Source organism: Hyla sarda, chromosome 1 (assembly GCF_029499605.1).
Source record: "Hyla sarda isolate aHylSar1 chromosome 1, aHylSar1.hap1, whole genome shotgun sequence".
NCBI classification, from domain to species: Eukaryota; Metazoa; Chordata; class Amphibia; order Anura; family Hylidae; genus Hyla; species Hyla sarda.
Window position 1 is genome coordinate 150,426,158 of NC_079189.1, and position 121,896 is coordinate 150,548,053.

Consider the following 121,896-nt stretch of genomic DNA (forward strand, 5'->3'; position numbering starts at 1 on the left):
CCACCGGGCCGGTGGCATGTGACGTCACACCTCCGCCCCCGTGTGACGTCACGCCTCCGCCCCTCAATGCAAGCCTACGGGAGGGGGCGTGATAGCTGTCACGCCCCCTCCCGTAGGCTTGCATTGAGGGGCGGAGCGTGACGTCACAAGGGGGCGGAGGCGTGACGTCACACGCCACCGGCCCGGTGGTCGCCTGTAATCAGTCCCTGAGCGAACACGCTCCGGGGACTGATTACAAACGGGGTGCCGCGTGCATGATCCCGGGGGTCCCCAGCGGTGGGACTCCCGCTGTCAGGCATCTTGTCCCCTATCCTTTGGATAGGGGAAAAGATGTGTAAGCACCGGAGAACCCCTTTAATGTGTTTCCCAGGGAAAGTTGGAGTGTAATGTAAAGTATTCTACATTTATTCAGGAACTATTTCTATTTGAAAGATAATTGGTGCCTTGAAATGCTGATTGTGTTTTGGGCATGTGGAATTTACTAAATTTGGGTCTTAAGGTCAGCAGTTGTATATGTTAAATAGGTTGTCCCGTGTACAAAACCTTTTTTTTTTTTTTTACATATAGCTAGGGGCGCATTAAAAATAAAAAAACAATTCATACTTACCTATTGTTACGCCGAGCGCTCCAGGTCCCTGCTCCTCCCCGGAGCGCTCGTGGCATCCTTCTCTGTGCAGCGCCGCGGTCAGACCCGCTGACCGGTAGCGCTGCACTGGTGTCACCGGCGGGGATGCGATCCGCGTAGCTGGACGCGCCCGCCCTAGGGTCGCATCCCAATCTCCTCACCTGCCCCGTCCTCTTGCTGTTCTGTCCCGGCACGCGTGGCCCTACTCTCTAGGGCGCGACCGCGCCGGCTCTCTGAAATTTAAAGGGCCAGTGCACCATTAATTGGTGCCTGGCCCAATCAGTACCTACACCTGCGCTATGTGTATATAAACCCACTTCCCCTTCCTGTCCTTGCCGGATCTTGTTGCCTTGTGCCCTGTGAAAGGGTTTAGTGTGTTCCCAAGCCTGTGTACCCAGACCTCCTGCTGTTGCCCCTGACTACAACTCTTACTGCCTGCCCTGACCTTCTGCTACGTCCAACCTTGCTCTTGCCTTGTCCCTGTGTACCGCGCCTGTCTCAGCTTTCAGCTGGGGTTGAGTCGCTATCGGGTGGAATGACCTGGGGGTTACCTGCCGCTGCAAGTCCATCCCACTTTGCGGCAGGCTCTGGTGAAAACCAGTAACCCCTTAGACTCCGTTCCCCTGGTACGGCCCACGCCATCACCCCACTGACACAGAGGATCCACCACCAGTGTCCTCGCTGCATACCAGTCCGGATCCTGACAGTAGATCCGGCCATGGATCCCGCTGAGGTCCCGCTGACCTAACCACGGTGGTCGCCCAGCAATCACAACAGATCGCGCAACATGGACAGCAGCTGACTCAACTGACTGTCATGCTGCAACAGCTTCTGCCGCAACTTCAGCAATCATCTACTCCGCCAGCTCCTGCATCTCCTCCGCAGCAAGTGGCCGCTCCCAGCTTCCGCCTGTCTCTACTGGACAAGTTTGATGGGGACTCTAAACAGTGCCATGTATTCCTGTCCCAGTGTTCCCTACACTTGGAGATGATGTCGGACCAATTCCCCACTGAACGGTCTAAGGTGGCTTTCTTGGTCAGTCTCCTGTCTGGAAAGGCCTTGTCATTGGCCACACCACTCTGGGACCTCAACGATCCCGCCACCGCTACAATCTAGTCTTCTTCTCTGAAGTACGTAGTGTCTTCAAGGAGCCAGCCCAGGCCTCCTCAGCCGAGACTGCTTTGCTGAACCTCGTCCAAGGGAGTTCTTCTGTAGGCGAATACGCCATCCAGTTTCGTACCCTCGTCTCAGAGCTATCCTGGAACAATGAGGCCCTCTGCGCGACCTTCAAGAAAGGCTTATCCAGTAACATCAAAGATGTCCTGGCCGCACGAGAAATTCCTGCAAATTTGTCTGAACGAATCCATTTGGCCACCCGCATCGACATGCGTTTCTCTGAAAGACGCCAGGAACTTCGACTGGAAAAGGATCTTGTTCGCACCAGGCGATTTCTCTCCCCGGCTCCTCTCTTCCAAAGTCCTTTGCAATCTGTTCCTGTGCCTTCCGCCGAGGAGGCTATGCAAGTGGACCGGTCCCGCCTGACCTTACAAGAGAGGACTCGCCACCGTAACGAAAATCTGTGCCTGTACTGTTCTAGTACCGAACATTTCCTAAAAGACTGTCCTATCCACCCTCCGCGTCAGGAGAGACGCACTCTACTACCTCACAAAGGTGAGACGACTCTCGGTGTGAATTCTGCTTCTCCACATCTCACTGTGCCTGTGCGGATTTCTCCTTCCGCCAATTCCTCCTTCTCAGCTGTGGCCTTCTTGGACTCTGGTTCTGCAGGAAATTTTATTTTGGCCTCTTTTGTTAATAGGTTCAGCATCCCAGTAACCTGTCTCGTCAAACCGCTCTATATTTCTTCTGTCAACGGAGAAAAGTTGGACTGCACTGTGCGCTACCGCACAGAACCCCTGCCTATGAGTATTGGACTGCATCATGAAAAAATTTAATTTTTTGTTCTGCCCAACTGCACCTCTGAAGTTCTTCTCGGCCTGCCGTGGCTCCAACGTCATGCTCCTACCCTCGACTGGACCACCAGGGAGATCAAAAGTTGGGGTCCTTCTTGTCTCAAACGATGCCTCACATCTGCTCCCGCTGGTCAAACCCCTGTGGCTCCACCTATACAGGGCCTTCCCAAGGCCTACCAGGACTTTTCAGATGTTTTTCGCAAAAAGAAAGCAGAGATCTTACCACCTAATAGGCCTTATGATTGTCCCATTGACCTCCTTCCTGGTACCACTCCGCCCCGGGGCAGGATCTAGCCTCTGTCTGCCCCAGAGACTCAAGCCATGTCTGAGTATATCCAAGAGAACCTAAAGAGAGGTTTTATTCGGAAGTCCTCATCCCCTGCTGGAGCGGGGTTCTTCTTTGTTTCTAAAAAGGATGGATCTTTACGACCATGCATTGACTACCGCGGTTTAAATAAAATTACCATCAAAAACCGCTATCCCCTGCCTTTGATCTCTGAACTCTTTGACCGTCTTCGCGGAGCTAATATATTCACTAAATTGGACTTAAGGGGCGCGTATAATCTTATTCGCATCAGGAAGGGTGATGAGTGGAAGACCGCGTTCAATACTAGAGATGGACATTTTGAATATCTAGTTATGCCCTTTGGGCTCTGCAACGCCTCTGCAGTCTTCATGGACTTTGTTAATGAGATATTTTGGGACTTATTGTATACCTGTGTTGTGGTTTACTTCGACGACATCTTGATTTTTTCCTCTAACTTAGAGGAACATTGTCGTCATGTCCGTCTAGTGCTCCAAAGACTTCGTGAAAACCACCTGTATGATAAAATTGAAAAATGTCTCTTTGAATGCAACAGTCTTCCTTTCCTAGCTTACCTAGTCTCTGGCCAAGGGCTTCAAATGGATCCAGATAAACTGTCTGCGGTTTTGGATTGGCCACGCCCTTCCGGACTCCGCGCTATCCAACGCTTCCTGGGATTTGCCAACTATTACCGACAGTTTATTCCCCACTTCTCCACCATTGTGGATCCTATTGTGGCCCTGACCAAGAAGAATGCTAATCAAGCAGATGAGGCCTTCAATCGTCTCAAAACTGCCTTCGCTTCTGCACCAGTGCTGTCCAGACCTGATCCATTGAAGCCATTCTTCCTGGAAGTTGACGCTTCCTCAGTCGGAGCCGGAGCCATACTTCTACAAAAAAACGTTACCGGACGTAACATTACTTGCGTTTTTTCCTCTAAAACTTTCTCTCCAGCAGAAAAGAAGTACTCCATTGGAGATGGTGAACTTCTGGCCATCAAGTTAGCACTCGAGGAGTGGAGGCATCTATTGGAGGGATCCAAACACCCCATTGTCATTTACACTGAGCACAAGAATCTCTCGTACCTCCAGTCTGCTCAGCGTCTGAATCCTCGCCAGGCTAGATGGTTGTTGTTTTTTGCCCGCTTTAACTTCGAGATACACTTCCGTCCCGCAGACAAAAATGTCAGAGCTGACGCCCTTTCTCGTTCCTCTGATGCCACCGAATCTGAAACCCCTCTGCAGCATTTCGTACCGCCTGAGTGCCTGGTCTCCTCTGCTCCAGCCTCACTGGGACAAACCCCCCCCTGGAAAGACTTTTGTTCCTCCACGCCTTCGCCTCAAGATCCTCAAATGGGGGCATTCCTCTCACCTAGCTGGCCATGCTGGCATTAAAAAATCCATCCAGCTCATTTCCCGTCTGTATTGGTGGCCTACACTAGAGGGTGACGTTACTGATTTCGTTCGGGCCTGTACTATTTGTGCCCGGGATAAAACCCCTCGCCAGAAGCCCGCTGGACTCCTCCTTCCTTTGCCCGTCCCTGAGCAACCATGGTCCCAAATTGCCATGGATTAAATTACTGATCTGCCCGTATCCCATGGCAACACCGTCATCTGGGTGGTTGTTGATCGCTTTTCCAAAATGGCTCCCTTTATTCCGCTTCCAGGTCTTCCTTCTGCGCCACAGTTGGCGAAACAATTTTTTCTGCATATTTTTCGCCTTCACGGGCTTCCCACGCATATCGTCTCGGATAGATGCGTTCAATTTGTGTAGAAATTTTGGAGAGCTCTCTGTAACTAATTAAAAATCAAATTACATTTCTCGTCCTCCTATCACCCCCAATCCAATGGACAAGTAGAGAGAGTAAACCAGATTCTTGGTGACTACTTGCGTCATTTTGTCTCCTCCCGCCAAGACGATTGGGTCGACCTTCTGCCCTGGGCTGAATTCTCGTACAATTTCAAAAATTCGGAATCCTCTGCCAAATCCCCATTCTTTGTGGTGTACGGCCGTCACCCTCTGCCCCCCCCCCCCCATTCCCACTTCTTCTGGACTTCCTGCTGTAGATGAAGTAACCCGGGATTTCTTTGTTATCTGGAAGGAGACTCAAAAGTCGCTCCTACTGGCCTCGTCTCGTATGAAGAGACATGCAGATAAGAAGAGAAGAACTCCTCCTGTCTTCGCTCCTGGGGACAAAGTGTATCTGCCAAATATATCCGGTTTCGTGTTCCTAGCTACAAGCTGGGTCCACATTACCTTGGACCATTTAAAGTAAAAAATCAAATCAATTCTGTCTCCTACAAACTTCATCTTCCCCCTTCTCTTCGTATTCCTAACTCCTTTCATGTTTCCCTTCTCAAACCTCTCGTTCTTAACCGCTTTTCCCCCAAGGTCACCGCTCCTGCTCCTGTCTCTGGCTCCTCTGATGTCTTCAAGGTAAAAGAAATCCTCGCCTCCAAGGTGGTCAGAGGTAAAAAAAAAATTCTCGTTGACTGGGAGAATTGTGGCCCCGAAGAGAGGTCCCTGCTCCTCCCCGGAGCGCTCGCGGCGTCCTTCTCTGGTGTCACCGGCGGGGATGCGATCCGCATAGCGGGATGCGCCCGCCCGCGGGTCGCATCCCAATCTCCTCACCTGCCCCGTCATCTTGCTGTTCTGTCCCGGCGCGAGCGGCCCCACTCTCAAGGGCCAGCTCTCTGAAATTTAAAGGGCCAGTGCACCATTAAGTGGTGCCTGGCCCAATCAGTACCTACACCTGTGCTATGTGTATATAAACCCAATTCCCCTTCCCCTTGCCGGATCTTGTTGCCTTGTGCCCTGTGAAAGCGTTTAGTGTGTTCCCAAGCCTGTGTACACAGACCTCCTGCTGTTGCCCCTGACTACGACTCTTGCTGCCTGCCCTGACCTTCTGCTACGTCCGACCTTGCTCTTGCCTTGTCCCTGTGTAACGCGCCTGTCTCAGCTGTCAGCTGGGGTTGAGTCGCTATCGGGTGGAACGACCTGGGGGTTACCTGCCGCTGCAAGTCCATCCCGCTTTGCGGCAGGCTCTGGTGAAAACCAGTCACCCCTTAGACTCCGTTCCCCTGGTACGGCCCACGCCATCACCCCACTGACACAGAGGATCCACCACCAGTGTGCTCGCTGCATACCACCTATGCTGATCTCTTCAACCCCTTCCAATACCTGGTCATCTCCATGGCTTTCTGACTCCTATGATGGGTTGTCTTAGCATGGAACTGCCCATTCAGCTACTCAATGGCTGAGGTGGGTTACCACTGTGGCCAGTGATTAGCTGAGCGGCAATTCTTACTGATGAGCTCATCACAGGAACCAGAAAGTATTCTGTGGAATGTATTACTCTGGTGTGAATGTTTTCTAACATACAAAAGCCATTTTTGTGGAAGACTTTTTTTGGACAAAAAAATTTATTCTTTTTCCATTTTGTGCTGCTCTTGAATGTTTTGGTGTAAGTATCCAGGATTTGGTCAGTAACAGTATGATTGTGATATGTATGTTAACAATATTTCTCCTTGTATTATGTATTTATTTGGTAGGTATATGATATATTTAGGGGTAAATGGTATTATATATCATAGAAAATAGTCTTACCTATGTTAATGCTATATGATATATGATTCAAAATAACAGCACTGACACTGGAAACCGAGGTTCTTGAATAGGACTGCTGTTTATTTAGCTCCCCATCTCCTCATAGTGCTACTATGGCCTGAGTCTCCAGTCTTAGTGCTGTGCAACGTTTCAGCTGCCCATGCAGCCTTTTTCAAGCAAAAAAAGAAAAGGCTGCATGGGCAGCTGAAACATTGCATATTTTTCACATGTTTAGATTGGAATAAACAGGTACTATTTGCCACTTCAAGAGTGCTGCAGCAACTTGCTTTTGTTGGACTTGTCTGTAGGCCTTTGACTGGGGCCATTTCCGCTTACACCTATTCATCTCGTCTGTTAAGTGCTGTTCTACCTCTGCTTTTTGATATATAGAAGAAGAAACTGGCGCAGCACTCAATAAAGGCAAAAATTGGTGAGTTTATTCCCACATGTCAAACTAGCGACATTTCAGTTCCTCCATGGAGCTTTTTTTAAGCATAGTGATACAACAAACCAATGGGGTTTTTATCCCATGTGCAATCAATTCCAATAATAAAACATCAAGTGTAAAAAACATCATCATATTATATAAAAGTGAATATAAAGTGCATTAAGAGTACAGTTGTACATGATAAAGTGCATAGCAATAGTTACATGTGTATATTAAAAACAATGAGGCCTGAAATATACTGCTCCATCATAATTGATAACAAATAAGCACAGGTGCACATTGTATACAATCAATAATATTTGTAAAAATCAGAAAGTGCTCACCGCTCTGTCATCCTATATGGAGAAGCTGGCTTGTAAACAAAACAACTGAGCATGCGTCGGCAGCTCATGTTGTCTGGCTTCCGGAAATCTCGCGTTGCCAACACGCACCACGATCACGTCCCTCACATTGGTCCGGTCGCCAAGGCAACCTCACAAACAGATGACAGGATTGGCTGCTGCAATACTTAAGGACGGCCTTGTTTCATAACAATGAAATACTATCTTTAGATCAGCTAATGGTCATATACCGTATTTATCGGGGTATACCACACACCGGCCTACAACACGCACCCTCATTTTACCAAGGATATTTGGGTAAAAAAAGTTTTTTACCCAAATATCCTTAGTAAAATGAGGGTGCGTGTGTGTGCATGTGTATACCCCGATACACTGTTTCTGACCCCGCAGAAGCCCCCAGGAAAGGCAGGGGGAGAGAGGCCGTCGTGGCCCGTTTCTCTCCCCCTGCCTTTCCTGGGGTCTAGAGCCCTGCTGCCGCTTCTCTCCCCCTGCTATCAGCGCCGCTGCCCCTTCTCTCCCCCTGGCTATCGGTGCTGCTGCCCCATTGCCGGTGCTGATAGCCAGGGGGAGAGAAGCGGCGCCGACAGACAGGGGGAGAGAAGGGGCAGCGGCACTGTCACGATGCCGGCTGACAGGTAGTGGATCCTCTGTGCCAGAGAGGGATTGGCGTGGACCGTGCTAGTGGACCGGTTCTAAGTCACTACTGGTTTTCACCAGAGCCCGCCGCAAAGCGGGATGGTCTTGCTGCGGCGGTAGTGACCAGGTCGTATCCACTAGCAACGGCTCACCTCTCAGGCTGCTGAAGATAGGCGCGGTACAAGGGAGTAGACAGAAGCAAGGTCGGACGTAGCAGAAGGTCGGGGCAGGCAGCAAGGATCGTAGTCAGGGGCAACGGCAGGAGGTCTGGAACACAGGCTAGGAACACACAGGAAACGCTTTCACTGGCACAATGGCAACAAGATCCGGCAAGGAAGTGCAGGGGAAGTGAGGTGATATAGGGAAGTGCACAGGTGAAGACACTAATTGGAATCACTGCGCCAATCAGCGGCGCAGTGGCCCTTTAAATCGCAAAGACCCGGCGCGCGCGCGCCCTAGGGAGCGGGGCCGCGCGCGCCGGGACAGGACCGAGGGAGAGCGAGTCAGGTACGGGAGCCGGGGTGCGCATCGCGAGCGGGCGCTACCCGCATCGCGAATCGCATCCCGGCTGGAAGCGGAATCGCAGCGCCCCGGGTCAGTGGATCTGACCGGAGCGCTGCAGCGGGGAGAGTGTAGCGAGCGCTCCGGGGAGGAGCGGGGACCCGGAGCGCTCGGCGTAACAGTACCCCCCCCCTTGGGTCTCCCCCTCTTCTTAGAGCCTGAGAACCTGAGGAGCAGACTTTTGTCTAGGATGTTGTCCTCAGGTTCCCAGGATCTCTCTTCAGGACCACAACCCTCCCAGTCCACTAAAAAAAAAGTTTTCCCTCTGACCTTTTTAGAGGCTAAGATCTCTTTGACAGAGAAGATGTCCGAGGAGCCGGAAACAGGAGTGGGAGGAACAGATTTGGGAGAAAAACGGTTGAGGATGAGTGGTTTAAGAAGAGAGACGTGAAAGGCATTAGGGATACGAAGAGAAGGAGGAAGAAGAAGTTTGTAAGAGACAGGATTAATTTGACACAAAACTTTGAAAGGACCAAGATAGCGTGGTCCCAACTTGTAGCTAGGGACACGGAAGCGGACATATTTAGCGGAGAGCCATACCTTGTCTCCAGGGGAAAAAACGGGAGGAGCTCTTCTTTTCTTATCTGCGAACTTCTTCATGCGTGATGAAGCCTGTAAGAGAGAATTTTGGGTCTCTCTCCATATGATGGAAAGGTCACGAGAAATTTCATCCACAGCGGGTAGACCAGAGGGCAAGGGGGTAGGGAGGGGGGGGAAGAGGGTGACGGCCGTACACCACGAAAAATGGGGATTTGGAGGAAGATTCAGAGACTCTGAAGTTATACGAGAATTCGGCCCATGGAAGGAGATCTGCCCAGTCATCCTGGCGGGAGGAAACAAAATGTCGCAAATAATCACCCAAGACCTGGTTAATTCTTTCTACTTGTCCATTGGACTGGGGATGATATGCAGAAGAAAAATTTAATTTAATCTTGAGTTGTTTACAGAGAGCCCTCCAGAATTTAGACACGAATTGGACACCTCTATCCGAGACGATCTGCGTAGGCAACCCGTGAAGACGAAAAATGTGTACAAAAAATTGTTTAGCCAACTGAGGCGCTGAAGGAAGACCAGGAAGAGGGATGAAATGTGCCATTTTGGAGAATCGATCAACGACCACCCAAATAACAGTGTTGCCACGGGAAGGGGGTAAATCAGTAATAAAATCCATACCAATCAGAGACCAAGGCTGTTCGGGGACAGGCAGGGGATGAAGAAAACCAGCGGGCTTCTGGCGAGGAGTCTTATCCCGGGCACAGATAGTGCAGGCTCGCACAAAGTCCACAACATCCGTCTCCAGAGTCGGCCACCAATAGAAGCGGGAGATGAGTTGCAGAGATTTCTTGATGCCCACATGACCTGCGAGATGGGAGGAGTGACCCCATTTGAGGATTCCGAGGCGTTGGCGTGGAGAAACAAAGGTCTTTCCTGGAGGAGTTTGCCTGATGAAGGCAGGAGAAGTGGAGATCAGGCAGTCAGGTGGAATGATGTGTTGCGGAGAGAGTTCAACTTCTGAGGCATCCGAGGAACGAGAGAGAGCATCGGCCCTAATGTTCTTATCGGCAGGACGAAAGTGAATCTCAAAATTAAACCGGGCAAAGAACAGAGACCACCGGGCCTGGCGAGGATTCAGCCGTTGGGCAGACTGGAGGTAGGAGAGGTTCTTGTGGTCGGTGTAAATAATAACTGGAAATCTTGATCCCTCCAGCAGATGCCTCCATTCCTCAAGTGCTAATTTAATGGCTAGAAGCTCTCGATCCCCGATGGAGTAGTTCCTCTCCGCCGGAGAGAAGGTCCTAGAAAAAAAACCACAAGTGACGGCATGCCCGGAAGAATTTTTCTGTAGAAGAACAGCTCCAGCTCCCACTGAGGAGGCATCAACCTCCAGTAGGAAGGGTTTGGAAGGGTCAGGTCTGGAGAGCACGGGAGCCGAAGAAAAGGCAGACTTGAGTCGTTTAAAGGCGTCTTCCGCTTGAGGAGGCCAGGACTTGGGATCGGCATTTTTTTTGGTTAAAGCCACGATAGGAGCCACAAGGGTAGAAAAATGTGGAATAAATTGCCTGTAATAATTGGCGAACCCCAAAAAGCGTTGGATAGCACGGAGTCCGGAGGGGCGTGGCCAATCTAAGACGGCAGAGAGTTTGTCTGGATCCATTTGTAGTCCCTGGCCAGAGACCAAATATCCTAGAAAAGGAAGAGATTGGCATTCAAACAGACATTTCTCAATTTTAGCATAGAGTTGATTGTCACGAAGTCTCTGAAGAACCATACGGACATGCTGGCGGTGTTCTTCTAGATTGGCCGAAAAAATTAGGATATCATCCAGATATACAACAACACAGGAGTATAACAGATCACGAAAAATTTCATTAACAAAGTCTTGGAAGACAGCAGGGGCGTTGCACAGGCCAAAGGGCATGACCAGATACTCAAAGTGTCCATCTCTGGTGTTAAATGCTGTTTTCCACTCATCCCCCTCTCTGATGCGGATGAGGTTATAGGCGCCTCTTAAGTCCAATTTAGTAAAGATGTGGGCACCTTGGAGGCGATCAAAGAGTTCAGAGATGAGGGGTAGGGGGTAGCGGTTCTTAACCGTGATTTTATTAAGACCGCGGTAGTCAATGCAAGGACGTAGGGAGCCATCTTTTTTGGACACAAAGAAAAATCCGGCTCCGGCAGGAGAGGAGGATTTACGGATAAAGCCCTTTTTTAAATTTTCCTGGACGTATTCAGACATGGCAAGAGTCTCTGGGGCAGAGAGAGGATAAATTCTGCCCCGGGGTGGAGTAGTGCCCGGGAGGAGGTCGATAGGACAATCATAAGGCCTGTGAGGAGGTAGAGTCTCAGCTTGTTTTTTGCAGAAAACATCCGCGAAGTCCATATAGGCCTTAGGGAGACCGGTTACTGGAGGAACCACAGAGTCACGGCAAGGGTTACTGGGAACCGGTTTTAGACAGTCCTTGGAACAAGAGGGCCCCCAACTCTTGATCTCCCCAGTGGACCAATCCAGGGTTGGGGAATGAAGTTGAAGCCAGGGAAGTCCAAGGAGAATTTCCGAGGTGCAATTGGGGAGGACCAAAAGTTCAATCCTCTCGTGATGAGATCCGATGCTCATTAGAAGGGGCTCCGTGCGGAAACGTATGGTACAGTCCAATCTTTCATTGTTTACACAATTGATGTAAAGGGGTCTGGCGAGACTGGTCACTGGGATGTTGAACCTGTTGACGAGAGAGGCCAAAATAAAATTTCCTGCAGATCCAGAGTCCAAGAAGGCCACAGTAGAGAAGGAGAAGGCAGAGGCAGACATCCGCACAGGCACAGTAAGACGTGGAGAAGCAGAGTAGACATCAAGGATTGTCTCACCTTTGTGCGGAGTCAGCGTACGTCTTTCCAGGCGGGGAGGACGGATAGGACAATCCCTCAGGAAGTGTTCGGTACTAGCACAGTACAGGCAGAGGTTCTCCATGCGGCGTCGTGTCCTCTCTTGAGGTGTCAGGCGAGACCGGTCGACCTGCATAGCCTCCACGGCGGGAGGCACAGGAACAGATTGCAGGGGACCAGAGGAGAGAGGAGCCGAGGAGAAGAAACGCCTCGTGCGAACAGAGTCCATATCTTGGCGGAGCTCCTGACGCCTTTCGGAAAAACGCATGTCAATGCGAGTGGCTAGGTGAATAAGTTCATGAAGATTAGCAGGCATTTCTCGTGCGGCCAGAACATCTTTAATGTTGCTGGATAGGCCTTTTTTAAAGGTCGCGCAGAGGGCCTCATTGTTCCAGGATAATTCTGAAGCAAGAGTACGGAATTGTACGGCATACTCGCCAACGGAAGAATTACCCTGGACCAGGTTCAACAGGGCAGTCTCAGCAGAAGAGGCTCGGGCAGGTTCCTCAAAGACACTTCGGATTTCCGAGAAGAAGGAGTGTACGGAGGCAGTGACGGGGTCATTGCGGTCCCAGAGCGGTGTGGCCCAAGACAGGGCTTTTCCAGACAGAAGGCTGACTACGAAAGCCACCTTAGACCTTTCAGTGGGAAACAGGTCCGACATCATCTCCAGATGCAGGGAACATTGGGAAAGAAAGCCACGGCAAAACTTAGAGTCCCCATCAAATTTATCCGGCAAGGATAGGCGTAGACCAGGAGCGGCCACTCGCTGCGGAGGAGGTGCAGGAGCTGGCGGAGGAGATGACTGCTGAAGCTGTGGTAGTAACTGCTGTAGCATAACGGTCAGTTGAGACAGCTGTTGGCCTTGTTGCGCTATCTGTTGTGACTGCTGGGCGACCACCGTGGTGAGGTCAGCGACAACTGGCAGAGGAACTTCAGCGGGATCCATGGCCGGATCTACTGTCACGATGCCGGCTGACAGGTAGTGGATCCTCTGTGCCAGAGAGGGATTGGCGTGGACCGTGCTAGTGGACCGGTTCTAAGTCACTACTGGTTTTCACCAGAGCCCGCCGCAAAGCGGGATGGTCTTGCTGCGGCGGTAGTGACCAGGTCGTATCCACTAGCAACGGCTCACCTCTCAGGCTGCTGAAGATAGGCGCGGTACAAGGGAGTAGACAGAAGCAAGGTCGGACGTAGCAGAAGGTCGGGGCAGGCAGCAAGGATCGTAGTCAGGGGCAACGGCAGGAGGTCTGGAACACAGGCTAGGAACACACAGGAAACGCTTTCACTGGCACAATGGCAACAAGATCCGGCAAGGAAGTGCAGGGGAAGTGAGGTGATATAGGGAAGTGCACAGGTGAAGACACTAATTGGAATCACTGCGCCAATCAGCGGCGCAGTGGCCCTTTAAATCGCAAAGACCCGGCGCGCGCGCGCCCTAGGGAGCGGGGCCGCGCGCGCCGGGACAGGACCGAGGGAGAGCGAGTCAGGTACGGGAGCCGGGGTGCGCATCGCGAGCGGGCGCTACCCGCATCGCGAATCGCATCCCGGCTGGAAGCGGAATCGCAGCGCCCCGGGTCAGTGGATCTGACCGGAGCGCTGCAGCGGGGAGAGTGTAGCGAGCGCTCCGGGGAGGAGCGGGGACCCGGAGCGCTCGGCGTAACAGGCACCCATTGCCGGTGCCGCTGCCCCCTTGCCTCCCCCATCCCCGGTTGTATAATTACCTGTTGCCGGGGTTGGGTCCGCGCTGCTTCAGGCCTCCGGTGTGCGTCCCCTGCGTCGTTGCTATGCGCTGCACTGCGCGGTGCAATGACGAGTGACGTCACTCATCATTGCGCCTCGCAGCGCATAGCAACGACGCAGGGGACGCACACCGGAGGCCTGAAGCAGCGCGGACCCGACCCCGGCAACAGGTAATTATACAACCGGGGATGGGGGAGGCAAGGGGGCAGCGGCACTGGCAATGGGTGCCGCTGCCCCTTCTCTCCCCCTGTCTGTCGGCGCCGCTGCCCCATTGCCGGCGCCGCTTCTCTCCCCCTGGCTATCGGCGCCAGCAATGGGGCAGCAGCACCGATAGCCAGGGGGAGAGAAGGGGCAGCGGTGCCGATAGCAGGGGGAGAGATGCGGCGGCAGCAGGGATCTAGACCCCAGGACAGGCAGGGGCAGAGAAACCGGCAGCGACGGCAGGTCTCTGCACCTGCAAAAGCCGCTGCAGTTCATTGATTTAAAGCGCCCGCTTTAAATAATTGAACTGCAGCGGCTTATCGGCGTGTAACACGCAGATAGACTTTAGGCTAAAAATTTTAGCCTAAAAAATGCGTGTTATATGCCGATAAATACGGTATCTAACTAAATAAAGTGTGTGTGAAAAAGGTTATGTGTGTTCATGTATCGTGTGAGTGTGCATAGTATGAATGGTCAGGGACATGCCACATAAGTACATAGCTATATCTGCTCCAGGCCAAAATTAAACATGTAAGGAAAAATGACTGAAGAGTGCAACGTGGTGGTTAAAAATAAATAAAAAATATTACATGTGAAATAAATGAAATAATAAAATAAATAAATCATGCTGGACCACAAATAAAAAAAGAAAAAAACAAAAAGGAAAAAAAAGGGAAAAGAAAAAAATGAAAAAAACACAACAAATAAAAACAAAAAAATCAAAAATTGTATCAACAATCATGGATGCCCAAACAGGGTAGACCTTCACCAGACCCCAGTCCTGACTGCCTCTCCAAAGAGAATAATTTTATATTAAATAGTATGAACATAATCGCTATACATTAGTAAGTTCACGCCTAAAGTGGGAACTCCCTGGTTTGTAGCTGGCCCACAGTAGCTGGGGGACAAAGGCGAGAGAGACCAAATAGCCCCCCATCCCCCAGTCTCCCCCTACAGCCGATTCGGGAGTGCGCCTGCTTGTTCAGCGGTGCCACCTTGCCCAGTAGGCGTAAAGACCACTGCTGCTATCTTAATATTGGACAGGGGTCAATCGGGTCATCTCTTCACCCATGTGAAGGGATAAATATATCCCAGGGATCCAAAAATAGAGGTGAAAAAAATATATATAAACATTCAACTAATAATAAAAATTAAACAAAAAAAAATAATAGTAAAACAAATATTGAAAAATGTAACCAAAACAAAAATGCGTGTTGCTAATAGATATGTTACAATGTGAATATGTGTCACACAATAAATTTTTATTGACCAATACACTGTTGATTAAGTTATTCTGATTAACAGCTGCCAATTACCATCATCTAATGAACAATAGAAATGTAATACAAATTGAGTTCTTGTACAGAGTGAGTGACATTTTCTTCCAAAGATTTTCATTATAATTTCTTGTACCAAGATCTGCAAATACAGAAAATAAAATAATCAACATTAAAGTTAGGGATGTAAGAAAAAATCGATTCTCGCGATAATCGCGATTTTTCATTTGCCGATACAGAATCGATTCAAAATATTTTTGAATCGATTCTTTTAGGGATGTGGAATTTTTATCTGCGGACGCCCGGAACAGCATGTCATGTCCCGGGCATCAGGAGATAAAAGTTCCACATTTGTGGAGCCGGGCAGGCCGGATCTGACACGGCTATGGAGCGGGCTCCGACTCGTGCCCGCTCCGTACTATGCGACCCCCGGCTGATTTCAGTAGCCGGGGGCCGCCGCTAATAGCCAGCATGCGGCAATCGCCGCGGCTGGCTATTAAAGGAGTATCCGGTGCGCACTTTTCTCATTTTATCCTATCCAGGCTGCAAAATAAAACGCACTTTATCTTTCCTGCCAACGAGCCCCCGGAGCTCCGGTACAGGTGTTCGGTCCCCGGGCTGTATTCTTCTTACTTCCTGTTAGTCCGGCACGTCACATGGAGCTTCAGCCTATCACTGGCCGCAGCGATGTCCCGCCTCCGCTGGTGATAGGCTGAAGCTCCATGTGACGTGCCGGACTAACAGGAAGTAAGAAGAATACAGCCCGGGGACCGAACACCTGTACCGGACTGTACCGGAGCTCCGCGGGCTCGTTGGCAGGTAAGATAAAGTGCGTTTTATTTTATTTTGCAGCCCGGACGGGATAACATGAGAAAAGTGAGCACCGGAGTACTAGATCGCCGCTGTCAAAGCTGACAGCGGCGTCTATTGGGATCTATGAATGCTCCCAGGTGGGCGATATATCGCGATATATCGCGATGTATCGTCACCTAGACGGTATCGCGATATATCGGGATATATCGAATCGCCACACTGGTATCGCGATTCGAATCGAATCGCCAAATTCTTGGCGATTCACACCCCTAATTAAAGTAGTAAAGTGTATCACCATAAATATGCAGAGACAGAGACAACATCATCCAATCGTTCAGTATGCGATACCTAAATAGCATTGAATACCACATTTAAGCCATAAGGACTTAAACAATTGAGCTGGTGTATCCACCAAAGTTCCCTTCTCCTTAAAAGCGCCAATCTATCACCCCCTCTAAATGGAGTGGGGACATGATCAATGGCCATAAAACGTACATCCTTTTCACAGTGTTCTTTCTCAGAAAAATGTTTAGAGACGGGTAAATCCCGTCTCGACCGTCTGATACTATAGCGATGATTATTAATCCGCACTTTTAAACTTGTTACGCCGAGCGCTCCGGGTCCCTGCTCCTCCCTGGAGCGCTCGCGGCATTCTCCTCTCTGCAGCGCCCCGGTCAGACCCGCTGACCAGGAGCGCTGCACTGACACTGCCGGCGGGGATGCTATTCGCATAGCGGGACGCGCCCGCTCGCGAATCGCATCTCAAGCTACTTACCTGTCCCGGTCCGCGGCTGTCACGTCCTGGCGCGCGCGGCTCCGCTCTCTAGGGCGCGCGCGCCAGCTCTCTAAGATTTAAAGGGCCAGTGCACCACTGATTGGTGCCTGGCCCAATCACTGTAATTAACTCCCACCTGCTCCAAGCCTTTATAACATCACTTCCTCTTCCCTGCATGGCCGGATCTTGTTGCCTTGTGCCAGGGAAAGCGTTTTGTGTATGTCCCAAGCCTGTGTTCCAGACCTTCTGCTGTTGCCCCTGACTACGACCCTTGCTGCCTGCCCTGACCTTCTGCTACGTCCGACCTTGCTCTTGCCTTGTCCTTCTGTACTGTGCCTTTCTCAGCAGTCAGAGAGGTTGAGCCATTACCGGTGGATACGACCTGGTTGCTACAGCTGCAGCAAGACCATCCCGCTTTGTGGCGGGCTCTGGTGAATACCAGTAGCAACTTAGAACCAGTCCACCGGTACGGTCCACGCCAATCCCTCTCTGACACAGAGGTTCCACCTCCAGCCTGCCGAATCCTGACAGTAGATCCGGCCATGGATCCCGCTGAGGTGCCGCTGCCAAGTCTCGCTGACCTACCCATGGTGGTCGCCCAGCAATCCCAACAAATCGCCCAACAAGGACAGCATCTGTCGCAGTTGACCGCCATGCTACAGCAACTTCTGCCACAGCTACAGTAGCAACCATCTCCTCCGCCAGCTCCTGCACCTACTCCGCAGCGAGTGCCCGCTCCTGGCCTCCGCTTGTCCCTGCCGGACAAATTTGATGGGGACTCTAGACTCTGCCGTGGTTTCCTGTCTCAATGTTCCCTACATTTGAAGATGTTGTCGGACCAATTTCCTACAGAACGGTCTAAGGTGGCTTTCGTAGTTAGTCTTCTGTCTGGAAAGGCCTTGTCTTGGGCCACATCGCTCTGGGACCGCAATGATCCTGCCACAGTCACTGTCCAGTCCTTCTTCGCTGAAGTACGTAGTGTCTTCGAGGAGCCAGCCCGGGCCTCCTCTGCCGAGACTGCTTTGCTGAACCTAGTCCAAGGAACTTCTTCTGTAGGCGAATACGCCATCCAGTTTCGTACCCTCGCCTCAGAGCTAGACTGGAATATTGAGGCCCTCTGCGCGACCTTCAAGAAAGGCTTATCCAGCAACATCAAAGATGTACTGGCCGCACAAGAAATTCCAGCTAACCTGTCTGAACTTATCCTTTTGGCCACCCGCATCGACAAGCGTTTTTCTGAAAGACACCAGGAGCTCCGCCAGGAAAAGGACCTTGATCTCTGGGCACCTCTCTCCCAGTATCCTTTGCAATCTACCCCTGTGCCTCCCGCCGAGGAGGCTATGCAAGTGGATCGGTCTCGCCTGACCCATGAAGAGAGGTCTCGTCGCAGAGATAAAAACTTATGCCTGTACTGCGCTAGTACCGAACATTTCCTAGTGGACTGCCCTATTCGTCCTCCGCATCTGGGAAACGCACGCACCCTGTTCATATGGGAGTGGCGTCCCTTGGTGTGACTTCTGCTTCTCCACGTCTCACTGTGCCTGTGCGGATTTCTCCTTCTGCCAACTCCTCCTTCTCAGCAGTGGCCTTCTTGGACTCTGGTTCTGCTGGAAATTTTAATTTGGCCTCTTTTGTTAATAGGTTCAGCATCTCAGTAACCCGTCTTGTCAAGCCGCTCTACATTTCTTCTGTCAACGGCGAAAAATTGGACTGCACTGTGCGTTACCGCACAGAACCCCTGCTTATGAGCATTGGACTGCATCACGAAAAAATTGAATTTTTTGTTCTGCCCAACTGCACCTCTGAAGTCCTCCTCGGTCTGCCATGGCTCCAACGTCATTCTCCCACCCTTGACTGGACCACCGGGGAGATAAAAAATTGGGGTTCCTCTTGTCACAAACGATGCCTCACATCTGCTCCCACTTGTCTAACTCCTGAGGTTCCTTCCTTACCGGCCCCTCCCAAGGCTTACCAGGATATTTTCGGCAAAAAGCAAGCTGAGATTTTGCCTCCTCATAGCCCCCTTCCTGGTAACACTCTGCTCCGTGGCAAGCTTCACCCTCTGCCCCCCCTCCCCATTCCCACTTCTTCTAGATTGCCTGCTGCTGATGAAGCTACCCAGGATTTCTCTTTCTTCCGGAAGGAAACTCAAGAGTCGCTCCCAATGTTCTCGTCTCATTTGAAGGGACAATCAGACAAAAAGAGGGGGAGACCTAAGGGGGGGGGGTACTGTTACGCCGAGCGCTCCGGGTCCCTGCTCCTCCCCGGAGCGCTCGCGGCGTTCTCCTCTCTGCAGCGCCCCGGTCAGACCCGCTGACCGGGACCGCTGCACTGACACTGCCGGCGGGGATGCGATTCGCATAGCGGGACGCGCCCGCTCGCGAATCGCATCCCAAGCTACTTACCTGTCCCGGTCCCCGGCTGTCACGTCCTGGCGCGCGCGGCTCTGCTCTCTAGGGCGCGCGCGCCAGCTCTCTATGATTTAAAGGGCCAGTGCACCACTGATTGGTGCCTGGCCCAATCACTGTAATTAACTCCCACCTGCTCCACGCCTTTATAACATCACTTCCCCTTCCCTGGCCGGATCTTGTTGCCTTGTTCCAGACCTTCTGCTGTTGCCCCTGACTACGACCCTTGCTGCCTGCCCTGACCTTCTGCTACGTCCGACCTTGCTCTTGCCTTGTCCTTCTGTACCGCGCCTTTCTCAGCAGTCAGAGAGGTTGAGCCGTTACCGGTGGATACGACCTGGTTGCTACAGCCGCAGCAAGACCATCCCGCTTTGCGGCGGGCTCTGGTGAATACCAGTAGCAACTTAGAACCGGTCCACCAGTACGGTCCACGCCAATCCCTCTCTGACACAGAGGATCCACCTCCAGCCTGCCGAATCCTGACAAAACTCCATGTCGTTTGCTCTACATATACTAGCCCACATGGGCAATAGAGGACATATATGACCCACGCAGAGTTGCACGTCAGAAAATGTTTAATGGGATAGGCCCGGTGGGTCGTGGGGTGCACAAAGACAGAACCCATGGTAATTAATGGACAGTTGACGCAAGTCAAACAAGGGAAGGAGCCCAATCTTGTGCTCCCTATTGTGGTCTGTCTTGGCGCACTCCTCGGTCCAACCTGGGTTCTAACTAACCTATCCTTGAGGTTTTTGGACCTTTTGTATGACATAAACGGGTTTTCTGTAAATTTGGGACAGATAATTGTCTTTAGCTATAGTCAGAAACCTGTTTCCTTTATGAGAGTCACAGGTTTCAGTCTCGCAGTTTATATCAGGATAGTTAAAGTCCCCCATTATTATCACCTCATTCTGATTTGCTGCCTTTATTTATTTGCCTCAGTAATTGATCTTCTGGCTCTTCTATTATGTTTGGTGGCTTATAGCAAACCCATGGATCAAGTCCTGCAGGAACCCATGGGAACTGAGTTCCTGCACTTTTTCCACAGCAGGAACACTGTTCCGATTAGCAGGTATCCTGCCGAACCAGTCGTTGAGTGGAAATCTTGAGTTCCAACACTTTTTTTTCCCCAGGACTTGACCCCTGAGCAAACCCCTATCAGAATTTATTTATTTTCATCTCTATATATTTCTACCCATAATGACTTCGCATTATCGTTTCCCTTCCATATATATATATCCTCCCGCAGTGCGGCCTTCAGACTAGATTTCACATAAAGACAGACTCTTCCCCCTTTCCGTTTTGTCCGATCCTTCCTGAAAAGACTATAACCATGTATTTTGACTGCCCAGTCACAGCTATCGTCCAACCAAGTCTCTGTTATACCCACTATGTCATAATTCTCCTCAGACATCAACCACTCCAGGTCCTCTCTTTTATTGGACAGACCTCTGGCATTAGTCAACATACAATTCAAAGGTGCGTGTTTTTTCTTCCTAGGAAGCCTATCACTATTAACTATTTTAACCCCTCCCTCCACTCCACCCTCAGGTACATTAACCCCTTAACGACCACGGACATAAATGAACGTCCTGGTTTGATGGTATTTCGCGCACCAGGACGTACATTTACGTCCTGTGTATGACCGCGAGCATCGGAGCGGTGCTCGCGTCATACACGGCAGGTTCCGGCTGCTATCAGCAGCTGGGACCCGCCGGTAATGGCCGACATCTGCGATCGCGCAAATGTCCGCCATTAACCTCTCACATGCCGTGATCTGTACAGATCATGGTATTTGCGGCAATGCACATGTTAAAATAGATGATCGGATTGCCTGCAGCAGTGCCGCAGCGATCCAATCATCTGTGATGGCGGACGGAGGTCCCCTCACCTGCCTCTGTCCGTCTCCCTGCATCTCCTGCCCTGGTCTTAGATCGAGCAGACCAGAGCAGAAGATAGCCGATAATACTGATCAGTGCTATGTCCTATGCATAGCACTGAACAGTATTAGCAATCAAAGGATTGCTATAGATAGTGCCCTCTGGGGACATAAAAAGTGTTAAAAAAAAAAGTTGAAAAATGTAAAAATAAAAAGTAAAAATTCCCCTCCCCCAATAAAAATGAAAATTGTCCGTTTTTCCCATTTCGCCCCAAAAAGCATTTTTTTTTATAAACAAATTTGGTATTACTGCGTGCATATATGTCGGTCACTATCAAAATATAATGTTAATGATCCTGTACGGTGAACGGCGTAAACATAAAAATTCTAAATTCCTAAAATGCTGTTTTTTTGGTCACATTTTATTCAAATAAAAAAAAAAGACATAAAAGTTTTATATATGCAAATGTGGTATTGATAAAAAGTACAGATGATGGCGCAAAAAATGGGCCCTCATACCGCCCTATATGCGGAAAAATGAAAAAGTTATAGGTGGTCAAAATAGGGCATTTTTTAGATTACTGATTTTGTACAAAAAGTTTTAGATTTTTTTTTTAAATATAAAAGTATCCAGCCATGGGTATCATTTTAATCGTATTGACCCACAGAATAAAGAACACATGTAAATTGTACAGTGTGAAAACGAAACCCTCCAAAATTGTGGTTTTCATTAATTTAAATTTCCTCCCCAAAAAAATATTATTTTGGGTTCGCCGTACATTTTATGGTAAAATGAGAGGTTTTATTACAAACTACAATTGGTCATGCAAAAAACAAGCCCTTATATGGGTCTGTAGATGGAAATATAAAAGAGTTATGGATTTTAGAAGGCGAGGAGGAAAAAACAAAAATGCAAAAATAAAATTGGCCTGGTCCTTAAGGTGAAAATGGGCGTGGTCCTTAAGGGGGTACTCCGGTGAAAACCTTTTTTCTTTTAAATCAACTGGTGGCAGAAAGTTAAACATATTTGTAAATTACTTCTATTATAAAATCTTAATCCTTCCAGTACTTATTAGCTGCTGAATGCTACAGAGGAAATTCCTTTCTTTTTGGAACACTGATGACATCACGAGCACAGTGCTCTCTGCTGACATCTCTGTCCATTTTAGCAACCATGCATATCAGATGCATAGCAGATGTATGCTAAGGGCAGCATGGTGACTCAGTGGTTAGCACTGCTGTTCAAATCCCATTAAGGACAACAATAAATAAAGCATTATTATTATTATTATAATAACATCAGCAGAGAGAACTGTGCTTGTGACGTCATCAGAGAGCATTCCAAAAAGAAAAGAATTTCCTCTGTAGTATTCACCCCTATGCAATGTAGTCCTCAAATGCGCATGGCGCTCTCTCACTTTGGAGCCCTGTCGTATTTCAGGGCAACAGTTTAGGGACACATATGGGGTATCTCCGTACTCGGGAGAAATTGCCTTACAAATTTTGGGGGGCTTTTTCTTCTTTAACCCCTATGAAAAGGTGAAGTTGGGGTCTACACCAACATGTTAGTGTATAAAAATTAAAAATTTTACACTGACATGCTGGAGTTGCCGCATATTTTTCATTTTCACAAGAGGTAAAAGGGAAAAAAGACCCTCAAAATTTGTAATGCAATTTCTCCCGAGTACGGAGATACCCCATATGTAGGTGCAAAGTGCTCTGGGGGCGCACAACAAAGCTCGGAAAGGGAGAGTGCACCATGTACATTTGAGGTGATTTGCACAGGGGTGGCTGATTGTTACAGCAGTTCTGACATAAACACAAAACAATAAATATCCATATGTGACCCCATTTTGGAAACTACACCCTTCATGGAATTTAATAAGGAGTACAGTGAGCATTTACACCCCACTGGTGTATGACAGATTTTTGGAACAGTGGTCTGTGAAAATGAAAAATGCAATTTTTCATTTGCACACTCCACTGTTTCAAATATCTGTCAAACGCCAGTGGGGTGTAAATGCTCACTGCACCCCTTATTAAATTCCATGAGGGGTGTAGTTTCCAAAATGGGGTCACATGTGGGGGGTCACATGTGAGGAGTTTTTCAGAAAAACTCACTCTCCAAAATCCCATTGTCGCTCCTTCCCTTCTGAGCCCTCTACTGCGCCCGCCGAACACTTTACATACACATATGAGGTGTTTACTTACTTGAGAGAAATTGGGTTAAAATGTTTAGGGTGATTTCTCTACTTTTACCCCTTGTAAAAATTCAAAAATTTGGTCTACAAGAACATGCGAGTGTAAAAAATGAAGATTTTGAATTTTCTCCTTCACTTTGCTGCTATTCCTGTGAAACACCTAAAGGGTTAAAACACTTACTGAATGTCATTTTGAATACTTTGGGGAGTGCAGTTTTTATAATGGGGTCATTTATGGGGTATTTCTAATATGAAGTCCCTTAAAATCCACTTCCAACCTGAACTGGTCCCTGAAAAAGTACGATTTTGAAAATCTTGAGAAAAATTGGAAAATTGCTGCAGAACTTTGAAGCCCTCTGGTGTCTTCCAAAAGAAAAAACACGTCAATTTTTTTGATGCAAACATAAAGTAGACATATTATATATATGAATCAATATGTAATTTATTTGAAATATCCATTTTCCTTACAAGCAGAGAGTTTCAAAGTTAGAAAAATGCTAAATTTCCCAAATTTTCATGACATTTTTAGATTTTTTCACCAAGAAAGGATGCAAATATCAGTGAAATTTTACCAATAACATAAAGTAGAATATGTCACGAAAAAACTATCTCGGAATCAGAATGATAAGTAAAAGCATCCCAGAGTTATTAATGTTTAAAGTAACAGTGGTCAGATGTTCAAAAAATGCCCAGGTCCTGAAGGTGAAAGTGGGCTGGGTCATGAAGGGGTTAAGGGGTATATAAGTCCTCCCTCTCTATCTACACTATCTTCCCCCTCTAAGTTATAGGTTCCCTCCAACCTTCTAGCTATCTTCTCCCCAAGCACAACTGCACCCTCCCCATTGAGGTACAGCCCGTCCCTACGGTAGAGCCGGTATCCGACAGAGAAGTTGGCCCAGTTCTTCATGAACCCAAACCCCTCCTTCCTACACCAGCTTATGAGCCACTTGTTTACCTCCCTAATCTCCTGCTGCCTCTCTGGTGTGGCTCGTGGTACAGGTACTATTTCAGAAAATATTACCTTGGAGGTCCTTGCCTTAAGCTTGCGGCCTAAATCCCTGAAATAAAATGTTTTTTTTTTTTTTAAACTTCTGTATATTGTGTTTTTCAATATAAAACAAAACACAATCGTCAGCAAGGATTTCACCTGATCAGATATACATAACAGATACAAGTACATCACTTTTAGGCAAAAGATAAGTACAAGGTGACATACAGCAAAACTGTAAAATAAAACCCCCAAACCAAAAGGAAAAGAAAAGGGACAAACCCCCCTCCCCCTAAGTCAGGTTCGCCAGAGGCGAACGGAATGTAATACTCCACATAGATACCATTATGAGATCTCCGAAAAGGCTCCAAGTCGAGATACAAAATAAAAGTAAAACGCAGTCTGGCTCCCAGCGCAAAAACAAGGCTTCCAAAAAGATTATGGTAATAATAGTCTCCCTAGAGACCCCGAGATCGCCCTTGTCAGATACCAAGTAGTGTCCTTGAAGGGTGTCATGACCGTCACTGTTTCCTCGTCCTTCAGGAAAGCTGCAATAAAAGCCTTCCATTTTGTAAAGAAGGCTTTAGCAGATCATTCTTTAGTCCTGCTAAGGTCTGTCAAGTCCGCAAATAAATACTGCCTCATACGGTCCAGTATGTCTACCAAAGATGACATACTAGGTGTCAACCAGAAAGACAATAAACAGCGCTTGACGACTAGGATAAATACGTGCAGCAGCAGAGGCAACTGAGAATCCCCAGGTGCTATGTGTAGAAGTAATGAGGATTCGTCCAAGGGTATGGTAACATGCAAGCGTCTGTCCAAGAGTACATTAACGGCTGTCCAAACTTCTCGTGATTTAGGACACGTGATCAGGCCATGTAATAAATCAGTTCTAAACGCCCCACAATTGGGGCAGTTTTCAATGCGATCAGGCCGGGAGGAGGAGCAGGGTACACTAAAACCATAAATAGCATGGTGCATAATGCGAAATTGGGTGTCACGCCAAGTTTCATTTACCGTAGCTTTGCGTGCCGTTTGCCAACCCTCCAGTATGGGTATCAGTAGATCCTGCTTCCCCAGCTTCCCCTCCCAGTAGGAAAACAAAGAAGACTGGAGTGTATCTGCGCCCCGTCTGTTCAAGAAACCGTACAGTCTCTACAAGGTATGTAGGGTGGAATCCGAAGTTACCAAACAATCGAAAGAGGTGGATGTGTATTCCTTCGCGAGATCCACGAGACGAGACCTCACGAAAGCCATCACCTGGCAATAGGGGAGGTAGTGCTCCGGTCCAAGCGAGTAGATGTCGGACACTTCGGTAAAGGTAAGATACCTAGGTTCAGTCGTACACATTAGATGTCCTGCTCTGCATATACAAGCTTCTCTCCAGGACCAGAACATACTGCCCTCCCTTCCCAAAGGAAACTCCGGGAGGTTCCATAAGGGCATGTGTTTGCTCATCAAGAAAGGGAGGCAATGGGAAGCCCGTCTCATCTTCCAATCCATCAATGTATCTCTTACTATGCATGAACCCCGCAGCTGTGTCGGGAGCGCTCCCACTCTAGTGTGTAGGAGGGCCAGCAGGGACCAAGGCGAAACCAAGTGTGACTCTAGTGCAGTGTTAGAGAAAGCAGCCCCTCCCTTAATCCAATCAATATTATGTCTGAAGAGACATGCTAAGTTGTAGTGTTTAACATCAGGAAAGTTCAGGCCCCCCTTGTGAATGGGCAACATCAATTTACGAAGGGCAATGCGAGGTCTACCATTTGTCCATAAAAATTTTGTAAAGGCTGTGTTAAGCATTGCAAGATCTTTTCTTTTTAATAAAACTGGTAAGGTTTGTAAGGGGTAGAGTAATTTCGAAAAGCTGAGCATTTTGAGTAAATGACTGCGGGCCAGTAGTGGAAGGGGAAGCGACGACCATTTCTTCAGCTCATCCAGTACTTTTTGAATAAGTGTATATAGGGACGCCGCAGTTCTCCCAATTTCTATGCCCAGGTACTGAACGGATGTCCTGGTTAAAGCGATCGGAATGGGCATATCCCTTGCCGAAAGCCTGCCCACTCTAGGGGATAGATCAAGAAGCACACTTTTAGTCACATTTACTTTAAAACCCGAATCAACCCCGAAGTCTTCGAGCAGATGGAAAATTTCTCGAAGGTCCCAAGTCGGGATGGCCAGGAAGATCAGCAGATCATCCGCAAATAGGGCATGTTTAATGGAGCTGCCCCCTACCCTTATACCCTCAAAAGCGTCCGTAGACATCAATACCCGTGACAGGGGCTCGAGAGCTAGATTGAATAAAAGTGGGGAAAGAGGGCAGCCCTGCCTCGTCCCCTTGTGTTGTGCAAAGGGGGGAGATAGAAAACCTGGTGTAGCAATTCGGGCCTGTGGGGAACTATACAAGGCATGTAAATAAGTCAAGAACGGACCCAAGAACCCCATCCTACCCAGCGCCCTCCACAGCCATGACCATTTAACATTATCAAAGACCTTTTCGGCGCCAATTGATAAAATGTCAGGGGTAAGGTGCCGGGAAGGTCGCATATGTATCTCATCGAGCACAGTGATCACCCTAAGTATATTCGCCCCAGCAGACCTCCCCTTAACAATCCCCACCTGTGCGGGAGATATCAAGCGCGGTAATTTGAGGGTCAAGCGATCCGCTAAAATTTTGGAGAGGATCTTTAGATCCACGTTAATCAGGGACACGGGTTGATAACCACCGGGGGAGGAGAGATCCTTCCCTGGTTTAGGGAGGACCTTGATAAAAGCTGTGTTCATGGACCCCGAGATCGCAGTTCCCTGCAAATATGCATTATACAGAGAAAGCAAAGAGGGGGAAATTTATTTTTTGAGAATTTTATAAAATCCCCCCGAGAAGCCATCTGGTCCCGGAGCCTTACTAGGCGCCAGACCCTTGATGACCCCTTCCAATTCTACACTAGTAATTGGAGAATTTAGAATTGACAACTCCTCCTCCGTCAGTGAAGGGAGGCGTGCCAACGACAGCCAATCGCCGGTAGAGGAGTCCGACCCCGAGTCGTCTTGGTAAAGTGTTTGATAAAAAGATTGCAAAACAGTGTTGATCCTCTTAGGGTCACTATGAGAAACGCCCGACGCGTCCTTCAGTGATGTGATATGCGATTGAGGATGGGTCCCCTTAGCAAACCTGGCCAATAAACATCCAGGCTTGTTACCCCTTCGAAACAACGTGGCCTCAAATTGCGAACGCGACATATTATCACGGCTTTGAAGGCACGACTCATATGCCGCCCTAGCAACAGTCCAGGCCGTTTTCGAGTCCTCCGACGGAGACATCTGGAAGGACGTGTATGCCTGGCGGAGTGAAGAGCCTAGCGTGGTCAGTTGTTGTGCTACTTTCCGTTTAAGCATGGCTGTGTACCACATTATATGCCCCCTCAGCACTGATTTTGAGGTATCCAAGAACAGCTGCGGGTCACCTGAATGAGAGCTATTAGTGAGAGAAAAGTCATGCCACCAACCTTTCAGTAAGTCATGGAATCCCTCATCCCTTGAGAGGCCCACTGGGAATCTCCAGATGTAGTCAATCCCTCTGGGGAACGCGTCAGTCAGCTGTATCACCAGAGGGGCATGGTCTGAAATGACGATGCTTTCCAGTCGGATCTGTTGTACCCTGGATATTAAAGAAGGAGGAAGAAAACAATAATCAAGGAGCGACTGTCACGATGCCGGCTGGCAGGAGGTGGATCCTCTGTGCCAGAGAGGGATTGGCGAGGACCGCGCTAGTGGACCGGTTCTAAGCCACTACAGGTTTTCACCAGAGCCCGCCGCAAAGCGGGATGGTCTTGCTGCGGCGGTAGTGACCAGGTCGTATCCACTAGCAACGGCTCACCTCTCTGACTGCTGAAGATAGGCGAGGTACAAGGGAGTAGGCAGAAGCAAGGTCGGACGTAGCAGAAGGTCGAGGGCAGGCGGCAAGGATCGTAGTCAGGGGCAACGGCAGGAGGTCAGGAACACGGGCTAGGAACAGACAAGGGAACGCTTTCACTAGGCACTAATGCAACAAGATCCGGCAAGGGAGTGCAGGGGAAGTGAGGTAATATAGGGAAGTGCACAGGTGATCACACTAATTGGTAATTGGGAAGATTGGGCCAGGCACCAACATTGGTGCACTGGCCCTTTAAATCGCAGAGACCCGGCGCGCGCGCGCCCTAGGGAGCGGAGCCGCGCGCGCCGGGACAGGACCGACGGAGAGCGAGTCAGGTACGGGGACCGGGGTGCGCATCGCGAGCGGGCGCCACCCGCATCGCGAATCGCATCCCGGCTGGAGGCGGTACCGCAGCGCACCCGGTCAGTGGATCTGACCGGGGCGCTGCAGCAACGAGAATGAGGCGAGCGCTCCGGGGAAGAACGGGGACCCGGAGCGCTCGGCGTAACAGTACCCCCCCCCTTGGGTCTCCCCCTCTTCTTGGGGCCAAAGAACCTGAGGAAAAAAAACTTAATTTTTCCGAGATGAGGTCCGATGCACATTAGGAGGGGTTCTGTGCGGAAACGCACGAGACAGTCCAATCTTTTATTGTTAAAACAATAGATGTAGAGGGGTCTGGCGAGACTGGTCACAGGGACGTAGAACCTGTTGATAAGAGAGGCCAAAAAAAATTTTCCTGCAGATCCGGAATCCAAGAAGACCATGGTAGAGAAGGAGAAGGTAGAGGCAGATATCCGCACAGGCACAGTAAGGCGTGGAGAAGCAGAGTTGACATCAAGAACTGTGTCACCTTTGTGCGGAGTCAGCGTACGTCTTTCCAGGCGGGGAGGACGGGTAGGACAATCCTTCAGGAAGTGTTCGGTACCGGCATAGTACAGGCAAAGATTCTCCATGCGGCGTCGTGTCCTCTCTTGAGGTGTCAAGCGAGACCGGTCAACTTGCATAGCCTCCGCGGCGGGAAGCACAGGAACGGATTGCAGAGGACCAGAGGAGAGAGGAGCCGGGGAGAAAAAACGCTTCGTGCGAACAAAGTCCATATCCAGGCGGAGCTCCAGACGCCATCCGGAAGAACGCATGTCAATGCGAGTGGCAAGATGAATGAGTTCATGTAGGTCAGCAGGAGTCTCTCGTGCGGCCAGAACATCTTTAATGTTGCTGGATAGGCCTTTTTTAAAGGTCGCGCAGAGAACCTCACTATTCCAGGACAACTCGTAAGCAAGAGCACGGAACTGAATGGCGTACTCGCCAACGGAAGAAACACCCTGGGCCAGGTTCAGCAGGGCAATCTCGGCAGAAGAAGCTCGGGCAGGCTCCTCGAAGACACCACGGACCTCAGCGAAGAAGGACTGGACTGTGGCTGTGGCAGAATCATTGCGGTCCCCATCAAATTTGTCCGGCAGGGACAAGCAGGGGTTAAGAACGGCCGGTTGCTGCGGAGGAGTTGCAGGAGCCGGCGGAGGAGATAGTTGTTGCAGCTGTAGCTGTGACTGAAGTTGCTGTATCTGCGGCAGCAGCTGCTGTATCTGTGACTGATGACGCTGTGTCTCGGAGATCAAGTATGCCAGCTGTTGATCTCGTTGGGCGATCTTTACGCCAAATTTGTCCGGCAGGGACAAGCAGGGGTTAGGAACGGCCGGTTGCTGCGGAGGAGTTGCAGGAGCCGGCGGAGGAGATGGTAGTTGCAGCTGTAGCTGTGATTGAAGTTGCTGTATCTGCGGCTGCAGCTGCTGTATCTGTGACTGAAGACGCAGTGCCTCGGAGGTCAAGTATGCCAGCTGTTGATCTCGTTGGGCGATCTTTAGGGCTAGCTGGGCGACCAGTGTAGGATCTTCAGCGGGATCCATGGCCGGATCTACTGTCACGATGCCGGCTGGCAGGAGGTGGATCCTCTGTGCCAGAGAGGGATTGGCGAGGACCGCGCTAGTGGACCGGTTCTAAGCCACTACAGGTTTTCACCAGAGCCCGCCGCAAAGCGGGATGGTCTTGCTGCGGCGGTAGTGACCAGGTCGTATCCACTAGCAACGGCTCACCTCTCTGACTGCTGAAGATAGGCGAGGTACAAGGGAGTAGGCAGAAGCAAGGTCGGACGTAGCAGAAGGTCGAGGGCAGGCGGCAAGGATCGTAGTCAGGGGCAACGGCAGGAGGTCAGGAACACGGGCTAGGAACAGACAAGGGAACGCTTTCACTAGGCACTAATGCAACAAGATCCGGCAAGGGAGTGCAGGGGAAGTGAGGTAATATAGGGAAGTGCACAGGTGATCACACTAATTGGTAATTGGGAAGATTGGGCCAGGCACCAACATTGGTGCACTGGCCCTTTAAATCGCAGAGACCCGGCGCGCGCGCGCCCTAGGGAGCGGAGCCGCGCGCGCCGGGACAGGACCGACGGAGAGCGAGTCAGGTACGGGGACCGGGGTGCGCATCGCGAGCGGGCGCCACCCGCATCGCGAATCGCATCCCGGCTGGAGGCGGTACCGCAGCGCACCCGGTCAGTGGATCTGACCGGGGCGCTGCAGCAACGAGAATGAGGCGAGCGCTCCGGGGAAGAACGGGGACCCGGAGCGCTCGGCGTAACAGCGACCAAGAGTCGTGTGCGTGCGAGTAATGGCTGAAATCCCTAGCCTTAGGGTGTATCGTCCGCCATACATCAAACATATCAGTTGATGTTGCCCACTGTGAGAGCCTGGAGTCATAACTCCGCAGGGGTACAGTCACCCTCCTATTGCTACGTCTGTCTTCGTCTACACACATGACTGCGTTAAAGTCTCCCGCCACTAACAGTCTCGGCAATTGTCGTGACATAACCTGTGAAGCCAGCCCAGTAAAAAAGGAGCCGTCATCAGAGTTAGGGCCATAGACATTACAAATCATCCAATCTTCAGAATTCGTACTCAAATGAAGAACACATAACCTACCCTCAGAATCAGTGCGCCCATCGAGGATCTCACACGGGAACGACTTGCTGATTAGTATCAGAACACCTGCCTTCCTACCAACAGCTGGGGAGCCCTCCTTATTATTAGCAGTATGCAGTAATTTATCCTCTGTTACTATTAGCGGTATGTAGTGATATATCCTGTTATTATTAGCGGTATGCAGTGATATATCCTCTGTTATTATTAGCGGTATGTAGTGATATATCCTGTTATTATTAGCGGTATGGAGTGATATATCCTGTTATTATTAGCGGTATGCAGTGATATATCCTGTTATTATTAGTGGTATGTAGTGATATATCCTGTTATTATTAGCGGTATGCAGTGATATTCTTTATTATGTTAGCGGTATGCAGTGATATATCCTGTTATTATTAGTGGTATGTAGTGATATATCCTGTTATTATTAGCGGTATGTAGTGATATATCCTGTTATTATTAGCAGTATGCAGTGATATATCCTGTTATTATTAGCAGTATGCAGTGATATATCCTGTTATTATTAGCAGTATGCAGTGATATATCCTGTTATTACTAGCAGTATGCAGTGATATATCCTGTTATTATTAGCGGTATGTAGTGATATATCCTGTTATTATTAGCAGTATGCAGTGATATATCCTGTTATTACTAGCAGTATGCAGTGATATATCCTGTTATTATTAGCGGTATGTAGTGATATATCCTGTTATTATTAGCAGTATGCAGTGATATATCCTGTTATTATTAGCAGTATGCAGTGATATATCCTGTTATTATTAGCAGTATGCAGTGATATATCCTGTTATTACTAGCAGTATGCAGTGATATTTCCTGTTATTACTAGCAGTATGTAGTGATATATCCTGTTATTATTAGCAGTATGCAGTGATATATCCTGTTATTACTAGCAGTATGCAGTGATATATCCTGTTATTATTAGCGGTATGTAGTGATATATCCTGTTATTATTAGCAGTATGCAGTGATATATCCTGTTATTATTAGCAGTATGTAGTGATATATCCTGTTATTATTAGCAGTATGTAGTGATATATCCTGTTATTATTAGCAGTTTGCAGTGATATATCCTGTTATTATTAGCCGTATGTAGTGATATATCCTGTTATTATTAGCAGTATGCAGTGATATACCCTGTTATTATTAGCGGTATGTAGTGATATATCCTGTTATTATTAGCAGTATGCAGTGATATATCCTGTTATTATTAGCGGTATGTAGTGATATATCCTGTTATTATTAGCGGTATGCAGTGATATATCCTGTTATTATTAGCAGTATGTAGTGATATATCCTGTTATTATTAGCAGTATGTAGTGATATATCCTGTTATTATTAGCAGTATGCAGTGATATATCCTGTTATTATTAGCCGTATGTAGTGATATATCCTGTTATTATTAGCAGTATGTAGTGATATACCCTGTTATTATTAGCGGTATGTAGTGATATATCCTGTTATTATTAGCGGTATGCAGTGATATTCTTTATTATGTTAGCGGTATGCAGTGATATATCCTGTTATTATTAGCGGCATGTAGTGATATATCCTATTATTATTAGCGGTATGTAGTGATATATCCTGTTATTATTAGCAGTATGCAGTGATATATCCTGTTATTATTAGCAGTATGCAGTGATATATCCTGTTATTATTAGCGGTATGCAGTGATATATCCTGTTATTATTAGCAGTATGCAGTGATATATCCTGTTATTATTAGCAGTATGCAGTGATATATCCTGTTATTATTAGCGGTATGTAGTGATATATCCTGTTATTATTAGCAGTATGCAGTGATATATCCTGTTATTATTAGCGGTATGTAGTGATATATCCTCTGTTATTATTAGCAGTATGCAGTGATATATCTTGTTATTATTAGCGGTATGTAGTGATATATCCTGTTATTATTAGCAGTATGCAGTGATATATCCTGTTATTATTAGCAGTATGCAGTGATATATCCTGTTATTATTAGCAGTATGCAGTGATATATCCTGCTATTATTAGCAGTATGCAGTGATATATTCTGTTATTATTAGCAGTATGCAGTGATATATCCTGTTATTATTAGCCGTATGTAGTGATATATCCTGTTATTATTAGCGGTATGTAGTGATATATCCTGTTATTATTAGCCGTATGTAGTGATATATCCTGTTATTATTAGCGGTATGTAGTGATATATCCTGTTATTATTAGCGGTATGCAGTGATATTCTTTATTATGTTAGCGGTATGCAGTGATATATCCTGTTATTATTAGCGGCATGTAGTGATATATCCTGTTATTATTAGCGGTATGTAGTGATATATCCTGTTATTATTAGCAGTATGCAGTGATATATCCTGTTATTATTAGCGGTATGCAGTGATATATCCTGTTATTATTAGCAGTATGCAGTGATATATCCTGTTATTATTAGCAGTATGCAGTGATATATCCTGTTATTACTAGCAGTATGTAGTGATATATCCTGTTATTATTAGCAGTATGCAGTGATATATCCTGTTATTATTAGCAGTATGCAGGGATATATCCTGTTATTATTAGCGGTATGTAGTGATATATCCTGTTATTATTAGCAGTATGCAGTGATATATCCTGTTATTATTAGCCGTATGTAGTGATATATCCTGTTATTATTAGCAGTATGTAGTGATATACCCTGTTATTATTAGCGGTATGCAGTGATATTCTTTATTATGTTAGCGGTATGCAGTGATATATCCTGTTATTATTAGCGGTATGTAGTGATATATCCTGTTATTATTAGCGGTATGTAGTGATATATCCTGTTATTATTAGCAGTATGCAGTGATATATCCTGTTATTATTAGCAGTATGCAGTGATATATCCTGTTATTATTAGCAGTATGCAGTGATATATCCTGTTATTATTAGCGGTATGCAGTGATATATCCTGTTATTATTAGCGGTATGTAGTGATATATCCTGTTATTATTAGCGGTATGCAGTGATATTCTTTATTATGTTAGCGGTATGCAGTGATATTCTTTATTATTTTAGCGGTATGTAGTGATATTCTTTTAGTGGTATGTAGTGATATATCCTGTTATTATTAGCGGTATGCAGTGATATTCTTTATTATGTTAGCGGTATGCAGTGATATATCCTGTTATTATTAGCGGTATGTAGTGATATTCTTTATTATTATTAGCGGTATGCAGTGATATAACCTGTTATTATTAGCGGTATGCAGTGATATTCTTTATTATGTTAGCGGTATGTAGTGATATTCTTTATTATTTTAGCGGTATGTAGTGATATTCTTTATTATTTTAGCGGTATGTAGTGATATTCTTTATTATGTTAGCGGTATGTAGTGATATTCTTTATTATGTTAGCGGTATGTAGTGATATTCTTTATTATTTTAGCGGTATGTAATGATATTCTTTATTATTTTAGCGGTATGTAGTGATATTCTTTATTATGTTAGCGGTATGTAGTGATATTCTTTATTATTTTAGCGGTATGCAATGATATTCTTTATTATTTTAGCGGTATGCAATGATATTCTTTATTATGTTAGCGGTATGCAGTGATATTCTTTATTATGTTAGCGGTATGTAGTGATATTCTTTATTATGTTAGCGGTATGTAGTGATATTCTTTATTATTTTAGCGGTATGCAGTGATATAACCTGTTATTATTAGCGGTATGCAGTGATTTATTTATTATTTTAGCGGTATGTAGTGATATTCTTTATTATTTAAGCGGTATGTAGTGATATATCCTCTGTTATTATTAGCGGTATAAGTGATATTCTTTATTATTTTAGCGGTATGTAGTGATATTCTTTATTATTTTAGCGGTATGCAGTGATATTCTTTATTATTTTAGCGGTATGCAGTGATATTCTTTCTTATTTTAGCGGTATGTAGTGATATATCCTGTTATTATTAGCGGTATGTAGTGATATATCCTGTTATTATTAGCAGTATGCAGTGATATATCCTGTTATTATTAGCAGTATGCAGTGATATATCCTGTTATTATTAGCAGTATGTAGTGATATATCCTGTTATTATTAGCAGTATGCAGTGATATATCCTGTTATTATTAGCAGTATGCAGTGATATATCCTGTTATTACTAGCAGTATGTAGTGATATATCCTGTTATTATTAGCAGTATGCAGTGATATATCCTGTTATTATTAGCGGTATGTAGTGATATATCCTGTTATTATTAGCAGTATGCAGTGATATATCCTGTTATTATTAGCAGTATGTAGTGATATATCCTGTTATTATTAGCAGTATGTAGTGATATATCCTGTTATTATTAGCGGTATGTAGTGATATTCTTTATTATTTTAGCGGTATGCCGTGATATTCTTTATTATGTTAGCGGTATGTAGTGATATTCTTTATTATTTTAGCAGTATGCAGTGATATTCTTTATTATGTTAGCGGTATGTAGTGATATTCTTTATTATTTTAGCAGTATGTAGTGATATTCTTTATTATGTTAGCGGTATGTAGTGATATTCTTTATTATTTTAGCGGTATGTAGTGATATTCTTTATTATGTTAGCGGTATGTAGTGATATTCTTTATTATGTTAGCGGTATGTAGTGATATTCTTTATTATGTTAGCGGTATGTAGTGATATTCTTTATTATGTTAGCGGTATGTAGTGATATTCTTTATTATGTTAGCGGTATGTAGTGATATTCTTTATTATTTTAGCAGTATGCAGTGATATTCTTTATTATGTTAGCGGTATGTAGTGATATTCTTTATTATGTTAGCGGTATGCAATGATATTCTTTATTATTTTAGCGGTATGCAGTGATATTCTTTATTATGTTAGCGGTATGTAGTGATATTCTTTATTATGTTAGCGGTATGTAGTGATATTCTTTATTATGTTAGCGGTATGCAATGATATTCTTTATTATTTTAGCGGTATGCAGTGATATTCTTTCTTATTTTAGCGGTATGTAGTGATATTCTTTATTATGTTAGCGGTATGTAGTGATATTCTTTATTATGTTAGCGGTATGTAGTGATATTCTTTATTATTTTAGCAGTATGCAGTGATATTCTTTATTATGTTAGCGGTATGTAGTGATATTCTTTATTATGTTAGCGGTATGTAGTGATATTCTTTATTATGTTAGCGGTATGTAGTGATATTCTTTATTATGTTAGCGGTATGTAGTGATATTCTTTATTATTTTAGCAGTATGTAGTGATATTCTTTATTATGTTAGCGGTATGTAGTGATATTCTTTATTATGTTAGCGGTATGTAGTGATATTCTTTATTATTTTAGCGGTATGCAGTGATATTCTTTATTATGTTAGCGGTATGTAGTGATATTCTTTATTATTTTAGCGGTATGCAGTGATATTCTTTATTATGTTAGCGGTATGCAGTGATATTCTTTATTATGTTAGCGGTATGCAGTGATATTCTTTATTATGTTAGCGGTATGTAGTGATATTCTTTATTATTTTAGCGGTATGTAGTGATATTCTTTATTATTTTAGCGGTATGTAGTGATATTCTTTATTATGTTAGCGGTATGTAGTGATATTCTTTATTATTTTAGCGGTATGCCGTGATATTCTTTATTATTTTAGCGGTATGCAGTGATATTCTTTCTTATTTTAGCGGTATGTAGTGATAGTCTTTATTATGTTAGCGGTATGCCGTGATATTCTTTATTATTTTAGCGGTATGCAGTGATATTCTTTCTTATTTTAGCGGTATGTAGTGATATTCTTTATTATTTTAGCGGTATGTAGTGATATTCTTTATTATTTTAGCAGTATGCAGTGATATTCTTTATTATGTTAGCGGTATGTAGTGATATTCTTTATTATGTTAGCGGTATGTAGTGATATTCTTTATTATGTTAGCGGTATGCAATGATATTCTTTATTATTTTAGCGGTATGTAGTGATATTCTTTATTATGTTAGCGGTATGTAGTGATATTCTTTATTATTTTAGCGGTATGCCGTGATATTCTTTATTATTTTAGCGGTATGCAGTGATATTCTTTCTTATTTTAGCGGTATGTAGTGATATTCTTTATTATGTTAGCGGTATGTAGTGATATTCTTTATTATGTTAGCGGTATGTAGTGATATTCTTTATTATTTTAGCAGTATGCAGTGATATTCTTTATTATGTTAGCGGTATGTAGTGATATTCTTTATTATGTTAGCGGTATGTAGTGATATTCTTTATTATGTTAGCGGTATGTAGTGATATTCTTTATTATGTTAGCGGTATGTAGTGATATTCTTTATTATTTTAGCAGTATGTAATGATATTCTTTATTATGTTAGCGGTATGTAGTGATATTCTTTATTATGTTAGCGGTATGTAGTGATATTCTTTATTATTTTAGCGGTATGCAGTGATATTCTTTATTATGTTAGCGGTATGTAGTGATATTCTTTATTATTTTAGCGGTATGCAGTGATATTCTTTATTATGTTAGCGGTATGCAGTGATATTCTTTATTATGTTAGCGGTATGCAGTGATATTCTTTATTATGTTAGCGGTATGTAGTGATATTCTTTATTATTTTAGCGGTATGTAGTGATATTCTTTATTATTTTAGCGGTATGTAGTGATATTCTTTATTATGTTAGCGGTATGCCGTGATATTCTTTATTATTTTAGCGGTATGCAGTGATATTCTTTCTTATTTTAGCGGTATGTAGTGATAGTCTTTATTATGTTAGCGGTATGCCGTGATATTCTTTATTATTTTAGCGGTATGCAGTGATATTCTTTCTTATTTTAGCGGTATGCAGTGATATTCTTTATTATTTTAGCGGTATGTAGTGATATTCTTTATTATTTTAGCGGTATGTAGTGATATTCTTTATTATGTTAGCGGTATGTAGTGATATTCTTTATTATGTTAGCGGTATGTAGTGATATTCTTTATTATTTTAGCAGTATGCAGTGATATTCTTTATTATGTTAGCGGTATGTAGTGATATTCTTTATTATGTTAGCGGTATGTAGTGATATTCTTTATTATTTTAGCGGTATGCAGTGATATTCTTTATTATTAGCGGTATATAGTGATACATCCCCCGGTATCAGCCCCGTACACACAGGACATGCTGTAGGTGGCTGACACTCCAGGACTGAGGCCCATCAGCCGCTCTGCGCTTGCCCGGGGTAATCGCACTTCCTGCCCAGCCTCGCTCTTGTGATAGCCCCGCCCCCGCTCCTCCGGCCGCTCCGCCCCCCGCCGCCCGCTCCCCTCACTCCTCTTAAACTAAAAACAAAACTTTTCCTGTCCGCGACCGCTTTAGTTCCTGTCTTGGTCCCGTCGGTCCCGGGAGCCTGTTTCGGCCGCCGGTCTCTGTGGTAGACATGTGCCCGGGCTTCACGCTGGCCGGCGCTCAGTAGCAGGGGGCCCTGTCTGTCACTTCCAGCGGGCACTACACGTGGAGATCCTGCGCCCCTCTCATGCCCCCCACACATAGACTCCATGCCACACGGCCCCTCTCCTCCCCAGGCCCGGCCTCCCCTCTCCCATGCGAGCTAGATAAGGACGTCTGGCTGGCCTTTCTTCACTTTCGGTTCGGCGTTTGCTTTCTGGTGAGTGGGCAGCCATGGACGGGCACAGAGAAGCGGGCGCTGGCACTGCTGGGGGTACAGAGGAGGCTGCCATGGACTCTTATCTGAGGGCCAATGGGTTGTACAGGAAGAAGATCGCCAAGGACGGCTCCTGCCTGTTCAGGGCAGTGGCTGAGCAGGTGAGTACCAGGACCTGGCACTGCCCATACTAGGAGGGGTGCTGGGTGCTCTGTTATGGTGCTGAGAATATAACCCTTCTGCTTCTCTATTACTAAAGTATAATAGCATTAGGACAGGTAGACCCTCCATACACAGAAGGCATTGGTCACCCCAGGAACTGTCACTTTTATGGTGTTCACCCTGTGGCCCAGGACATATAATATGGCCCCTATGGTATATATGTTGTCACTATAGCCCAGGACATATATGGCCCCTATGGTATATATGTTGTCACTATAGCCCAGGACATATAATATGGCCCCTATAGTATATATGTTGTCACTATAGCCCAGGACATATCATATGGCCCTTCTATAGTATGTTGTCACTATAGCCCAGGACATATCATATGGCCCTTATGGTATATATGTTGTCACTATAGCCCAGGACATATCATATGGCCCCCATGGTATATATGTTGTCACTATAGCCCAGGACATATCATATGGCCCCCATGGTATATATGTTGTCACTATAGCCCAGGACATATCATATGGCCCCTATGGTATATATGTTGTCACTATAGCCCAGGACATATCATATGGCCCCTATGGTATATATGTTGTCACTATAGCCCAGGACATATCATATGGCCCCTATGGTATATATGTTGTCACTATAGCCCAGGACATATCATATGGCCCCTATGGTATATATGTTGTCACTATAGCCCAGGACATATCATATGGCCCCCATGGTATATATGTTGTCACTATAGCCCAGGACATATCATATGGCCCCCATGGTATATATGTTGTCACTATATCCCAGGACATATATGGCCCCTATGGTATATATGTTGTCACTATAGCCCAGGACATATATGGCCCCTATGGTATATATGTTGTCACTATAGCCCAGGACATATAATATGGCCCCTATAGTATATATGTTGTCACTATAGCCCAGGACATATAATATGGCCCCTATAGTATATATGTTGTCACTATAGCCCAGGACATATAATATGGCCCCTATAGTATATATGTTGTCACTATAGCCCAGGACATATCATATGGCCCCTATGGTATATATGTTGTCACTATAGCCCAGGACATATCATATGGCCCCTATGGTATATATGTTGTCACTATAGCCCAGGACATATCATATGGCCCCCATGGTATATATGTTGTCACTATAGCCCAGGACATATAGTATGGCCCCTATGGTATATATGTTGTCACTATAGCCCAGGACATATCATATGGCCCCTATGGTATATATGTTGTCACTATAGCCCAGGACGTATCATATGGCCCCCATGGTATATATGTTGTCACTATAGCCCAGGACGTATCATATGGCCCCTATGGTATATATGTTGTCACTATAGCCCAGGACGTATCATATGGCCCCTATGGTATATATGTTGTCACTATAGCCCAGGACGTATCATATGGCCCCCATGGTATATATGTTGTCACTATAGCCCAGGACATATCATATGGCCCCCATGGTATATATGTTGTCACTATAGCCCAGGACATATCATATGGCCCCCATGGTATATATGTTGTCACTATAGCCCAGGACATATCATATGGCCCCTATGGTATATATGTTGTCACTATAGCCCAGGACATATCATATGGCCCCTATGGTATATATGTTGTCACTATAGCCCAGGACATATCATATGGCCGCTATGGTATATATGTTGTCACTATAGCCCAGGACATATCATATGGCCCCCATGGTATATATGTTGTCACTATAGCCTAGGACATATCATATGGCCCCCATGGTATATATGTTGTCACTATAGCCCAGGACATATCATATGGCCCCCATGGTATATATGTTGTCACTATAGCCCAGGACATATCATATGGCCCCCATGGTATATATGTTGTCACTATAGCCCAGGACATATCATATGGCCCCCATGGTATATATGTTGTCACTATAGCCCAGGACATATCATATGGCCCCTATGGTATATATGTTGTCACTATAGCCCAGGACATATCATATGGCCCCTATGGTATATATGTTGTCACTATAGCCCAGGACATATCATATGGCCCCTATGGTATATATGTTGTCACTATAGCCCAGGACATATCATATGGCCCCTATGGTATATATGTTGTCACTATAGCCCAGGACATATCATATGGCCCCTATGGTATATATGTTGTCACTATAGCCCAGGACATATCATATGGCCCCTATGGTATATATGTTGTCACTATAGCCCAGGACATATCATATGGCCCCTATGGTATATATGTTGTCACTATAGCCCAGGACATATCATATGGCCCCTATGGTATATATGTTGTCACTATAGCCCAGGACATATCATATGGCCCCTATGGTATATATGTTGTCACTATAGCCCAGGACATATCATATGGCCCCTATGGTATATATGTTGTCACTATAGCCCAGGACGTATCATATGGCCCCTATGGTATATATGTTGTCACTATAGCCCAGGACGTATCATATGGCCCCTATGGTATATATGTTGTCACTATAGCCCAGGACGTATCATATGGCCCCTATGGTATATATGTTGTCACTATAGCCCAGGACGTATCATATGGCCCCTATGGTATATATGTTGTCACTATAGCCCAGGACGTATCATATGGCCCCTATGGTATATATGTTGTCACTATAGCCCAGGACGTATAATATGGCCCCTATAGCATGCGGTCTCCCTACAGCCCAGGACATGTAATAGGGCCCCTATAGCATGCGGTCTCCCTACAGCTCAGGACGTGTAATAGGGCCCCTATAGCATGCGGTCTCCCTACAACCCAGGACGTGTAATAGGGTCCATATAGCATGCGTTCTCCCTACAACGCAGGACGTGTAATAGGGTCCATATAGCATGCGTTCTCCCTACAGCCCGGGACATATAATAGGGCTCCTATAGCATGCAGTCTCCCTACAGCCCAGGACATATAATAGGGTCCATATGGTGTGGGTGTGTGTGTGTGTGTGTGTATATGTGTGTGTGTATATATATATATATATATATATATATATAGTGTGTGTTGTCACTATAGCCCAGGACATATAATAGGGCCCCTATAGCATGCGGTCTCCCTACAACCCAGGCCATATAATAGGGCCCCTATAGCATGCGGTCTCCCTACAGCCCAGGACATATAATAGGGTCCATATGGTATGCGGTCTCCCTACAACCCAGGACGTGTAATAGGGTCCATATAGCATGCGTTCTCCCTACAACGCAGGACGTGTAATAGGGTCCATATAGCATGCGTTCTCCCTACAGCCCGGGACATATAATAGGGCTCCTATAGCATGCAGTCTCCCTACAGCCCAGGACATATAATAGGGTCCATATAGCATGAGGTCTCCGTACAGCCGAGGACATATAATAGGGGCCACTATGGTATATTGTTCCCTCACTGCCCTGACCATGCTATAGGGCCCATATAGTATGCGGTCTCCCTACAGCCCAGGCCATATAATAGGGCCCATATAGTATGCGTTCTCCCTACAGCCCAGGCCATATAATAGGGCCCATATAGTATGTGTTCTCCCTACAGCCCAGGACATATAATAGGGGCCACTATGATATATTGTTCCCTCACTGCCCTGACCATGCTATAGGGCTCATATAGTATGCGGTCTCCCTACAGCCCAGGATATCTAATAGGGGCCGCTATGGTATATTGTTCCCTCACTGCCCTGATCATGCTATAGGGCCCATATAGTATGCGGTCTCCCTACAGCCCAGGACATATAATAGGGGACGCTATGGTATATTGCTCCCTCACTGCTCTGGCCATGCTATAGGGCTTATATATTATGCGTTCTCCCTACAGCCCAGGCCATATGAAATTCCTCTGGTGTATAATGTTCACCCTACAGGCTGAATAATGGGGCTCCTATGGTATATGTTCATCCTATGACCTAGGCCCTATAATAGAGCTCCTATGGTATGGTTACCCTACAACCCAGGCTGTATTATAGGGTCACTATGGTATATGTTCACCCTACAGCTCAGGCTTTGTAATAGGGCCCCTATGGTATATATTTTGCCTACAAACCATGCTTGAAATTTCAAAACCTGGTGGTCCCATATCCCAGCCAGACAGGCGCCGAATCTCGTTCATTTAAATGCACTGAATGGAGTCATGTAGTAACTACAGTCGGCTCAGTTTTGCCCCATACATGGTATTGTGGACGGATTTCATAAGTTTTTAATTTTTTTTTCTTCTAAAGGAAAAGTATGTATAAAAATAAATAAATAATAAAACTTATCCCCTATCAAAAGGATAGAGGATACGTTTTTGTGGGGGATCCGAGTGCTGAGGCCCCCGCGATCTCCTGTTTAGAGCCCCGGCTCTCCTATATAGCAGCGCCCGCTACGCCCCCTCCATTTAACTCTATGGGAGAGCCGTTTGACAGTATTCGGCTCTCCCATAGAACTATATAGAGGGTGTGGCGGCCCCCGCCTCAGGGCTAATTTTATTTTTATATATATTAGTTGTCCGGTAAAAGTCTTTTTGTGAGCTATGTGCCCTTGCTTGGTAATAAAATAAAATTTAAAAAGGCTCTGGTATTAGGGGGGGTCTATTCTGCGAAGCCTGACACTTCTCTTCTTGCAGCTGCCATAGCTCAAAGTGCCACCAATCACTGGCCGCAGCGGTGTACAGTCTCGGTCAATGACTGGATGAGCGACACTGAGCTACATCGGCTACAGACCCTATTCTCTGCAGCTGCACGAAGAGAAGTATCGCCCCAGACAGGACCCCCTTAAAACCAGAGTCCGGCAGAGAGCAAGGGATGTATAATTAATAAAATGTTCTTTTTTTATTACTATGCCCCCCTCAGAACATAGGTTAAAGGACAAGTATCATGTAAAAGAGATATATATATATATATATATATATATATATATCTATATCTCTTTTACATGATACTTGTCCTTTAACCTATGTTCTGAGGGGGGCATAGTAATAAAAAAAGAACATTTTATTAATTATACATCCCTTGCTCTCTGCCGGACTCTGGTTTTAAGGGGGTCCTGTCTGGGGCGATACTTCTCTTCGTGCAGCTGCAGAGAATAGGGTCTGTAGCCGATGTAGCTCAGTGTCGCTCATCCAGTCATTGACCGAGACTGTACACCGCTGCGGCCAGTGATTGGTGGCACTTTGAGCTATGGCAGCTGCAAGAAGAGAAGTGTCAGGCTTCGCAGAATAGACCCCCCCCTAATACCAGAGCCTTTTTAAATTTTATTTTATTACCAAGCAAGGGCACATAGCTCACAAAAAGACTTTTACCGGACAACTTCTTTAACTTCAATAAGGAAGTAAAATCTGCGGAAAACAAAGCCACAGTTTGTCTGAACGGTTTGAACATACCTTCAGGGCTTTCTTACATGGCTTGGGCTGCTGTCAGTGTTTACAGAGAGGATGACATAAATAATCGCCCTTTGCTGCCATCACTTGTCGGCCTCACGTCCCTTATTACACAGGAAAATGTGCAGCCAATGGTGGATTATTTAGTAATATTTTTTTTTTTTTACAGGTCAAAACAACCTGATCTGCTGATCGCTGCCCATTTTACACAGGGTGATATCTGCCTGTTGGAGTACTTAGGTTGAAGTTACATGCTGCAGATTTGTTGCAGAATTTTCTACAACTGTCCTATTGATGGAGCAGATTTTGTTGTTGCAGAAAGTCCTGCAGTGGATCTGCTTTGTGATAACCTCAGCAATATCAGGTGGTTCTGTTGTCCCTTTAGTTGGTCCGACAGGTGGCAGTATTTTTGTAACTTATGGCGGTTCCACGGTATATAACGGTATTCCCCCCCCCCCAAAAAAAAATGTCCCCATCGGGGTACTACTCATGTCACCCGCAAGCTGCTGCTCTCCTTGTCCTCCTGTTTGTTGTGGCCGCCGGCGCTGACCCTCTATACTGTATTCCTATGCCCAGGCTGCAAAAGGTGAACAAAAATTATCTTTAACGCATGTTCCTACGTCGGCCTTACGCTCTTCCTGGGGACGTGAACGTAGGACAGCCGTCAGCCTATCAACAGCCGCAGCGATGTTCCACCTCGGCCAGTGATAGGCTGAGTGCACTGTCATGTAAGAAACGGCCTCCTTGCATGACAGTCCGCTCAACCTATCACCGGCCGAGGCGGAACATCGCTGCGGCTAGTGATAGGCTGACGGCTGTCCGACGTTCACATCCCCAGGAAGAGCATAAAGCCAACGGCTGTCCGGGCATGCTGGGAGTTGTAGTTTTGCAACATCTGGAGGTTGAAGACCACTGGTATAGAGCGTCAGCGCCGGCAGCCGCAACAAACAGGCGGACGAGGAGGGCAGCGCTTGTGGGTGACATATGTGAGTAGTACCCTGATGGGGACAGTGCAGCGCTGGGCTAATAATTGGGGGGGGGGGGATTGGGGCAAAACAGCGCTCCCGGGTCACATATATGATTAGTTCCCTGATGTGGGGACAGCGCAGCGCTGGGAAGACAATTCATTCATTCCCGAGGGGGAGGGGCCAAACCGGTATTGCGATATGGGTTAAAATTCATATCGTGCAGCACAAATATTTCAGTATTCGGTATGAACCGGTATACCGCCCAGCCCTATTGAGGAGACCATGTATACACAGACTTCCAAAATCCTGTACTGTTTTCTTTAAAAACTTTTTTTTTTTTCCTCATGGTCCAGAGGTTCAATTACCGGTCTGTCGTGGGTACCTGCATCCTTATTATGATTATACCCGTCCCGTGTTTACAGCCCTAATACAGACCTGTAACATTCTGCTCATAGTTATTTGAATCCACACTAAGGCCAAGATTTATCATGTTGAGGACAACTGTCTGACTTTGCCCACAGCAACCAATCACAGCTCAGGTTTAATTGTACTAGAGCAGGTAAAGAAATGAAAGCTGAGCTCTGATTGGTTGTTTGCTATGGGCGGAACCAGACTGTTTTTGGCCTCAGAATGTAAAATATGGTCCTATATCTCTGTGTGTTATTATTATACATGGGCACTAGAGATGAGCGAAGTTACAGTAATTCGATTCGGCACGAATAGAGATGAGCGAACTTACAGTAAATTCGATTCGTCACGAACTTCTCAGCTTGGCGGTTGCTGACTTTTCCTGCATAAATTAGTTCAGCTTTCCGGTGCTCCTGTGGGCTGGAAAAGGTGAATACAGTCCTAGGAAAGAGTCTCCTAGGACTGTATCCACCTTTTCCAACCCACGGGAGCACCTGAAAGCTGAACTAATTTATGCAGGAAAAGTCAGCAACTGCCGAGCTGAGAAGTTCGTGACAAATCAAATTACTGTAAGTTTGCTCATCTCTAATGGGCACGTTCAATAATCAGTGAAAAAAACTGAACTATTTTTTTTACGTTCTGTGTCATGGAGTTACATTGCTATAGAGAATATGATGCCTCATGTCAGTCTGCCAATCAAATAGGTATGCCAACATATACTGCAGTGTACCTGTGGTAAACTATTTACGTTAATACGTTATTTGATTGAATGTAGTTTTCTAGAGACTCTATTCAGTCTTTCCCAAAGTTTGTGTGTGTATGTATGTATATGTGTGTGTGTGTGTGTATATATATATAATTATTTGTAACACAAAGTTTTGCAGCCCTTCAAAGCTGGTTGACTCGTATGCTTTTGACCCACCCCCTCGCCATAAAAAGTATACTTATAGGAAATAGACAAAAGGGGAAATTTATCAAAACCTGTGCAGAGGAAAAGTTGGCCAGCTGCCTATAGCAACCAATTGGATTGCTTCTTTCGTTTTTGGCATCTAAAAAATAAATCTGCTTGGTTGCTATAGGCAACTGATCAACTTTTCCTCTGAACAGGCTTAGGCTGGGTTCACACTACGTTTTTCAACTACAGTTCCCGCATACGTTTTCTATCAAAAACCGTATGGGGAAAAAACGGATGGAACAGTATGGGAAAAAGTAAACCGTATGGGTTTTTAAACAGTATACTGTTTTTAAAAGTGCATACTGTTCCGTCCGTTTTTGTAGAAAAAAACCCCATACGTTTTTGAAAATTTTGTCCATTTTTTATGGGAGGGGTCTTGGGTGGGGACTTTAGGATTCAAATGCGCATGTGCAAAGTAAAAACGTATACGTTTTTCCCGTATGGAACCGTATACATGTGCGTTTCCCATTGACGTCCATGTTAAAAAAAACTTATGCGGTTGCAGTACGGTTTTTAAACCGGAGACAAAATCGTGGTCAACCACAGTTTTGACTCCGGTTTAAAAACCGTACTGCAACCGCATACGTTTTTTTTAACATGGACGTCAATGGGAAACGCACATGTATAAGGTTCCATACGGGAAAACGTATACGTTTTTACTTTGCACATGCGCATTTGAATACTAAAGTCCCCACCCAAGACCCCTCCCATAAAAAATGGACAAAATTTTCAAAAACGTATGGGGTTTTTTTCTACAAAAACGGACGGAACAGTATGCACTTTTAAAAACAGTATACTGTTTAAAAACCCATACGGTTTACTTTTTCCCACACTGTTCCATCCGTTTTTTTTCCCCATACGGTTTTTGATAGAAAACGTATGCGGGAACCTTAGTTGAAAAACGTAGTGTGAACCCAGCCTTATAGTCAGTAGTTGTCTAGTGCTCATGGGGCCTTAGGCAAGAAAACCTTGTCCACTATTGATGGATGTGAACATTCAGCACATTCCACTAAAAAGATGTGTGAGAACGTCTCTGCAGTCAATAGTTTGTACAGATCACATAACTCTGCTTCTGGTCCCCATTATACAGTAGAATCTCCCAATAGCGGACACTCAAGGGTGGGAAAAACAGTCCACTAATGAGAGATGTCCCCTATTTGGGGGGGGGAGGTTGTAATTACCTATAAAACCTGATAGAAATCAATTTTACAGTAGAATCTCCCAGTGCTATTTAATCACCCCTTATCCCTCCCCTGTATCATTTCATCCCCACATGCCATTTTATTCCTCCTCTTGATCCCTCCAATGATACTTATTTCTTCCCCCTTTGAACCCTTCTGTGCCATTTCATTCCCTTTGTGCCCAGTGACAGATCACCCGCCCCCCGTTTACCCCCTGTGGCACATCATTTTCACTTTATCCCCTGTGCCATTTCATTCCCCCCATTACCCTCTGTGTAAATTCATCACCCCCTCTTTACCACCCCCTGTGCCATTTCATTCCCCCTTTATCCCCCTGTGCGGATGTTATGAGTGACACCCGGGGCGATCTGTATATTAGTACAGGTACTACAACTCCCAGCATGGAAGAGACTGTTCCATGCTGGAAGTAGTATTTACTAACTAAAAAAAGTAAGAGTAATAAAACACACACATAATTAAAATACATTACTAATAAATAGTGTCACAATTAATTATAAAAAAATATATTATTTTAACAATTAAATGGCCCTTTTATACATTTTTAATATTGCCGGCTACATCTTAAGCTCCCACCCTGTCCACATAAATTGGTCCCTGTTAGAATGAAATTTTATTAAAAAAATTTTTTTTAAAAAATATAAATTTCATTTAATACAATTTTGCCATCCCTACTGCATCCTCAGGCAAACGCACACAGGCAAAAATGCAAGGAAAAAAAAACGCAAAAGAGCGGACTTCTGCTTTTGTGCTGGGGAGCCTGGGCCCCTTACTGGGGTATTGGCTGTACCTCCCCCCCCTCCTGACGGCAGCCCTGTGTACAAAGTAGGGCCAGCACATAAGTCTGGTTGTCCGCTATTGGGAGCATTTTGTCCCCTACTGGGTGTGTCCGCATCTGCCTTTGGGCGTGTCCCCTATTCGGAGGGTGCATATACATTGTCTTATGGGACTCTACTGGGGAATAGGAAACTGTCCGCTAAGTATAATTTTACTGTATAGCAAATTACACATATATACATGTAGTGGATCTCCAGGGTGTCTCTTTAGATGGGCTGACCTGTACTCATTATCAGTCCTGATCTAATAGCTCATTGCCCCGTTTAAGGATCCCTTTACATGGCTCAATTATTGTGTGGCCAGCATTACAATTGCTGGTTGGTTTTAGCAGCCCTTTACTTACATGGTTGTTGTTTACACTTTTTCCCTTATCTGACTCTGACTACAGTGATTTTTCGGGTCATGCAACCTGAATGATCAGTTCACTATCAAGCGATTGCCTATTTGTTGGCCTTGTTTTTTTTACACAGGGTTATAATCGGTTTGTTTGGCCAATAATTGCCCTATATCAAAGTATCATGCATGAAATCTTATCCCGTATCCGCAGGATAGGGGCCAAGTTTTAGATTGTGGGAGTCCCAGTGGTAGGACCCCGCGATCTAAAACATATCCCTTTATCCTTTTGGATAGATCTCCTTTAAGAAATTACACAAGTAAATCTCCATTTTATGGTTTACTTAGGGCAGCAAAAACCAGGTAACAGATTTCCTATCTCGGTGCAGTGTAAGGTAGTGACAGCCCCTGTATCCAGTCCTTTCTCTTAGGTGTCTATTGCCCTAAAGCCACAATTTCTTAGATGTGCTGGGAGCCAGGCCTCATATCCACGAGCTACAGGCCAACTCTCATCCACAGCCTTCTCTATTTTACTATGCTTGGGTAGAAAGCTGCGGGTGCGCAGGGTAAGCACACAGCTCATAAATTTGGAGGAGCACTATGGTTTATAAACTGTTTCCTTTTTATTACAAAAATACTTAACATTTTTTTTTTTTTTTCAACATCATATTTGGCAACGCTAATATCAGGATTTCTGTCACTAACTTATACTTCAGGATAGCATACCGTATATACTCGAGTATAAGCCGTGTTTTTCAGCACGATTTTTTTGTGCTGAAAACTCCCCCCTCGGCTTATACTCGAATGAACTCTCCGCCTGTCAATCCCTTCTCAGTGGTCTTCAACCTGCGGACCTCCAGATGTTGCAAAACTACAACTCCCAGCATGCCCATACAGCCAAAGGCTGGGAGTTGTAGTTTTGAAGTATCTGGAGGTCCACAGGTTAAAGACAACTGTGGCCTTCGTCATCATCAAGACCCCCCCCCTTTAGTTTTCTACTCCCCTCTCCTCAGTGGGAAGGAAGGGTGAGCTGGTCCGGGCCATCTATGTTGCAGGGACCGTCCGGTGGGGAGGGTTAGTCGTTCCGGGAGGCCCTCTTCTCAGCTCCGGGGCGGCCCCGGACTAGTGGCGTTGCCTTGAAGATGACGCACAGGGACATCCGTGCGCAGCAGACGTACCTGCGCATAAACGTCCCTGTGCTTCATCTTCAAGGCAACGCCACTAGTCCGGGGCCGCCCCGGAGCTGAGAAGGGGGCCTCCCGGTGAAAATGGGCAGCCTGGAACGACTAACCCTTCCCACCGGACGGTCCCTGCAGCATAGATGGCCCGGACCAGCTCACCCTTCCTTCCCACCGAGGGGAGGTGAGTAGAAATCTAAAGGGGGGGGGGGGGTCTGGATGATGACGAAGGCCCGCGCAGTGGTCTTCGACCTGCGGACCTCCAGATGTTTCAAAACTACAATTCCCAGCATGCTGGGAGTTGTAGTTTTGCAACATCTGGAGGTCCGCAGGTTGAAGACCGCTGAAGGGGATTGACAGGTGGTGATGACGGGGGTGTTAATGACGGGGGTCTGGATGATTACATGGGGGTATGATGTATTTCCCACCCTAGGCTTATAGTCGAGTCAATAACTTTTCCTGGGTTTTTGGGGTGAAATTAGGGGCCTCTGCTTATATTCGGGTCGGCTTATACTCGAGTATATACGGGATATCTTTTGCCGGGTTCTCTTTAATATTTAGAATTATTGAACATATCATTTGAGCAGGGCTGATGGTGATAAGAGCATCAGGTAAGATTCCACTGTAGTCCTTGATCTAGTCATAGCATAGCAGAACGTAGGTTGTGGGTTATGTATTCCAGTACAAATTGTATAATATGGCTCATGCACAGATAAATGTTTGTAGCCAGCGGCAGCTTGGATCACCTGTCTGTCATCTGTATGTTATTATGCGGTGCTTGTATGTACTTGTTATCTGTTTCAGTGGACTTCGAGAACTTTATAAATATTTCAGATACGAGAGAGAGAGAATTTCACAAGCATTGTGGTGTAGTTCGGTAAAATAAATCACATAGAGGATAATTGGGGAGAGGCAAAGTTGTCCATAGCAACCAATCAGATTGCTTCTTTCATTTTTAACAAGGCCTCTGCAAAATGAAAGAAGCAATCTGATTGGTTGCTATGGGCAACTGGGTAACTTTTCCTCTGGACAGGTTTTGATAAATCTCCCCCATAGAGGATAATTGGGGAGAGGCAAAGTTGTCCATAGCAACCAATCAGATTGCTTCTTTCATTTTTCAGAGGCCTTGTTAAGAATGAAAGAAGCGAGCTGATTGGTTGCTATGGGCAACTTTGCCTCTCCACAGGTTTTGATAAATTTCCACCTATGAGTTTAGCCTAAAGCAGTGGTCTTCAACCTGCGGACCTCCAGATGTTGCAAAACTACAATTCCCAGCATGCCCAGACAGCCAACGGCTGTCTGGGCATGCTGGGAATTGTAGTTTTACAACATCTGGAGGTCCGCAGGTTTGAAGACCACTGGCCTAAAGGATAGTTATACCTAGAGTCACATTCTTTCTAGTAAACAAGCTATTTTATCATGAATGTTTATTGTGCAGCTACTTATATAAGCCCGTGTAGATAGAACTCTATTTTGTGAAATCTCAGCACAGTATTTTCCTTGCCGAGGCCTCCTGTTTCTTTTAGGGTGCCCACTGCGAGTTACGCTACCATTGATTTGAATGGGTCCACAGACAGTCCGCAAATCGGAAACTATTGCGGACTGTCTGCGGACCCATTCAAATGAATGGTAGCGTAACTCGCAGTGGGTTTCCCGCTGCTAGTAATAGAGTGTTAACGCACCCTTAAGGGGTATTTGCTGCTTAGATCCAACAGCGGATTTCCGTTACAGAAGTTCCACTCTGAATCCATGTTCCGCAATAAAAAATATATAAACTCGTTCGGTGCAATCTGTCAGCTAAGGCCCATTAATGAATAGGACTTTGAATTTCAGCTCTTTATTTTGGTGACAGATTTTGTGTGCAATAAGTACTTATTTGAATGCTACGGATCCAAAGAGGAAATGTAGCGATGACATTCCTCGAACATACCCTTACAGAAGAACGGCACAAAACAGCTCTAAGAAAAGATCTTCCAGTATTTCATGGGAAATAAACATATTTACAGTAACACAGGAGATGACACATGTCCTTTTTAATTTGCCAAAACCTGTACTTTAAAGGGGTACTCCAGCTCTAAGACATTTTATGCCCTATCCAATCCCCCTCAATGCAAGACTTGCATTGAGGGGCGGGACGTGACGTCACGATACTCCGGCCCTGTGGTCGTGAGGCTTCAGACTCTGAGCCTCCAGCGCTGTGTGCAGCTCACACAGGTGGGGGCTGCAATCAGACATCTTATCCCCTATCCTTTTGGATAGGGGATAAGATGTCTTAGGGCCAGAGTACCCCATTAAAGGGGTTATCCAGGAAAATACTTTTATTTATATATATATATATATATATATATATATATATATAAAAATTAATCTCAACTGGCTCCAGAAAGTTAAAAAGATTTGTAAATTACTTCTATTAAAAAATCTTAATCCTTTCAGTACTTATGAGCTTCTGAAGTTTAGGTTTTAATACATTTATTTTCTTTTACACTTTTTTTTTTTTTTTTTTTTTTTTTTAATTGAACTTGTCTATAGCCCACATTCTGATCTGTAGTTACTGGTATTTTAAGACTTAAGGTAATCACATTTGGATTCAGAGTTCCCTTCAGGAGATTTGTTTGCTTAATCCGTCCCATCAAATGTTTGTTTTAAATTTTTTTTTCTGTTTTGCAGGAGCTAAGAATGAAATGGGCCATTTGTTAATCTGCAGGCCCATGTGTTTGTTTTTTTCTTGGCTCCTGCAAAACAATGGAAACCCAGTGAACCCGATGGTGTCTGTTTTGCGGCTCGGAACAGAGTCTGTGACAGAGCTCCCTGAATAGAGCTGAATGCTGATGTGCACTTATGATAAGGCTATCAACCTGTAGACAGGAATGGAATATGATTTCTGAACAATGTACCTACAATTCCCCTATAACAGTGATGCATAACTGTGCACACCTTTCTGCGCTTTGTTTTAGCTGGTCACTGCTTGCTTTTATTTTTTTGTGAATCTTCTGCTATCTACATCAGAATTTGTCACATTGATTTATTCATCTTACGCACTCTGGTTATTAAACTGTTCATAGTAGATTAGTGGTGATAAAGTAAAGGATGGATAATTTTGATACGGATTATGTAATATGGCCCTTATTTTCTGTTTGTAGGTTCTACACTCTCAGGCACGACATTTGGAAGTCAGGCAGTCCTGTATAAAATATCTTTGGGAAAATCGAACCCAATTTGAAGCTGTAAGTAAACCTGAATTATTAACTTTTTTTTTTTTTTTTTTTTTTTTTTTTTTTTTTTTACTGTTTCTGCCAACTTCTTCTGTATATTCTTTTAGGCCATGTCTAGCAAACACAATGCACAGCTTGTGGCACTGAAGTGGTGATTCTCTTTATAAATAGTACTCAGCAACTAGTTACAGCGGGCATTTCTGTCTTCTATCTGTTACGGCTCTGCGGGTGGAGCTAGTGGGCATTTCAAAATTGGAGGCAAATGAAGGGAAACTGATGTCCGCATCACCCGCACTAACCTGCGGGTACATGCTAAGAGTGTGGCCGACACTGTTCACTACCATTTATTTAGTTTTAAAATAAAGATCAGTTACTTCAAGAGAAAATAACGTGTTACTCTGCATTGAGGATGAATGCTAATAATATCAATAATACACAAGCACAAAAACCCAGGTGCAATCCAGGCTGGGACCTGGATTGCACCCACTTTATAAATATTCATGCTATAGTGGTAACACATTAATAAACGGTTTAGACCATTGTAATCATGTAATCAGCATCAGCCGCACTATTAGACTGTACTATTGGCCTGTTAATGTTGGTGCTGCTGTTGTTAGTTTTAGGGTACGTTCACCCAGTAGTAAAATGTGCATAATGTCTGCCCGGAAAACACAGGCAGACATTCCGCTCATTTGATTAATGCGGTGGGCACTAAGACAGCTCGGAAATGCGTAGACAGAAATACATTTCTGAGCAGAATCTGCCAAAAGAATAGACATGTCCATTCTTTTTGTGGGGGCCAGAATCGGTATTTCCATGGCAGAAAAATCTGCTGCAAAAATTCTGCCATGTGCACAGTGGAACAGAATCCCATTGAAATCCAACGGGACTCTGCTGCAGCGGAATGTCCGTTTGGAATATTCCTGCTTAATTCTGCATGGACATTCCGCCGTGTGAACATACCCTTAATATCTTGCTACTTTTGCAACTGGTCAACTTGTGTCCTCCTTTCTGCTTTTCTGAGCTACTCAGGCCCTTAAGTATTCAGGAGTTCAGTTACTGCATCATTCAGTTTACTGTACCAGCTCAACAATGTATGCTTCTATGTTGAAATGAACACTGAAATTATTTGATTATACGTTGTTCTTTTATAACATCTTTTGAATTGTTCTGCTTTTTGTTTAGTTTATTGAGGGCTCTTTTGAAGAGTATCTGAAACGTCTGGAAAATCCACAGGTACGCTAGATGCTATGGTCGCTATATATTATATATATTTTTTTTAAATAAAATATAGATCTGTAAATAAACAGAACATTATAGAATGTAATCTAAAAAGGCAGGCAGGTCGCATTGTTTTCCGTAACAATAATTTATTAAAATAAGGAATTTAAGAAGGAAATGTGTTTTGATTGGGTTAGATAGCAGCTTACAAAATGTTCTGTTAGAACCAGTTAAAGAAATAGGGAAAATTCCCTGTTAAGAACAATACCGTTAAATTAGGAAGGCTTGTCTGCACTTCTTTTGAGTCTCCACTGATTTCATTGGATGCTGTACAATGCTGTAAGTAGCTGAACCGCCTTTCAGGGTAGGGTCACATGTAACTGATCTGCAGCGTATTTTTATACTGCAGACCCGCTGGTGACCTGACTCATTTTGTGCCTCCAGCGGTTGCCAACTCCGCACTGCCCCTGGCCTGCTCACAGCAGCAATCCGCCGCTACGAGCAGCCACACAGAGGGCCTGCGAGTCGGTGAGTGCACTCAGAAATCGCGGAGCAGCTGCGATGTCTGAGTACACTGCAACGCGATGTCTGAGTGCACTCGCCGACTCGCAGGCCCCCTGTGTGGCTGCTCGTATTGGCAGATTGCCGCTGCGAGCAGGCCAGGGGCGGAGCAAGGCGGGGAATGGGGGTGGCAACCACTGGAGGCACAAAATAGGTCGGGTCACTGACAGATCTGTAGCGTAAAATAAGCTACGGATCAGTTGTGACCCTACTCTTAAACTTTTTAAAAACCTCTCCGAATAGTAAGTCACATCCAGCTGATTGATTGTGTCACTCCAGTTCTGATTCTTCTCAGGTCCTCTACTGCTCTCTACCTTCTTAATCCGTCTCAACTTGGACATGTAGCAGAATCATTATAAACCACTGTGCTTCAGGGGAACTACCGCTTTGGAAGAGTCCTGTGCTATATCATGTCACTGTTTTCAACCCCGTTCTCTGACATGCCACTGATGTCTGACATCAGCTATGAAGTTTGGGAAAGAATTGTACTGTGTGATACAGTTTTGAAGCAAACCTGTCAGCAGAAAATCATATGTAAATATTCTCATGGCTATATGGGGATAGTAATCATGATTCAAGGCATAGCTTTGTTTTTTTTTGTTTTTTGTGTCATAGTCCTTTCCAGCACTGTGAGATATAAGCTGTTTTGTTAGTATGCAAATGAGGCTCAGAAGTCCAGGTGTGTTCTCAAGCATGGCAAGAGTCCAAGTAAGGCTGGGTTCACATCACGTTTTTGCAATACAGTTCCCGTATACGTTTTCAATTTGAAAACCATATGGAACTGTATTGAAAACCGTATGCATTGCGCCTCCATTGAAAACCATATGCCAAAAGATGCATCAGGTTGTGTCCGTTTTGCATCCTGTACGGTTTTGTCAGTTTCTTCTTCTCTTTTTTTTCCTGTACCCAAAACCGTAGCCTACCACGGTTTTCGGTCCGGGCGAAAAAACGTATTGAAAAGTATCCTTTTTTTTTTTAATTCTATTTTATTTTTTTAACATGGTAGTCAAAGGGTACTGTGTGCGTACGGTTCCATCCAGTTTTCACCATACGGTTTTTGACTTTGCACCTTCCCCCCCCCCCCCCCCCCCCTTGAAATTTCAATCAAACAAGTGAAACTTTATTCATAATGGAATGAAAAGTAAAAAACTTTTTTTTCTTAACACCCTTAAGGCCGCAGCTCATTTTCACCTTAACGTGTACATGTCATAGTGCAAAAAAAGAAAAAAATGTGATATGTTACTCAGGACCCAATCCTGATCATGTGCATATAATTTTTGTGTCTCGGACCAATATATCCAGAGATATAAGCATTTATCTGCTGGTGAGTTACTTTATCATTGTGCAGGGTGGAGGGGGCGTGTCAGTCTGTCTCCCTCACAGGAGCAAGCCTGTGCAGTCAGCCAATCAGTACTCTCTACTCTGTAACCCTTTCCTCTCTGGTTTTATGCTGTGTCATGTGTCAGAGGAAGATACTTGGAGCTTGCCTGCAATAATCAGAAGACATTATGGTGAATTCATAAAAGGATAAAATGTATTAATATAAGAATAGATCTTTATAAAATTAGTACAATGATTTTTTAGATAAAAGTACAGCATTTTTATGAAAACATGTTCTGTTTTATCTTCTCCTAGTAAAGCTGGATGCTAATCAGCATAGCTGTCACTGTGTGTCATTCATCTTTCACAGACTCCTGAATGTCTGATCAACTTCTTTGTCATTCAGGAGTCTGAGAAAGCTTTGACTATTTCAGCATGCTGGGAGTTGTAGTTTAGTAACAACTGAAGCTGCAATGTTTGTAAATAACTGTATTAGAGCAGTGTTGCCTCCAACTGTTTTAAAACTACAGCTCCCAGCATGTCCACACATCCTTTATCTGTAGTTTTGCATACACAATAGAAATCTCCTATACTGGATACCGGTATGCTTTACGGACGGTATCCAGTATGCTGTAAAATGTAGACTAGTCTGTCTGGCTAAAAGACAGGAGACCCCTAGTGGTGGCTATTTTGAGCTTGAATTTCAGGTGAAAATTTTTTTTTTTTTTTTAACAGGTGTATATTGTGAAATGTCATATTATGAGTCCTGCAATATATGAAAAGTTTTTAACAATGACAGTGCCTCTTTAACCCCTTAAGGACCGAGCCCTTTTTCACCTTAAGGACCGGAGCGTTTTTTGCAATTCTGACCACTGTCACTTTAAACATTAATAACTCTGGAATGCTTTTAGTTATCATTCTGATTCCGAGATTGTTTTTTCGTGACATATTCTACTTTAACTTAGTGGTAAAATTTTATGGTAACTTGCATCCTTTCTTGGTGAAAAATCACCAAATTTGATGAAAAAAATGAAAATTTTGCATTTTTCTAACTTTGAAGCTCTCTGCTTGTAAGGAAAATGGATATTCAAAATATATTTTTTTCGGGTTCACATATACAATATGTCTACTTTATGTTTGCATCATAAAATTTATGAGTTTTTACTTTTGGAAGACACCAGAGGGCTTCAAAGTTCAGCAGCAATTTTGACATTTTTCACAAAATTTTCAAACTCGCTATTTTTCATGGACCAGTTCACGTTTGAAGTGGATTTGAAGGGCCTTCATATTAGAAATGCCCCATAAAAGACCCCATTATAAAAACTACACCCCCCAAAGTATTCAAAATGACATTCAGTAAGTGTATTAACCCTTTAGGTGTTTCACAGGAATAGCAGCAAAGTGAAGGAGAAAATTCAAAATCTTCATTTTTTTACACTCGCATGTTCTTGTAGACCCAATTTTTGAATTTTTGAAAGGGGGTAAAAAGGAGAAAATTTTTACTTGTATTTGAAACCCAATTTCTCTCGAGTAAGCACATACCTCATATGTCTATGTTAATTGTTCAGCGGGCTCAGAAGGGAAGGAGCGTCAAATGGTTTTTGGGGGGCATGTCACCTTTAGGAAGCCCCTATGGTGCCAGAACAGCAAAAAAAACCACATGGCATACCATTTTGGAAACTAGACTCCTCAGGGAACGTAACAAGGGGTAAAGTGAACCTTAATACCCCACAGGTGTTTCACGACTTTAGCATATGTAAAAAATATTATATTTTTTTTACCTAAAATGCTTGGTTTCCCAAAAATTTTACATTTTTAAAAAGTGTAATAGCAGAAAATACCCCCCAAAATTTGAAACCCAATTTCTCCCGATTCAGAAAACACCCCATATGGGGGTGAAAATTGCTCTGCTGGCGCACTACAGGTCTCAGAAGAGAAGGAGTCGCATTTGGCTTTTTGAAAGCAAATTTTGCTCTGGGGGCATGCCGCATTTAGGAAGCCCCTATGGTGCCAGAACAGCAAAAAAAAACCACATGGCATACCATTTTGGAAACTAGACCCCTCGGGGAACGTAACAAGGGGTAATGTGAACCTTAATACCCTACAGGTGTTTCACGACTTTTGCATATGTGAACATTTTTTATTTTTTTTTACCTAAAATGCTTGGTTTCCCAAAAATTTTACATTTTTAAAAAGGGTAATAGCAAAAAATACCCCACAAAATTTGAAGCCCAATTTCTCCCGAGTACGGCGATACCCCATATGTGGCCCTAAACTGTTGCCTTGAAATACGACAGGGCTCCAAAGTGAGAGTGCCATGCGCATTTGAGACCTAAATTAGGGATTGCATAGGGGTGGACATAGGGATATTCTACGCCAGTGATTCCCAAACAGGGGGCCTCCAGCTGTTGTAAAACTCCCAGCATGCCTGGACAGTCAGTGGCTATCTGGCAATACTGGGAGTAGTTGTTTTGCAACAGCTGGAGGCTCCGTTCTGGAAACAGTGGCGTACCAGACGTTTTTCATTTTTATTGGGGAGGGGAGGGGGGCTGTGTAGGGGTATGTGTATATGTAGTGTTTTTTACTTTTTATTTTATTTTGTGGTAGTGTAGTGTAGTGTTTTTAGGGTACAGTCACACGAGCGGGGGTTCACAGTAGTTTCTCGCTGGCAGTTTGAGCTGCGGCAGAAAATTTGACGCAGCTCAAACTTGCAGCCGGATACTTACTGTAATCCTCCGCCCATGTGAGTGTACCCTGTACGTTCACATTGGGGGGGGGAACATCCAGCTGTTGCAAAACTACAACTCCCAGCATGGACGGTCTATCAGTGCATGCTGGGAGTTGTAGTTTTGCAACCGCTGGAGGCTCCGTTTTGGAAACAGTGACGTACCAGACGTTTTTCATTTTTATTGGGGAGGGGGGCTGTGTAGGGGTATGTGTATATGTAGTGTTTTTTACTTTTTTACGGTCTATCAGTGCATGCTGGGAGTTGTAGTTTTGCAACAGCTGGAGACACACAGGTTGTGAAACACCGAGTTTGGTAACAAACTCAGTGTTTTGCAACCAGTGTGCCTTCAGCTGTTGCAAAAGCTACAACCCCCAGCATGTACGGACAGCGGAAGGGCATGCTGGGTCTTGTAGTTATGCAACAGCCGGAGGCATACTACATTGGCTGGGGATGCTGGGGATTGTAGTTATGCAACAGCTGGAGACACACTGGTTTACTACTTAACTCAGTGTGCCTTCAGCTGTTGCAAAACTACAACTCTCAGCAGTCACCGACAGCCAACGGGCATGCTGGGAGTTGTAGTTATGCAACCACCAGATGCACCACTACAACTCCCAGCATGCACTTTAGCTGATTGTGCAAGCTTGTAGTTACACAACAGCTGAAGGTACACTTTTCCATAGAAAGAATGTGCCTTCAGCTGTTGCAAAACTACAAGTCCCAGCATGCCCATAAGGGCATGCTGGGAGTTGTGGTGGTCTGCCTCCTGCTGTTGCATAACTACAGCTCCCAGCATGCCCTTGTTGCATGCTGGGAGCTGTTGCTAAGCAACAGCAGGAGGCTGTCACTCACCTCCAACGATCCAGCAGCACAGGTCAGTCCCTCGTCGTCTCCGCCGCCGCCGCCGCTGCTCCTGGGGCCCGATCCCAACAGGGACGCCGGGGATCGGGGTCCCCAGCACCGGGGGTCGTCTTCCCGCACCCGCTCACGTCCTCCGGAAGAGGGGCGAAGCGGGTTGCGGGAGTGACGCCCGCAGCAGGCGCCCTGATTGGTCGGCCGGTAATCCGGCCGACGAATCGGGGCGATCGTGAGGTGGCACCAGTGCCACCTCACCCCTGCTGGCAATGGCTGTTCGGGGCCGTCTCTGACGGCCCCGATCAGCCAGTAATTCCGGGTCATCGGGTCACTGGAGACCCGATTGACCCGGAATCTGCCGCAGATCGCTGGACTGAATTGTCCAGCGATCTGCGGCAATCGCCTACATGGGGGGGCATAATGACCCCCCTGGGCGATATGCCGGGATGCCTGCTGAACGATTTCAGCAGGCATCCGGCTCCGGCTCCCCTCCGGCTAGCGGTGGGGGCCGGAAATGCTCAGGGCGTATCCATACGCCCTCGGTCCTTAAGGACTTGGAAACGGGGGCGTATGGATACGCCCTATGTCCTTAAGGGGTTAAAGGACAACTGCAGTGGTAAACATTTATATATGCGTGTGCCCGGGCCTCAAAAATAAACTCGTACATCTCTTCCTACGAGCCCCCGTTTGTCCGGCACAGGCCTCACGGTTCGTCAGTGCTGACGTTATTCCACTTCCTGGGGATGGGGACGCCGCAGAGCCGTCGGCGTATCACCGACCGTGGCGGGACATCTCCACGGCCGGTGATACGCCGACGGCTCTACGGCATCCCCGTCCCCAGGAAGTGGAATGACGTCAGCACTGCCGGACCGTGAGGCCTGTGCCGGACCAACGGGGGCTCGTAGGAAGGTATGTACGAGTTTATTTTATTTTTGAGGCACCGCATATACAAATGTTTACAACTGCAGTTGTCATTTAAGGACGCAGCCCTTTTTTTGCAAATCTGACCACTGGGATATATAACTGTGGGATGCTTTTACTTTTCATTCTGATTCCGAGATTTTTTTGTGACTTATTCTACTTTATGTAAGTGGTACATTTTTGTCAACACTTGCATCATTTATTGGTGAAAAATTCCAAAATGTTATGAAAATTTTTTCAATTTTTCAAATTTTTTTTTTTTACTTTGAAACTTTCTGCTTATAAGGAAAATGGATATTCCAAATAAATTATATATTGATTCACATATACGATATGTTTACTTTCTGTTGGCATCATAAGGTTGACATGTTTTTACTTCAGAGGGCTTCAAAGTTGAGCAGCAATTTTCCAGTTTTTCACACAATTTTCCAAATCTGAATTTTTCAGGGACCAGTTCAGTTTTGAAGTGGATTTTAAGGTCCTTTCTATTAGAAAACCCCATTATAAAAACTGCACCCCTCAAAGTAGTCAAAATGACATTCAGTAAGTGTGTTAACACTTTAGGTGTTTCATAGGAATAGCAGAAAAGTGAAGAAAATTCAAAATCTTCATTTTTTTTTTTTTTTTTTTACTCATGTTCTTGTAGACCCAGTTTTTGAATTTTTACAAGGGGTAAAAGGAGAGAAATCTTCCTAAAATTTGTAACCCAATTTCTCTCGAGTAAGGAAATATCTCATATGTGGATGTAAAGTGTTCTGCGGGCGCAGTAGAGGGCTCAGAAGGGAAAGAGCGACAATAGGATTTTGGAGAGTGAGTTTTTCTGAAATGGTTTTTGGGGGGCATGTGACATTTAACCCCTTAAGGACATAGGGCGTATCCATACGCCCCCGTTTCAAAGTCCTTAAGGACCGAGGGCATATGGATACGCCCTGAGCATTTGCGGCCCCCACCGCTAGCCGGAGGGGAGTCGGTGCCCGATGCCTGCTGAAATCGTTCAGCAGGCATCCCGGCATATCGCCCAGGGGGGTCATTATGTCCCCCCATGTCGGCGATTGCCGCAGATCGCTGGACAATTCAGTCCAGCGATCTGCGGCGGACTCCGGGTCAATCGGGTCTCCAGTGACCCGATGACCCTGAATTACTGGCTGATCGGGGCCGTCAGAGACGGCCCCCAACAGCCAGAGCCTGCAGGGGTGAGGTGGCCCTGGTGCCACCTCACGATCGCCCTGATTCGTCGGCCGGATTACCGGCCGACCAATCAGGGCGCCTGCTGCGGGTGTCACTCCAGCAACCCGCTCCTCCCCTCTTCCGGAGGACGTGAGCGGGTGCGGGCAGAAGACCCTGGGTGCTGTTGACCCCGATCCCCGGCGTCCCTGTTGGGATCGGGGCCCCAGGAGCGACGGCGGCGGCGAGGGACAGTCCTGCAGTGTGGATCGTTGAAGGTGAGTGACAGCCTCCTGCTGTTGCTTAGCAACAGCTCCCAGCATGCAACAAGGGCATGCTGGGAGCTGTAGTTATGCAACAGCAGGAGGCAGACCACCACAACTCCCAGCATGCCTTTATGGGCATGCTGGGACTTGTAGTTTTGCAACAGCTGGAGGCACATTCTTTCTATGGAAAAGTGTACCTTCAGCTGTTGTGTAACTACAACTCCCAGCTTGCACAATCAGCTAAAGTGCATGCTGGGAGTTGTAGTGGTGCATCTGGTGGTTGCATAACTACAACTCCCAGCATGCCCGTTGGCTGTGTGCAACAGCTGAAGGCACACTGAGTTAAGTAGTAAACCAGTGTGTCTCCAGCTGTTGCATAACTAGCATCCCCAGCCAATGTAGTATGCCTCCAGCTGTTGCATAACTACAAGACCCAGCATGCCCTTCCGCTGTCCGTACATGCTGGGGGTTGTAGCTTTTGCAACAGCTGAAGGCACACTGGTTGCAAAACACTGAGTTTGTTACCAAACTCGGTGTTTCACAACCTGTGTGTCTCCAGCTGTTGCAAAACTACAACTCCCAGCATGCACTGATAGACCGTACATGCTGGGAGTTGTAGTTTTGCAACAGCTGGATGTTCCCCCCCCCCAATGTGAACGTACATGGTACACTCACATGGGCGGAGGATTACAGTAAGTATCCGGCTGCAAGTTTGAGCTGCGGCAAATTTTCTGTCGCAGCTCAAACTGCCAGCGAGAAACTACTGTGAACCCCCGCCCGTGCGACTGTACCCTAAAAACACTACACTACACTAACAATAAAAAGTAAAAAACACTACATATACACATACCCCTACACAGCCCCCCTCCCCAATAAAAATGAAAAACGTCTGGTACGTCACTGTTTCCAGAACAGAGACTCCAGCTGTTGCAAAACTACTCCCAGTATTGCCAGATAGCCACTGACTGTCCAGGCATGCTGGGAGTTTTACAACAGCTGGAGGCCCCCTGTTAGGGGTATTCTACGCCAGTGATTCCCAATGTCCACCCCTATGCAATCCCTAATTTAGGCCTCAAATGCGCATGGCACTCTCACTTTGGAGCCCTGTCGTATTTCAAGGCAACAGTTTAGGGCCACATATGGGGTATCGCTGTACTCGGGAGAAATTGGGCTTCAACTTTTGTGGGGTATTTTCTGCTATTACCCTTTTTTAAAAATGTAAACTTTTTGGGAAAACAAGCATTTTAGGTAAAAAAAAAAATTTTTTTTTTACATATACAAAAGTCATGAAACACCTGTGGGGTATAAAGGTTCACTTAGCCCCTTGTTACGTTCCCCGAGGGGTCTAGTTACCAAAATGGTATGCCATGTGTTTTTTTTTTTTTTTTTGCTGTCCTGGCACCATAGGGGCTTCCTAAATGCGGCATGCCCCCAGAGCAAAATTTGCTTTCAAAAAGCCAAATGTGACTCCTTCTCTTCTGAGACCTGTAGTGCGCCAGCAGAGCAATTTTCACCCCCATATGAGGTGTTTTCTGAATCGGGAGAAATTGGGTTTCAAATTTTGGGGGGTATTTTCTTCTATTACACTTTTTAAAAATGTAAAATTTTTGGGAAACCAAGCATTTTAGGTAAAAAAAAAATTATTTTTTTTACATATGCAAAAGTCGTGAAACACCTGTGGGGTATTAAGGTTCACTTTACCCCTTGTTACGTTCCCTGAGGGGTCTAGTTTCCAAAATGGTATGCCATGTGTGTTTTTTTGCTGTCCTGGCACCATAGGGGCTTCCTAAAGGTGACATGCCCCCCAAAAACCATTTGTCGCTCCTTCCCTTCTGAGCCCTCTACTGCGCCCGCTGAACAATTAACATAGACATATGAGGTATGTGCTTACTCGAGAGAAATTGGGTTTCAAATACAAGTAAAAATTTTCTCCTTTTTACCCCTTACAAAAATTCAAAAATTGGGTCTACAAGAACATGCGAGTGTAAAAAAATGAAGATTTTGAATTTTCTCCTTCACTTTGCTGCTATTCCTGTGAAACACCTAAAGGGTTAATACACTTACTGAATGTCATTTTGAATACTTTGGGGGGTGTAGTTTTTATAATGGGGTCTTTTATGGGGTATTTCTAATATGAAGGCCCTTCAAATCCACTTCAAACCTGAACTGGTCCATGAAAAATAGCGAGTTTGAAAATGTTGTGAAAAATTTAAAAATTGCTGCTGAACTTTGAAGCCCTCTGGTGTCTTCCAAAAGTAAAAACTCATAAATTTTATGATGCGAACATAAAGTAGACATATTGTATATGTGAACCCAAAAAAAAATATATTTTGAATATCCATTTTCCTTACAAGCAGAGAGCTTCAAAGTTAGAAAAATGCAAAATTTTCATTTTTTTCATCAAATTTGGTGATTTTTCACCAAGAAAGGATGCAAGTTACCATAAAATTTTACCACTAAGTTAAAGTAGAATATGTCACGAAAAAACAATCTCGGAATCAGAATGATAACTAAAAGCATTCCAGAGTTATAAATGTTTAAAGTGACAGTGGTCAGAATTGCAAAAAACGCTCCGGTCCTTAAGGTGAAAAAGGGCTCGGTCCTTAAGGGGTTAAAAAGCCCCTATGGTGCCAGAACAGCAAAAAAAAAAAAAAAAAAACACATGGCATACTATTTTGGAAACTAAACGTAAGGGATGTAGTTTCCAAAATGGGGTCACGTGTGTGTGTGTGTGTGTGTGTGGGGGGGGGGGGTTGGGGGAGTCCATTGTTCTGGCACTATGGGGGCTTTGTAAACACATGTGGCCTTCAATTCCGGATACATTTTCTCTTCAAAAGCCCAATGGCGCTCCTTCTCTTCTGAGCATTGTAGTTTGCCTGCAGAGCACTTTACATCCACATATGGGATATGTTCTTACTAAATTTTGGGGGCTTTTTTCCTATTCTCACTTGTGAAAATGAAAAATTTAGGGTAAAACCAGCATTTTAGTAAAAAATAAATGTTTTTCATTTTCCCATCCAACTTTAACAAAAAATTGTCAAACACCTGTGGGTGTTAAGGCTCACTATACCCCTTGTGACGTTTCGTGAGAGGTGTAGTTTCCAAAATGGGGTCACATGTGGGGGTGTGTTTTTTTTTATTTATTTTTATTTTTTATCAGCCACCCCTGTGCAAATCACCTCAAATGTACATGTTGCTCTCACTCCTGAGCCTTGTTGTGCACCCGCAGAGCATTTTATGTCCACATATGGGGTATTTCCGCGAAATTGCGTTACATATTTTGGGGGTCTTTTTTTTCCTTTTTACCCCTTATGAAAATTAAAAGTATGGGGCAACACCAGCATGTTAGTGTAAAAAAAAAAAGAGAAAAAGGTAGACCCCAACTTTACCTTTTTTGGGGGAGAAAAAGCACCCCAAAATTTGTTAGGCAATTTCTCCCTAGTACAGAAATACCCCCTATGTGGCCCTAAACTGTTGCCTTGAAATACGACAGGGCTCCGAAGTGAGAGTGCCATGCGCATTTGAGGCCTAAATTGGGGATTTGCATAGGGATGGACCCGGATTCAAGAATTAGACTTGCCTCCGATAGCAAAATTACCCTACAACAGTGTTTCCCAAACATGGTGCCTCCAGCTGTTGCAAAACTCCCAGCATGCCTGGACAGTCAATGGCAGTCCGGCAATACTGGGAGTTGTTGTTATGCAACAGCTGGAGGCTCCGTTTTGGAAACGGTGCTGTACCAGACGTTTTTCATTTTTATTGGGGAGGGGGTAACTGTGTAGGGGGGGTGTATATGTAGTGTTTTTACTTTTTATTTTGTGTAATGTAGTGTTTTTAGGGTACATTCACACGGGCAGAGGTTTACAGAGAGTTTCCTGCTGGGAGTTTGAGCTGCAGCAAAAAATTAGCTGCATCTCAAACTTGCAGTGAGAAACTTACTGTAAACCCCCGCCCGTGTGAATGTACCCTAAAAACTCTACATTACACAAAATAAAAAGGGTTGGGGGTCAAATCTCAAGCTGTTGCAAAACTACAACTCCCAGCTTGCTCTTTGGCTGTCCATGCATGCTGGGGTTTGTAATTATTCAACAGCTGGAGGCACACTGGTTGCAAAACACTGAGTTTGTTACTAAACTTCAGTGTTTTTCAACCAATGTGCCTTCAGCTATTGCAAAATCTACAACCCCCAGCATGTACAGTCTATCGGTGCATGCTGGGAGTTGTAGTTTGCAACAGCTGGAGGCACACCGGTTGCGAAACACTGAGTTAGGTAACAAACTCTTTCGCAACCAGTGTGCTTTCAGCTGTTGCAAAACTTCAACTCTCAGCATGCACTTACAGCAGAAGGGCATACTGGGACTGGTAGTTATGCAACAGCTGGAGGCACACTACTGCAACTCCCAGCATGCCCTTTGGTAGTTTGTGCATGCTTGGGGTTGTAGTTATGAAATTGCTGGAGGCACACTTTTTCATAGATCTACAACCCCCAGCCTGCACAACTACAACCCCCAGCATAAACAAACTACCAAAGGGCCCTTTTGTGCATGCTGAGAGCTGTTGCTAAGCAACAGCAGGAGGCTAGCCTTACCTCCTGCTTTTCCTAAACATGGCATAGATACACTATGATATATCTTTAATTTTTTAACAAAATAATAAAGTAAAAAAAAGTGAAAATACTTATATGATTGTTGTAGAAGAAAAATGGCTATACATAGACAATTATATCTTATTAGTCATCCTCTTTGTACTAGTTCTAGAAAATATTTTAATTTTATTTTTTTATTAGGAATGGGTTGGCCAGGTTGAAATAAGTGCCCTTTCTTTAATGTTCAGGTAAGTAATATGTTTTTTTCATATGTAAAGGTCTAAGGGTATGTTCACACTGAGGAATTGGAGAGGAATTTCCACAAGTAATTCTGCTCGCTTATTCCTCTCCAAATCATTCAGCAGTGAAAACCCAATAGAGTTGTACAGAATTTCTGCCCCTCAGTTCACACTGAGGAATTTCCTCAAGCAGAATTCTGACGAGGAAGTACGTTCCGCTTGAAGAAAGAACATGTTCGTTCTTTCAGGCGGAATCAGCGTCGTTCTCCCATAGAGATCAATGTTGTGTTATTTTTTTTTCAGTCAGAAGCATTTCCACGTGGAATCCGCGCAGACTCCTCCTCTCCTCGGAATGAAGCCTGCATTTCCACGCGGAATTCCGCACGAAATTGCTGGTAATTCTGAGCGGGAAAAAAACTGGTGGGGTGGAAATCTTCAGCGTGATTTCCGCCCCAATTCCTCGTGAACATACCCTAACAAATCTTATACTTTTTACAGATTGATTATTATTACAAGTAGTGATAACATTGATGTGGGGAAAAGTAAACAACCTGTTTAGGCTTTAGAAGTTTCTTGCCGGTATTGTTTTGTCTTGTCAATTTTTATGACGTGCGAGATTGATAGAAATCCATGGTCATAGACGCATGATAAACTGCTTTTACTGAAGTGATATAAAAAAAAAAAAAAAAAAAAAAAAATTATATATATATATTTTTTTTTTTTTTTTTTTTTTTTTGATACACTAAACATGTAAATATTTATTTCTGCAGATACAAAGATTTTCCATGTGTATCTAGAAAATTAGGGCCCTTGCACACTAAGGTTGGGTTCACAAGGCAGGATCTGCGGCAGCGAACACCTACAAGACAGTTAGGTCGGGTTCACACTTCGGATAGGAGAGAAGTATCTGGCGGGACGGGACTCCGGTTTTCTGTGAGGAGTGCATGTTGTCTACCGGTAGACTGCACTCGCTTCATTCATTTCTTCATTCATTTCTTTGAGCTGGTGATGCCCGAGTGCTGTACTCCCGTCTTTTTGTCACTACCATAGAAATGAATGGAGTGAGTGCTGTCAGCAGCAAGCTCCTCCCTGAATGCCGGGTCCAGTCCTGGAGATTGTGGGGGGTCTTGGCGGTCGGACCCCCTGTAATCAGCTACTTATCCCCTATCCTGTGGATAGGGTATATGTTCATTTATGCTGATGTTCTCCTTTTTAAAGGGGTTCTCCGGGGCTTATACATCTTATCCCCTATCCAAAGGATAGGGGATAAGATGCCTGATCGCGGGAGTCCTGCCGCTGGGGACCCCCGGGATCTGGCACGCGGCACCCAGTTTGTAATCAGTCCCTGGAGCGTGTTCGCTCCGGGTCTGATTACTGGCGACCACAGGGCAGGCGGCGTCACACCTCCGCCCCTGTGTGACTTCGCTCTCCGCCCCTCAATGCAAACCTATGGGAGGGGGCGTGACAGCTATCACGCACCCTCCCTTAGACTTGCATTGAGGGGCGGAGCGTGACGTCACACGGGGGCGGAGGCGGGATGTCACACGCTGCCGGCCCTGTGGTCACCAGTAATCTGACCCGGAGCGAACACGCTCCGGGGACTGATTACAAACGGGGTGCCCGCGTGCAAGATCACGGGGGTCCCCAGCGGCGGGACTCCCGCGATCAGGCATCTTATCCCCTATCCTTTGGATAGGGGATAAGATGTCTAAGCACCGGAGAACCCCTTTTAAACAAAAGGTAATTTTCTGGCAATACCTTCCCTTAAAGGGGTTCTCCACTGCTTTAACCTTCTTGGGGCAGTTAGGTAGTACTGTGGCTATATGTTATTACCCCTTTGTTTCCTGCTGGTAACGCTACTGTAGTTGGGTTATTTTTTTTACCTTATTTTCAAACCCGGAAGCTGGTTACTTCATTAGTTTGCTGGCTTTTTTCGACCACTGTTTTTTTCCAGCCGCCGCCATCTTTCCATCGCTACGTCACCTTACAGGGTGTTGTGTTGGAGGCCGGCCTGCCCCACGCTCCGTACGTGCCCGCCTCCCGCGCTGATGAATATTCCACCGTCATAATTGCGGACCTCCTTCCTTTCGGCTTCTTATAAGCTGATTGCTGATTGGGCTGCTCGCGGCGAATCGTCTCCGTTGTTGGGCGCATGCGCAGTTCGTCCTCGGTTGGGAGGGTCATCTGCCAGAGAGCGCCTAGCAAACCTTAGGGAGCTGTCCAGCACACAGGGGCTCCCTTCTGGCAAGGTTAGTGTTAACAATACCCCAGCGCGTCAGTTCCGAAGCTGAAAACACAATGGCACATGCGCAGATGACCCTCCCGACTGAGGACTAACTGCGCATGCGCCAAACAACGGAGCCGATTCACCGCTAGCAGCCCAATCAGCAATCGGCTTATAAGAAGCTGAAAGGAAGGAGGTCTGCAATTATGACTGTGGAATATTCATCAGCGCCAAGAAGGTTAAAGCAGTGGAGAACCCCTTTAAGAAAACCTGTCAGTTAGGGACCATTCACAATACATAATTTCCTCCTGCAGTAGAATCCCATTGATCCCAATGGAATTTTCCTGCTCGGTTCACACTACAGTTCTATGGTGGTATTTAGTGGAATCTCAGAATATTCCTGAGAGTCTTAAAATACGGTACTCCAGTCTGCCGCTAGAATGAAGCTGCAGGTTGCACATGTACACTGCTGTTCCATTAATTCTCAATGAGAGCTGCTGGAAAGAGACAAACGCTGCACCCCCTATGGATATCTTTTTAAGATGGCACAACCTTTTAAAGCTGAATGTTTTTACATGGCATTCCATTTATACATATTAGAACGATTCTGTATCATACAAATGTGTTTTACCGGACATCTTCCCATCTTCTGTTAATATTACTGCCTTTTTTATTCTTTAGCAAAGATTTTATAATTTATCAAGAACCTAATGCATCTCCTGCTCGTGTGACTGATAATGGCTTTTCCGATAAGGTTGGTTGAATTTTTATACAATATTAATGTATATTTTGTCTGCATTTAAATTATTGATTATGATATACAGTTATTGGATGCACACACCCTTATGTGAATTCCTCTACTTGTAACTAGTCCTTGTATATGAACCTGTTCATTATTTTGGTGGATCCGCTTGGATATGTATTGCGGTCAATGGTGATGGCGCATATCATTGCGGTCCTTGGGCCAATGGAATCAGTCGGCACTGCAGTCCATGGAATGTCTGCCTGAAATATTTTCCAGGCAGAGATTCTGTAGTGTGAATGTGCCCTTAGTGTCAAAATTAACATGTTGGTTGGTGGTTTATAAAGGTATGGCTGTTCTTTTGAGGTGTCTTAAATATTCTGTTTAAGCTTTTTTTAATGTGTGTTTTCTCTTTTAGATAATGCTTTGTTTTTCTAATGGAAACCATTATGACATCATATATCCTGTCAGTTTTGCTGAAAATGCCGCTATGTGCCAATGTAAGAAAACAAATATAAAACTGTTGTTAAAAGCTAGTTGTTACTGAAGTATTTTGTAGAAGTTCTGTAAGCCAAAACCACTTGAACCTACACAAATTAAAACTAGAATGGAAAGGTTTGCCCCTCTTCTATGTTTTGAATCACTCTTGGCATCACTTCTGAAATCTAACATAAATCCTCCCCCCTCCCAAAATCTGTCAGTAGAGAAGGAGGTCCCCATGCCATTATATGTTATTGTTTACTATAAAGTTAGGCGCAAATTGCTCCTAGGTATGTTAATAATTCAATAATTTTTTTTTTTTTTGTCTGGAGGTCTGTGAGTTATGGGTTTTTTTTTATAATATGCAACTGTTTTTATTACAATAACTAATGGTAGAATAACCCCTTTAAGCACCTACCTGTTAAAGCATTCTTTCTTTCTTTCTTTCTTTTTCTTTTTTTAAATAGCTATCATTTATGAATTGCTCTATGAAAAGGTATTTGGGCATTGCATTACAAAACATGTGTCTAAAGGAGATACATTTGATTCCAAACCTGAAGAGGTTTTCATCAGTGAAGCTTCAGGGTCTGATGCGGAAAATGAAGTTGCTGGGTAAGAAAAATATAATTTGCATATATTCCTAGTTCCTGTGTTTGAGTATAGCCATTTATGTTTAATTATAGTTAGTATGGAGTGTAAGCCTTTACTTCCTGCCGGAGGATGAGTGAATACTCTGGACTGTAAAGTTTGGGCCACTCCTCGAGGAATACTTTTCAGTCGAGATCACAGGTTAATCCACCCTTCTTAACCTATTTGCACACAAAAAGGTTTCAGGGTGTATAATAAGCCTTCAGTATAGAATGCCAATATATGTTAATTACTTTGCAAATAGGAAGTTTGCACCTTGGTAACAATTTGGCATCAAGTGATCATATCGTCAGGCTGCTAATGTCAGAGCCCCACAGCTGCTTGTAAGGGGTTAAAATGCAAGAAAAGACTCTTGCTGGACAGCTATCATAAAGCTCTTTAGTAATGCTGTAAACACATGGACAGTCACTAAGAATTATAGCTCCTATTGGTCATGACAGAGGGGCTTAAATATTTGTGAATGTAACACATAAACATAAAATGCTAAAATTTGCCTGTGGCTGTATAATTTAAAGGTTAATAATACAATACACTTCAGCTGTTGGCCTACTCCCACCTTACACCTGGACATGCGGCTTGGCGGAACAAAGTGCTCTGAATGGAGAGGGGAGAAAACTTCTGCCAGACACCTGTAGGAGGTTTTGCATCACAATTGTTTAAAGGGGTTATCCAGGAATAGAAAAACAGAGCTACTTTCTATTAAAAACCACTCCCTGTCTGTCTCCAGATTGGGTGTGGTTCTGCAGCTCAGTTCCATTAATGCCAAGTTTTTAAACCATACACAATCTGGGGACAGACGTGGAGCGGTTTTGAGAGAAATAAGCTATGTTTTTGTATTCCTGGATATCCCCTTTAAATGCAGCCTGGTCCTTCTCTCTGCTGACATCTGCCATTAGGGGAGATTTGGGAAGCCACCATACGCACTAGCTGTACCTTCACTTATTGTAAGAATTTGGTTTTCTAACTCTTTCAGAAAGAATATTTTGAGTTTTGGGGATATGAATGGATTTAAGTCTCACAAGGATGGCAAGGTAAGTTATGGGTTATACTATTGACATCTTTATTTGCAAATCACTGCACACAAGTTACACCAAAACATTTAGGACATCATGTACTTTCTCCCTTTCTGTAGCCTTCAGATATGCCTACCTATTCTTGGCTATTTCTGAAAACAGGGAATTGAGACTCTGGTTTATTGTTTCAAGGGGATTCCAACAGTTCACTTCCCACCAATCTTGTTTTATGGCTTATCCTATAAATGTCAAAGTAAAATAGTCTAGTAGTTGGGAAAACTCCCTTAAAGGAGTACTCCGGCGCGCACTTTTTTCCTTTTTATCCCGTCGGGGCTGCAAAATAAAACACATTTTCTCTTACCTTCCAACGAGCTCCCGGAGCTCCGGTACACTCCGGTACAGGTTTTCGGTCCGCGGGCTGTATTCTTCTTACTTCCTGTTAGCCCGACACGTCACACGGAGCTTCAGCCTATCACTGTACCGGAGTGTACCGCAGCTCCGGGGCTTGTTGGCAGGTAAGAGAAAGTGTTTTCTTTTATTTTGCCACCCGGATGGGATAAAAGGAAAAAAGTGCGTGCCGGAATACTCCTTTAACCCCTTCCCTTTTTGGCAATTTTTTTCCTTCATTTTTGTACTTTTGTTTTTTACTCCTCACCTTCTAAAAATTATAACACTTTAAATTTTCCACCTAAAAATCCATATGAGGGCTTGTTCTTTACGCCAACAATTTTACTTTGTAATACCATTAATAACTTCACTACAAAATCTACCATGAAACTAGAAAAAAATTATTGGTGGGGCAAAATTGAAAAAGAAAGCAATTTTTGTAAATTTTAACAGCTTCTGTTTCTACGCAGTGCAGTTTTCCGTAAAAATTGCACCATATATATATTCTGTATGTCCATACGGTCGCAAGGATACCCAATTGAATAGGTTTTATTTTACTACAAAAAAAACTACATGCACCAAAATTAATACATTGAAAAATGTCCTTCTGACCCCTATAACTTTTTTTTTTTTTTTTTTTTTTTCCATATAAGGGGCAGTATGAGAACTCATTTTTTCATCTGTACCATTTTTGTTTTGATCACTTTTTATTCATTTTTTTTATGGTGTATATAAAGTGACCAAAAATACGCTATTGTGGACTTAAGTGTACGCCATTGACCTTGTGGTTTAATTAACAATATATTTTTATAGTTCAGACATTTACACATGCGGCGATACTACACGGTTATTTTTATTTATTTTTTTTATGGGAAAAGGGGGGTGATTCAAACTTTTATTAGGGAAGGGGTTAAATCACTAACACTTTAATTTCACTTTTCAATGTTATAGCCCCCATAGGGGACTATAACATTGCACACACTGATTTCCTACACTGATCACTGCCATGCAATATCATTGTATTGATCAGTGTTATCGCCGCTCGACTGCTCCTGCCTGGATCTCGGGCACCGAGCAGTCATTCGGCGATTGAACACCGAGGAGGCAGGTAGGGATCCGCCTTGCGTTCTGCAAGCTGTTCGGGATGCCACGATTTCACTGCAGTGGTCCCGAACAGCACCACTGAGCTAAACGGCAATGTTTACTTTAGTTTTTGACGCGGCAATAAAGTTTAAAGGGTTAATGCTGGACATCAGCCCGATCGGCGATGTCCGGTATTAGCCCATGGGTCCTGGTGGCTTTTAGCAACCGGGATCCACCGGGTATGATGTGCTCTCACCTGCTGAGCGTGCATCATACCTCCTGAGCCGCAGATGGACGTTAATGAACGTCCATTTGCAGCAAGGGGTTAAAGAGGACCCATCACCTCCTGGGAAATGTGAATAAATAAACTTTCTCAAATATGTAGAATATTAATGAATTTCCACTCTAATTTATTTGTAAATCATTGGCCCCTAAATTAAAGGAGTACTGTAGTGGAATATGACTATCCTTCGTATAGGGGATAAGTTATAGATCGCGGGGGGACCGACCAATGTGATCCCCGCGATCTCCTGTACGGGGCCTCTCATGTATCTTTTATAAGATACATGGAAGGGGCGTGTCTGCTGCATCATTTGAGGGACAGAACGCCCCCTTCCTGCAGACTGCTGCGGCCCTGTACGGCCCAATTCAGGAGGTCCGACCACTATAACCCCCAGTGATTTTATTATATTCCACTACAGTATTCCTTTAACCACTTAAAGGCCAAGGGCGTACAGGTACGCCTTTGCTCCCTGATACTTAAGCCCTTAAGGACGCAGCCCATTTTCACCTCTAGGACAAAGCCCTTTTTTGCAAATCTGACCACTGTCACTTTAAACATTAATAACTCTGGAATGCTTTTACCTTTCATTCTGATTCCGAGATAGTTTTTTCGTGACATATTCTACTTTAACATAGTGGTAAATTTTTGTGGTAACTTGCATCCTTTCTTGGTGAACAATCACCAAATTTTATGAAAAAATTTAAACTTTAGCATTTTTCTAACTTTGAAGCTCTCTACTTGTAAGGAAAATGTATATTCAAAATAAAAAAAATTCTGGTTCACATATACATTGTCTACTTTATGTTTGCATCGTAAAATTGGCATGTTTTTACTTTTGGAACACATCAGAGAGCTTCAAAGTTCAGCAGCAATTTTCTAATTTTTCACAAAATTTTCAAACTATTTTTCAGGGACCAGTTCAGGTTTGAAGTGGATTTGAAGGGTCTTCATATTAAAAATACCCCATAAATGACCCCCATTATGAAAACTGCACCCCCCAAAGTATTCAAAATGACATTCAGTCAGCATTTTAACCCTTTAGGTGTTTCACAGGAATAGTAGCAAAGTGAAGGAGAAAATTCAAAATCTTCATTTTTTTTTACACTCGCATGTTCTTGTAGACCCAATTTTTGAGTTTTGAAAGCGGTAAAAGGAGAAAATTTTTACTTGTATTTGTAACCCAATTTCTCTCGAGTAAGCACATACCTCATATGTCTATGTTAATTGTTCGGCGGACGCAGTAGAGGGCTCAGAAGCGAAGGAGCGACAAGGAGGTTTTGGAGAGAACATTTTTCTGAAATGGTTTTTGGGGGGCATGTCACCTTTAGGAAGCCCCTATGGTGTCAGGACAGCAAAAAAAAAAAACACATGGCATACCATTTTGGAAACTAGACCCCTTGGGGAACGTAACAAGGGGTAAAGTGAACCTTAATACCCCACAGGGGTTTCACGACTTTTGCATTTGTAAAAAAAAATAATAATAATTTTACCTAAAATGCTTGATTTCCCAAAAATCTTAAATTTTTACAAAGGGTTAAAGCAGAAAATACCCCCCAAAATTTGAAGCCCAATTTCTCCCGATTCAGAAAACACCTCATATGGGGATGAAAAGTGCTCTGCTGGTCTCAGAAGAGAAGGAGCAAAATTCTTGCTCCTTCCCTTCTGAGACCTGTAGTGCGCCAGCAGATCACTTATCATCCCCATATGGGGTGTTTTCTGAATCGGGAGAAATTGGGCTTCAAATTTTGGGGTCCATTTCCTCCAATTACCCCATGTGAAAAAGAAAAACTTGGGGTAACAGCACCATTTTAGTGTCAAAAATCCAATTTTCCTTTTTCACATCCCCCTTCAACGGAAAGTCGTCAAACACCTGTGAGGAGTTAGGGTTCAATATTCCCCTTGTTACGTTCCTTGAGGGGTGTAGTTTCCAAAATGGGGTCACATGTGGGTGGTTTTTGTTTTAGGTTTATGTCTGAAATGCTGCAACTATTGGCCACCCCTGTGCAAATCACCAATTTAGGCCTCAGGTGCTCTCTAACTCCTGAGCCATGTTGTGCACCAGCAGAACACTTTACGGCCACACATGGGGTATTTCTGTATTAAAGAGAAAATGCATTACAAATTTTGGGGGTCTTTTTCTCCTCTTATCTCTTGTGAAACTTAAAAGTATGGGGGTACACCAACATGTTAGTGTAGAAATTTTTTTTTTTTTTGTTTGTTTTTTTTACATTAACATGCATATGTAGCCCACATTTTTTTTTTTTGTTAGGTAAAAGGAGAGCCTCCGCTCGTGTTCCAGCTGATTGAGACACCACATTTTCACTGCGGTGGTCCCGATCAGCGCCACTGAGCAGCCGGGCAACTTTCACTTTTGGTTTAGACACGGTGTTCAACTTTGAATGCCACGTCATATCCGGTCGGTCCCGGCATGTATCTGATGCCAGGACCCGGGGCTAATAGCGTGCGGCAGCGATGGCGGTGCCACACGCTATTAGCCCCAGGTCCCGGCATCAGATGCATGCCGGGACCGACCCGATATATCGCGTTATATCGCGGGAGCCGGCCAAGGATGTAAATATACGTCCTTGGTCGTTAAGGGGTTAAAGTGAAAGTGGTCAGATGTGCAAAAAACGCTCTGGTCCTACAGTGAAAATTGGCCTGGTCCTTAAGGGGTTAAAGGAGTATACAGCAGTAAGAGCTGACAATTTTTGCAGCTCTGACACTTCCACTGTGAGTATAAAGAGAATGAAGGATTGTGCTGCTTTCTTACTTGATACCATTGTTACAGTATAAGCAGCAGCTTGAAAAGTTATCCCCTATGCACAATAGTGGATTACAAACTTGATCGGTGGTTGCCTGATCCACACTGGTCACAAGAACAAAGAAAGGTTTTCACTCAATTATATGGAGCGCGGACTACATGTGCATGTTGCGATGCATTCATTTGGGGGACAATATTCCTCCCCTAAATGTTGAAAACTCTACCAATCAGCGCTTCTTTCTGAGTCAAAAATGCTTGGCTTTAGCTGCTCTCTTGTGCAGGTATTGCAGGAGCTCTGGTGTCAGTACCAGGAGTGGATCATGATGACAGCAAAAAAATAAGAAATGTATTTTCCCTTAATATTCCTTCTTAGACATTTTGGTATCTCCATGTCCATAATGACCCAATCAATAGTTTTTTTATTTTATTTACTCCACAAAACCAGCGTGGAAACCTAGCCTTATGGCAATATTGTTTAAAAAAAAATAAATAAAAAAAACCTGTGTAAAATTTCATAATGCAGTACATCATACTGATCTACAGAATAAGTGTCTATATCGTGTCATAAGTAAGAAGGAACTGAATTGTGTGTTTTTTGCTTTTTATTTTCTCTTTCTGCAGCTTCCCCAAAGAAGGTCTGAACCACCTTCTTTCCCCCCATCTGTTTTTCGGTCACTTAATGCAGGAATATATAGAAATGTGGAGTACGAAGTCTGGAAGAAATCACAAAGAGGTAATAATATATTAAAAGGGTACTTTAATAAAAAAAAAAATATATATATATATAGTTAAAAAACGGTAGGGAACCGGCACTGTATCAATGGACTTCAAGTCCCAGGTGGGTGCTCAGCTTCAACAGGTTCAAACTCCAAACCTTCCAACGTAAATTCCCAAAAAGGAAGCGGCACTCCAAGTTGCAAAAAGCAGTGTGTTTATTCACCCATCAAGTCAATGCGACGTTTCAGCCTCACAATCTGTGTTACATCACTTCCTTATATATCATCAGAAGTAGTGACATCATCAATTCATTTGCATCAATTAAATAGTGCAACATACAAATACAAGTGTGCAAATACATTAATGTCTCAATAAATACATTACAAGAGTATACAATATCCGTATACAACATATACAAGTGCCGATCATCATTTCCACAAATATATAGCAATAAGTGCGGCATGTAAACAGATATACACGTCATCCAAGGAGGTGGTCCCTCACCTTCAAATTGATGTCTCACCTCTGATTCGCCACTTCACCCATGCGTCTTCTGTTTGTAAACAAATCGGGTGCGCAAGTCAGGAAGTGCGCTGTTTCATAGCGTGCTCTTCATTAACTTCCCAAGTCCCGGTCTCTGTATGCGCCCAGCGCATGCGCATTAGGCAAAAAATGACCTGTGTCTCCATGTAGGATGTGGGCAAGGCAATAACACACAAGCGGTGCGCACACTCCATGTGTGATCATTCATGGGCCATCTTGACACAGGGCAAATAGCCCGTACACCATCATGATTGCCCAGAACGTTCTGCCTAAGTACACCAAACAAGCAGAAGTTGCAGATGTCAGACTAAATACACTATGGCCCTCATTTACTATTCTAAACCCGACTTCTTTTGTCGGGTTTTTTTGGCGCATCTTTGTCTGCGCCATGTCACAGACATCGTGCGCCAGTCTGCGACACGATGCAACATTTTTTCCCGACGGACCCGATGTGGATTCTCCCAAACCCGAAAAAGGGGCGTAACCCGACATTTCTGAGCTTTCCCACATATTTATAAAGGTTTCCAACCCGAATTTGTTGAATTGTTGTGGATTTTTTCCCGACAACTCAGAGGAGTTGGAAACGAAAACCTACAAAACCCAGTGCGACAAACAGGATGCGACATAATAATAAATACCAGGGGAAAAAAGCAGTCGGGTAAGAAAGCAAGATAGACTTGCAACCCGATTTTCTAAGTAAATGAGGGCCAATATTTGTCAAAGAAGCCCAATCTCGCAAGGAGAATAGGAACACCATGGTTCAGGAGAGTGGTTAAGACAAATCCAGGCTAAGGTCCCGAGAAATCAAGATGTGGGAAAATGGGTGACAACTCTCTAGACTCCAAGGGCTATTATGCTAAGTGGAACCGTTCCCATAGGTCACTCTGGTGCAACACTATTAAGCCTACACAGTACCCTTATATGTCCTCAGTGTATGCTGAGTAGTCACACACCTAACGGACAGGTGTGATCGTCAGTACACGATCTATAATCTATCACAGCCCGATCCGGTGTATGTTTTACTCATGTCTGAGTGGTTTTGGGGGATCAAACCCAGTGTCCCCAAAGTTCTATTGAGACGAAAATTGAGTGTTAAGAGCCCCCTCAGGGCTTCTCCACTCCTATGTAAATGAGAGAGATATGGATATTATATATAACTCATTGCCCATACAGAGTACAGTTGTGCCACTCCCTCCTAGAAATCAAGGGAAGAATGAATTGATGATGTCACTACTTCTGATGATATATAAGGAAGTGATGTAACACAGATACACTGCTTGCGAAAGGCCTCATTGTGAGGCTGAAACGTCGCATTGACTTGATTGGTGAATGGTAATGGATACCTATGATTTTTGTAAAAGTTTGACATCTTAGTGACACATGAAAAGTTTTCATTGGTTGGGGTCTGGATGCTGAGGCCCCCACTGTCTGCTTAAATGAAGCAGCAGAAACGCTCAGCCCCTTTGTTTCTGATAAAGGTGAGAACAGATACAGAATGTGGGTTTGTAGAAAGTTTGTAAGACTTGCCATGAATTCTTTCACAGAGCTGTTGGCTCACTGAGGAAATCCTATCGTAAACGAAGAGGAACTGCACTCAACTGACTGATTTTATGCTCTGTTTTTGGGATTCTATAGGTCATAGCACCTAGACCCCCACCTCCCCAAATTTCAGTATCAAACGTTTAACAATCTGCTTTGAATTCTTGTTTTTTCTATCTGTTTTTGTTCCAGAACCTTCATACAGATTGTATAAAGCTTAGAGAAGGAATTGCAGGTATAATTTAAATAGGGTCCTTGTTTTGAGCAGTATTGCAACATCATATGTTAGACAAGATGTACACAATTCTTTCTTTATGACCATTATCCCGAAGAGACAAAATTAAAAGTAGGTTGAATATGTTTTTATAAGAAATCTCCAAAAAATAACCTTCTGAATGAAGCAATTCAAAAGGTGACATTTTGCTCTGAACATCAAAGCCCCTCAATTGTTCCTTCTTGGTAAGGGATGGCAAGTCATGACAGTTCACTGGTTAGGAATATACGTCACTTCTGCCCTTATCTTTGGATTTCTTTTCCTTATACCACCTGGTACTCTCAAAACCTACAAACTATTTACTTTGACAAGCTTATACATGTCCTGAGATCTCCTCTAACAAGGCAACAATTGCTTGTTGAATCTCCCACCTTTTATAATTTCACCCCAATTTCTTGTAGATTGTAAGCTCTGAGGACTACTCTACTAATGTATTTAGTTTACATTGTCTCCTGTAATATTACAAGCTGCCTGCTGCTGTAAAAGATTATTCGACTATAAAATATGCATAAAAATAATGCATAGAACTGTATATTTTGCATTTGTCTAGGCCAAAATAGTGAAGTGTTTAAGCAATTTTAGCTGTTTTCCATTTTGACTTCACTTCTAAGATAAGTGTGTGTCTATAAGCTAGGTAAGAGCACAAGTTGTAACTCATTGATTTCTTTGTGATTTTTAGGAAATTAATTATAATTAGATATAATTAAGCCAACTATTGTACTCAAGGACTTAACCTTGATCACGCTCTTTAGTCCTTACTTTATCTGTTGCATTTCAGATCAGCAAAAGCTTGACTTCTCCATTGCTGCTGGAATGCAGTATTCTGTTGGAGACAAATGTCAGGTAAATTATTGCAAATTACTGTGTTTTTTTCTAATTAGAAAAGTTTTAATAAACAAATAATCTAAATGAGATGTTTATAAGGCTTATTGTATAATGCTAACAGATTATTATTGTTTAAAATGTTAATTTCTGGTAAAAAAATAATAATAAAAAATTATTCTTTGTTTGCTTCCAGTATATATAAAAAGCTGTCCTTGTCCAGATTAGATAACTTTTTATTATACCTAGACAAACCCTGAAATTTCCGGAGCAGAAAACTTTCAACTGGAAATATTCAGTGAAAGATCCTCTTTAAAGGGTAACTCCGGTGGAAAACAATTATTTATTTATTTTTTTTTTCAAATAAACTGGTGCCAGAAAGTTGAACAGATTTATAAATTACTTTTATAAAAAAAAAATCTTAATCCTTCCAGTGCTAATCAGATGCTGTATTCTCCACAGGAAGTTCTTTTGTTTTTTGAATTTCTTTTCAGTCTGACCACAGTACTCTCTGCTGACACCTCTGACAGTGTCAGGAACTGTCCAGAGTAGGAGAGGTATGCTCTGGGGATTTGTTCCTACTGGACAGTTCCTGACCGTCAGAGGTGCCAGCAGAGAGCACTGTGGTAAGGCAGAAAAAAAGAACTCCACTTCCTCTGTTGCATACAGCAGCTGATAAGTACTGGAAGGATTACGATTTTTTATTTAAAAAATCTTTTTAACTTTCTGGAGCCAGTTAATATGAAGAAAATGTTTTCCACCTGAGTACCCTTTAAGGGTAGGTTCATATGTGCATATTTAGTCATTGACTTAAAAGCAGAAAATCTGAATCAAAATATGCACGTTTGAATGCACCCAAGATAAATAAAATTATAGCAACTGCACATACCAAAATAGAAAAAAGCTGTAGCAGACGGATGTAACCAAAATACGACTTTATTATTAAAAGCCACAATTAAAATACATAGGAATGTCCCAATACCGATACTAGTATCGGTATCTGGGCCAATACTGGGTATCTGCATGGTATCGGGGACTCGTCTAATGTCCCAGATACCAAATCCGATACCTGGTGTAGTGCTCTGCTGCCCCGTCCTCCGGTTTGCATCACTTCCGCTGCCCCGTTCTGCCGTCCGCATTATGGCGTCTTATGGAGGAGCATGTGACATACACGTCACTCAGCTTCCTCCGTAGTGTTACGATAGCGACGTGTGTGTCACATGCTTCTCCATAAGACTCCATAATGCGGACGGCAGAATGGGGCAGTGGCAGTGATGAGAACGGAGCTGCGGATCGGCAACACCGGACAGTGAGCAACTACAAGAGGGGGAGGGGGATGTTAGTTGGTTTCTGTTGTCTACAAAGTAGGGCTGCTATCTACAGGGGGGTCTTCTGGCTACAAAGGGGGGCTTCTGTCTACAGGTGGGGGTCCTGCTGGCTATAAGGGGGGGGGGGCCCTGCTGTCTAATGTCTGCAGCTATCTATACTACCTACAAGGGGATACTACCTACTATTAAAGGCAATTTTACAGCAGAGTAACCAGCACTAACTTTAATTTATAAGTAGATTGTGCAGGTGACCTGGTTTCTACCGCTGCTTACCATGTGAACATCGGTGCAATCGCTCCTGAGACATTGGTCTCCCGCCAATGCAAATTCCCTGTTCTGCGCCAAAGGGGAAGAGAGAAATCTTGGCTCATACTACAGCAGCCGCCTCCATTGTACACAACAAGGAACCTACATATCAGCTCAGTAAGCAGCGCCAGAGACCGGGTCACCCTGGTGTCAGATTCCCTTTAAAATAAAAGTACGCTTACTTGGTATCGGCGAGTACGAAAAGTATTGGTCTTAAAAAATGGTATCGGGATATCCCTAAAAATACATGTATAACAAGGAGGAATAGCAACTGATACACAGGACATCCCCTGGATAAAGTGCAAATATGTTATGCGAACATTTAAATATGAATGTATAATAAAGTGGCAATTGCCACACGCTATAGGTCTAAGTAAAATGGGTATGTCAATAGAGTGCACACAATAAATATAAAGAGGTAATGTAAGGAGTATAATGGGTTTGGACAATGCTACACTTAGCATGCAGGTAGTTTTTAAAGCGTTCACAGAAAATGCATGAGTGCAAAAGGTGCAGGCTGAAAACCCACAAGTGAAAAAACTTGTGACAAGCGTATGGATACGCTTGTCACCAGTTTTTTCACTTATTGGTATGTTTTCAGCCTGCACCTTTTCACATTACCTCTTTATATTTATTGTGTTCAATCTGTATTGACATACCCATTTTATTTAATAGACATAGGTATCAGAAGTACCAGAGCACTGGACTTGGTAAGGTAAGTAAGCTGTTTTCCATTAGTTTACACCCGTAGCAGGCCGGTTGCTTGTTTGCCATATATCCTCTTGGGGAAAGCCCTTTAGAGACTGCAAGCAGAAGTATTGAATGCAATGAGGCATCAATATACAAAATTGTGTAATTTGATTATACAATTAATAATATATATGTTAAAACTGTAATACCTCTTTTAACGTTACCTTCAGTAATTGCCGATACGATAATGCCCAAAATCGTGATTATCGGCCGATAATATCAGCCATACAGATAATCGGTCGATCCCTAATTTGTAGTCAATGTACTCTTATGTTACCTACAATGCATTTGGAAAGTCTTCAGACCTTTTCACTTTTTTCACAGTTTATATTGTGCCAAAATAAAAATTCCTTTCCCCCACCAATCTGCACTCAATATCACATATAGAGAACGGCCGCTGTGCTCTTGGGAACTTTTAGCGCATCAGAAATGTTTTTGTATCTTTCTCCAAATCTGTGCCTCTGCACAATCCTGTCTGAGCTCTACAGGCAGTTTTTTTTTTTTTTTTTTCCACCTCCATGGTTTGTTTTTTGCTCTGATGTACGTTGTCCGCTCTGAGACTTTTTATATAAAAGGGGTGTGTCTTTCCAAATCATGTCAAGTCAATATCATTTACGAAAGGTGACTCCAAGATGTAGAGAAAGATTGAAAAGCTAAAAAATTAAGAATGAAGGAAAAATTCCAGATATCGGCGCAATCCACCAAATAAGTGTGTACAGATCAGTGACAAGATGCTTTAAAAATCTTAATCCTTCCAGTACTGATCAGCTGCTATATTCTCCATAGTAAGTTCTTTTCATTTTGAATTTCCCTTGTCTGACCACAGTGCTCTCTGCTGACACCTCTGTCCATTTTAGGAACTGTCCAGGGCAGGAGAGGTTTGCTATGGGGATTAGCTCCTACTCTGGACAGTTCCTAAAATGGACAGAGGTGTCCGCAGAGAGCACTGTGATCAGAAAGAAAGGAAATTCAAAAAGATAACAACTTCCTCTGTAGTATACAGCAGCTGATCAGTACTGGACGGATTAAGATTTTTTTAATAGAAGTAATTTACAAATCTGTTTAACTTTCTAGCACCAGAAAGTTTTCCAGTGGAGTACCCATTTTAATATCTGCTGCTTAGTCACATTAGCACTTCACATGGGTTGAATAACGGTTTTACTGTGATTCCCACCTGTACCATACATTGTACCTAATGTGTTAGTCCGTTATTTCTCCTACCCTCATGGAAATCCTTCCATAGTCTGCCATTGATTGGGTCTGGTTTGTTTATGTGGCAGAGGTACCCTATCCTGTTCTAGTGTTTTGAATCTGACTTTGGTTTTCTTCCTAATGTGCACCCTCATAATCTGAGAGTCGACCATATGGTCCCCCTTATAACTTTCTGCTTCTCTCTCCAATTGTTGACCACACCATATTTTTTCTTTGCTGGTCGACTTCAAGTGTCATCCAGGTTTCTGTTGCTCTATTGACTGCATGACTTATGCTGTCAGGACATGAAATTTTCTGACACTTTCTGCCTTGCCTTGGGCCTTTGCTCTTCCATTAGATTGGATTGTTCCTGCTTGTCTTCCACACCACTGGCACCCTTGCTTGTTGCTTTCCAGTTGTATTTCCCCTCTGTTTTTGGACATCCCACAGTCTTCTGTGGCCCTCAATGATACAATTGAGAAAATAGGACTTTTGTTATACTCACCTCTAAAGTCTCTTTTCTTGACGAGTACATTAGGGGACATAGCTCTCTCCTGATTCTTGTGTTTTGCCTATTTTCTGGCCCTTCCACATGATCTTCCTTATGTGTGCTCAATTCTGACCTGTCCAGAGTTTTGAAGGGTCAGTAGACTTTCCTAATGCTTTGTATGTATGAACATTATGCTCAGAAGTTGTTAGCTACCTCCTGATATTTATATACCTTTTTCTAATACTGACTTTAAAATCCTATTATTTAACAATAGGTCAATGAAACTTTAGCATGCATTGTGTTCATGGCTCACCTCACATTTATTTGTATAACTAATGGCTTGGCGGTATACCGGTTCATACCGAATACTGAAATTTTTGTCCTGCACGATATGAATTTTTTCCCCATACCGCAGTACTGGTTTGGCCCCTCCCCCTCGGATGAATGAATTATTAGCCCAGCCCAGCGCTGCGCTGTCCCCATCGGGGAACTAATCATATGTGACCTGCAAGCGCTGCCCTCCTCGTCCTCCTGTTTGTTGCTGGCTGCCGGCGCTGACACACTATACTGTACGCTGTATCCTTATGCCTGGGCTGCAAAATATAAACAAAATAAACTTTAACTCGCCTTTCCCGTCGGTCGGGACTTGCTTCCTGGGGACGGGAACGTAGGACAGCCGTCAGCCTATCACCGGCCGCAGTGATGTTCCGCCTCGGCCGGTGATAGGCTGAGTGCACTGTTATGTAAGAAGCTGGCTGGCTTCTTACATGCCAATGGGCCCAGCCTATCACCGGCCGAGGCGGAACATCACTGCGGCCGGTGATAGGCTGACGGCTGTCCTACGTTCCCGTCCCCAGGAAGAGCGTGAGGCAGGCGTAGGAACGTGCGTTAGTTTATTTTGTTTACCTTTTGCAGCCCAGGCATAGGGATACAGCGTACAGTATAGACCGTCAGCACCAGCGGCCCGCAACAAACGGGAGGATGAGGAGGGCAGCGCTTGCGGGTGATATGAGTATTTACCCCTATGGGGACAGCGCAGCGCTGGGCTGATTATTTATTTTTGGAGGGGGGGGGATACCGTTATATACCGTGGAACCGCCATAAGTTACAAAAATACTGTGATGCACATATTTGGTCATACCGCCCAGCCTTATAACTAAATACATTGTACTTATTGATCCATTCTGGTAATTACTGGTTGTAGGTCCAATTGGAGTCAGGAGGAGTGTTTTATAATGCCCACATCCAGGAAGTTGGTGCAGATAATGGACCGGCTGTCGTCTTTGTGGAAGAACTTGGACAAAAGTACGTATTTGTGTTTTTTGTGTTATTTCCCGATACTGCTCATACCTCTTACTGGAGGTTAGAGTAGTTTCTTTGGGCCAAGGTAAACAACCTTGCTGTAGCTGTTTAGGACTAAATAAAATGTGAGCAGAAGTTGCCTAAAGGGGTTATCCAGTGAAAGACAACTTTATTCCCTATCCCAAATAAACTAACCAGTGTATATTACAAATATACATATAATGGTATTGTCTACATTATATAAAACCTTTTTGGTTCTTTAATTTTTCAGAGGCATTTTTAACCTCTTAGGGATGAAGAGCATACAGGTACAACCCGGCATCCCTGCTCCTTAACCCCTTAAGGACTCAACCCATTTGGGCCATAAAGGAGAACTCCGGAATAGGAAAACTATCGTCCAGACTGCCGGCAGTAAAAAAAAAAAATAAATAAACATGTACATACCTTCTTTCACTCCCCGGTGCCTCCGTTACCCAGCTCCGGCCTCTGCCGCGATCCTCTTCCTGGTTGCCGGTGGTCGGCGAGTCATACTGCGCTCAGCCAATCACCGGCTGCAGCGAAGTCCCGACTCGGCCGGCGATAGGTTGAGCTGCAGTGTGAGAACACTTCAAGGCACACAATTCTTCACTACACCGGCACCTGCTGCTGAGGCCGAAAATGTCACACTACTGCTCAGCCTATCGCCGGCCGAGTCGGGACTTCGCGGCCGGTGATTGGCTGAGCGCAGTATGACTCGCCGACCACCGGCAACCAGGAAGAGGATCACGGTGGAGGCCGGAGCCGGTTACCGGGGGAGCGAAGGAAGGTATGTACCTGTTGATTTATTTTTTTATTTTTAACTGCCGGCAGTCTGGATGATAATTTTCCTATTCCGGAGTTCTCCTTTAAGGACTCAGCCAATTTTATTTTTTAGTTTTTTCCTCCTCTCCTTCAAAAAATAGCTTTTATATTTTCATCCACAGACTAGTATGAGGGCTTGTTTTTTGCACGACCAGTTGTCCGTTGTAATGCCATCACTTACTTTACCATAAAATACTATTTGTGTGGGGAAATTAAAAAGAAAACCACAATTTTGGAATGTCTCGTTTTCACGCCGTACAATTTACGGTGAAAATGACAAGTGTTCTTTATTCTTTGGGTAAATACGATTAAAATGATACCCATGATAGTATACTTTTCTATTACTGTTGCACCAAAAAAAAATTGCAAACTTTTTAACCAAATTAGTATGTTTAAAATCCCCCTATTTTGAAGACCTATAACTTTTTCATTATTCCTTATAAGCTGCGGTATGAGGGCTCATTTTTTGCGCTGTGATCTGTACTTTTTGATACCATATTTGCTTATATAAAACTTTTAATACATTTTTTTGGAATAAAATGTTATAAAAAAAAAGCAGCTATTTTGGATATTTTTATTTTTTTTACGTTCACGACGTTCACCGTACGGTATCATTAACATTTTAATTTAGTCGGATATTTACGCACGCGGCGATACCAATATGTATATAAAATATATATTTTTTTTTACAGTTTTTGGGGGTGAAATAGGGAAAATGGGACAATTTACCGTATATACTCGAGTATAAGCCGAGTTTTTCAGCACGATTTTTCGTGCTGAAAACACCCCCCTCGGCTTATACTCGAGTGAACTCCCCCACCCGCAGTGGTCTTCAACCTGCGGACTTCCAGAGGTTTCAAAACTACAACTCCCAGCAAGCCAGGGCAGCCATCGGCTGTCCGGGCTTGCTGGGAGTTGTAGTTTTGAAACCTCCGGAGGTCCGCAGGTTGAAGACCACTGCGGCCTTCAACATCATCCAGCCCCCTCTCACCCCCCTTTAGTTCTGAGTACTCACCTCCGCTCGGCGCTGGTCCGGTCCTGCAGGGCTGTCCGGTGAGGAGGTCGTCCGGTGGGATAGTGGTTCCGGGCTGCTATCTTCACCGGGGAGGCCTCTTCTAAGCGCTTCGGGCCCGGCCTCAGAATAGTCACGTTGCCTTGACAACGACGCAGATGCGTCGTTGTCAAGGCAACGGCTCTATTCCGGGCCGGAAGCGCGGAGAAGAGGCGCCCCCGGTGAAGATAGCAGCCCGGAACCACTATCCCACCGGACGACCTCCTCACCGGACAGCCCTGCAGGACCGGACCAGCGCCGAGCGGAGGTGAGTACTCAGAACTAAAGGGGGTGAGAGGGGGCTGGATGATGTTGAAGGCCGCAGTGGTCTTCAACCTGCGGACCTCCGGAGGTTTCAAAACTACAACTCCCAGCAAGCCCGGACAGCCGATGGCTGCCCGGGCTTGCTGGGAGTTGTAGTTTTGAAACCTCTGGAGGTCCGCATGTTGAAGGCCGCAGTGGTCTTCAACCTGCGGACCTCCGGAGGTTTCAAAACTACAACTCCCAGCAAGCCCGGACAGCCGATGGCTGCCCGGGCTTGCTGGGAGTTGTAGTTTTGAAACCTCTGGAGGTCCGCAGGTTGAAGACCACTGAGGGCGAATGATGAGAAGAGGATGATGAAGGGGGGGTGTGGGATGATGAAGGGGGGTGGGGATGATGACAAGGGGATGATGAAGGGGGGGTGTGGGATGATTACAAGGGGATGATGAAGGGGGGATGTGTGGGATGATAAGGGGATGATGAAGGGGGGATGTGTGGGATGATGACAAGGGGATGATGAAGGGGGGATGTGTGGGATGATAAGGGGATGATGAAGGGGGGATGTGTGGGATGATGACAAGGGGATGATGATGAGGATGTTAATGACGGGTCTTGATGATGACAGGGGGGGATGAGGTATTTCCCACCCTAGGCTTATACTCGAGTTAATAACTTTTCCTGGGATTTTGGGTTGAAATTAGGGGTCTCGGCTTATACTCGGGTCGGCTTATACTCGAGTATATACGGTAAGTTTTTATTGGGGGGGGTTTTTTCCCCTTTTTTTTTTTTTTTTAACTTTTATTTTTACACTTTAATAGTCCCCATAGAACATAGCACTGATCAGTATTATCGGTCATCTTCTGCTCTGGTCTGCTCGATCGCAGACCAGAGCAGAAGACCCGTGGAAGGCAGGTGAGGGGACCTCAGTCTGCCGTTCTGGATGATCGGATCTCCACGGCAGCGCTGCAGGCGATCCAATCATCCATTTTAGTGACTGCAATGCTGCAGATGCCGTAATCTATATTGATCACGGCATCTGAGGGGTTAATGGCGGACATCCGCGCGATTGCGGATTTCCGCAATTACCGGCGAGTTCCTGGCTATCGCTCCGATGCTCGTGGTTATGTATAGGACGTAAATGTACGTCCTGGTACCAGCTCACCAGGACGTTCATTTACGTCTGGCGTCGTTAAGGATGGAGGGCGTATCTGTACGCCCTGATCCTGTTAACGGGGTTAAACCAGTTTCAAAAGAGAACGGGTTAAACCCCGTGGGTCCTGGTTGCTACCGGCAGCCAATCGGGCCGATGCCCGGGATTAACCCCTTAGACTCCTCTATCAAAGTTGATCGTGGCGTCTAAAACTAAAACCGTCCCAACAGCTCAGCGAAGCTGATCGGGACTATGGCGACAAAATCGCACTGTCCCGATCAGCTTACCGGACTAAGGCTGGGTTCACACTACGTTTTGTCCCATACGGGACCGCATACGGCAGGGGGAGCTGAAAACTTGCGCTCCCGTATGCCTTCATATGCGGTCCCGTATGTAATTCATTTCAATGAGCTGACTGGAGTGAAACGCTGACTCCGGTCGGCTCATTTTTGCCCCGTATGCGGTTTTCCCACCGCACCTAAAATCGTTGTTGACGACGATTTTAGGTCTGTGGAAGACCGCATACGGGGCAAAAATGAGCCGACAGGAGTCAGCGTTTCACTCCAGTCAGCTCATTGAAATGAATTACATACGGGACCGCAAGTTTTCAGCTCCCCCTGCCGTATGCGGTCCCGTATGGGACAAAACGTAGTGTGAACCCAGCCTAAGAGAGGGTCCTCACCTGCCTCTCCGTCGTCCGATCAGCAATCTACCGCTCGATGTCTGCTCAGCAGGCGGAGCAGCAGAGTGCAGAGAACACTGATCAATGCTATGCTATGGCATAGCATTGATCAGGACATGTAATAAGGCGATTGCATGTTTAGTGATAAAGAATAGAAATCATATGTGGTATCGCCACGTGCGTAAATGTCCCAACTATTTATTAAAATATAAAGTAAGCTAAACTGCACGGTTCATGGCGTAGACGTAAAAAAATAGCGAATTCCAAAATTGTAAAATTTTGGTCACTTCATATACCATAAAAATATTAATAAAAAGCGATCAAAAAGTCCCATCAAAACAAAAAGGGTACCAAAAAACCAGACAACGGCGCAAAAAATGAGCCCTCATATAGCCCCATATATGGAAAAATAAAATAAAGTTATAGGAGTTAGAAGATGCCAATTTTGAACTTTTTTTTTTCCTAAGTCGTCTCGATGATGGCACCCTGAGATTGCCTCCGCCTAATTTGGACAGGAAAAACACGGAGTTTAAAACCCCCACCCCTTCCTCTCCATTCCCAGTGTTTTCCTGTCCTGATTAGGGAAGGAATCTCTGATTGTGCAGGAGATCTTTCCTGCTAGGGGTTACTTTGTTGGTTGGCCCCATAGATGTTTTTTTTTACCAGATAGTTACCTGCATTCAGTGCCGACACTGGTGAAGATCCGGACATTTCTTCCTTTCTCCCCTTGTGGCACCCAGGCGGGCTTATGCAGGGGAGGGGCGATAGGGGCCAGTTCACGGTCCTCAGGTCGCTAGGCCGGAGGACTCTATGGTAAAACGTCACTTCTGGTGACGTCTGAGTCCTCCGGAGGCCACTTCCGGCCATGTGTATGGTGTCAGACATCACTCATGGCTGGAGTAGAGGCAGGGATTTCAAATCCCCAGGTATATAGGACAAGATTTAAATGGCTGTAGGTGCTTACTCTGGTGGAGTAAGCTCTATAGGTGACCGCTCCGCTGCTGCTGACGCCGCTGCTGACTCCTGCCGTGACCCGCTGCCACTACCGCGGTAGAACTGCTGCCATTTTTTCTGTCCTATTACCCACCACAAGTTCTATTGTGAGTACATCTGATGCTCTATCATTAATTTTGCTATTACCATTGTGGGTTTCAAGCCTCTGACCGTTCCCTTTAAGGTGCTATCTGTCACAGCCGGACATTTTTGCTGCTGCTACAGTTGCCGTTTCCACTATGTCTACACCGGTCAGGGCCCCTGAGGTTTATCCCGTAAAGATCAAAGGAACCGTAATGAGGGCCTATGGGGTTTTTGTACCCTGGCCTCTCTTCGGAACTACTGTCTGATCCTTTCCTCCCTTTATTTAGGGAGAAAAGGATACTCCTTTTGGTTTCTGTAAAAGAAAAATCTAAAACAAGGAAATGTTTAATTTGTAAGGAGCCTCAGGTTTATTCAAAAATGGACCTATGTAAAAGATGTGTTGCCAGTATGGTCTCTGAGGAGACTCCTGATATTATGAAAGATATTAAAATGATGATTCAGTCTGAAAAAAAAAAAAAAAAAAAAGTCTCGGGTGGTCTCTTTCGCAGACTCTGATGCTAAGTCTCATCAAGACATTGAAGAGGAAGGATGTGTAGACAGCCCACAAGAGGATACAGGGTTTAAGACCTGTTTGTTTAACTCTGAAGACATTGATGAGCTAATTAAATCTGTTAGAGCCACCCTTAATCTTGAAGATGTACAGGAGGTTACAACCATTCAGGATGAATTATTCGGGGCCCTAGGTGATCGTATATCTCCCTCCTTCCCTGTTCATCCTAATATTAATAAAATCATTAATGATGAATGGGCTAGGCCTGATAAGGGGTCCTTCATTCCTAAAGACATTAAGAGACGTTATCCCTTTGCCGAGTCTGACTCCTCTAACTGGGACACTATCCCTAAAGTTGATACTCCCATAGCCAAGGTGGGCAATAATACTTCACCATTCGAAGACTCCTCCCAATTAAAGGATCCAATGGACCGAAAAACAGTCTCTTGAAAAAAAAAACTTGGGAGGCAGCGGCTACTTTGCTTAGGCCTAACGTAGCTTCGACCTGTTACACTTACAGGCCGATACTCCTAAAGAGGATATCATCGAAAGTCTGTCCATTCTTAAAATGGCTACAAACTTTGTAGCTGATGTATCTGCAAAATCTGTCAGGTTATCTGCCCACACAGCATCCTTCTAGAAATATTGACAGAACAGCAAAGGTTAAAATCCTGGAAGGTGATGTTACCTCCAAAAACAAATTGTCCGTCCTTCCGTTCCGTGGCAATTTGTTTTTGTAGGGGCGTCATCCTACGCCCCAATTGGGAATCAATGATTCCCAACCCTTGGATAGTCAACATTATTCAAGAGGGTTACCAGGTAGAGTTCTACTCTCCCCCAAGATTTGGGGTAACCAAACAATCCTCAGGTCCCCTAGCCTTAATCCTCCAGGGAGTCCAGAATCTATTAAGTTTAGGGGCAGTCATAGAGGTCCCAAAAGACCAGAGGGGCTCAGGTCATTATCCTCATCTGTTTCTAGAAGCTAAATGGGAAATTCAGGACTATCATCGATCTGAAACCCTTGAACAGACTAGTTACATACAGAAAGTTCAAGATGGAAACAGTGAGGTCAGCCATTCACCTTATAAAAAAAAAAAAACAGGGCAGTCATGGCCACATTATATCTCAGGGACGCTTACTACCACCTCCCTATTCACAAAGACTCCCAATCTTTTCTAAGATTCGCCGTCCAGTGGGGTGGCAGAGTCCACCACTTTCAATTTTTGTCTGCTCTTCTTGCTCTCCTCAGCCCCCCGCATTTTCATTAAAGTTATGGGGGAGGATGTTGCTGTTCTCAGGAAGGAGAAAATTCTTGTAATACCATATTTAGACGACATATTGATTGTGGCGGACTCTATTCCTTATCTAAAGGAACATATAAAAAGAACTGCTCAGGTCCTTCAGGATTTCGGTTGGATCTTGAACCTAGACAAATCTGACAAATCCCCCCCCCCCCCCCCCCCCGACCCTCCAGATATATCTTCCCAGGACGTTCCACTAGAGCTTGTGGGCTCTGCTCTCCCTCCGGAGTGGATGTCTTCCCTCTCCCAGTCTATTTCTGACTTGGCGCAGGTCTCCCATTTCGTGGTGACTGCTCTGGAAAAGTCTTCTTTATGCCAGCCCTCCAGGAAGGCTAGCTCTCCTTATTTAAGGTGCTTTCAAGAAACATCCTAGGGATTTGTCCTCTGGCTCGTCTCCAGAGTCTGGAAGCAAGGCGCTCACCCCCCTGTTTCTCCTTCTTTGGCAGGGGCCTTTTGGGTCGCGCTCCGGACCTTCTCGCTCAGGGTGTGATCGTTTCAGTTCCTCCCAAGGAGTGCTTTTCAGGTTTCTATTCCAACCTGTTTTTGGTCAGAGATGCCTACCTCCACATACCATTTTTCCAGTACATCAGCAGTCTTTGCTTTGCAGTTCCAGAGAGCCATTTTCAGTTTGTGGCCGTTCCTTTTGGATGGCCACTTCTCCAAGGGTCTTCGCCAAGGTCTTGGTGGCAGTGATCGCCCTCCTGAGTGCAGATTATGACGGTTCTCCGCTTATCCTTGTGGCATCCCTGTCCGTATTCTGGGGTTTATGGTTTTAAGGGTGGGTAGTTTTTAATAGGTGGGTCCTGTGGTATTTTGTACTTCTAGTGTAATTTTCAATAAAGCTACTTTTGAATATGAATTGTCAGTTTTTGTAGTTTATTCTATTGTAGCATCTGACAACATAGGAATTGTAGGTTATTATAAAAATATAATGTTAATTAAGCCCTACAGTCAATTGCGTATTTTTGTTCATTTTGTAGACCCTAAAAAAACTATTAAAAAAGTGATCAAAAAGTCCCATTAAAACTAGTACCCGTAAAAACTTCAGATCACGGCGCAAAAAATGAGCTCTCGCACATCCCTGTATATGGAAAAATTAAAAAGTTATAGGGGTCAGAATATGACAATTTTAACCCCTTGCCGCATATGGACGTTAATAAACGTCCATAAGTGGCTCCCGAGGTATGATGCGCGCTCAGCAGGTGAGCGCGCATCATACCTGGTGGGTCCCAGTTGCTATAAGCAACCAGGACCCATGACTGATGCCAGACATAGTCGATCTGGCTGATGTCCGGCATTAACTCTTTAGATGCGGTGGTAAGTTGATCGCCGCATCTAAAGTGAAAGTAAAAGCTTCCCGATCAGCTAGAACGCAACAGAAGTGTGCCTTACCTACCTGCCTCCTGCGCATCTGATCGGCGATTAATTGCTCCAAGCCTGAAATCTAGGCTTGAGCAATCAACCGCCTATAACACTGATCCCTGCCATTGCAATGGCAGTGATCAGTGTAATGAATCATGTCCCTATGGGGACTAAAAAACAAAAAGTTAAAGATGATATAACCCCTTCCCTAATAAGTTTGACTCTCCCCCCTTTTCCCATAAAAAAAATATAAACATGTGGTATTGCCGCGTGCATGAATTTCCAAACTATAAAAATATATAGTTAATTAAACCGCACGGTCAATGGCGTATGTGCCAAAAAAATTCCAAAGTCCAAAATAGTGTATTTTTGGTCACTTTTTATACCATGAAAAAAAATTAATAAAAAGCGATCAAAACAAAAATGGTACCAACAAAAACTTCAGATCACGGCGCAAAAAATAAGCTCTCATACTGCCGCGTACATGGATAAATAAGTTTATAGGGGTCGGGAGAGGACAATTTTAAACGTATACATTTTCTTGCATGTAGTTATGATTTTTTTCAGAAGTACGACAAAATCAAACCTATACAAGTAGGGTATCATTTTAAACATATGTACCTACTGAATAAAGATAGTGTCATTTTTACCGAAAAATGTACTGTATAGAAACAGAAGCCCCCAAAATTTACAAAATGGCGTTTTTTCTTCCATTTTGTCGCACGTTGATTTGTTTTTCTGTTTAGCCCTAGATTTGTGGGTAAAATGACTGATGTTATTACAAAGTAGAATTGGTGGCGCAAATAATAAGCCATCATATGGATTTTTAGGTGCAAAATTGAAAGGGTTATGATTTTTAAAAGGTAAGGAGGAAAAACTAAAGTGTGAAAATGAAAAATTGCCAAAGAGGGAAGGGGTTAAACATACAAATTTTGGTGCATGTAGTTAGGTTTTATGTTACTAAATCATATCTTTATTTTGTAGGTCCATATGGTCGCATGGATACTTAATTTATATAAGGTGTTATTTTACCGAAAAGCGCACTTCGTGGAAATGGAAGCCCCCAAAATTTACAAAATGGCGTGTTTTTTTCAATTTTCTAGATTTTTGGGGGGTTTCGCCGTAGAATTTGTGAAATGATTGTCATTACAAAGTAAAATTGGTGGCGCAAAAAATAATCACTCATGGGTCTGTCGGTGAAACATTTTAAGGGTTATGATTTTTTTTGAAGGTGAGGAGGAAAAATCAAAAGTGGAAAAATGGGTTAAAGTGTACTTGTTGTTGGCAATCATATTGGTTGCTCTGGGCAGCAGCTCCACTTTTACTCTGCACAGGTTTTGATAAATCTCCCCAGTAATCGCAGTTGTTGCTGGTTTTCAATAGGTTAGGTTTTTGATCATACAGTTCTAGTATCTAATTATATGATTCAGAAAATGTCCGGTTTTTCTCTAATCTGTTGTTCATTAAATTTTTTGTTTCTGTAGACACATTGTTCAGTTGAAATATCTTAAGCCAATTCCTTTAAGTAGTAGTACAGATGGTTGGAACACTGTTGCAGGTAAAAAGATAAAAAAGACCTCTGGAAGTGGTACAGCTGGCCATACAGGTAAGTATATAAGCTCAGATTGGTTTTGTGTATTAAAATGATGGGTTTGGCTGCTCTAACAATTTTTCAAACCTTTAGAGAAGGACAACAGAGGACAAAGAAACTATGGAAAAGCTGTAAAAATGCAGCCCCTACCTTCTCGCCAGCAGCAAACTTCCATGAACAGGCAGCATGGGATGTCTTCAGATCAAGCTACCCTAATTGAAAACAAGGGACGGAGCAGGACTCCCCCAAAAGTGCCTGGAAGGTAAAGTTACATTGACTTTTTACAAAGATTAGAATCCTGATTATGAATGTAACTAAAAACAAATCTTAAATGAACTAGTCAAACTAAAGACATTTACAGCTTATCAGTAGAACATATAAATGTCTGGTAGTGGTTTTACCATTAGACTTCCCTTTCCCTCTGGATCTAAAAGTTAAGAAATATAATTTTCATGGGGCACTTGCTATACTTTTTATGCCACTCAGTATGACTATGTTCTGAGTTCAGACTACAGAAATATTCATCTGGGGACATCTGACTGTACCAGATGGGATAGCCTTTGATTTAGTGTATTTTTATATTTCCTTTTTACTTGTCTTCCTGCTTCGTGTTTTGATCTGGGTTCCTTTTAGGGGTCACAAGCTCCTTCCCTGTGATCCCACCCTCCCCTCTTTCCTACAAATAGCTTTGAAAATTATGTAGTTGCTGATTCTTTTTTTCCCCAATAAGTAGATTTTTTTTACTTACCGTAAAATCTTTCTCGGAGGATCCGTTGGGGGACACAGACCATGGGTATATTCTGCTGTCACTAGGAGGCTTGAGACTAGGCAACAAGAAAAGTCTGCCCCGCCCACAGGCACCTGAGCTAATCAGTTTAGTCCCAGAGCAGTAGGAGAGGACCGACAGGTAAGAAAAAAACAGTAACTGTCAGAGGAAACCACAGAATAAAAATTTACTGAAACTCCCTCTGACAGGTAACCAAACCAGGAATACAAGAATAAATGGGTGGGTGCTGTGTCCCCCAATGGATCATCCAAGAAAGATTTTATGGTAAGCATAAAAATCTACTTTCCTCTATCGGCTCCATTGGGGGACAAAGACCACGGGACGTACCAAAGCAGTCCCCAGGGTGGGTAAAAGATTCCCAACTTAGGTGAAGGCTGGACAACAGCCGCCTGCAACACCTTGCAACCCAGATCGGCATCAGTAGATGCAAAGGTATGTGCCCGGTAGAATTTTGTTAAATTGTGTACGACCAAGTGGCTGCTTTACAAATTTGCGAGGCTGAAGCCTTGTTGTGGAGAGCCCAGAATGCTCCGACAGAGCTGTGACCCTGAAAGGTGGAGTCTTCCACTTGCAGCGATAAGCTTCTGAAAAGACAGAATGGATCCACCGTGCAATCGTGTCCTTTGAAGCAGGAAGTCACTTACAACAACCCTCCTTAAGCACAAAGCAGTCACACTAGCGAAAAGAAGCCCGGGATGAGATGAGCAGGGCAAGAAGACGGAAGGACAACGTCCTCGTTGAGATGAAATGCTGAAGAGATAGGGGAGGGCAAAGTGCGACCAGGGAATCGCCAGGGCATCCACGGCTACAAGCAAGGTATCCTGGGACTTCGCCACAAAGCGAGGAACCTTCTGGTTGTGGTGGGACCCGAACAGGTCCATGTCCGTAGAGCCTCAGAGGTTGCAGATTTCCACAAACGCCTCTGGATGAAGAGACCACTCGCTGGGGTCGGCCAAGGAGCGACTGAGAGTCCGCCTCCTAATTCCCCACTCCTGGAATGTGAATCGTTGAGATGGAGGGAACTCTGAGTTCCGCCCAGAGAAGAATCTGGGAGACCTTGGCCATCGCTGCTGAGCTGCTGCGTGTGCTGCCCTGGCAATTGATATACGCCACAGCTGTGGAGTTGTCCGACTGGACATGAACAGGATGGTCCTAGAGAAGGCGCTCCTAATGGTGCAGGCAAAGATAGATTGCCCTGAGTCCCAATGTGTTGATGGGGAGAAGGGCTTCTCGGGAGGACCAAAGGCCCTGGACCATCCGGTCCCTAAAGACTCCTCCCCGACCGCTGAGACTGGCATCAGTGGTCAGTGGAGGGGCAGAAAGGATCGCCCTTGACGAAGAAGAGTGAACCAAAGCCACCACAGGAGGGTACATCCCTAATCTCAAAAATAAGCGACCAGATCTGGAGAGCACCAGACCTGTGTCTGCCTCCTACAGACACTAAGCTAAAACTGATTAGCTCAGGTGCCTGTGGGCGGGTATATCCTGCTGGGAGGGGCCGACTTTTCTTGTTGCCTATTGTCAAGCCTCCTAGAGACAGCAGCATATACCCATGGTCTGTGTCCCCCAATGGAGCCGATAGAGGAAAGGATTTATTCTGCACTATCATAGCTGTTGCTTTGCCGTATAAACTTTACTTCTTCTACATTGTATGGTTTATGTTGGGGCTGTTGTAATGTTACAGATTTTTGTTTAGTAGTAAAGATGTAAATGACAGCATAATACCTATCTAGAGGGTAGGTGATAAGTGTCTGATCATCGGGTTTTCAACCACTAGGTCCACATCCAATTAAAAGAACAGGCTCCCTTAGTGCACCTGTTTAATAGCAGTCCTCAGCAGTTGCTTTTTTTTTCTTCATTCAAAGTGGGTGGACAGATCAAAAATGTGGTTTATATGGGCAGTTGTTCCTATCAGTTTGCTGCTGGGGAACCTGTCAAGTAAAATAATTCATTTATTCTGTGGCTTAAAAAAATTAGATTTTTAATTTTTTTTTTTAATTACAGGAAGCTTGAGCAAAGTGAGGAATCCAGTTATTTCAAACGAGAAAATGTTCACTTTGGCTTAACTCCAGAGGAACGTAGAGAGAAACAAGTGATGGAGGAATCCAAATCTTTGTATGAAATGCAAAACCGAGATGCTGAGGCATTTCCAGCCCTCTCTGTAAGTTATTGATGTTTCTTATTGCAATCAGCGTGAGTTTTGTCATTGATCTAAATCTGCTATGGATTTAAACCCTCAAGGGGCGGAGCCAATTTCGGCCTTTAGGACACAGGATTATTTTTCAAATCTGACCTGTCTCACCTTAAAGAGTAATCCAGTTGACCTGTCTCACCTAAAAGAGTAGTCCAGTTTAGGAACAATCCAAAGGATAGTGAATAAGTGTCTGATCTTGGGCTTACAACTGCTGGGACCCTCCGCAATCTCTTACATAGCGCTCCGGCTCTCCTTGTGCACTGAACGGAGGTTGGCACATTCCCTCCATGCATCTCTATGGGAGAGCTGAAGTGCTGTGCTCTGGTATCTTCGGCTCCCCCATAGAGATTCCGTTCCCCCAGTAAGACAATTATCCAAAGGATAGGGGGTAAACTGGAGTAAAACTCAAAGGTGGCTTTCGTAATTGTTTTACTTATCCAAGTGCTTCTGCCATTTTTTTTTTTTTCATGACTTATTGTGTTTTATGTTGGTATATTTTGGTTTACCTTCAGCAATCACTTGTGGAAAAACTTACATTTAAAAAAAAAAAAAAAATGAAAACCTTATTTTTTGTAATTTAAAACTTTGCTTTTAAGTCACAAATTAGTTAGCTAAAGGAAAACGGTCACCCTGATCATCCACAGTAAACCTAATACACAGGGTTATAGTGTGGGTGACCAGGAGTGCAGAGGTGTCACTTACCAAATTCCGTCCAGTGGCTCCTGTGATATTGCCCGAAGAAAGTCCCATGCTCAGTTTAGTTACCGTATTTATCGGGGTATACCACGCACCGGCCTATAACACGCACCCTCATTTTATCAAGGATATTTGGGTAAAAAAAGTTTTTTACCCAAATATCCATGGTAAAATGAGGGTGCGTGTGTGCGCGTGTATACCCCGATATACCCCCAGGAAAGGCAGAGGGAGAGAGGCTGTCACTGCCCGCTTCTCTCCCCGCTTCTCTCCCCCTGCCTTTCCTGGGGTCTAGAGCGCTGCTGTCGGCCCTTCTCACCCCCTGGCTATCGGCGCCGCTGCCCGTTCTGTCCCCCTGACTATCGGTGCCAGCGCCGATAGCCAGGGGGAGAGAAGCAGCGCCGACAGCCAGGGGGAGAGAAGGGGCAGCGGCACCGATTGCCGGCGCCGCTGCCCCGTTGCCTCCCCCCATCCCCGGTGGCATAATTACCTGAGTCGGGTCCGCGCTGCTCCAGGCCTCCGGCGTGCGTCCCCTGCGTCGTTGCTATGCACGGCGCGGCGCACTGACGTCATGTGCCGCGCCGTTCAGCGCATACCAACGACGCCGGGGACGCACGCTGGAGGCCTGCAGCAGCGCGGACCCGACTCAGGTAATTATGCCACCGGGGATGGGGGGAGGCAACGGGGCAGCGGCACCGGCAATGGGTGCCGCTGCCCCTTCTCTCCCCCTGGCTGTCGGCGCCGCTTCTCTCCCCCTGGCTATCGGTGCCGGCAATGGGGCGCCGGCACCGATAGTCAGGGGGACAGAACGGGCAGCGGCGCCGATAGCCAGGGGGTGAGAAGGGCGGACAGCAGCGCTCTAGACCCCAGGGAAGGCAGGGGGAGAGAAGCGGGCAGCGACGGCCTCTCTCCCCCTGCCTTTCCTGGGGCGGTATCGGCGTATAACACGCACACAGACTTTAGGCTAAAAATTTTAGCCTAAAAAGTGCGTGTTATACGCCGATAAATACCGTAATTGTGTGCAGGAGGCGGGGCCCCACTGGCTGCCTGCCCCCTTTCTGCCTCCTGAAACAATCTGTCTCTATTAGCATATTCAAATTCTGTGCTGGAGCGCAAGCTCAGTTAGCTTAGACAGCTCCCATGTCCTAGTGACATAATGGCACTTCTTGCCAGAGCACTCTGCTACTTTCCTAGAGTGCATGCTTGGAAGCCCAGCGCTCACATGACATGCGACTCGTGTCACTAGGATGTGCGCGTTGTCTGTAAACTAAACTGTGCTTGCGCTCCTGCTTAAGAGCGCAGCACAGAATTTTAATATGCGAATACAGACAGATTGTTTCAGGAGGCAGAAAGAAGCAGGGGAGCGAGCAGCCGGCGGGGCCTCTCCTCCTACGCACAATTAACTAAATTGAGCACCGTGCTTTCTTCGGGCAATATAACAGGAGCCACTGGACGGAATTTGGTGACAACTCTTTGCACTCCTGATAACCCACACTATATAGAACCCCGTGTGTTGGGTTTAGTGTGGGTTATCAGGGTGACAGTTTTCCTTTAATTCATTTTACCATATAGCTGCTTTATGTTGTCATCCTTTTGGGAACCTTTTTTTTTTTTTTTTTTTTTCCTTAGGATGTTAGGGGTCTTAGAAGTTTAGCAGCAAATTTTAGTTAATTTTAAATTTCCTACATTTTTCTACATTTAAAATAATTTTTTAATCACATGGGCTAAGCTTTTTCTGTGACGAGTATATCCATCAAAGGGATTTAAGCACCTTCTAGCTATCACCTGTATATACGGCAGTACTATTGTTAAAGGGGTTTTACAATGTGTACAAACAAATTACAGCAGGCTAGGGATGTAACACTTACCTTGCAGAGTTCAGCATTAGTGTTCTCTGCTTCCACTGTGTACTCCCCTGCATTTAGTGCTGTCCTGGCTCTGTTGCTTATCTAAACACACCGCAGCCTCATTGATTGATTGACTTCAGGGGGTTCAAAACCATCAGGAGAGCTGAGACAACAATGTCATGCTTGGAAGAAAATAGAGGCACCATAGCAAGTGAAGCCATGGCAGTTGAATCAGAAATGTATGTTGTATTTCATTATTGTAGTACCCTGACACTTTTTTTTTTTCCCTTTCTTTAATCCGAATACACCTACAAAGGGAACCTATCAACTGTTTCCTGCTATTTGTTGTGGTATAAAAGCTGATGGTGGTTGCTAAACATTTTAAATTGCCTTTTCTATTTCTCAGCCAAGGGTCAAGTAGGTGAGTTGGAGCTGTTTAAGAAGGGGTTGGGAGGTGAGAATGAGTGAGAAGGTGTGCCAGGCTGTAGCACTTGAGCAGCTCGGCCCCGCCTTCTAGGCACTTGGTAGAGACATAAAAAGGTGATTTTATTAATTTGACAACCCCCATCAGCTCCAGAAAAAAACAAACTGCTATCAAACTGTGTCTGCATCTCTTAGAAGCAGATTCAGCTGACAAATTCCCTTTAATGTTTAACTTGTCCAAACGGTACTAAATATATTGTATATTTTCAGCTGCTATTAATTTTTTTCATTTATTTTTTCCACTACTTATACTTCTGTACAGAGTTCTGATGCTTTACCCTTGAAAAAGATCCCAGCTCTAACTAATGAAAAAATCACTAGGAAGAAATCTGATGCAGAAGATCAAAAAAATAAAGGTTTGCCTGCTTGTTTATTTTTATTTCGGCTTAAAAAACGAAACCAAAAAAAAACCTGAACACAGTTCCGATCCTGAGTGCTACGGGTGGGCCTCCTCCGACGGGGCCCCCCTCACTAGTGATCGCTTCACTGTGTGAAGCAGCGGAGGAGACCCCGCCAAATCCCTGCTATTAGTCCGTCTGCACTGATGGACCAATAGGAGCGATTGCCGGCCGGGGACTGCTCTGATTGGTCCCTGGCCAGCTTCAGGGAGGCTGTGCAGCACAGCAGAGCTCAATAAACTGTACATGTTACTGATGTTGCCGGGTCCTTCATTAGAACAAGTTAGTCTTTTGGCCAACTTGCTCCTTCTTGCCCAAGGTGGTTTCCTCCTTTCACATGAACGACGAGATCGTGCTCCCTTAATTTTGTCCGGCTCAATCCAACTCTTAGGAGTGTTACCTCCATTGTCTGGATGTGATTTGAGCTGTCCAGATCTATCTTTTTATCACCTCCCCTTTCTGGCAGATTGATTCCTTTTTTGTGATTCCAGAGGGTCGTCGCAAGGGTCTTCCGGCTTCCAAGGCGACAGTTTTGCGGTGGATCCGTTCCACCATCTCGTAATTGTACAGTCGTAGAGGGAAGGTCCCACCTTTTCCGGTCCATTGGGCGCTACACAATGGGACTTCGGCCTTACAAGTCTGCAAGGCAGCCACCTGGTCGTCCTTGCATATGTTCACCAAATTCTGCACACTTTTGTGTCCGTGGACGGCAGCTTGGGTTGCAAGGTGTTGCAGGTGGCAGTGGCTTAGTCTTCTGCCTGATTCTGTTTGGGTATTTTTTTCCCACCCCAGGGACTGCTTTGGTACGTCTTATGGTCTCTGTGTCTCCCAATGGAGCCTACCGAGAAAAGTAGATATTTTATTTTTTTAAATGCTTACTGTTAAAGGTTTCTCTGAGGATCCATTGGGGGACACAGCACCCACCCATTTGTTTGTAGCTCTGTGTCCCCCAATGGATCCACAGAGAGATTTTACGGTAAGCATAAAAAAATCTACTTATGCAGTTACCACTATGCAGAGATAAATCTTGGGTGCGGTGCGGTAATATAACCTATGTACTTTTAAATGTATTTATTTTTAAATGTCCTTTTTTTTTTTTTTTTTTCTAAAGCCTACAAACTGACACAGCCTCCAAAAGTGAGTGAGGAGAAATTAAGTGAGGTAGGTACAACATTCTACAAACCTGTAGAAAACTACTGCGCTTTTTTTTATTTTTTTTATTTAATAAATATTTTTATAACAAACATGCATGGTGGACAACTGCCTCGAATTTCTTGGTTATACATACATAGTGTTGCTTTCTGTAATCCTATAGCATATTTATCGCATGACTTGTCCTCAGTGTGTGAAGGTGGCCAGCCTAGAGGCTACTACACATCAGCTCTCCATGTTTCTGAACTGTATTGCACTGAAAACATAAATACTTCAATATTGAACACCATAGTGGAAAATGTAAATAATATTTATGATTACTAAGAGCATAAGAGGATGCTTTATTTGTATGTGAAACATTAAAATTATAGTACTTTTCTTTTTATTTTTTATTTTTTTATTTTTTTTCTTCCATTAATTTTACAGGAAACAAAGCCACTTGCTACCTCTAAATCTGTTGTTTTACATGATGTCACTGTTCTTCCAACCACTGCTGAGCAACAGACACCAACCACAGTGCCTTCTATACCCGCCGTGGTCTCGCCTTGGTCAGGTTAGTCTACTGTTTGACTATCCCCTTGCATTTAAAGGGAATTTGTTAAAAATTACCTTTTTGAAATTATGTTTTAGCATATTTTTTTTTTAAAGAATTTTTGGTAGTTTATTTTTTTTATTTTTCTATCTTTATTTTATAATAACCGTTAAATCTTGCAGTTTCCACTTTGGTTGCTAGGGCTAAAACTAAACTGAGGCTTCCTGTTCTGTACAGATCATTTCCCAGCAATGCCTTTCTTCACAGCACCGACAGGAGTACAGTGAAAGGTGAAGCCAGTGGATAGAGATAAATTTGCTTTTCCTCTGAACAGCCTCTCCACTCCCTGTTGAATGACCTCTGGAAAGTTCAGTTAATCTAAATGAGACAGGTCCTGTCCTGCCATAAAGCATATTACTAAATGCTGTTAAACAGCTTATGCAAGATGGCAGCCCTCCTAATATTGTACAAAAAATGTAAATAAAAAAAGTACAATCAGAAAATGGAAACAGGAAAAAAACACGGTTCAGTATCTTGCCCTTATCAGGGAAAGATCTAGGGGACACATTTACTTGGAAGAAATGCTATAAATGAACTGCACATAATAGAAGTAAAAATGATTTTTCACAGTAATATGCATTATTGAGCTACAAGGTAATAAAAAAAAATCTTCACTGAACTATGAAGAGATAATTACATATAAGAATCTTTAAAAATGTAGAAAACTTGTAACAGTCTTTCATTAACAATAGGAAAGGACAGCAGTGTTATATTAAACATACAACAATCCTTAATACAGCTTCTGGTGCAGGTCAACAAGGCCTGCCCAAATGAAACCTCATGGATTGAATTAGCTAGATACGTGAATATGAGAAATCAGTCTAGAGTAGGTGTTACGAACACATGCAAAGTAGGGTAGCTTTTGTTTGGGTTTTATCATTGATTTAATGTACATGAATATATTTTCTCAGGGATTTAGATATTGCTTGTTTATGAAAATACATAGCTATGTAGTAACTGATGCATCTGCATTATTTTTAGGGATTTCAGTGGAGATACCTACTTCACCTACAGCTGGATCTGACTCTGTATTACAACCTCAGGGGACATCAGCCCAGTTTTCACCACTTCCAGTTTCAATTCCAGCAGTTAACCAACCTTTACTGCCTATGCCACAGACACTGAGTGCTTACCAGGACCCTCTTTATCCTGGTTTTCCTGTAAATGCAAAAGGAGAGAGAGCTACTGCCCCTCCTCCCTACTCGCTCTGTAAAAATGGAGATGACCTACCTACTGGTAAGTCAGAAGGACTTGGAATCTGGTCCTTCATTTGTTTTAAACAAAATGTGTACTATGTAAGGGGAGATTTATCAAAACCTGTCCAGAGGAAAAGTTGCTGAGTTGCCCATAGCAACCAATCAGATCGCTTTTATTTTTGCAAAGGCCTCTGAAAAATGAAAGAAGCAATCTGATTGGTTGCTATGGGCAACTCAGCAACTTTTCCTCTGGGCAGGTTTTGATAAGAGATGAGCGAACTTACAGTAAATTTGATTTGTCACAAACTTCTCAGCTCGGCAGTTGATGACTTATCCTGCATGAATTAGTTCAGCTTCCAAGTGCTCCCGTGGGCTGGAAAAGGTGGATACAGTCCTAGGAGACTCTTTTCTAGGACTGTATCCACCTTTTCCAGCCCACCGGAGCACCTGAAGGCTGAACTAATTTATGCAGGATAAGTCATCAACTCCCGAGTTGAGAAGTTTGTGACGAATCAAATTTACTGTAAGTTCGCTCATCTCTAGTTTTGATAAATCTCCCCCATGTGTGCAGAGGGAATGTTTCTAAATGTTACAACTGTGTATGTTACTATTTTTCAGATAAAAGCATTCTTCATTTCTTTTACAATCTTGGCATAAAGGTTAGTGTTCTGTCATATTTCAGATGCTTGATCATCATGCTTACTGTGCATTCTGGTGGTTTTAGTTTAATTTAGTTATAGTTAAGACTTAACTACATAAATTACACATAGTTAGCTGTATTTAGAAACATACTTTTTGCTAGTTGCAATGCTTGCAAAGCAATATAAAAGGTATGTTTTAAATTTTTGTTACGTCTTGATCCCAGTTTTAAGGCTTTTTGTATTTATGTTGACCGATTCCCCCTGATTAATCTAAATCTGAAGGGGAAGTAGCTTGAAGGTCTAATTTTATGTAAATGGTTTTTCTTTTGTGATATATTATGTATATGTTGTTTTAAGGATACTAGTGTGATTTGTTTGATTCCACCACAATAAATAGGCCTTAATTATTTTTCTTTTTGCTTTTATTTTTCCCAGGCTTATACATGTCCAATGTGGCCTCCACACTTATACCTTCACCCCCTTCATCAAGCCTACTTAAATATTTGCAGGATGTATCCAAATGTTCACGTTTACCCACAAAGCCACTGGGTACAGGAATCTGCTGTAAACCAAAGTGAAGTAGATCCTTCGGTCTTTGCTCATCAGTGTGAGATTAGGAGTGAGAACCAGAGTGAACAACCTGTAGGCTTTTGTCCCCCAGTGGTTCAAACCCTGCCTGTCGAAAACCCAACAATTGGTGAGGAGATACCTCCACAACCTAATTCATCAGAAGAAATGGATCCGTTCCAGGCACAGGGTAGTGAATTTGAAGACCTGCTGTCAAACAAGACATTGCTCCCTCAACCTCCTTTTGGACAGGGTTCCTATATGGGACCACTTCCAATAGCGTCTCCGTTTTTCCCACATGTTTGGTATGGATATCCCTATCAAGGATATATTGAAAACCCAATGGTACGGCATAGTGTCTTCATTAACCCTCAGGATACAAGTTTGTCTGAAAACATTTCAACAGGGGCTGTCTTAGAAAATAATGCAGTTCAAGAAGCAATAAATCAGTCACATCATTTTGTGAGTGAACCAGATAGTCCTCTATTGCCTGCTGCTGATCTGGTCAGAGAGTCTACTTCAAATACCACAGTGGTCAAAGAGGAACCAGCTACAGAAATGGCCACTGTAGAGCCCCTGAAGCTTCCAGTGAAGTTGACTGATCATCAAATGGCTTCCTTAGTTCTAACCGAAATACCTGAGGGCAAAAAATCTTTAGAGAAGGAGGTGGCTTCAGTGCCAGTAGCTATGGCACAGGTTCTTCCACCTGAAGAGAGGCCACTTAGAACGAGGGAAGAGAGCTCAGAGGATGAGCGGGAGGTGTCTAATATGCTTAGCAGTGGCAGATCAAAGAACTTTTACAATCAGTCATATGGTAGTAGGAGACCTCGAAATGACAGGTATTATCAGACTAACAGAGGAGGATACCAGTATAATAGAACTGATGAGGGCTGGAGGGGACAAAGAGGAAGAGACGATGGCTCTTTCAGAAATTTTAGAGGTCGGTCAAATAGAAGACGTCAATTTGTGGATGCTTACAAACCACAACATGAATAGAAGTTCATAGTTGATGTCTGCTAAGAATATTTGTATGTTTTTCTTCATATTTATTTGGACAATATATACATAAGATAATAAATTGAGAATCATATATTCTTTTAAAGTATGGCAAATGTTTAGGGGGGGGGGGGGAGGGTGATGGGCAAAGTAAGCCTTCAGTTTGTATTTCTCTTGTCTTTCTCAATTACTACCACTTGGGTTTCTTACTATTCTTTCTTACTGTTCTTGTGAAATAGATAGTGGGGATAGTTTAAAGTAACTGTGTGGTATTCATCTGTTTATTTATGTAGACATTTACGACACTTAAATGTAAGAGGACTCCTAGTACGGCCTGATCTCCTCCAGTTTCTCAGCACTTAGACTTGCAGTGATACATTAGATTGTCACACTATGTATGGAGTAGGCTGTATGTTTAAATGCCTTATTCTTATTAAGACTACCGATCAGTTTTTGATGGCTGTTGCTTCTGATTGTGCTTCCATTCCAAAGGCCTTTCATCTTAGAAACTCCTACACAGAGAAGAAACTTGAATGTTGTTACTTTTTGGTGGTATGTTGTAAATAGCAAACTGTTTACCACTTCACTATTTTTTAAGGGGCAAAAAGTGTTGCATGTCAATGCGGCAATCAAAAATGTGACCAGTATTTGTTGTGTAACTCCTAAGTCATCATAGGAGTGTTGAGTATTTTATTTTTTTTCAGCCCCTCCATCCTAGTAACTTCTGATCATTATTTCACCCTTTGTTTAAAGCTTGGTCAGTTTATAGGGTTGTTTGTGAGCAGAGGCGTGCACTAGAGACAATTCAGTAGAATTGTAGCGTAAGCTTCGGACTATAAAGCTGCTAGCAATATCCTAAGGCTGCAAGATGAACAATTGGGGGCTTGTGTTCAGACAGAGAACTTGTGAAAGCAAGCATTTATGCTCTATTTTGCACTGACATATCGAAAAGACGTGTAAGCACATAAAGTATTTTATTTTAAATCTGTAAATGAAACTACAGCGTTCTTTTCGTCTTGTTTTCTAGATTATTTTTAAATGTTCGTTGAGATTAATGCAAACATTTTTGTTATGGAGAAATATTATTGTCCTCATGTATTACTGTTATTTTTTATTTTTTTTTTTTTTTAAAGCTTGTGGTGGACTTGAATGTTTTCTTGCAAATATGTTCTTGATGCCTCTTGTTTCTGAAGACAGTTTCTCAGAAGCATGTGCTATTGTCCTTTATACCTGTTGTGTGTGGTGTGCTATAGAAACAGCTTATGCTGTTCTCATGTTTACATGTTAAGTTGTTGGTTTTTATTTACTACATAAATCAATATTAAAGGATTGATTAAATGCTACGGAGTCCTTGGTATTGACATTATTTCTAATGTATTTTCTCAATCTTTGTGCATATACACTTGTTTTAAAGCCTGTCATTTAAAAGATATATATATATATATAACCAGCTTATGAAGATCCTTGACCTATTGGTGCTGTGATTCCTGGACTTTGCATATATTATATATTATATATCTTTATTTATTTTTATTTTTTTTTTAACCGTGCAAGTTTTGGTTATATTACATTACCCTTCAAAGTGGTAACAAGGTGATCTTACTGACCCATAGATTAAATTTAGCATGTCTGTTTTACCATACAATGAATTCCCCACAAATTTGGACAGTTCAATTTTCCTTTTTTTTTTTGTGTTTTGCCCTACAATTTTTTTTTCTGGCTTCCTAATAAATTATATGTCAAGATTGCCAGTAAAATGTACAACTTGTCTTAGTGCTGGGCAGTATACCGGTTCATACCAAATACCAACATTTTTGTCCTGCACAATATGAATTTTTCCCATAGCGCAACACCGGTTGGGCCCCTCCCCCTCGGGAATGAATGAATTATCAACCCAACGCTGTGCTGTCCACATAAGGGAACTAATCATATGTGACCTGCGAGCGCTGTTCTGCTTCTCCCCCCCCCCCCAAAATTATCAGCCCAGCGTTGCGCTGTCCCCATCGGGGAACTAATCACACGCATGTAACCCGCAAGCGCTGCCCTCCTTTTCCTGTTTGTTGTGGGTGGCCGGCGCTGGACCTCTGTACTGAACTTCCCTTCCCCTATTGGAGAGCCGTCAGCCTGTCAGAGGCCGCAGCGATGTTCCGCCTTCTTACATGACACTGCGCTCAACCTATCACCGACCGAGGCAGAACATTGCTGCGGCTGCTGATAGGCTGACTGTCCTCTGATGTTCCCGTCCCAAGGAAGCAGGTGCGGCCGGTGTCATATACAAGAGCAAAAATATGTATCCATATTGCATTGTGATTGCTTGTCATTCATTACTGGTGGTATATATCCTGCAAAATTTCTATCAGTATGCACAACTGTTAATTCCATTACACACTTATCTGAGTTGTTTAACATTTCAAAGAATCCCTCCTGTTTGATCTGACGGGAGACGACAATCTGAGCGATAGCATCCAGTGGCCATTTGGGGGCAATTAACATACCTGTGCCAATTAAGGGACACCGTTGCCTGGATGGTGAATTTGGCACTTCCCCTAGACAGAGAGACTCTCTCTCTCCTGATGTCAATTGATGAAAATGCCATGTCTTCCAAATATTAAATATGGGGGTCAGGGAAATATGTCCGCAGCCTCTATCTTGTACAGTTAGATTCTCCGTCATACTACCTTCAAAATGAGTCCTCACATGACCCTTGTGTAATGATCCCTGCCCAAACTGTATGCACTGGGTAAATTATACACAATAAGGGGGTCATGTCAGGTACCCCTAGAAAGAGGATTTGATGGAGAACCCAAATATAAGATGTGGGTGACTGGCCCATGATGGCAGATAGAGGACATTTCCTATTTCTCGGTCTGAAACCATTGGGGGACACAGACCGTGGGTATATGCTCTTGCCGCTAGGAGGAGCTGACACTAGGCAAACCAAAAAAAAAGTCTGCTCCCCTCCCAGCAGGCTATACCCCGCCTACTGGCCCTGAGCTTATCAGTTTAAGCTTAGTGTCCTAGGAGGCAAGACACAGGTCTGGATTTCTCCAGACCTGGCCTTCTATTTTTTCTTATTTTATAGTTAGGGACTGTTTAGTTTCTTTCATTTTATTTTTTCACTGTTTTCAGGTGGGGGTTCAGGAGCATGGCGCTACCTGATGGTTTATTCCAATGCACACCTTTGTTCATCGTTGTACTTTGGCCTTACGTTATTTGTCTTTTCTGTGTGTAAATGTTTTGCTTACAAAAATTGCAATAAAATGTGTTTTAAAAAAAAACGCACGTTCAATGGCGTATGCGCAAAATATTTCCAAGGTTTATTTGCTTCATGGTTGTCCGGACCTACAAACTGTCGACAGCATTTGTAGGTCCGGTCGGGAAACCGTATACGGGGCAAAACGGAGCCGACCGGAGGCAGCGTTTCACTCCGGTCGCTTATTGAAATACATTAGATAGGGGACCGCATACAGCAGCATGCGGTCGCCCCGCCCCCGACTCTCCGCCCCCTCTCCCCAGCCGTATACGGTTCAAAACGTAGGGAAAACGTGGTGTGCATGTAGCCTTAATCTGATTTAAAGGGAGTGTGTGTGAGGCTGGTAAATTAAAAAGCGATGGCAAGGACTGTGGAGTGTGCCAGCTTTTGTTCGGTCTGTCAATAAGTTGATTAACCCTTATGAGGCCCTTATCTACCCACAGGGAGAGTGTTCTAGCAGGGATATTAAAGGGGAGCTCTGGATGGTTCATTAGTGGAAGATGCTTAGACACTAGAAATGGAAGGTGGAACAATTTCCGGACCTCTTTCCACGCTACAATTGTGTCCCTCAATAAAATTGATCTCTTCACCAGGAGAGGCAATTTGGTATATGACGTATGCATGAGGACAGTTAAATTCCAAGGTGCGGCTAATGCCGATTCCAGAGTATACATAGTGTGAAAAGAGGATCCGTGAATCCAATCAGTGTTAAAACATTACCCTTATATTAGGGAAATTGAGCCCCCCCTTCGCTTTACTCAGCATCAGTTTTTGGAGTGCTATTCGGGGTCTTTTTCCTTCCCATACAAATTTAGTAAACGCTGCATTAAGTTTACGAACGTCATCATGACATATTAGAAGGGGTAAAGTTTGTAGGGGGTAAAGTAGGAGGGCAAAGCTTACCATTTTCAGTAATTGACATCTACCCATAAAAGTGAGTGGCAGACCTTTCCATTTAAGTAATTCAGTGTGTATTTTAGCAAATAGAGGTGGATAGTGTACTGAATATAATTGGGTAGGTGTTTTCCCAGTTTTAATCCCCAAGTATGTGACCAAAAAGGGAGCCACTCTAACACCTAGCCTCGCAATTTCCGGTAACCAGTCAGGCTGAAAGGAACCCATTGGGAGTATTTCCGATTTAGTGACGTTAATTTTGTATCCCGAGAAATCTCCAAAATTACTTAGATTGTCCAATATCTTTGGTAAGGAGGAACCAGGGTGGTTTAGGAAGAGAAGGACGTCGTCAGCAAACATAGTTGGCTTCACTTCCTCCCTACCCACTTTTATACCTTGGGAAAGAGTAGATGATATCAATGACCTAGCTAGGGGTTCTATGGCCTGATTAAAAAGAAGGGGTGACAATTGTCGAGTCCCCTTAAATAGAGAAAAAGGGGTAGAAAGAATGCCTGGTGTGTAAACTCTCGCCTTTTGGTGCACTGTAAATTCCTGATAAGTACGAAAAGAGACCCTTATCTCTAAGCGATCAAGCACCAGCCTGCAGCAACGCACATTGTCAAAGGCCTTCTCGGCGTCTAAAGTCAATAAAGCCGGCCGCTCTCCTGGCTGGGGTTGGTGCTGCAATCTGTCCAAAACCGTCAGAACAGTGCGGAGATTCATGGTTGCTGAACGGTCACGGACAAAGCCCACTTGGTGGTTACCTATCAGTATGAGGAGGAATCTGGACAGCCTATCTGCTAATATTTTCGCTAATATTTTTATATCCTGATTAATCAACGAAATAGGGTGGTATGAGCCCGGATCTTTAGGATTCTTACCCGGTTTCGGGAGTACTTTTTATATAGGCTAATGATGCTCCTTGTGACAGCGAACCTGATGACATATAGGAGGCAAAAACATCAACGAGAACCGGAGATAGTTGGGGTAGGAGAGCCTTGAAGGATTCACCTGAATAGCCATCAGGGCCAGGGGCCATACCATTATGCAAATTTTGAACAACCAATTGGATTTCCTCCTTCGTTACTGGGGCATTTAATATCTCCCGCTGATCATCCGACAGCGAGGGGAGCTGTACACCCCTCAAGAAGGCCTCACCAGCGGATAGATCAGCCGGAGAATCCTTATATAAATTATAGTAATATTGCGCTAGTATGTTATTTATAGAATGGGGATTAGTGTGTGCCGTCCCTGAGCCGTCTGACATTGCAACTATATGAGATTGCATATATTTGCCTTTGGCCAGCCGAGCCATCAGTCGACCCGCCTTGTTACTATATCTGAATAGATCAACTTCGAACTGTGAGCAGCGGAGTTATTCCTAATTTTTACATTCCCCAACGGAAGCACATAGAAGTGAGTGGAAGGCAGCTAGGTCCCATTTTGAGCTGTGGCATGATAGGAGGGAACAAGTGTCTCTCAATTTACCACTAGCCTCCAAAAAGTTTGAATTGGACATCCGCCGTAGGTTAGCTACATAGGACATTACTCTCCCCCTGATAACCGCCTTACCCGTTTCCCAAAATAATTGAGGATAAGATCTGTGGGCCTCATTGTCGGCAGTGTATTCCAGCCACCACCCCTGTAACATCTCCACAAACGATTCATCCTTGATCAGAAAAGAGGGGAAGCGCCATAGAATGTCCGTCCCTTTGGGATAGGAGGGGTTAAATTCCAGTGTTATTGGGGCATGATCAGAGAGTGCCAAGTCACCAATGTCCACCGATCGCAGCTTTTGAAATAAGGTAGGACTGAGAAAAAAATTGTCTGAGAGACCACGATCCGTGGGCACTGGAGAGATGTGTAAACTCGCGATCTGGGTGAAGCGAGCGCCATGCATCTTGCGTATTAGTTTGGTCAAGAAATAAAGGTAAGACACAGTCCCTACTACGCGGTCCAGTTAAAAGGGGAGTGTGGCTTTTTCTATCAAGGGGTCTAGGACAGTTTTAAAGTCTCCTCCCACCAATTTTCCCGGTGTTAGCTATTGTCCCCGTTTTGGGCGTATACATTATAGATACTAATTGTTTCTCCATTGTGTGTGATCTGAAGGTGTGACACCCTGCCCTCATCATCCGTGGTATGTGAGCGAAAGGTAAATGGAAAGGCCTTATTAATTAGTGTGAGAACTCCCGCCTTACCATCCTTCACTGAGGAACCATACACATGACCCACCCACTGCTGCTGCATCCTTAAGAAGTCAGAATCAGTAAGATGTGTTTCCTGTAACAATACAATATCAGGGTGGAAACGTTTTAGGTAGCGTAAAAAAAAGTCTTCGCTTATGAGGAGAGCGGAGACCTTTCACATTCCATGTTAATACTTTGGTCATATCAGAATCATAGAGAAGGGTATATTTAGAGTAATGACGTAATACAGAGGAAGGTTGGAAGAGGGTAGCAGCAGCAGGAGGGTAGGCCCGATATTTCTCCCTCGTTCCCATGTCCGGACAATAAGGATGGCCAAAATTGATATTGCACACCAACAAACATATGTACCCAAAACCAAGGGTGAAAAAACAAAAAAAAAAAATTAGCAACACAAGATAAAAACAATGCATTTGAAATAGAATATTCCCTGAGAGGGTCAACAAAGGTGAACCCATCTACACCTGGATGAGGACTCCCTTTTTTTGGTCAAAGTAGGGAGAAAAATAGCAAAAAAACAAATAGATTGGATCACCCATAAGGTAAGAGGTGAAATCCCCCCATAAACCCCATAAGGTGCCCGCCAGACGTCCCAGGCCTTAAACAGTCCCTTAAAGGGGTGTAGCCGTCGGCGCCATCTTGGACGTGCCACGCTGCTGGAGAGAGGAGGCCGGCGGCAGCTGCGTCGATGTTGCGCCGCTGCGCTGAAGGTATCGCTCCATCTACGGAGCTCCCGGGGATGCAGTGGTGCTGTCGGGACACCCGGCGGGCAGCAGAGAGCAGATACTGTGCCGGTAATTGCTGGGGATAGTGGGAGCCCGCCGCCTCTGCGTCCTACATAGACCGTGCCGGAAGTCGACCGTGCGGTTTAATTAATGATATATTTTTATAGTTGGGACATTTCCGCATGCAGTGATACCACATGTTTATTTTTATTTACAGTTTTTTTTTTATGGGAAAAGGGGGGTGATTCAAACTTTTAATAGGGAAGGGGTTAATGACCTTTTAACTTTTTTTTTGCAGTTTTATAGCTCCCATAGGGGGCTATAACACTGCACACACTGATCTTTTACCCTGATCCCTGCAAAGCCATAGCAGCTTTGCATGGATCAGCGTTCTAGGGCTCGATTGCTCAAGCCTGTAGCTCAGGCTTGGAGAAATCAAACACCGATCTGACGCGACTGAGACAGGTCAGGGGACCTCCGCTCGCTTCCTAGTTGATCGGGACATTGCGATTTTTTAGTGATAGTCCTGATCAGCCCGACTGAGCTGCCGGGAAGCTTTTACTTTCGTTTTGGATGTGGCAATCAACTTTGATCGCCGTGTCCGAAGGGTTAATAGCTCACAGCACAACAATCTGTGCTGTGTGCTATTAACCCAGGGTCCCGGCTATCAATAGCAGCCGGGACCGACCCAGCGTGACCCCATTTTAAATACCAGGACTGGGCACAGGGCATACAGGTACGCCCTGCATCCTTAAGAGGTTAATACATACCTAAGCTGTACCCTTTTTCTGACAGACACAATGAGCCCAGACCCCCATGGACTTCTGTGTCACAAGAATAGACCATTGGCCAGAACTTGCCTAGTTTGCCATGGATCAGTGGGTGGTCTGGGTAACATATATTCCTGGATGTGCTCTGGCAGCACAGTATGGGTTAAGCTTAGATTCCTGGCGGGAAGCAGAAGAGATAATCCACATAAAATGTAAATAAATAATTAGCAAAATTGGCCATAACCCATAAATACCTCCCAATGACACCAAATTGTGTATTGCTATTATATCATCTATGTTCATATAGCCTAATATATATATAATAGCGTGTGTGGAAGAATAAATTGGAGCACTCACCCAGTAGAAGCTTGCAAAATCTTCAGGCTTTATTCAATATTGGAGCAGGTTACAAAAGCAGTGCGGGAGAGAGGATTGGCGTGGGGGGGATGGGCAAACGGACCGTGTTCACGCGAGATCGCGCTTCGTCGGGCCATGAGTGTGCTTCTGTATGCTAGGTGTTATATAACACCTGAAGCCTGTTACCATGGTGAGGGGTGTAAACAAACCAAACAAGGGAGAAACAAGGTAACAAAGCATAAGGTAGATTAAAAACAACTCTAAAACATACATGTGAATCAGATATAACCGGGATAGGTATGATAGCAATAAATATGTATATAACATGCTTTATTGTATTGTTTACAGAACAACTTCCGATCTGTCATTTAACCCAATCGGGCCCGTAGCATTTAATTTAGCTATCCACCTTGCTTCCATAATGAGAAGCTGTCGGTGTCTATTATCTCCCCTTCTGGGCTGATTAACTCTTTCAAGAGCTGCAAAATGCAATACTTTCGGATTGCCAGTGTGAACAGTCCTTACATGGTCGATTAATCTCGTGGCTCCTATACCACTGGTTATAGATTTAACATGTTCGCGAATGCGGTGGTATAGGGGGCGAATAGTTTTGCCTATGTAAAATAGGCCACATTCGCAAAATATAGTATATACCACGAAATTTGATATTGAAAGTTTCACCTCCCAATTTGATTTATTTTGATTTGCTGTTTAAAGGACAAAATGGAACATTGCCACATGAATAATTACCTACTGGGATGGATGCAACCAATTTTTGTTTGTCTGACTTTTTTTTATTGCTTTTCATCTTTAAATAGTCATGAATTGTTTTGTTTCTTTTATAGGTAATTATAGGTTTGCTTTTTGTGGAATCTTTTAATTCGTTGTCATGTTGAAGTATATACCAATTTTGGTGTATAGCTCGTCTAACGGCTGAATTCATAGGGGTATTATTGAATGCAAATATGAATCGGTCATGATTTTGTCTTTTATTTTTCATTTTGACTTTTGGTTTGAGCAGGTCAACACGGGAGACCAACTCAGCTCTCTGTTTGGCTTCCTCAAGAATATTTTGAGGATATCCCCTCATTCTCAGTCTTCTACGTAAATCCTCTACCTGTTTTTGGTAAATATTATAGTCATTATTAATGTGTTTTAATCTAATTATTTGACTATAGGGTATACTATCTCTAGTTTGCGGAGGGTGTGATGACTTGTAATGTAATAGGGAGTTTCTGGATATTGATTTTCTGTAGCCAGATGTAACAATTTCGTTGTTGACAATGTTCAATTGGACATCCAAGAATTCCAATGTTTTGTTACCAAAGTGAAATGTAAAAGCCATATTAACTGTGTTGGCTTGATTGAGATATTCAACAAAACATTGGAATTCATTTTCATCACCACTCCATATTACAAACACGTCGTCAACGAATCTCCAGATCACCTTGACGTGTGCAATATAGGGGTTGTCAGGGGAAAATATGTACCGTAATTTCTTTCAAATATGGCAAGAAATATATTAGCGAAACTGCATGAGATGGGTGTCCCCATCGCAGTTCCGCTAATTTGTCTATACCATTGATCATTATACTGGAATACATTGTTCGATAAAATTAGATGGACGATTTCTGTGACAAATTCTATGAATTCTGATGATTTGTTTGCACTTGATAAAAATTCCCCCATAGCTTGGGTACCGGCAGACCATGGAATTCGAGTGAACAAACTTTCCACATCAATGCCATTCAAATTGGTTCAATGCTGAGATTAAATCTCCAGTATCTCGGAGGTATGTGGGAATAAACTTCAGAGGGGGAGAAACCAACCACTCAATGTAACTTGATAAATATTCTGTTGGGGCCCCTATACCCGCTACTATGGGGCGTCCTGGTGGTGGGTTTCTCCCCTTGTGGAGTTTAGGGAGAATGTACCAATGAGGTTTTATTGGATCAGTTGGAAGTAATTTTTCTGCTAACTTGGTTGTTAGAATACCTTTCTCGGTAGATCTGCGCAAAAAAAACTCTTAATTTATCCATTACTTTAGTCATTGGATCATATGAAAGCTTTTCATAAATTCTGGTGTCATTTAATTGAGCAAGCGCCTCATTTTCGTAGTCTGATCTGTTCCATATAACAATTGCACCGCCCTTATCAGCTTTGGAGACCACAATATCATTGCGGGCTCCAAGCCAATCAAGGGCTTTTTTCTCCTCCATTGTAACATTTAATTTAGCTTTGGGATAAAAAATTGCTTTGACATCTCTGCATACAGCTTTTTGGAACAGATCAAGACTACTTCCAGGAACTATCTGGGGATTGAACCTGGATGGGTTACCCCCTCCAAATTCTTCCCTGTCTTCATTCATATCTGGCATAATTTGCTCTTCTCCTGTTAAAGAAATCAGCATATTAATATTCTCAATCTACATCTGTGCAATCCTTAATGGGTCTAAATCCTAAGGGGCCAATCATACACTTTGTTTTACCTTCTCTTAGTGATGATTCATTTTTATTTGATTTTATAGCTGATGTGAAAAACTTTTCAAAATTAATTTTGCGCAGTCCTCGTAGAAAGTTCTCCTCAAATAAATGATATTGGAAATCCTCGTGAAGTCCAAAATGTAATCCTTTATTCAGGACAGAAATACAAGCTTCACTCAGTTCTACATTGGTCAGATTGGCTATAACCAGTTCATCCACCATTGTCTCCATGTTACCGTCTTCTTTCTCTTGTATCCTTGTGCTAGATTTTTTCCTCCTGCCGCCCCGTCTGGTTTTAATAAAAACCGCCCCTATGAATTCAGCCGTTAGACGAGCTATACACCAAAATTGGTATATACTCCAACATGACAACGAATTAAAAGATGCCACAAAAAGCAAATCTATAATTACCTATAAAAGAAACAAAACAATTCATGACTATTTAAAGATGAAAAGCAATAAAAAAAAGTCAGACAAAGAAAAATTGGTTATCTGCATCCATCCCAGTAGGTGGCAATGTTCCATTTTGTCCTTTAAACAGCAAATCAAAAGAAATAAAATTGGGAGGTGAAACAGTCAATATTAAACAATTCCTTACATGTCGATCAAATTTCGTGGTATATACTATATTTTGCGAATGTGGCCTATTTTACATAGGCAAAACTATTCTCCCCCTATACCACCGCATTCGCGAACATGTTAAATCTATAACCAGTGGTATAGGAGCCACAAGATTAATCGACCATGTAAGGACTGTTCACACTGGCAATTCGAAAGTATTGCGTTTTGAAAGAGTTACTCAGCCCAGAAGGGGAGGTAATAGACACCGACAGCTTCTCATTAGGGAAGCAAGGTGGATAGCTAAATTAAATGCTACGGGCCCAATTGGGTTAAATGACAGATCGGAAGTTGTTCTGTAAACGTTACAAAAAAGCATGTTATATACATATTTATTGCTATCATACCTATCCCGGTTATATCTGAGTCACATGTATGTTTTAGAGTTGTTTTTAATCTACCTTACGCTTTGTTACCTTGTTTCTCCCTTGTTTGGTTTGTTTACACCCCTCACCATGGTAACGGGCTTCAGGTGTTATATAACACCTAGCATACGGAAGCACACTAGTGGCCTGACGAAGCGCGATCTTGTGCGAACACGGTCCGTTTGCCCAACCCCCCACGCCAATCCTCTCTCCCGCACTGCTTTTGTAACCTGCTCCAATATTGAATAAAGCCTGAAGATTTTGCAAGCTTCTACTGGGTGAGTGCTCCGATTTATTCTTCCACACACGCTATTGCCTATGTTCTATATCAGTCCGTGTAGCACCACCCATAGCTTTACATCAGGAGTTCAGGACAATCACAGCTGCCGCAGTGGGCATTCACACAAAGGAACTCCAGCGGTGCCAAGGTTCTTTTTCTTGCAAATATATATATATATATATATATATATATATATATATCTATATATACACATGCGAAGTTACAGTGATTCGATACAAACTTCTGAATTTATCCTGCATAAATAAGTTCAGCTTTCAGGTGCTATGGTGGGCTGGAGACTCTCTCCTAGGACTGCATCCACCTTTTCCAGCCCACCGGCATACCTGAAAGCTGAACTAATTTAAGCAGGCTAAAGTCAGCAACGGCCGAGCCGAGAAATTTGTATCGAATCACTGTAACTTTGCTCATCTCTAGTGTTCTCACACAGCTAAAAGCTGGATTATACCCTGTACTGAGTGAGCAGAGGAAATTCACTCCCTTCAGAATTTCTGTCCTTTTCTTCATTGTCAGGACTAAAGAGCCCTGGATACCAGGGTTCGTTTTCAAAATTAAAGAGACCCCCCCGCCCCCAGTGGCAATGTTTTTAAACTTTTATTTCACATATTTAGCAATAATATTTTTTAATGAAGTATAATAGGAGAAAGGAGTTTTTTTTTTTACCCACTGTAAAATCTCTCTCGTAGCCTTCATTGGCAGACACAGATACTATTGGGTATATGCTCTTGAGGCGCTAACACTAGAAAATAAAAACGTTGGCTCCTCCCTGGCAGGATATACCTGCCCACTGGAAGTGAGGTATTCAGTTGTGTCACAAAGCAGCAGGAGAAGCCAACAAGAAATATGTCCAAAGGACCCTAGAAAAAAACAAAAAAACAATGGGTGGGTGCAGTGTCTCCCAATGAAGGCTACCAGAAAGAGATTTTAAAGGCGAGTACAAAAAAAAAATCTTCTTTTCTCGATCGCTCTTCATTGGGGAACACCGATATGATTGGAATGTACAAAAGCAGTCCCCTAGGGTGAGAATAACAACCACCAGAGGAGAGGAAACAGTCCAGAAACAGACGAAACCCTGGGCCAAGGGGCAACAGCGACCCAGAAACTGAGTGTCTGGAAGGTCCCACCATCCATGGAGATGGATTAAGATGCCAAGGAAGGCATAATCTGTTGTAGAGACTCAAACCTATGGTCCACATAGAGGCAAGAAGGGCTGCCAGGAAGCCCGACGGCCATAACCATCCTGGAAAGAGATAGAAAACAGACTTCCAGAAACACAGAACTGGACAGAGGGCCAGCCCGGCTGGAAAACAAAAATAGAAGGGGCCCGACAAGGGAACCCCAGCCAAGAGAAACAAACGCTTCAAGAAAACATGGCGAAAAAAATGGCAGGAAGAGCAGCGCATGCCTGAGCAGAAGGCGAGCACAGTCAAGGTGGAGACAAAGAACCTCTGGGAAAAAAAAAAAAAGGAAGAGAGACAAACCGGCCCCAGAAAGGCATGAAGCATAAAATCGATGACCGAAATTTAAAAGCTGCAGGCTCCAAAACTAAAGTCCCAGGGGAACGCCGCGAGCACCCGGGTGGAAGCTGACAGAGTCTGACACAGTGCCAGAACAGCAGTAAAAAGGTGACGAGGAAAGCACATCCACGTAGATGGTGAATTGGCCCGACTGGCATAATCTGACAAACCGGAACGCCCTCTGTCTCAGGAATACATGAACCCCGAAGGAGGAGATTGAAAGTAACAAACGGCCAAAAATGGAATGGAATGGAATGCCCTGAGAAGGAGCATCCCGGAATACCAGCCGACATGGGAATGGATGTTCCAGAGTCTCCTAGAAGACTTGCACCCGTAGGGTGAGCAAACCCAGTTCTGGACAAGAAAAAGGTGCGGTACAGAAAGACCGCCCCACAAATGGGTTTGCCAAGAAGTCTGGGCAGGAGTGCCACCATGCCCGAGACCGCAACCATCACTAAGGCCCTAAGAACCAGAAGGGCCAACCTAGATAATAAGGCCAGCCACAGCAGCCTAGGATGTTGCCCAATACAGTACTCTCACAAGCAAGTGAAGAGGGAATGGGCACAGAAAACCAGCCTTGAACCCTATTTGTCCGAGTGTTCTGAAGCAACATCAGGATGGGAACAGAAATGGAAACAAAGGGAACCCAGTTGGGACTCAGGATCTGGGTACCTGAAGGATAACTCCAGAAGACTGTTGTGTCAGTGTAAAGCAACTGACACTGTCAAAGGGAAAGATGAACACACCCCTCCAGGGAGATTGCGTCAAGGTAGGAGAGCAATGGCAGGGCACAAGCAACAGATGGTGGCTAGACTTGCTGCATAAACTCCACCAACAGAGGAGAGTGCCATGGCTGCATGAGCAGCAGGAGAAAACCAAGAAGCGGGGAGAACCAGACTGCAATAGTGGGCAGTAAGCAAACAGGCATAGCCGGTACAAAGCTCTTCTAAATGCTCTCAGCAAAAACAAGGGCCCAGCCGGG

The 121,896-nt window shown here is 44.2% G+C and overlaps 1 protein-coding gene and 1 long non-coding RNA gene across 5 annotated transcripts; one reads left to right on the top strand and one right to left on the bottom strand.

Moving 5' to 3' along the window:
* The first annotated feature begins 38,303 nt into the window (after nt 1-38,303).
* Nucleotides 38,304-108,865, top strand: OTUD4 (OTU deubiquitinase 4). Of its 4 annotated transcripts, none has more exons than XM_056562864.1 (20): nt 38,304-38,833; nt 53,243-53,326; nt 54,500-54,550; nt 67,137-67,183; nt 70,080-70,152; nt 70,559-70,640; nt 71,088-71,232; nt 72,242-72,299; nt 77,417-77,528; nt 80,647-80,711; nt 85,960-86,060; nt 95,777-95,898; nt 95,977-96,145; nt 98,675-98,831; nt 102,150-102,243; nt 103,397-103,446; nt 103,864-103,990; nt 105,011-105,265; nt 105,844-105,884; nt 106,302-108,865. In XM_056562864.1, exons 1-20 carry the CDS (start codon nt 38,690-38,692, stop codon nt 107,427-107,429), a joined length of 3,105 nt encoding a protein of 1,034 aa, XP_056418839.1. In that variant the 5' UTR covers nt 38,304-38,689; the 3' UTR covers nt 107,430-108,865. The 4 variants fall into 4 exon arrangements, with proteins under 4 accessions (XP_056418839.1, XP_056418840.1, XP_056418841.1 ...); XM_056562865.1 differs by lacking the exon at nt 38,304-38,833 and adding an exon at nt 47,520-47,597; XM_056562866.1 differs by lacking the exon at nt 38,304-38,833 and adding an exon at nt 47,520-47,573.
* LOC130359614 (uncharacterized) lies at nt 77,386-96,812 on the bottom strand. Its single transcript, XR_008890326.1, has 4 exons — nt 96,632-96,812; nt 96,034-96,138; nt 80,628-80,691; nt 77,386-77,508 (listed from the first exon to the last, which is right to left on the bottom strand). It is a non-coding gene; the product is annotated as an uncharacterized LOC130359614 (long non-coding RNA).
* Nucleotides 108,866-121,896: the final 13,031 nt, after the last annotated feature.

Coding starts and splice junctions, on each gene's coding strand:
- OTUD4 (XM_056562864.1), top strand. CDS start 38,690: ATGGACGGGCACAGAGAAGCGGGCGCTGGCACTGCTGGGGGTACAGAG. Junction 72,300..77,416: donor AGTCTCACAAGGATGGCAAG/GTAAGTTATGGG, acceptor CTCTTTCTGCAG/CTTCCCCAAAGAAGGTCTGA. Junction 98,832..102,149: donor AGGCATTTCCAGCCCTCTCT/GTAAGTTATTGA, acceptor ACTTCTGTACAG/AGTTCTGATGCTTTACCCTT.